Genomic DNA, 136,331 nt, shown 5'->3' with positions numbered 1-136,331 from the left:
AAGCCTCCCCACTCCCAGATGGGACCTTCCCATAAACGAAAAAACACTCAGGAGCCTAAACTAAGCGTGTCTGCCTGTGTCCATCCCAGTTCTGACTAGCCTGACTAACTTTCTCCCAGCTCTGCTCCACCCTTCCTGTTCCACCTGTTCAGCAAGCTCCTCCCATCACATGTGACTTAAGCTTCCATGTGATCCAGAAGGTCAGATGGACTTATTAACAAACGGAAAATATTTGCTCATTTACATTACCATTACAAATATGTTGCTTACAAGAAACACATTTGAAACAGGAGGATACACACAGGGCACAGGTAAAGGACTAGAGAAGAATATATCATGCTTCAGCTGAGGCAGAGGTAGCAATCCTAATCTCAGACAAAGCAAAAGCATAATTAGATCTAATCAAAAGAGATAAGGAAGGAAACTATGTCCTATAACAGGCACCATAGACAATGAAGTAACATCATTACTAAATATATATGCACCAAATGGTACAGCATCCAGATTCTTAGAGAAGTTAAGGGAGTTACAGGAAGAAATAGAAAGCAAAAACTATAGTAGTAGGGGTCCTCAACCTGCTCCTCTCTGAACTTGATAAATCTAACCTTAAAAAAAAAAACAAGAAAGAAGTTAAGGAGATAAATAGAATTCTAGAAAAGGTAGATATGATAGACCTCTGTGGAAAACTGAATGGGGATAGAAAGGAATATATTTTTTCTCAGTGATACATGGTACACGCACAAAAATTGATGATGTGTTAGGGCATAAAATCCTCACAATCCAGTGCAGAAATAGTTACTATATCCTTTTCAAATCATGATGCAACAGAAATTATACCTAATAAAGGGCCAAGGAAAGATAGACCAAAAACTAATTGGAAACTAAATAATCTAATCCTAAAGAATGAGTGGGTCAAACAATAAATCATAGAAGCAATCAGTAACTTCATTCAAGAGAATGCCAATAATGAGACAATCTACCAAAACTCATGGGATGCAGCAAAAGCAGTTCTGAGGGGAAATTTTATATTTCTGAAAGGTTACAAAGAGTGAAATAGAGATCAGTGAATTGGGCATGCAAATGAAAAAGCTTGAAAAATAACAAATTGAAAATCCCCAATTAAATACCAAATTAGAAAAACTGAAAACCAAAGGAGAAATTAAGAAAAGTGAAATTAAGAAAACTATTGAACTAATAAAACTAAGAGCCACTTTTATGAAAAAACCAACAAAATTGATAAACCTTTCGTTAATTTCATTACAAAAAAGAATAAAACCAAATTACCAGTATGAAAAATGGAAAAAGTGAATTCACCTACAACAAAGAGGAAATTAAAACAATAATTAGACATTATTTTTTCCAACTATATGCCTATAAATTTGACAATCTTAGTGAAATAGATGAATATTTACAAAAATATAAACTGCCCAGATTAACAGAAGAGGAAGTAAAATATTTAAATAACTCCATCTTAGAAAAAGAAATTGAACAAGCCCTCCATGAACTCCCTAGGAAAAAAATCCGCAGGGCCAGATGGTTTTACAAGCAAATTCTATCAAATATTTAAAGAACAGTGAATTCCAATACTACATAGACTATTCAGAAATATTGTTGAAGAAGGAGTCCCATTAAATTCTCTTTATGATACAAATATCCTTCTCATGCCTAAATCAGGAGGAGCCCAAACACAGAAAGAAAGTTATAGACTAATTTCCTGAATGAATATAGAAGCAAAAATTTTAAATATGATATTAGCAAAAAGATTACTGCAACTTATGATGAAAATAATACACTTTGATCAAGGAGGATTTATATTAGGGAAAGAGGCCTGGTTCAGTATTAGGAAAACTATCAACATAATTGATCATATCAACAACAAAACTAAGAGACAGCATATGATTATCTAAATAGATGCAGAAAAAGCTTTTGACAAAATATAACACCCATTCCTATGGAAAACACTGGAGAGCATAGGAATAAACTGAGCCCTCCTTAAAATAATAAATAGCATCTAGCTAAAACCATCAGTAAGCATTATATATAATGGAGATAAGCTAGATGCACTTCCAATAAAATAGGGGGTGAAACAAGGATGTCCATTATCACCACTGCTGTTCAATATGATACTAGAAACATTAGTTTAGCAATAAGAGAAGAAAAGGAAATACAAGGAATTAGAACAGGTGATGAAGAATCTAAGCTATCACTCTTTACAGACAATATGATGATATACTTAGAGAATCCTAGAGAATCAAGGAAAATACTACTTGAAATAATAAACAACTTTAGCAAAGCTGCAGAATAAATGATCTGCAATACATCATCTGCATTTCTATATATTACTAACAAAGCCCAGCAACAAGAGATAGAAAGAGAAATTCCATTTAAAGTCACTGTAAACACTATAAAATATTTGGGAATCTATCTGCCAAAACAAACCCAGGGATTATATGAACATAATTGCAAAACCCTTTTCACACAAATTCAGATCTAAGTAAGTGGAAAAATATCAGTTGCTCATGGGTAGGCCAAGTTCCTATAATAAAAATGAGAATTCTACCTAAAGTAATTTACTTATTCAGTGACATATTAATCAAACTACCAAAAAATCATTTTTAGAGCTAGAAAAAATAATATCAAAATTTATCTGGAAGAACAAAATTTTCAGAATATCAAGGGAGTTAATGAAAAGAAATGCTAGGGAAGTTGACCTACTCATACCAAATCTTAAATTAATCATAAAGCAACAATCATCAAAACCACTTGATACTGCCTAAGAAGTAGAGGAGTAGGGGGCAGAGCCAAGATGTTGGAGCAGAAAGACACACATACGCTAGCTCTTCCCCCACAGCCCATAAAATACCTGTAAAAAATGACTCTCAACAAATTCCGGGGCATTAGAAGTCACAGAACAACAGAGCGAAAGAGATTTCCAGCCAGGGGTAACCTGGAAGGCCAACAGGAAAGGTCTGTCCCACGGGACACTGAGCAGAGCCAAGTGGAGCCCAGCCCTGGCCATGTGACATCAGGAGGAACAGGACTGGAACAGACCTCGGGGGAAGAATTCCTAGCAGGGAAGGTCTCTGATCCCTCAACCCACAAGTGCCAAAGAAAGCCTCAAAGATCAGTAAGAGGGATTTCCCAACTGGGCAAGAGGAAAGCAAGGTGCCCCCCAGCACTGGCCCCAGGCATCAGCAGCAGTAGTAATGGAGGCAGCAGGGGTGGCAGCAGCAGGGGGTGTCCATTTGTGAAGCACTCGTCCAAAAGCCCCTGGGGGAACTGAGTAGTTGATCTGAACCTCAGCTCTGAGTGGCAGCTCCGCCCCCATCTAAAGCCTCTGGGGGAATTGAGCAACTGATCTAAATCTCAGCCCAGAGCACGGTCCTGGGGGAGGAAGAGCACTAGGACCCTCCTCTTGACAAAGGATTCAGAAGTCAAGTAACTGACTGGGAAATATGCCCAAAAAAGAGGAAAAAAATAAGACCATAGAAGGTTATTTCTTGGTAAACAGATATATCTTTCCCTCCTTCTGGATGAGGAAGAGCAACGCATACTGTCAGAGTCAAGGCTTCTGCATCCAGTACCTCCAAAATGAATATATAATGGGCTCAGGTCATGGAAGAGCTTGAAAAGTGAGTCAGCAGCTTGCTAAAGAAGACCCAAAAAATATTGAGGAAAATAACACCTTTAAAAATAGGCTAACTCAATTGGAAAAAGAATTCCAAAAAGTCAATGAGGAGAAGAAGACTTTAAAAAGCAGAATGAGCCAAATGGAAAAGGAGGTTCAAAAGCTCACTGAAGAAAATAGTTCTTGAAATATAAGAGTGGAGTTCAGGGACAGCAAATGACTTTATGATAAACCAAAAAGTTACAAAACAAAACCAAAGGAATGAAGAATTAGAAGATAATGTGAAATATCCCATTGGAAAAACAACTGACCTGGAAAATAGAACCAGGACAGACAATTTAAAAATTATGGGACTACCTGAAAGCCATGTTTAAAAAAGAGCCTAGACATTACCTTTCGTGAAATTACCAAGGAAAACTGCCCTTACATTCCAGAGCCAGAGGGCAAAATAAATATTGAAAGAATCCACGAATCACTTCCTGAAAGAGACCCAAGGAGAGAAACTCCTAAGAATATTGTGGCCAAATTTCAGAGTTCCCAGATCAAGGAGAAAATACTGCAAGCACCTAGAAAGAAACAATTTGAGTACTGTGGAAGTACAATCAGGATAACACAGGATCTGGCAGCTTCAACATTAAGGGATCGAAGGGCTTGGAATAGGATATTCCAGAAGTCAAAGGAACTGGGATTAAAACCAAGAATCACCTACCCAGCAAAACTGAGTATAATATTTCCAGGGAATAAATGGCCATTCAATAATGTAGAGGACTTTGAAGCATTCATATTGATGAAAAGACCAGAACTGTATAGAAAATTTGACTTTCAAACACAAGACTCAAGAGAAACTTAAAAAGGTATACAGGAAAGAGAAATCATAAAAGACTTTCTAAAGCTGAACTGTTTACATTCCTACATGGAAAGAAAATATTTATAGTCCTTGAATTTTTCCCAGTATTTGGGTAGGTGGAAGGATTGTATACACACACACACACACACACACACACACACAGACATACACATGTATAGACAGAGAGTACATCTTGTGTTGAATCAGAAGAGATGATATACACAAAAAAAAATAAAATAAAAAGTAAGGTATGAGGGAGGAAAGTACTGGGAGGAGAAAGGGAGAAATTGAATGGGGCAGGCTATAACTCACAAAAGAGGTAAGAAAAATCTTATTCAATGGAGGAGAAAAGGGAAATGGAGAGAGGGGGAAAGTGAAGTTTACCCTCTTCACCTATGGCTTAAGGAGGGAATAACATGCTCACTCAATGTGGTATGAAAATCTATTTTACACTACACAAAAGTAGGGGAGAGGGGGACAAATGGGGTGAGGGGGATGATAGAAGGGAGGACAAATGGGAAAAGGGAATAACTAGAAGTAAACACTTTTGGGAAAGGACAAGGTCAAATGAGAGAAAGAATAAATGGAGAAGCAGGATAGGATGGAGGGAAATATAGTTAGTCTTACACAACATGACGATTATGGAAGTCTTTTGCAAAATGACACATATATAGCCTGTAATGAATTGCTTGCCTTCTCTATGGGGATCGGTCGGGAGGGAGGAAGAGAGAGAAGTTGGAATTCAAAGTATTAGAAATAAATGTTGAGAATTGTTATTGCATATAACTGGGAAATAAAAAATACAGGGAATGGGGTATAGAAATCTATCTTGCCCTACAAGAAAAGTTAGAAGATAGGGATAATGGAAGGGTGGGGTGTGATAGAAGGGAGGGCACATTGAGGGAAGGGGTAATCAGAATGAAAGGTGTAAGGGTTGGGGGAGGGGAAAGATGGGGAAAAAAATTGGAACTCAAAATGTTGTGGAAATGCATGTCGAAATCTGAAAATAAATAAATAAATCTATAAAAAAAAAATAGAGGAGTAAATCACTGGAATAAGCTAGGTACACAAGACATAGTAGTCCATGACTCTAGCAGTCTACTGTTTGATAAACCCAAGGACACCAGTTTCTCATTTCAGAACTCACTGTTTGACAAAAACTGCTGGGAAAAATGGAAAATGGCATGACAGAAACTGGGCATAGACTAGCATCTGACCCTCTATACCAGAATAAAGTTTAGATGGGTATGCAATATAGGTATAAAAACTGATAGTATAAACAAATTAGGGGAACAAGGAATAGTTTATTTGTCAGGTTTATGAAGAAGGGAAGATTTATGACCAAACAAGAGATAAAGAACATTATGAAGTGTAAAATGGATAATTTTGATTACATTAAACTGAGCAGGTTTTGCACAAACAAAGCCAATGCCACCAAGATTAGGAGGGAAGCAGAAAACTGGGAAGGAATTTTTACAACTAGTGTCTGTGATAAAGACCTCATTTCTAAAATATGTAGAGAATTGAGTCACATTTATGAAAACAAGTCATTCCTCAACAGATACATGGTCAAAGGACATGAACAGGCAGTTTTCAGAGGAAGAAATTAAAGCTATCTATAATCATATGAAAAAATGCTCTAAATTACTATTGATTAGAGAGACGCAAATCAAAACAACTCTGAGGTACCACATTACACCTATCACATTGGCTAACATGACAAAACAGAAAAATATCAAATATTGGAGAAGATATGGGAGAGTTGGAACACTAATTCATTGTTGCTGGATCTATAAGTTGACCCTACCATTCTGGAGAGCAATCTGGAATTACGCCCAAAGGGCTATAAAAATATTCATACCCTTTGACCCAGCAATATCACTTCTAGGGCTACATCCTAAGAAGATCATAAATATGGGGAAAAGACTCACATGTACAAAAATATTTATAGCAGCTCTCTTTGTGGGGGCCAAGAACTGGAAATCAAGGGAATGCCCATCAACTGGGGAATGGCTGAACAAATTGTGGTATATGAATGTAATGGTATACGATTGTGCTATAAAAAAATGATGAACAGTCAGACTTCAGAAAAACCTGGAAAGACTTACACGAACTGATTCTAAGTGAAGTGAGCAGAACCAGCAAAACATTATACACAGTAACAGCCACAGTGTCCAAGGACTATATCTAACAGACTTAGCCTTTCATAGCGATGCAAGGACCTAAAACATTTCCAATGGAGTCATGATGCAAAATGCCATCCACATTCAGGGAAAGAACTATGCAGTCAGAATTCAGAATGAAGCAGGCTATTTTCTCTTTTATTATGTTGTATTTTGTTTTGTTTTTCTCATGGTTTCTCTCATTCATCTTAATTCTTTTATGCAACATGACTAATGTGAAAATGTGTTTAATGAAAATGTATGTCTAGAACCCATATAAGATTGCATGCCATCTTGGGGAGGGAGGAAAATGGGAGGGGGAGAAAATTTAAAAGCTATGAAAGTGATTGTTGACAACAAATAATTTATTATTTAAAAGATAAAATAAAAATTTCTACCTTTAAAAAATATACGAATGCATGTGTACAGCCCATTTAAGATTATACACCATCTTGGGGAGGGAGGGAGGGGAGAAAGGGGAGAAAATTTAAAATTTATGAAAGTGATTGTTGAAAACTGAAAACAAATAAATAATTAAAAAGATAAATAAAATTTCTACCTTTAAAAAAATGTAAAAATGCATGTGTAGAGCCCACATAAGACTGCATGCCATCTTGGGGAGGGAGGGGAAGGGAAAGGGAGAAAATTTAAAATGTATGGAAGTGGTTGTTGAAAATTGAAAACAAATAAATTAATAAATCTGGGGAAAAATAACTACTGTAAAAAAAATAAAGTCAGGCTTTGCTTCCAGAGTGGAAGGTGGACTGTCCCAAGCTTCAGGGATTTTGTGCAGCTATTTTCAGAGATATTTCTAGGGACCTGTAAGTTTTCCAAGGTGGTATAATCTAAGAAGAGCTGTTTACTACTCTCCTGGCCTATGCTCTGATCTGTGAACAACTACAAGACTTCTTCTGCCCTATTCTGAGAATAGGTCCCCCTTCACTGATGCCAGAACTTCTGCTATGCTAGTGCTCCTCCTCACCCTGGGACTGCCACCTAGAACTATCACCTGGCTCTGAATATGGGCAAAGCAGCAGAGTCTTGCTTCAGTGCTAGCAAAGAGTCCTCTGTAATCTCCTTCTGACCAATTGTTCAGCCTCCTTACTGTCTGTGGACTGAGAAGTTGGGAAGCAGTAGCTGTTACCAGTGATTCAGTCACTTCTAAGACGTGCTCCAGGTTTTCTGTGCCTAGGGCAGTGCTGGCACAACCTGTCTTAGAGTATGGCCCTCTCTTATCCTAGTTAGACAAACCTTTCCTGTTGACCTTGCAAGTTGCCTTGGGCTGGAAATTTGTTTCCATCTTTTGTAGGTTCTGCTGCTCTAGAATTTGTTTAGAATAATTTTTAAAGGTATTTAGAGGGCTTTGGGGGAGAGCTGAAGAAAGTCTTTGCCTTTACTCTGCCACGTTGGCTCTGCCAATCTGGAGACTTCTCTTAAGACAGCCTAAAATTACATTTTTAAATAATTTTTCACCTCCAGACCACATATCTAATTATAATGAACTTTTTGTTCATAGGAAATCACATTTTTAAAAAACAACTGCTATCTAATTGTGACCTCCCTTAATTTATATTGGGCTTATCCTTTGTGCTCAAAGAGGATCAAAATGACATTACTATATTGGAGTCAAGTATAGTGTGTTCTGCTGTGGCTGATTAGATCAATATGGGCTCAGGAGGCTCTATCACAGATCAGGCATAAATAGTCCATATGAACATTTGCAGTGGAGATGTCTGTAAATTTGTGCATCTCACATTTTTTGAGCTATTGAATTTTGCTTTGCTAATAAAGCACAGCACCTTCTTTGATGTGGGCACAGCATTTCCCATGGTCCTGTGCCAGTGTCTCCTGTGTCTCACAATCGATTGCAAAATTCTTGACAGTGATCTTAAGAGTGTCTTTGTATTACTTCTTCTGGCCTCTGTGGAAGCTCTTTCTTTGTGTGAGTTCTCTATAACATAGTCTTACAGGCAAATATATTTTTGGCATTCCAACAATGTGGCAAACTTATTGGAGTTGCACTCTCTACAGCAGAGTTTGAATGCTTTGCAGTTCAGCAATAAAAAGAATCTCATCATCTAATACCTTGTCTTGCCAGGTAGTCTTCAGAATTCTCCTAAAACAATTCAAATGGAAGTGATTCATTTTCCTGGTAGGGTGCTGGTATATTGTCCAGTTTCCACAGTTATACAACTATGCGGTCACTCAATGGTTCTGTGGACCTTCGATTTGGCAGGCAGCCTAATACCTCTTCTCTCCTTCAGAGCCTCCCAAACACTGAGCTAGCTCTGGCAATGCATACATCTATCTTATCATCTATGTGTGCATCCCTGGAAAGTATGCTGCCAAAATAACATTCAGAATCTCTATATTTGCTGTAACAAAAGTTTTCATAGATGGATGTTGCGGTTCTGACTGGTGGAGAATCTCTGTTTTCTTGGTGTTGTCAGTCCAAAATTAACACAAGCAGCAGAGAATGTAGCCATCCTCTTGCTTCTCAGCCTCAGAGGCTGCATTGAGTGCACAATCATCTGGGAACAAAAAGCCATGCACCAACTCTCCCTCAACTTGAGTCTTGATTTGTAGCTTTATCAAGTTAAATAATTTGCCTTCAGTGCAGTAGCTGACTTTGATGCCATTTTTATCATTGTCGAGGGAGTCTGAAAACACAGCTGAAAATATACTTAAAAACATGGGAGCAAGCACACAGTCTAGCTTCCATTCATTGGTGACTAGAGAAGTGCAAGACCATCATCTATTATCCAGAACCTACCTGGGCATGCCATCATGGTGTACTTTACTAGTGAAGTTCTATGGGCAGTCAAATTTGTCCATGCTTTTCCACAGGCCTTCACAACTGACAGTATCAAAGCCTTGGTCATATTGACAAACAACATATACAGACCTCTTATATGATCCTGGCATGTCTCCGGGAGTGGTTGGGTAGTAAACACCATAGTAACCATTCCTTAACCCTTTCTGAAGCCCCACTGGCTCTCTGGTAGATGATCAGCTTCAAGATGAAGGAGAACTTTGGTGAAAATCTTGCTGGCAATACCCAAGAGAGAAATCCCCCTGTGATAATCACAGGACAACCTATTTCTTTTTCCTTTATAGACATGGACAAAGGAAGCATAGTTGAACTCCTTGGGCATAACCTCCTCATGCCATATAACCTGGAGGATTAGTAATTAGCTTTTGTATGAGCAGTAGAAAATCTGGCTTGTAAACCTCACCTGGAATAGAATCAGCACCAGGTATTTTGCAGCATGAGAGGGGCCTAATGGCATTCAAAACCTCTTCTTCAGTTGGAAATTTGTCTAGAGAGGGATTGAGTTCCACCTCGAGTAAATAGTAAATGCTTTCAGCATTGTTTGATGACGCTGTTTTGAGAACACTGGACGTGTTCAGTCTACCTCTCCAGATTTATGTCCTTATCACTAATGATGTTGACTCCATCAGCACAGAATAGTTGAGATGCCCTTTTGATCCCATTATAAAAGCTCTTTGAATCATTACTAGCAGTGTATAACTGAATTTCATCTGCCTTCTAACTGAATCAAGCATCCTGCATCTTTCTAAGCTTTGCTTACACTTTACTTTTGATGAACATAAATGTTTCCTCCTAAGAGACAGATGAACTTCTGGTCAGTTCTGTGGAGTTTTTGTTTTTTGTTTAGCAGCTTCTGAATCTCCCCATTATTATTGTCGAACCAATTTTGATATTTATGAGTATTCTGGCCCAGATGAGTAAATGTGATCTTGTACACCAAATCTCTGAAAGCTACCCATTCCTTTTCTTTTACACTATTGCTAACAGTGTGTTGGCTCAGCTTTCCCTCCAAGTTAGCCACAAAAAACTCTTGCATAGAGAAGTACTTTAATCTGCTGACGTTGTCTTCTGGTAGTCTTGCTGCCACCACTTTTGGTGAATGTGAATGGTTGGCTCAGAGAGGATAAGTCTATGATCAGTTCAGCACTCTGCATCCCACATAAGACCTTTGTTACACTCACATCCTCTCTCTTCTCTGTACAATGACATATTCCATTAAATGCCTTTGCTTGAAGCAAGGGCACATCCATAAAGTTTTACCACAACCTTATAATATGTATAAAGCTGTAAGGGTTCTGATTAACACAATTATTAACCATGATTCCAAGGGATGAATGATGAAGTTTAAGTATATTCTGTATCTGGCCAGGAATCTGTTATCCATATATTCTAAGTATTGGTCAAGAAGTTCAAATATTATTCTTAGGCACCATTTTTTTTAGTCCGCTGTTTACTTCCCTAATCATTTTTTCTCTTCTGCTTCTTTTGTTTTCAGTGGACAACAGTGAGGAAATGATCTCATGACCTCCAGTTTCTTCTCCAAGACTCCATACTTGTGAAATGTTTTTGGTTACTTCTGGCAATATCATTGGTGCCTCTATGAATCACTGTAAGTCAGTAGTTATGTTGTTTGATAACACTTGATATGGTTTCTGTTATGTCTTGAATATGTGGCTCAGAAAGACAATAAGTAATGCTAATGTTATGTATTTGATAATTAGCCCATCTCAGTACCCTGGAGTAACAAATGTTTAAAAACTACTTCTTTTTTCTCCCTGAGATGGTTTAATTTATTGATGTCTGTGGTTTTACTTTATATCATAGTTTTAGAGGCCAAAGTTTTTTCTTCTTTAGAGGACATCTTTCCATCTCTGTCACTCCTTATGATCCTAATTTATGTATTGAAGACATTGTTGTTGATTCAGTATTAAAGGGTGTACTTAGGAATAAATGTTACCATTCCTGGCTCTTGCATGCCTGCACTCTTTCAATTGATCCTTTTTTTCTTTATTTCATCTTTTATTTCTCTCTTTCCACTTTTCCTCTCCTTTTATTTTCCAACATCCTAACAAGGGTGAGTGCTCCCATCTTCTCTCAAAGATTCTACAGACACACACACACACACACACACACACACACACACACACACACACACACACACACACACCGTTTTTCCAATACAGCTCTGAGTCCGTTACCTTTGGGAACATTTTCATTCTCCCTACTAACTTTGGGGCCAGCAAAGTATTCTTTAAATCTCTTCATCTTCTCCTCCAAGGAGAGAGATCAGTCTATCTGGAAGAGAAAAAACAGCCACTAAGCTGTAGTAGAAACACAAATTTCACCCATTCCATGGTCACTGCACAACTTTCCTTACTGTCTCCCAATATGTGTATTGATAGGTTCAACACTAACTTTAAACATTTATAACCAATTATCTTGACTATTCAACTCCAGCCCCTTAGTTTCAATAACTACATATCCACACACTTCCTCCCCTATTTCTTTATTATGGAAGCTCCCACTAATTTTAAAATTACTCAATCCTGCTTGTTTGTATTCGCTTCTGACCAGTGGGAGAAGGGCAGAAGGGCAGGGAGTGAGAAAGAAAAATCAACTTAGCCCGTCATGATAATGTTTTGTTTTATGGCTTGCTTGAATTTCCTGTGTTCTCCATTAATAAACCACATGACCATTAAGAATGAATTTTCAATTATCTGATCTTGAAGGATTATTGACCAAAAGAATGAAGTGAGCCCATCAAATGGGGACTTGGGAAGCTGAGGAAAAATTTCACATTTGTGTAATTTGGGGGTGTGTTCATGTAATACTGATAGACTTAACTGAAGTTACCTGAATTACTGATCCTGAAGAAGACCTGGTGTTGACAAAGGAATGAAATGAGTATTAATGTGTATTCAGAGCAACATCTGGTGGCCACATTTTATACTACACCTCCTCATCTGGTTAACTGTCGATAGAACATGATAACGTACTATTCTCTAGTAGATAATAGAGATAGGAGTGGTTATTTTTGGACCTGAACAATATGAGAAGCTGTTTGTTTGTTATAAGGATTTTATTTTCCTTTTTTCCCTAGTGATGAGAATGTGGGAAGGAGAGAAAAATAATTTTTGTTCATTGAAAATAGACAATTTAATTTTAAATATGTTTAATAGATTTTAATATATTCATATATTAAATATGCTGTATTTAATATATAAATATATTTTATTCTAATATATTCATATACTAAACGTGAATATATTTAAAATATGTTTGGGTTCAAATATACTGCATCCTTCAGTACTGCTTCTAGTACTCAACAACATCTTCATTATATAAATTAGCATCATAATTCTAGAACTGTAAGGAAGCTCAGAGTCATCTTGATCCAAGCCCTCATCTGATACTGCTCACCATCTTCTTCCTCCTGGAATCTCATTCCTCCCTTGATGTTCCTTACTCTACTTTCTCTCTGGCTTCTCCTTTTCAAACTCTTTTCTTGAATCATCATCCATGGCCCACCCTCTGGCCCAGGCAAACCCCTAGGTCCTCCTGGGAACTCTTTTTTTTCTTAATATTCTCTGTCAATGATCTCATCAACTCTTATAGGTTCTATTTTTATTTCTATGAAAATTGATTCCGTAATCTACATTTCTAACCTTTATCTCTCCCTTTTTTGAACCTCAGTCCAATATTAACACCTGTCTTTAGCATCTTCTCATGGATATCCTGTAAGTAAATAAATCACATCAGATTTAAAATGGAGATCATTATCCTTTATACCAAATTCACCCTTCATAATTTCCCTATTTCTTTGACTTGCATCACCAAACTTCCTATCACATAGGTCCATAACATCAGAGGAATACTCAACCTTTCCCTCATCTTCTCCTTCCATATTCAATACATAACTGGGTGTTATTATTTCTACCTAAATTATGTATCTCACCACCATTCCTTTCCCCCCACTCACACAGTGGTCATGCTAGTTCAAGCCTACATCATTATTCTCCTTGTCTATTACAAGAGACTCCTAATTGGTCTACCTTCTACAGGCCTCTCTCCTATCCAATCCATCCTCTGACAGAGCTACCAGAGTAATAGACCTACAAAATAGGTCTGACCAGATCACTTCCCTGCTCAAAAACTTTCAATAGCTCTTGTTGCTTCTAGGCTAAAAGACAAACTTCTCTGGCATTTAACTATGCAGACTGAACTCAGTTCCCAATTCCCTTTCCCTTCCTCATTGCATACAAATAAGCAGCAAAGCAAGATTTAAGATATAAATATATTTGACTGTTCAGGAACCTTAAATCATCTGACTCCAAATTCTCTTCTGAGATTTGAAAACTCTTCCCTTCATGAACACTGTGTTGCAGCTGACCAAGAAATACAACCTCCTGTGTCCATGTCTTTACATGCAGTCTGTCCTACAAGCCTGGAAAGGTCTCCCTTCTTACATCTACCTCTAAGCATCCCCAGTGAACAGCCCATAGCCTGAAGATTCAAATAAATAGCCTTAACCCTTTCATAAAAACGTATCCAAATGCCCAAGTAAAACAAACTTCAAGATGGTTAAAAAGTAGTTGGAGAAAGTAAAAGCCAGCAGTCCTCAAGACACTTGGTTCCCTGTGGCCTCAGAAGCTCCCCTCCAAAATCTTAATAATTAGTTATATATTCTTCTTGACCAAAGAGTCCACAGCTGGCTCCTGGATCAATTCACCTTAGAGGAATATTGCCACAAACTTTCCCAGGTCTACACCACAGCTTGTTTGCTCCGAAGTCCAGATGTTTCTGGGGTTAACTCATGCCTCCTGTTCCTCCAATGTCCTATCCAACAATGTTCTACCCTAGTTTTCATAGATATGGTCATGAATGTTAGTTGCAATGTAGAACAGTCTACCATCTCATGCTTACGTTAAGCCAAGGGGAACCACATAAAAATGGAAAAAGGGGCAGAGAATGGCCCTACTTTTGTTGCAGGACCACTCAACTGACTAGGACTCATGTTACTTCTGGTGTCCTCCAATGGACAGACCCTGCCAACATTTGACTGGGCTCTATACTAGGCTGCTTTTGGTACACTCTGATCCCATATCCTATATCCTACAGTTGTTTCCAGGGCCAGAGCTGTCAGGGGTTCCCACTACTGCTCCTAAACTGATTAGGGCCTGAAAACAACTAGGGTGCCACTATCCTTGTCACTGTCTGATGCAAATGCTTTCAGAGTAGTCGCTTATAGGATGGTCATCATTGACAAGACCACACTCTCAGTGCCACCAGGGCTGTGGGTAGGGAATAAGTGTTTATTAAGCACCCACTGTGTGCCAGGTATTGGACTAAATGCTTTACAAATACCTTCTCATTTGATCATCACAACAGCCCTGAGAGAAAGGATGAATGCTGGGATGCCACTGTTTTCCTATGATAGCACTGCTGTCACTTTTAATTCAGATGGTCCAGATCTGTGAAGGGGGCAGATGACAATGTCAGACATCATCACATCGGACGTGACATTCCTGACATTGCTCTTCATTGTGCTTATTTTATCCTGTACATGATTATGAACTGCCCAGACACTATTTTCTCACTGATTTGAATTCATTACTAATATTGTTTTATATTTGTGTGTCTTTTCATTTGTTTTAAATTCCTTTCCAATTTTGGGGATTATTGTGAAATTGTTTTAATGGTGAAAGATTCCCCAGAAATTTTTAGGAAGTTGTCACCAAGTTGTGGAATGTAGTGGGAGCTTGGCTGTACTGCTGGGATGATTACTATTGTAGCTATGTAACCACAATTCACTGCCTTGGATTTTCCTGGATATGAACTCCTTTTAAGATGCTTCCATTAGCTCCTGAATAATGAAGAGGTATTATGTTTCATAGTATTTTTATTCTTGCACAATGTGTTTTAAAACTTCAATTATTAAAGTAACTTTGACTTAAAATATTCCTTAAAATAGTCTTTATCACTTTAAACATAACTTTCAACTCAAGATGCAAAAGGAAAAATGTAATTTAGCATAAAATGTAAAAATTAAAATCCAGAAATACAATTCCAAATCAATATTAAAATTCTTATCATGTAAATATATTAAATAATTAAGCAATGGTGCAATAATTCCACTTACTAGAACCTGGCAACCTATACCACAGGTTTGATCTTCACCAGAGGTTTGATCAAAAGAATAAACAGAATTAGGTTTCATGTACATGTTTATTTCTCTCAAAGTCAGTGATGTGCAAGTCCATAAATACCATTGGAAAATGAGCTCAAGGAAAGGACAGTTTGAACAGGGCTTTATATTCTCAGAGCAAGGAAATATTTCCTTCCCCTTCCCTTCCTGGCTCAGGATGCCTGTGTCAGCCAAAATTGTACTCTCAAAGGATACTTGTGTCGCTTTTGATGTGAGAGTTGGGAGAGCTAGGTTCAGGTGTGAAAGTATTCACTTAGACCTTCCCTTTTAGTCAATGGGAGCTTTTTATTTTACCTGAAAAAGCATCACAGGCCTTCTTAACAAAAAAAAAGTTAAATGACACCCTGATATCTCTGGGAATTATGCTTATATAGAAATGTTCAGGGTGATGAAGTAATTTTTAGGAGGAGAAAGATGGTTACTTACAAGATAAGGAGAAAAATTCTCATGACACAGCATGAAGAGGCTGAATTACAGGATAGGGAAACAAAGGATAAGAGGGGGAACTAATTATTTTGGTACAAGTTATATGGTATTTCAAGATAAGAGGAAAAGAGTTTTAAGACACCCTCAAATGACAGGATCTCAGATTACAAATAGGCTACAGAATGAGCTTCAAACACTGTCTGGGGGCCTAGGAAAGTAATCCTTAATATTCGTTTTTAACCCTTAGGGCACCATTTGTATCCACATTGGTACTGACTACCACTATGTTGAGGTTTAGGTGTTCTGGGACCTTGAAATCGTGACACATGGGTCCTGCTCACATGAATTTGATTTAAGCCTTTGGTGAGAAATGTGCTCACTCTGGAAAAAACAATACTCCTTGTAAAGCCAGAAAAGTTGTCATTTTATTTTACATTCATCCAAATCAATGGGTAGCTCCCTAATGGAATATGCTTGCTCAGACAAATGCAAGCCTTTTTATGCTATTCCCAATTTGAATTCCCGCCCTTGCTTTTTCATTGGCTAGATGCAACCTCCTGAACCACCCACTTCATGCTCTCTTTCTTGATACATTCCCCCTCAAACAAGGGAGATATGTTTCCTCCTTAAACATGAGCACATGTTTCTTACCTTTTACCTGATCAGAAGCCTGGTTCTGCTAGGTCACAGCTCTGATTAAAACCAGTCACCTCTGACTTACAATGCTGTTATCAATCAAAACCGGAAATAGCTTTAATCCTGTGGAAAGAGAATTCCTTCTTTTGTTTCTCACACTCCTTTCAGCCAAAGAAAAACAAAGTTTTTTAAAGATCCGCCCTACTGAGTAGACTCTTAAGGAATCTCAACATTTATAATGCTATTATAAGTGTACCAGATTGAATCTGAGTCCTTTTATGGAAACAAGATGGATCTTATATACAGAAAGATTGTGAGAGGGAACTAGGAGAGACTGTAGGAGGGGTCAATGGAGGATCTTGATGGAAGTGGCCAGTAGGCTGGGGTGACTAGAGGTCAGAGGCCAGGAACCAAGAGAATGAGATTAAGGATGGGAAGTAGCTGAAGGCTATCTGGAGATAACAGACAATGGAGGGCTAGGCTAAGGGTAAAAGAGAATTGGACTGGTTGGTTGGTTGTTGTCCTTCATTTTGAAAGAGGACCAAAATGACATCACCATGATAAAGTGAAATTTCAATGTGTCTGACTGTGGCTGATCAGACCAATATGAGTTCGGAATGCTCTACCACAGGTTGGGCACAGATAGTCCGCATGAATTTTTGGGGTGGATACTCCAAATTTTCTCATCCCATGTTTACTTTGTGGTGTCTCAATTCTACTTTGCTCATGGAGCACAGCACCCTTTCTGATGTGGGCACACCATGCTGAGTAGTTCTATGCCAGTGTCTCCCATGTTGCACAGTCAAATCCAAAAGAGAATTGGGCATAGTAACAATGAAAAGCTTATAGCCTCAGGCAAATGCCAGATCAGGTGACAAGATTCCAGGATTCAAGGGGGATTCCAGAACCTATACCTAGTCAACAAGAGTACTCTTTTATCCTTTTGGGAAGAATTACAAATCCCAGGATTTTAAGCAACTTAAACCTCCTAATCCAGTCAGTTAAAATCTTTCCAGAAGGACTAATAAACTAGAATTCCAGAATTTAGTCCATGTTGGTTGGTTGTTGTCCTCCTTTCTCAAAGAGATCAAAATGACATCACTATGTTAAAATAAAGTATCAATGCGTCCAATTGTGGCTGATCACACCAATACAATCTCAGAACACTCTACACTCTACTATTTGTGTTGGGCACAAATACTTTGTGTGAACATTTGGGGTGGATACTTCCTTTGAGCTGTATCAATTCTGCTTTGCTCGTAGAGCACAGAGTACCTTCTCTGATGTGGGCATACTGTGCTAAGCAGTCCTCTGACAGTGTCTCCCATATCACACAATCAATTCCAAAGTTTTTTTTTTAAGATTTAAATTCATTTATTTATTTTTAGTTTTCAACATTCATTCCCACAAGATTTTAAGTTCCAATTTTTCTCCCCATCTTTCCCCTCCCCCACCCCTAGATGGATGCATTCTGATTACCCTTTCACCCAGTCTGTCCTCCCTTTTATCATCCCTTATTTTATCATCTCTTATCCCCTTCCCCTTTTCTTTCATTAAGGGCAAGATAGATTTCTATACCCCATTGCCTGTATGTCTTATTTTCCAGTTGGATGTAAAAACAATTTTTAACATTTGTTTTTAAAACTTTGAGTTCCAAATTCTCTCTCTTCTTCCCTCCCCACCAGCCCCATTAAGAAGGCAAGCAATTCAATATAGATTATGCATGTGCAGTTATGCAAAACGCCTCCATAATACTCACATTGTGAAAGACTAACTATATTTTCCTTCATCCCACCCTCCTCATTGTTGTATTTTCTCATTTGACTCTGTTCCTTTTCTTAAATGTTTGCTTCTGACTACCCCTCCCCCAATCTGCCTTCACTTCTCTCATCTCCCCTGATTATCCTCTTTCCTCCTACTTTCCTGTAAGGTAAGATACCCAACTGAAAATGTATATTATTTCCTCCTCAAGCCAATTCCAATGAGAGTAAGGTTCACCTCCCCCTCTCTTCCCTTCCATTGTGAAATATTTTTCTTGCCTCTTTTATGTGAGATAATTTACCCTACTCTATCTCTCCCTTTCTCCTTTTCTCAATATATTCCTCTCTCACCCCTTAATTTTATTTTTTAAATATCCCTTCATATTCAACTCACCCTGTGCCATCTATCTATCTATCTATCTATCTATCTATCTATCTATCTATCTATCTATCACAACTACCCTAATACTGAGAAAGGTCTCATGAGTTACAAATACCATCTTTCTAGGTAGGAATGTAAACTTTAATAAGTCTCTTATGATTTCTCTTTCTTGTTTACCTTTACATGCTTCTCTTGATTCTTATATTTGAAAGTCATATTTTCTACTCAGCTCTGATTTTTTCATCAAGAATACTTGAAAGTCCTGTATTTCACTGAATATTCATTTTCCTCCCTGAAGGATTATTCTCAGTATTGCTGGTTAGGTGATTCTTGGAGGCTTTTGATGCAAGAACTTTGACACTGCTGTTCTCCTCTAGTTGTATGTCCTGGTCTTCCTTGTCACCAAAGTAAAATTCTATAGTCTGAACTCTTTTACAGTGTTTATTCATCTTCCCAGCCAAACACTTGACTTTCTAACTCTTTGTCAAGGAAGGATTCTGCTTCCAGTGGGGGTGAAGTTGGGTGTGAGTATACTGTCCGAGGCTTTAGGGATTTTGTATCAGCAACTTGATCCTCTGCCATTTGTGGGCCCAGAATTCTGGAAGCAACCTCTGTCACTTCTGCTGCTCCTGCTGCCAGCCACTGCCTCCAACTCCCCTTATCCCCCACCACCCTGGGGCTAGAACCTGACCTGGCCTGACAATGAGCTCCTTTTTCATCCAAGTCCCACAGAGTTTTCTATCTGACCTTTTTGGCATTTGTGAGTTGTGAAGTCTGGAAACTGCCACAACTTCCAATTATTCAGTCCTTTGGGGCCTGCTCCAGACCAGCTGTGTTGGTGAGGTCCATGCCTGGCAGTGCTCTACTCTCTGTCTGCTGCGCAAGACCCTTCCTGTTGACTTTCCAGGTTGTCTTGGGCTGGGGATTTGTTTTGCCCTGTCATTTTGTGGGTTCTGTAGCTCTAGAATTTATTTAGAGTCATTTTTACAGGAATTTGGAGGGCATTGAGGGACAGCTCAGGGAAGTCACTCCTTTTACTCACCATCTTGGCTCTGTCCTCCCCGCTCATTCCAAATTTCCTAAGAGAGACCTTGAAAGTGTCTATATATCACTTATTCTGACCACCATGTGAATTCTTACCCTGTGTGAGTTCTCCATAATATAATCTTTTTGGCAAATGTATGTTTTGCATACCAGCCCATTGGAGTTGTGCTCTCTGAATCATAGTTTGAATGCTAGGCAGTTGAGTTTGAGTGTAGACCTCAGTGTCTGGTACCTTATCCTGCCAGGTGATCTTCAGAATCTTCCTAAGACATTTCAAATGGAAGAGATTCAGTTTCCTGGCATGGCACTGGTTTACTGCCCAGGTTTCACAGGTGTACAACAATGAGGTCAACACAGTGGCTCTGTAGATTCTTTGTTTGGTAATTAGTCTAATACCTCTTCTCTCCCATACTTTCCTTTGGAGCCTCCCAAATACTGAGCTAGCTCTGGCAATGCATGCATCAACCTCATTATCAATATGTACATTCCTGGAAAGTAAGTGAAACTAAAGTAAGTGAACTTATCTACAGTATTCAAAATTTCTCCATTTGCTGCAACCAATGGTTCCACATATGGACGGTGTGGTCTTGGCTGACAGAGCACCAACCCTCCCTCCACTTTGATCTTGCCTTGTAGCCTTTTCAAGTTGAAGTAGTCCGTGTTAACAGACTGGTTGACAGTTTCCTAAATTAATGTAGCCTCTAGAATTTCCTATATAACAACTCTGTGTCCTCATCTCTGCTCTTCTCAAGTAGAAGAAGATGAGGTAAAAATGTTCACCAAGCTTTTCAAAACTTTCAAGTCCTCCCCCCCACCCCTGCCTCTATCTCTGGGTCTGTTTGCTTCTCTCTGTCTCTCACTGTCTCTCTCTCGTCCAATTCTGAGGGGCCCACAGAAAGAAAGCTCCAGAGTTTATATCAAATATGTCCTTGGGAATTTAGCTAAGAAATATATAGGATAAGTGTCTTATTAAAAAAGGTCCTCAGGTGGTCTCCATGGAGTAGGGTCTTAGTCCCATTCTGTGAAATTTAAAATATTTTCAAAGTGCATCCCCCAATCATTCCCCACTTAGCTCACTTGGATATCATTTTCTGTCATTTTCAATACAACAATGGGGATTAAACTCTTCAAGTGAAAAAAGTTTACTTAAAGAAAACAACGTGCAGTGAAAGATCTGCATAAAGTCATCTTTAAAAGTACCTATAATGCTAAACACTCGGACTACAAAGGAAAAAAAAGCCTTATGAGGAAGATAACCAGAAACCTGTGTATATAGAAGACATATATCATGTGTTGACCTAGCATTTTGGTTAAAAGAAGCCAACAGACTAGGTGACATATAAATTCATATTATTTATTCCCTTAAGCTGGCAGATGTGCACATACAGTCAGAGCTTTAATTCTGATTGCCTGATAAAAAGAATAAAAATTCTTTTATACATTTTAGAATAATCTCAACTCAGGATGGCTATGTCCCTCAGATTTATGGTCTCAACATATGTTTAACCATAGCATGAGAAAGGAATTTTCTTCATTGAATAGGTTGTAAATACAATAAGATAAGAGAATTGACAAATTGTCAATTGAAATTACTACCCAGGATATCTATGCTTCCTTTACCATTAGCATGATATAACATAGTGTATGTCTATAAAACACTAAGACAAGAAAAGTCCCATTATTCAAGACAGTGTCTGGTCCCAGGCATCTTGTCCTTAATGGTCACAGACAAAAAGAATACTTCTGGTCAGCCTCATCTGATCCTATAGTTGCTGACACAGGAAGGGGTATTTTTAGTTCACTCAGAGAGCAAAGCAAAGCATATCTGGTTGAATAGTTCACACTTTGGTTTTTGTTGGGGTTCAAATAATCTTAAATGATTATCATGTGTAAAGGGGAGATAATTTCTGTGGGAAGGTACTAGCATCTGTGGGAATCAGGAAAACTTTCTTGTAGAAGGTGGAATTTGAGTTAGGCTTTTAATGAAGCCAGGGAAGTCAGGAATGGAGATGATGAGGGAGAACATTCTGGGCATAAGGGATGCCCAGTGAAAAGGCAGCACAAGAAAGTAAAGTTCTAAAAAAACTGGAAAAGTAGGAAATAAGTCAGGTTACTAAGGGCCAAACAGAAGATTACATGATCCTGTGAAGACATGGTCATATCTTTGTTTTAGGAAGATCACTTTGGCATCTATGTCTGTGACTTGAGTGGGGAGAAATTTGAGGTTGGGATACCAACCTTTACTACATGTGTGAAATGATGAGCATCTGCATCTTAGTGGTGGCTGTCTCTAAAGAGAGGAGGGGAGGAGGGGACACATTCAAGAATTGTGATAATTGAAGGAACAACACCTAACAATAGATAGGTTATGTTAGATGAGTGTGAGTAAAGAGTTCAAGATGGCAGCCTGTGTGACTATGGGCATGGTTGGACCCTTAAAGCAAGGGGAAAGAAATGTTTGTCTCAGCAGATTGAAGAGAAAAGATCATCAACTGCTTACCTTTTCAGCCATTGGAGGATAAGTCCAGCACCAGTGTGCCACTATATGGTTTCTGGCACTCCATTTATCTGCAATAGATATCTCATTCCAGTGAGAGAGTATTCCAGTGAGAATAGTCTTTATTCTTTCTCTACCCATCTCTCATTACCCACAATTTTTACATGAGTATAGGAGCTTAACCTCTTTCATCCCAAAATTCTGCAGTACCACAATGGACAACTCTGTCTTAGAAGAAAATTTTCGCTGTAGTCCCTGGAATCTTATGGGAAGGGCTACACATATATGGCCTCCATGGAGTTACTGTTTAAATGTATTTTCAATTTCATTCTTTTTGCTAATGTTTTATTCCTTTGTATTCCTGTTTTATTTATTGGGTCATTTTAACTTATTTGATAATAATGTTTATATTATCAAATACAAAATCTGCAATTGCCTGGTGACTTGAGTGGAAATTTTTATTTTATTATGTTTACATTTTTAAGGTTCTGTATATGGCAGATTCAAGGAAGCAGATGAGATTGCCTTTGATTGGATAAATCTATATTAACTAAAGTGCTTAGGGCACTTTAAAGGTGTAATTTAGGAATTAAAGATTGCCTGTTCTCTAACTGCTCAAGAACCCCTCTTGTGTCAGGTAGAATGACTGGGGATTTTGTTTTTGGGTTTTTTTCGTGATTAGAATCAGGCTGAGACTAACCTTACCCACTGATGATTAATAACCACTTAGTAACAGATTAACTGTAATTCCTTTTTATTCTCTGGCTTTCTCTTTCTTTTAATCTCCTTCCTGTCACTGTCTGGATTTTTCTTTACTTTCCTTTTTCTTCTTTTTTCTTTTATTTTCTTTTCCCTCCTTTCCTTCTTCCTTTTTTTTTTTTTTTTGCAGTTATATTAATATACAGTTCTGCCTCTGCTACTTTTCCTCTTTACCAGTTTGTGGAGCTTTCCATATTCCCTTTGATAATCATTTAAGATCATTCGAGCCCTAAAAGGGGCCAAAGCCTGAACTAATCAACCAAACATACTTTGCTTTGCTCTCTGAGTGAACTAAAAATGTCCCTTCCTGTGTCAGTAACTATAGGATAGAATGAGGCTGATCAGGAAGATTCTTCTTGTTTGTAACACTAAATGACAGGATGGCTTGGACCAGACATTGTCTTGAATAGTGGGACAATTCTTATCTTGGTATCTTATGGACATATGCTATACAGGGGAAACACAGATATCCTGGGATTGTAATTTCAATTGACACTTTGTCCATTGTCTTGTCTTATTGTATGTGCAATTTATTCAACTAAGAAACTTGCTTTCTCATGCTCTTATTAAAAACATATGGAAACCATAATTTTTGGGTGACACAGACATTCTGCTTCAGAATTGCTCTAAGAACATATAGGTCTTTCTCAGTTTTCCTAAGTCAGTCAGAATTAAAACTCTGACTCCATGTACATATCTGTTAGCTTAAGGGAATAAACAAAATTAATTTATATATAACCTAGTCTAAGTGCCTCTCTTAACCAAACTTTCAGGTGGATAGTAACTGATTAAATATTACATCACTTAATGCCTGTACCAGTGATATAAATTCAAATAGAAAAGAATCACTAAATCAGATGACTGCTTGGCCACATTTTGGCTCAGAAAAGTACAAATTAACATTATCTATGCTTAACTGTACTTTTATTTATTTTTGAAGCATTTCTCAATTACATTTAAATCTCATTCTAGCACACTAGGAATCCTGTGAGCAGCAGGATGATCCCCCTCCCACTCCACCCCCAATCCTGCAATGTCTTTGATCCATTCAGTCAAATTGGCCTGCCTCCTATTCCACATACATGACATTTAGTTCCCCATCTCCATATCTTTTCCCATTCTGTCCCCTGAACTTGTAATTATCAATCTCCTGGAACCCTTACCTCATTTCAAGACACTATTCAACTACTGGACCTCCTTCAAAAGGCCTTTCCTGATTCCCCTAGTTGTTACTTCCCACCATCAATTTGTATTTTTTTAATATCCTGTATTTATCAGTGAACATACAGTCTCCCTTTCCTCTTCTCTCCTCCCCCCTCTCCTCCCCTTCTTTTCCCTCTCCTTCTTTTCCCTTCCCTCCACTCCCTTCTCATCTGCTCTCCTCTCTCCTCTCTTCTCCTTCGCTCTCCTTTCCTTTCCTTTTCTTTCCTAAAACCTTAAACCTACTGCACTGTGAAGCTCGGACACCACTGGGCCCTCCCTAAGGGCTCTTCTGGACCCTCCTGGCTTAAGAGTGATTATCAATAGTAACTGATACCATTTCCCTCCCAACCTGATGTTTTTCTTTTCTTTGCCTCTTTAAAAAGGCCATGCCCTGGCTACTTCTTAAACAGGTCTATTCAATGAAAAGGTGTTACCTCAGCCTAGGTGAGTACCTGCATAGACCTTGGCCTTAAGGGGGCCAAGGTCTCCCAGTGCATCCTGGGCCATCTCCAATCATCCTGATAAACACCTGGTCACTGGATTCAGATGGCTCTGGAGGAGAAGTGAGGCTGGTCACCTTGTACAGCCCTCCCTCCCTCAAAACAAAGTCATCAATCATGCAAATCATGTCATCATTTCTCTGATGGCATGGACTTCTTTGGCAACAAAGAATGAACACAGCAGCTATCTCCCTTTAATAGACTATAACTGCTTCAAGGGAAGAGATTGCGTTAAAAAGAGAAAGAAAAGAATAAGTGAGAAAAAACAGGATAGAGAAAAACACACCATTAGTAATCGTGAATGTGAATGCTATGAACTCACGCATAAAATGAAAGCAGATAGCAGATGGATTAGAAGCCAGAATCCAATAATATATTATGTACACACTTGAAACAAACACACAGAGTAAAAATAAAGGGCTAGAGAAGAATGTATTATACTTCAGCTGAAATTTTAAAAAAGGGGGGGGGGTAATAATCATTAACTCATCAAAGCAAAATAAGAAATAGAGCTAATTAAAAGAGATAAGGAAAACAAGGACACTACATTTTGCTAAAAAGTGCCAGAGACAATGAAATAATATTAGTAGTAAACATATATGCACCAAATGGTATAGCAACCAAATTCTTAAAGTGTTTATATTTATAGCGGTTCTTTTTGTGGTGGCAAATAATTGGAAATTGAGGAGATGCCATCAATTGGGGAATAGCTGAACACATTGTGGCACGTGATTAGGATGAAGTACTATTGTGCTCTATAAAATGAGAAAATGAATGGTTTCAGAAAAACCCAGGAAAACTTCTATGAACTGATTGAAAGCGAAGTGAGAAGAATCAGAAAAACATTGTACACAGTAATATCAATATTGTATGACAATCAACTGAATAACTTAGCTATTCTCAACAATACAAATCCAGGACAATTCCAAAGGACTTATTATGAAAAGTACTATCTACCTCCAGACAAAGAACTGATGAAATCTGAGTGGAGATTGAAGAAGAATTTTTTTCACTTCCCCTAATTTTCTTGATTTTTTTTTGCAACATGGCTATTATAGAAATGTATTTTGCATGATATTATATGTTACATCAATTGTCTTCTCAAGAAAGATGGGGAGAGGTTGGAAAGATAGCGATTATTTGGAACTCAAAAAAAATTTTATATGAATGTTAAAAATAATGAATAAATAAATGCATATTTTATTTAATATTTACTAATAAAAGAATTTTTGTAACAAAATTTAATCTGATAGTCATATTTTTCCCCTAGAATTTCTTAACCTTTTCATTCCCAGCAATAAATCATTCACTGTAGCTGTTTTAATTGCAGTCTCCTTGAAATTACTTATCTTGAACAATACAAGATGTTTCTTGTTGCCTTTGGATACATGATAAAAACCCAATTCCACCAGGTCCTTTTTCCCTTTCAAAGATGAATCTGTGAACTATGCATCTTCCAACTTCCTTCCGTGGTCTGGTTTAATTTATGACAAGGACCAGGCATGGTGACACACACCTACGATACCTGCTATTGGAGAAGCTGAGACTGATGGATTTCATAGATTTCAAGAATTCTGGGTGTCAGAACACTAAGCTAATTGAATTTCTGCACTAAGTCCAGTAACAATAGAGTGAGCCGCCAGCAACAGGGAACCACCAGACTTCCTGAGGAGGGTCAATCCATCCCATGGCAGAAATGGAATAGATCAAAATTCCCATTTGGATTGGTGTTAGAGTCAGGCCCATGAGCAGCCACTGCACTTCCAACCTGGGAATGAGAGGGAGACGCTGTCTGAATAACAATAATTAATAATAATAATTTTGTGATGAATATAATAATAGATAACATTTATTTAGCACTTACTACGTGCCAAGCACTATGCTAAGTACTTGACAATTATCTCATTTGATCCTCACAATAACCCTACAAGGTAGGAGTTACTATTATCCATTTTACAGATGCAGAAGTTAAATGACTTGATTTGGTTCCTCCAGTATAATTTCTAATAGTTGGTCATTGAATAAGGGTTTTACATTTAGAGTACTAACAACTAAATTAATGTTTAAAGATTCTGTTTAAAAAAGTCTCCCAAACTGATTTTCAATATTCCGTTTTTTCTGTCACCCTCACTATAGAATCAGAAAGTGGCAGCACTAGACTGATTTTCATTTGATATTTGTCTTTTCCCCCAGTGGTGGCCTGGATCAAAAAATTCATCAAACTAAGTAGCCAGATAAGCTTTCCAAACAACTACATTAGTCCATAAAAAATAACATCAACATTTGTTTGTATTCAAAGCCATCTGAGCATAATAGAATCTTTCAGAATTTTTCCTTTCTTGGTATATCCTAGAAAGTTTAGAACCACTTTCTTGTTTTGTTTTAGCACTGGACTGATACTACGTAGAGGATTTGCAGAATATGATGAATAAATACTAAGAGATAAAGGAAAGTGAGGAAAAGGATACCAGATGAAATAACGATATTACAATAACAACTGGATGATTAAGATCTAAAAATTAGAAGGTAGTCTAGGTTAATTCAGTCAACATGTATTTATTAAGCACCTATATTGTGTGTGTGGGATACAAAGACATAAGTAAAATGGTCCCTGCTTTCAAGGAGCCTACATTCTAACTTTTATAAATTCTATAAAAGAATTAGAGGAAGAAACGACCTCCAGTAAGATGATTGGGTAGTAAGAATGACAGAGCAAAGGTCTAACCCCTTTAACAGTCATGAAATACTGTTAATATTCATCCTCATCACATCAAGAAGAGAGAATGAATAATAAGAAAAATTGGAAAGGGGTGATTGAATTGTCCAAAAATGGAGACAAATTATAACTAAAGCTGATACCTAAGGAATTGCATGGTTTGGTAGAACATAAGTATTAGAGTTCATATCTTGTCCTTCTTAGCATTTTTTTGTTCTGTCCCCACCCTTCTTCCTGACTTATTGGGTTGAATCTACAAGAGTCTTGGGAGCCCTTTAATACCCCTTGGTAACCTGAGCCCATCACATTCGTAGGCACAATCCAGGTACACACACACTCTCTGTCTCTCTTTCTCTCTCTGTCACACACACACACACACACACACACACACACACACACATCTGCTATGGAATGGGTGAAACTGAATAAAACTAAAACCACTGAACTAAATAGAAACATCTGAGCCACACTGATGACATTGTACCCCAGGGAGGTGTGCATTTAGACCAGCAGCACATGGACCAGCTGCTATAGGCTAAATATACTGATTATGAAGACAAAATTTTGGGGATACTAAACTGAGTTGAGTCCTCTGAAACAGCATAGATGAGGAGTTTGGGAAATTAGCCAGTTTACTAAATGAATACCAAAAAATACATTCTCATTCATGCTAGAGGAAATAAAGTGCTACCATGAGAGAGTGCAGGAGATTTGTAAATACAATATGAAATAAGCCTAGAAAGGGAAGTGGGAGACATATTGTAAAGGAGCATAAATATAAACCTAGAAAATCTTTAAATCATAAAAGGATCAAGGTGAAGGAAATGGAAATGTTTAGCCTTGAGAAGTTTCTTGTGGGAAAGGAAGGGAAGTTCTATTTGTAACCCAAGTAATTAACATAAAGCCTGACATGTAACAAGTACTTAGTAAATATTTGTGGGTTAATTGGTTAATTGAGAAGACTTAGGGGAAAACAAAAACAATCTTTAAATATTTCACATCATGTGGAAGATGGAAAACTTGCTTCTGTTTGACTCCAGATGGAAGAACCAAGCTATAGAGAGGCCACTCAAAGTCTAACAGCTAGAGTTGCCTTCCTTGTATGAAATATGTGCTTTAGAAACATGGTGGGTTACCCATCATTAGAGATCTCGAGCAAGGGCTGGATGACCACGTAACAGGCATATTGTGGCAATGCCCTTTTGTGTATAGGGGGGATGAGATGGTCACTTGAGGTCTCTTCCAGCTCTCCAATTCTGTGATTTTGTGACTAGGATATCAAACATCCTACTCAGGTCTAAAAATATGTGATTTTAGAATTAATTCATGCTGGGTAGTAAAAAACAAACAAAAATAGAAAGAAGCATCACAGGGTTGGACTAAGCCAAAGGGACAATCATAGAGCAGAACGAAGGCAGGTCTCTCTTCTAGTCTCAAAAGCTCTTGGCCTGCAATGTTGTGAGGAAGCAGCTGCTCTGAGCAAGCACAGAGCCCAAGAGGTTTTTGTTCAGGGCTGTATCAGTGTGGGAGGACATTCTTCACTTTTCAGACAGTAATACATAATGGCATCTTCAAGTTCAATACCTTTGATAATAAGAATAAAATCCAGGTGACCTCCCCCATCAACAAACCTTTCTGGAACACTTCTCTTAAGGTAGGAATCTCTATAGATAATTGCTTTAGGACTTTGCTCAGGTTTCTCTTGGTACCTATGTAAACTGATGGATGTTCAGAGACCAACCAGGAAACTCACAGGCTTACTGGATTGACAAAACATGGTGACTTTTTCTCTCAGAAACACAGACACAGTGGATGGAGATTGAGTCATTAAAACTGATCCATTTAAGTCAAATCAGAAGTGAGATATGAAATAACATGTTTTTATAACAAAATTTTTTTTGCTTTTTTTCAGACATCTGAAAGTAATCATAGGCATCATCTATTATAGCCCTGTTGATTAGCAAATGAGTAAACTAAGACCCAGAAGAGATGAAAACACTTGCACCAGGTCACATAACAAAGTATTGCAGGGAGCCAAAACTAGAACCCGTGTCCTCTTTCTCTCCTTCCTAGTGTTGTATCCATTATTCTCCTTTGGTTTCCATTTTCAAGCACTGTACTTTCTGAATTTAGTTATGATAAGACAATAGATTTACAGGTGATCAAATCCCTCGCCTATCTTTTTCAAGGGAGGAAACTAAGAGCAGAGAAGTTAGTTGACTTGCCCGTTGTCACAAAAATAGTAATCATATGATAATGGGATCATAGACCTAGAGTTGGAAAGAATCTTAAAGCCCACTTAACAAATGAAGAAATTAAGGTCTAAGAGTGACTTGCCTAAGATCATACTAGTAATAAATGGCACAGCCAGAACTTGAAACCTAGTCATTGAATGACATTCTTCCCAGTAGAGCTCTCCATTTTTCAATTAATCAAAACTATTTCATTTTGTCTGTTTCTTAAACAATCATAGCTACGTTTCCAGTGGTTGTGCAAGATTCTAGAATTCATATCATTGACAGATCCCTTTCCCAGTCAATCACAAGACCACTTCCCATCCCAGTTCCTCCATATCCAGATCCCCCATTGTCTCTCTCTGGGATTGAGTAAAATGATCTCAGACATCTATGTTCTGACCCATTTTGCTGGTTTTAGGGCAGCTCAAGGAACTTTTCAGGAGCTGTCGCTGGAAAGAACATGCGGAACCCCGGCGTGCATACAAGGAAGTCTCCCTATAAAAGAAACAAATAGGGGAAAACCTACCATGTTATTGTCCTGTGACTCTTCCCACAGACTCCTGTCCTGGGAGATATAGCACGAAGAGGACAGTGACTGACTCTGCTGACCACAAAGCTGGTATGAAGGCCATCTTGTTTCTACAGTCCCTCTCCTTGAAAGGAACCAGAACTGACAGTCTCAGCAAAATTTGCCTGTGCTTCAGAATAAGAGTGCGAGTTTCTTAAGAGCAGGGATTGTCTCACTTCACTACTTGTCTCCCTGGAGCTGAGCACAATGCTTGGTACAGAAGTGCTTGAAAGATGCTATTCTATTCCATTCACTACCCTTTGATGTCCTCATACATTCCAGAACCAAGGGATTAGATTTTGTCACTGGGTGTGTCCCCTAAGTAGGGCCTAAAAGACCTCCCACCAAAGGAAATAGAGCAAAAAAACAGTCATAGGCAGGAAAGGCAATTTTGGGGGCTATTAAAAAAATAAGGGAAGTCTTAATGAAATATGATTATTCCCTCCCCCCACCAAAAAAGAGATCTTGACCCACTGTAGCGCCCTGCTCAGTTCTGATATATTTTCCCTTGTGCAGACCACTTTGGACAACATTTCTCTAAGATATAGATTCTTAACTTGGGATCCACCTGAGGGATCCATGGCTAGATTTAGAAGGCCCATGAAATTAGAAGGGAAAAAGAGATGCATCTTTATTTCAACACAATTAGTTTCCTTTGTAACCCTTTGTATTTTATCTTACACATTTAAGAGCATTATTCTGAGAAAGAGCCCATAGGTTTCACCAGACTGCCCAAGTGTCTATGACACAACAAAAATTAAGAATTGCTATTCTAAGATGGTAAGTTGCAGCAGATGTCCCAATATAGATTGGCAGAAGGAGTTTCCTCACTGAAAATTCTCTGTATCAATAGAATCATGGGTTCAGACCAAAAACCCCCCAATAATAATATTTACAAAGTAGAATTGTTGGAAGGTCCAAATGAGCCTTTGCAAACCTTTAAGTATTAGGAAAATTTCAGCTAGTCACCTACATAATGTGAGTTTTGTTGGTTGAACTTTGGTGGTTGGTGACCCAGGGCAAGTTGTTTAATATCTACTTGAATCAGTTTCCTCATCTGCAAAGTGGGGATGATAACAGCACCTACCTTCCACGGTTGTTGTGAGGGCCAAATGAGACAACATTTGTAATGTGTTTAGCACAGCATCTATCATATAGTAAGTACTTAATAAATGCTTGTTTTCTTCCTTTTTTCTTCCTTTCCTTCTTCTTTCCTACCTATGTGACCTTGGGCAAGTCACTGAATCTCCAAGGCTTGAATGTCCTCATCTCTAAAATGAGGGCATTAGACTAAATGATCTCTGATGGCCCTATCTGCTAGAGCTCTATGGTCTAAATGGTCATTTCTAATTTTAGCCCAGTTTCCTGTGATTCAGTGACCTTTAAAATCTCACTGCCCTCCTGATCAAAAAGTAACCATCTACTGGAAATCATATGATTTCCCAAGACCTCATTAACCCTATATACCACTCTCTGTGCTGTGCACTGCTTTGTTCTAGGGGGAATTTTCTTATTGTTATCTCTGGAAATGAATGTCTATGGTCGAATGCTGGTTTGCTAGTAGTTAGCTCCCTAACCTCTCCTCCCACTGCCTCAAGTTAGCTTTCTTGAAGGTCAAAGAGACTAGGTAGACACTATCTAGCTGCAACTGTGTGTAATTCGGGTAAATAACAACAACTTCTAAGTTTAGCAAAGTGCTTGAAATATATTATTTCATTTTAACTATACAACAACTCACTAAATGAGGTCCTGTTATTACCCTTGTTTTACAGATGGAGAAACTGAGGATCAGAGAATTTCAGTGACTTGCCTAGGAACACACAACTAGTAACTGCCTAAAGCACAATTAAAACCCGTGTCTTCCTGACTTCAAGTGTAGCATTTTATCCACTATGTATATCTTCAGAATCCAACTTAAGAGAAAAGTCTTACTGAGATAGGGACAGGAACTGTGATTTTATTTATCTAAGGAACTCCCATGTGAGGAAATATGAAAATCAGCACCTTCTTTATAAGATATAGCCTGAGAAAATTGCCTAGAACATTGAGAGGTTAAGAGTTAGAGTCACTGAACCAGTATGTGTCAGAAAGGGTTTGAATCCAGGTCTTCCTGGCTCCATGGCCAGTTTTCCATTCCCTCTGCTACAGCTGCCTCTCTCACTGGGAGTTGTCTACACCAATGAAATCATAGGTCCAGTCCCTTGTCTATATTGGTGGCATATCTAGCACTTTGTGTGTCTCTGTGTTAGAAGGCAAATCAGAGGGGTCAACAAAATTTAGGAGAGATTTGTCAATGGATTTACCAAGAGATGTGAAACCCTATACCAGCAATATCCCATCATGTGAGTTTCTATTTTTGGGTTCTTTGACCATTTCCAGTAAGTTTCGCTGACCTCATATGATGACAAGGAGGAAGTGTTCCTTCATCCCTGTTTTCGAACTTCTCCACTTATCCCAAGTATATTCTATTTCTTTTCTCAGAAAAGAAAAGTTATATTTCTACCAAAAGTTTCCTTTACTGAAATGTATGGCTTCCAGATTTGGGTTCTCCTCATGGAGCAGAAAATCTTTAAGTCTCTAAATCTCAGATCTAGAACTGGAAAGCATCTTGAAGGTCATCTAGTCCAATTCCCTGATGTTGCCTTAGCAAAAGTCTCATCAATTTCTCTTCAGTTGTCCACTTTCCTGGAACTGCTTTAAATATCAGTCTTATGTGGGAATTGGGTGAACCACACTGACTCCATCTTGTGACTCAATTTTAAATCTAGCTCAGTTCCCTTTCTATTCAATTATGGATTTAGACCAGTTTCTGTCTTGGGAGAAAACTTCATTCAGTTATGAGAATTGTGAGAAAACTTTATGATGCTGTTTGAACCTAGTCCTATATGTATGGAAAGTTGAACCACCTCTGCCTGTTACTTAGAGACCTTAACTAAGGACCTTTGTTATGCTGACCAGAAATTCAGTCAGACAAAGAGTGATGCAAGGAGTTTTCTCCTGATTATACTTCTCAAGAAACCCATATGTCTTATCTGAAAACTGGCCCCATACCAGTCATTCAGTTACTGTTTCTAGGTTCCTTTGATTAAATGCAGACACTTCAGGGAAGTGGGACACCTCTTTTTCTGATTTCAGGGAATTGTACCTGTTTGTTCTTCTACTCCCAACTTGGAATGTCCTCCAATTAAAAATCAGATCACTTAATTTTATATCCTGGTTAATTTTTTCTTTTATTGTTTTTAATGTAAAAAATCTGCCTCCCCATATCTGGGATTCATTGCCAAGCTGAGGAGTCCTAATTTGTTATGCAATTGATATGCATTGCTTAATAAATCAATATGCTTGAAAGTCTGAATCTTTGTTTCCTCAGTCATTTCAATCAATCCACACACAATACTTAGAATTATAGGATTTTGAGTAGAAAAGGACCTTAGAAGTCGTCAGATCCAACCCATTTACATTACACATAAGGAAACATAGGCCCAGAGAAATGATAGTCACAGTCACATAGCAAATGAGTTGCAGATCTGAGATCGGAACATGTCTCCCCATTTCCTCCCAATTCCAAATCCATTGCTTCTTCCACTATACCACACTGTCCTTTGTATTAGACTTTTCATAGTTAGCATTCTGAACATGCTTCTCACTACAATCCAATTGATACCCCAGGCTTGTAGGTTTAAACCTTTGTACAAAATGCTTCCTACATTATTAAGAATTTTAAAATGTAGCCCTAACTTACACAATACTACTAGTTTCTCATTAAACACCTTGTTGCCCATCACATTTATATATTCAAGGCACAAATTTAGATAATGCCCTGTAGGCTTAGCTTTGTGCTCCTTCAAATTTATTTTCATGGTAGATCCTAAGCATTTCAAGGCCATTAAAAAGCACATAGACATGCACAGTGAGTTGAGCTACTTAACTCTGTGAGGGTTCTTAGAGACCATCTGAAATGAGTACAGAGGTCATAGGATCCAGATAAGGGAATTAAACAGGAAGTTAACAAGGACTTTCTGACCCTGTCAGATAGATACAGACCTTAGTAAGTAGGAAGTCAAAACTAAGAAATAGACTTAAGCTTATGAGCACTATTTAGCTGGGACTGTTTGGACTACCTTTCTTAAGCCTTTCCCTACTCCAGGTAATCCCCTTATTTACTTAGCTGTCAGATCTACCTTACAAAAAAAAAAAAAACCTGACCATGTCACCTCCCTATTCAATAAACTCCAGGGGTTCCCTATTGCCTCCAGGATCAAATACAGAATCCCCTGTTTGGTATTCAAAGACCTTTATAATCAGCTCCCTTCTACCTTTCAATATTCTTACTTCCCCTCACCATGTAGAACATGATTCAGTAACATTGGCCTCCTTCTTGCTCATCATATAAGCCAATCCATCTTCTGACTCCAGGCATTTTCATTGTTTCTCCTTCATGGTGCCTTCACCCTCACTTCCATCTCCAGCTCCTTCCCTTCCTGCCTCAAGTTCCAGCTAAAATACCACTCTTTGTGGGATGCCATGGCCTAGACTTGGCAAAACCAATGACAGAGACTCTCTTGATCAAAGTTTCAGGATTGAAACCATAAGGACAGGAGAGTGGAACAGAGAAGCTGGAACAACTCTCTCCAACCTGCATGACTGACTTATCTCTACAGAACTTTCTCTGCCATGCCTTGGTGCAATTTCCCCACCCACCCCCACCTGCCCCTGATGATTTTCAGCTCTTTCCCATGAAAATAGAAGTTCCTTGAAAATAGGGATTGTCTTTTTTGCTTCTACAATATTTTCATTCCCAGTGAAAAGTGCAGTTTCTAGAACATTTGTTATTCAGTTGTTTCAGTCATGGAAGATTCTTCACGATCCCATTTGGGGTTTTCTTGGCAAATATGCCAGAGTGGTTTGCCATTTCCTTCTCCAGCTCATTTTCAGATTTCAAATTTGAGATCAGATTTAAATTCATGAAGATGAGTCTTCCTAGCCCCAGGTCTGGCGTTCTTTCCACTGCACCAACCTAACAACTGTCCTGACACATAGTACTTAGCAAAGGCTGGTAGACTGACATTTGAAATGAAAGAGAAGGTAAGTACTTTAAATATGGTAGGAGTCTAATCAAGGAAAAATGGTTTGAGTGAAGCTTATAAAGGAAAAATAACTATTTGAAAGGAGAAAAAACCTGAGCAGGCAAATAGTTAGAATGGTAGGCTCTGTTTATCCAAATAATTCTACATTGACTGATAGACTATTAGAGTGATCAAAGAAATTCTGCATCAGCTGTCTTCAATATTAGACAAGATATTTGAACTGAAACAGTCAAAGGGGGTTAGTCAGTTCTGTAAACCTAAAATCATATTCAAGAAACTGAAAATTTTCATGATGAAAGATCATCTTTAATTCATGATAGTTATAGAGCTAGTAAAGATGTCAGAGCTCTTCATTGTATATTGTATGATTTTATTTAATTTTTAACACAGTTTATAACAGATAAAGCAATTCAAACTTTTGGTCAGGTGATACTTCTTTTTACAGCATTTGCAATATGGACCGCAAAAGAATTTTTTTTTAAGCATTAACCAGCTGAGATACAAATAATATTTACATTGCTAACTTCACAAACTCTTGACCTAATTGTCTCCGTAGTATTACTAAGAATTAAAGGACCCTAACAATGTTGTTGGTCTAAAGTCCTATGCCTAATAGCTTAATTTCAGACAACCTTGGATGTTCCCCTACCCATAATCTATAATTGAATAGATCTGGTAGTATTAAGCTTACAAACCTTATGACTATAGGAAATTGCCACCAATAGTAAGGACATTGCAAGGATACAATATGTCCCCAACTTCATGTCAGTTCCAGGCAGGATTAGATTATCCACTTGCATTCAGTCAGGCTTAAAGTCTGCCAGGTGTTGGTGGGGAACTTGAGTCAGGAGAATCCCACCTCAGCCCATGCTGAACAGCTGCTCTCCCACCCTTCCCTTGAGATCACCTATTCAGTTCATACCAGCATCTCATCAGCTTACTGGCATCATGGATAGGAGGCTCAGATCACCTTTCTTGGTACCCATACCTGGAGAACAGTCACTTAATAGTCCCATAGCATCTAAAAATGGCAAGTTGCAATAACGAGGTTTCAAATATGATTATAAATTTCACTTTGGCTAAGGAAAATCTTTTGAGGCAAGTCTTAAGTGGCTTACATGCCTTTCTATACATGTTGTAGTTCCTGATTAAATGGCAATCATAAAATCACATTTACCTTTAAAACTTTGACTTTTCCATCAATGCCAAATTTTACCCGAGGTTACCTTCCTTTAGGAAATTTAGACTGAAATTCTTTTCCCCAAACTAAAGATGTCATTGATTTATTATTCAGTCTATGTATATATGACTTTGAACAGGTCATTTTCATTCTCTTTCCCACTTTCCCACCTCACTATGATTCTTATTGATAAGATACAGAAATATGAATTGGGTGAATATACATACTTTCAATAAGTCCAATCATTTCATGGCATGTGGCCAATCCATGCCATGGCTAATCTAAGTCATTTGAAATAATATTCCAAGTCAATAATGAGAGCAGTTCAAATTAAGACAACTCTGAGATTCTATGCTCATCATATTGACACAGATGACAACTATCCCTTTTATGAATATATTTCATATCTTCATACCATATAACTCATAACAAACATAATTAAGTCAACCACAATATACAAAATATCATAAAATTGCTTATGACTGATAGTATGTGGAAATCTTACAATTTTATATTTTACTGGGTTTTTTCCTCCACTTAAAAATATTTATTTTTCTCTCCTTCACATTTGTCTCCTTTTCCAAATAAACAACCAAAAGAAAAAGAAAAATTTCATAACAAATCTGCAAAGTCATACAAAGCAATCTCTCATATTGCGCAGGGCTAAAAACGTATGTCTCATTTTGCCATATGAATTTGGACACGGGGGACCTTTTTCTCTTTCTCTGATCTCTCTGGGGTACAATAGTTCTAGCAGTGAATATTGCTGGGTCAAAACATTTACATATTATAGTGACTTTGGGGGAATAGTTTTAAATTGTTTTTCAGAAGAGTTGAATCAATTTACAATTCCATCACCAGTGCTTTGAGCGCCTGTCCTACCACAAACCCTCTAACATGTCATACTTTGTCCTTATGAACTACTATTGTCTCCTAAAATTTAGTGCCTTTCTTTGTAAACACTCGCAAACCTGATATGAAGCCAGAAGACTGAGGTTGACTTGAATCTCTTACTACCTTCCTGCGTCATGTTGTATTTGCTACTCATTACCTACCTGAGTGACCATGACCAAGTTTCTTCCTTTATCTGAGCCTCACGTTCCTTGTCCAAAAAATGAAGAATTCAACTCAAGGACCTCTAAAGTCCTTTTTATTTCTGGATTCTGGGAGCTCTAAAACCATCTGGTTAGAAATATTTTCTATACCCAGAGTTTCTTTTTCTTACTAATACAGGTTTCGAGGTGGCATCGTTACTTATGTCTAAGGTTTTCATAATCAATGTTGTCACCAAATCTTCCATGTTGGTCAAAATCATGCCCAGAGAAAGCAGTAAAATGGTTAATACTCCATCTTGCATTATAGGGCTGCCCTTTGGACTGAGCCCATCCACCTAACAGGAAAAGAAGGGCTAGAGAGAAACTTCTTTTCTCACTTGATCTTCCCTTTGAAATGAAAAGGACAATACCTGGACAAAGGTCATCACAGTCTTTTCTGAGGTAGTGGGGAAGCCACTGCAAAAAGAATCTATCAATGGCATAGAATCATGGACTTTTAAAGTTGGAAAGGGCAGTAGTTTCCTTCCTGCTCATTTTCCCTATATCCATGGCTTTTCCCGTGATGATCATATTTTGGAAGCCTGCTTGTTTTTCTCCTGAGTTTTGTCACCTTTATACCCCGATTCCCATAAAGGTGAAGGCTCCCTGCCAGGATAAATACATTGTGAAACCTGTAAGAAATGTTCAAGTGAGAGCCAATAAGTCATGTTTGCGCTCATCTGCTTTCATCATTCTCAGCCTCGCATAGAGGGGAAGGGGAAAGGAATAATGATTTAAATAGCACCTACTATAAGCCAGGCACTATACCAAGATCTCTTTTTTTCTTTTACAAATATTATCTCACTTGAACCTCATAAAGGAGGTAAGGTAGGTGCTTGTATTTCCCCCATTTTACAGTTGAAAAAACTCAAGCAAACAGGTTAAGTTAACTTACCCAAGGTCACACAGCTAGTAAATATCTGTGGTTGAATTTGAGTTCATCTTCCTGATTTCAGACCCAGAACTCTATCCACTGTACAGATGATTGACTGCATGACAGCCAGCTGCTTCCTGAGCTTGGAAGAGTGACAAATTCTACTTGCATTTACCCTTTCATATCCAACACTGGCCATTTTTTTTCTGGAAACAGGACCATATATATGTACATAAATTTCTTAATCTATACTTATGATAAAACAAAAAATTCACATAAAAATATAAATTTTAAATAATTAATAACACCAGTGTGTCAGATAATAGTTTCTTCCCTGATACACAAAGTACAAAGTTACATACTGTTAAAGGCTATAAATGAATCTCAAAGGCGGGAGTCAGGGTGCAAGAAAAGAACCACTGTTCAGTGATCTGTGAAGATAAGTCCCAGGGCTGAAGATAAAAAGTTGAAAAGCTTGCTAAGAAGCTCCCCATAAGGGCTTTCCCTCAACATAAAGGAGAGAGAGTTTTTACAACAGGTGGAGACTTCAGGATGATGGTGGCAGTTGTGGGACATACTGAGAGTGCAACTGATAATCCACCAAGATTTAGACACAAACAGGGTACTCTGGTGTGATTTCTGGTGGTGGAAACACTGAGAAGACAGGAAAGGGTTTAGTATTGCATCTCTCCACAGGAGAATGCAAGGGAAATGAGCAAAAAAATGTTATTCTTTTGTAAGTGATAAGAATAAAAATGTTTTTGTTTTTTTTACCAGGATATTAGTGACCAATTATTCTGCCTGGTAATTTAACACTATCTCCAAAACTATTATATACCCCCAAACTGCTAAGTATTGACTTATTTTTCTTTTCAAAAAATACTTTAGTATTTATTTCATTCTTACTTAAAATCTCTCTACATTAACTCCACATACAGAGATGCAAGTCTTTTAGTGAATGCAAAACAGATCCCTACCTTACAAGCTGCCAGCCCAGAGAATTAGCTGACTACCCAAAGATTTGGAAAATGGTTTGCTTTTCAGGCCATGAGAGGCTTTTGAGGAAAACTTTAACCTCACTTTTTCTGTCTTGGGGCCTGCTAAACAACATTATAAATAATGGCATCTTTTTTTAAATCAGCAGGTGACTCAGTGTATTGCACTCAACGCAGATGGTAAAACATATGGCAGATGGCTACCAAAATTCTTACTGGACACTCCTTTTGGCACAGAGATGTTGACTTCCTTTAAAATTCTGCTGAACAAGGGGCAGGGTTCCAGAGGACCATTCGTTTCCCTGGAAGAGAGTCTCTTCCACCCTTCCCATAAGAGATCTGACTAGGGTTGAGGAGGATCTTTTAGGTAGCAATGAGAGAAGCAAGAGTATGTGCTTCCTGTGCCTTATCATACAATGGTTCACATACAGATGCATTTGTATCACTGTACTATAATCCGGGACACTTTGAGTCCTTGGGCAAATCAAAAGGGAGAGTGTATGTAAGGTAGGGTTTTGGGGGCAGAAAAGAAAGACTATAAAAGAAAACCCTTTGATAGATAGTTTAATTTACCTGTCTGTGAACTTTGCAACTTTTCCTGGTTCCTAAAGAAGAGTGACCAAGAGCAGTGGAGAGTTGGGGTCTGAAGAAGGTCATCTGTGTGTGAAGGCGCTCCACAGCCTCACCATGGCTCCACCAGCCCCCCCCCCCTGGCTTGCTGATAAGCCTTTAGGGTTTCTCAGTGGAGGGGATGTTGTAGCAGTCAGATGGCAAGCTCTTCTTGATGCTGATGTTGCTTTAGGTTGTGAATGTCTTCCATGACTTCCTCATTGTCTCTGTTGTAGTCCACAATGGCAACCTCTTGTTTTTTGGTTTCATCTCATCTTTGGCTTTATTCAGGGTACCCTTGATCTCATTCAGTTTGCTTAGGCCTGCAGTGTCCAGCCACCCAAGTTGCACCAACAAGTCACTGATGATGGTGAGGTTACTAACAGAGTTCTTGGCTTTTCTTGAATTAATCTCTGCTTCCTGAGCAGCCTGTGGAGCCATTCCTGACATCATCATATCTTGGTTAGCATCATCTTTCTTTTTCTTCAATTCCTTTTCTGCTTCTTGTAACTGTTTCAACATTTCATCCCCTTCTTTGTCCAAACCTATAACATCTGCAAAAGTCCTTTCTGCCTCTGCTTTGGCACTGGTAGCATAGCCTTCGTGATCTCTTCTGACTCATGAAGGCCAGACATTTTGAAGATGTCCTTTAGTTCTTCAAAGAGCTCCTCATGAGCACAGCATTGATCAATTATGCAGAATAGTGTATGGTGTAGGAGTTATTAACCAAGGGCCCATGAACTCAGTTATTAAAACAGATAGTTAGACAACTGTGTTTCAACAAAGTTGATTTAATTTATAATTCTATATTTCATTTTTTTCATTTGAACACATTTTTAGAAGAAGTACATAGACTTCACTGAATTGTGAAGGGGTCATGATATAAAAAAAAACTTTAAAGTCTTAGAGAGTATAACAAGCAGTGGATAAAGAAATAGGAAACTTAGGTCCTGGACTCAGATCTGACATTAACTAGTTTTGAAGCTTTAGAGGAAGGAAAAAAATCATTTTTCTATTCTAAACCCTAGTTTTTTCATCACCAAAATGAAGTGTTTGGGTTAGAGATTTTAAAAGTACCTTATATCTCTGATTTTTTCCTTGAGAACTATGAAATAGGCCATTGTGGATATAGAGATATCAACAATTGTAGCATGTTTACCCATTAAATTTTCATGGACTTCAGCTCTGATATAACTAGTCCATGGCCCCATTCTTAAACACTACTGATTCATTTTCCAAATCAATAATGAAATACTGAGTCAGCAATACCTCAACAGCATTCTTGCTGGGATGGCTATAAAGTAATAGCATTGGCTTAATTTTATATTTATTAAACAACCGTGTCCAAATGATTGCTGGGAGATCAATTGGTCTCCAAAGATTAACTTATAATAGTAATTTGAATAATGCTTCTGCTGTTCAAGACCCTTTTGGAATTCTACTTTGCAAAGCATCTTCAGGGCTTAAACAAGGAACTTCATGTCATTATTTCATAGCCAAGCCCTGCTTATTGTTTGCAGCAACATTTAGTCAGCTCAAACCAACCTGATCCAGTGACCTAGCTCCAAGCAACCTTATCTTCCAGAGTTATGATTATGAATGTTGAGGCATAGGGCAACCAACCCAATACTCCCTCATAAATTTTCAAAGAAAATTTGGAGGGAGGGGAGAGATACCAAAGAAAGAAGAAAAATAGTAATATGTAAAAAAACTACAATAGCTCTTTTTGTGGTGATAAAGAACTAGAAACTAAGGGGACACTAATCAATTGGGCAGTGGTTGAATGAGTTTTGACATGTGAATATAATGTAACAGAACAAGAAATTACCAAGAGGATGGTTTCAAAGAAACCTGAGAAGACTTCCCTGAACTGATGCAGAATCAAGTGAGAGAAACCAAGGGAAAAAATTACATAGTAACATTGTTATTACGAACAACTTTGAAAGAGATAAGAATTGTAATCAATGTTTGTAGAGGACTGATGATGAAGCACCAAAGTGTAAAAAAGAGAGATAGATTTTTGTACATGGCAAATGCAGCAAAATGTTTTATTTTTCTTTTCTTTTTTATTCAATGGATAAGGAAAGGTGAGAGCTGAAAGAATAGATTTTTTTGCTAATTGAAAAAAAAGTTAAATTTTATAAAAAGATAAATTGAAATTGGAAGAGAGAGACATGGGGACTCAAGACATTGTATGTGAGTGGGGGAAGGAGATTTCAGGAACCACACCCAATATCCTCCTTCTTATACTCAATACTCTTACCAAAATATAGCACTACTCATCATATGGTAAATTTATCTTCTATACAAATAGGTATGTTTGTCCTATTTCTTATGCCTAACCACCCCTCCTTAATTTTTCCTTTGCTAAGATCTTACTCATCCTTCAAGGGCCGGTTTACACACCATCTGTATCATATCTATTTCTATTGCTTCACCCACCAAAGGTAAATGGAGCTAGTATAGTGTAGGGGTTTTGGGTGCTGAACTTAGAGTCTAGAAAACTGGACTTTGAATCCCTTCTCAGACAAATAATAATTACATGGTCTAGGTAAGTCACTTAACTTCTCTCAGTCTCAGTTTCCTCAGCTGTAAAATGAGGATAATAAGAGCGTCTATCTCACAGGTTTGTTGTGATGAGCCATGTAGCAATCCAAGATGAGTTTCAGAAAAGACACTGACTTGCATTTGCAAAGGAAATTTCCTCCTGGGAATTTCTCTTCATTAATGAAGTCATAAGTCCACCTCTCCAACCACCCAAAAAAAACCCTAAGTCAGACTGTTGGGCAGGGGGAAGAAATCACAGCAGGGGCTTTCTGGATAGAAGTATCAAATATCCCAAATCATAAAATCATGGTAGTTTCGAGTTAATAGGGACCTTAGTGACTTGTGTTCCCTGAACTGGACAGAAGCAGCTTTTCCTATCCTTTTCCCATCTGCTGGAGTACTGACCCAGGTGCTCCTGGCTTGCTAGCTTCTCTTGTTTCAGTCATAAGCCTAACTTGCTGCTGTGAAATGGGGGAGGGAGGGAGGAACTTGAATCTGATTGCTCCTTTCCTCTGTTCTCTGCCCACCTGTCTCCTCTAGCCCTGTTGACCCGGGACTCCAGCCACACAGAGACTGTATCTATTGCCAAGGACCTAGATAAAAGTTGAGGGCGAGAGGCAGACACAGCATTCCCCCCAGCCTCCTGGGCTAGCATCATGGACTGTTCCACGTTCACCCTACTGCCGCTGCTGCTACTAGGACTTCTCTTCGCAGCCCCATCTCATAGCCAGAGCTTGTAAGTAGCCCCAATCCCACCAGTCTATACCTTTGTTCTCCCTGATGAGTGTGACTTCAGCCTTTGTGCCTGACTGGTATCCTAGGGACATCGTGTTGTCTTCATAAAATCAGAGGAAGAACCCCCACTATCATCAAAGCCAACCCCCTCATTTGAGAGAGGAGGAAATGGAAGCCCAGAAGATTAAACCAATTAACTAAAGATCCTCCAGCTGATGAGAGGCAGGGACAAAACTAAAGCTCAGAGAGAGATCTTCCTCCTCCAGGACCTGAGCTGAAAAGGATCCAAGGAAATGGAAATGCTGATTTGGTTACAATGAAATAATGAATGGGGGAAAGGGGAAGACAACAAACATTTATTAGGCACCTACTATGTGCCAGGCACTGTGGCTAGTAATTTACAAATATGATTTCATTTGATCCTCACAAAGATCCTAGGAGGTAGGTGCTCTTATTATCTCCATTTTACATTTGAGGAAATTGAGGCAGATAGAAGTTAAGTGACTTGCCCAGGATCATGCAGCTAGTAAGTGTCTGGGGTAGGATTTGAGCTCAGGTCTTTGTAACTCCAGGTCCAGCACCCTGTATAGCATCACCTAAGTGCTTACAAGCACTGGACTTGCAGTCAAGAAGACCTTAATTCACATTTTATTTTTGTTGTGTACTAGCAGTGTGACTCTGGGCAAATTGTCTAATATCTTTGGACTCCAGTTTTCTCAAATGTAAAATGAGGGATTTGGATTCAGTGCCCTCTAAGGTCTCTCCTAGCTCTAAATCTACCACCCTATGAAGAGGTAGTAGATGTTATCTGGTGCAACTGTCTATCCCATTTTACAGATAAGGAACCTAAGGTCTGAAGAAGTTTGTTTTCCAGTTCATGCAAGTGGCAAAGTCAGGATTCAAATTTGAGTTCTCTGACCACCAACTTTTTTTCCATTGTGCCACACTGAGACAGAACCCATGTATAGTTTGGAAAACAGTAGCTAGGAAGGTTAATAGTAATTCAAATAGAGTGAGTTTGTATAGAATTTGTGGTTTGCTAAGTGTTTTCCTGGCCACGATCCTGTGAGACAGGCATGCTAAGATCTGGGATTTCATCAATATGGGAACTCTCTCTACCACAAATATACTTAGGAAATTAATCCTGGAGAGTGGCTTGTGGCTCATAGTATCTGAATGACTCACATGGGATCATACAACACATGGCAGAGTTAGGATCTGAACCTGAATTCTAGCTTGGCATTCTCTCTAGTCCACCTTGCCTCATCTACCAAATATTTTACTGATAAAGAAACTGAGACTTGAACAGATTAAGTGACTTGTCCAAGGTCATGAAGCTCATAAGAGGTAGAGTTAAGACCGAAGTCCATGTTATTAGCTACAAATTCAGTGTTTTTTCTATAACACTGGGCATTATTTGACTATCAGGGTGCGGAGGGGAAAAGATTGTAATGACTCAGTAAGAAACCCCAAAAGAGTTATCTCTGAAGGTTGGTGTCTGGTTTTGTTTCTTTCCCATCATTATTAGGTTGGGAGATGAAGCCTAAACTTCAATGTGAAATTTAAATTAAATGTTAAGGGGAACTTCCTGGTAATTAGAACTTTCTTTCAAAGCTTGGTCACTCATCATCCTGGACATGTGATAGCATGTCCAAACCCAACAGAACTGAAAGGCAAAATTAGAGAGTTCTGATAGACAACCTCTAATGTCATTTGTCACCCTGACATGCAATGATTCTCTACAGTTCACCTCCATTATAAGGGTCGGAAAGGAATGACGCAAAAAGGATAGGAAGAAAAGGAGGAAGGAAGCACACAAGCATTTCTTAAGTACCTACTATGTGTGAGGTCCTGTGGTAGGTACTTTTTACAAATATAATCTCATGACAACCCTAGAAGGTAGGTGATGCTGTTATTCCCATTTTGCAGTTGAGGAAACTGAGGTATATAAAGTATAAATGACTTGCCCAAAGTCACACATCTAGTAAGTGTCTGAGGCTGGATTTGAACTCAGGTCATCCTGATTCCAAGTCCAGCGCTCTATCTGCTGTACCACTATCTTACAGTGGGATAAATGAAACTGTAGAATACAAAGGATCCACGAACCTCCCATTGACTTCCATTGACTCACCCCTCCACAGTGTCTCAGTGATCACTCCAAACGTCATGCATCCTGAACGTGAAGAAACGGTGTTGGTGGAAGCTCATGGTCTGTCCTCCGATATGACATATACGGTCACCCTCTATGACTTTCTGAAGAAGAAAGTTCTCTCTGATGAGATCACCTTCACACTCAGTTCCAGGAATAGCACAGCGCTTGTCAAGGTCAAGGTGAGTGATCCCTAAGATTCTGGAACAAAATGGATCTTAGGTGTAAACAATTTATTTCTTGGTATTAAGGTTGTCCTCAAGCCTCAGGAGTCAGAGTCATACACCATCAGAGGAGGAACATGTAGTATAAGTCCTCCCTTTGCAGATGAGGAAACCCAGATCCGGAGAGATTAAATCACTTTCTCAAGGTCAAACAGGAAGTAAGCACCAAAGTTAGGATTTCAGCTCATCTCTTGACTCCTTATTTTTCCCACATTACATTGCCTCTTTCAAAAAGAACAGACCCTTAACATTTCCAAGAGACTCCTTTGTCTGAAACAATGATCCTAATTAAACTTGGGGTCAAGAAGACATCAGAGTAGAAAGAAATGGACAGGGAATCCAGAAATCTGATTAAACATTGAAAAGTGAAAAAAAGACATGACTAAAACCCTAGTAGTTCATTGAAGGTTCCCAAGCATTGGATTCTAGATAATTAGGGTTTTACAAGATCATAGATTTAGAACTTGGAGGAACTGCCAAGGTAACCCCACTTATTTTACAGCAGAGGAAACTGAAATCCAAAGAAGTCAATTAATTTGACCATAGGCATATAGTAGTGGCAGAAACAGAATTCAAACCAAGATCTTCTGACTCTTCACTTTTCCCTTATCCCCTACTACCCATGCAGAAAAATTCTCTTCTGGGCTTATTCAAGTGGAAAAAAGTCTTCACAGGTAAGAATAAAAAGCCATCACCAGATATCTTGCTGTTAGCAATGTCAACACATTAGAGTTTAACCCTTGGAGTAGTCCAGGATAAATAAAGAAGCTGAGGGACCTTTAAGCAGATTCTAATCCTTCAGTCAAACTATCTTCAAACTATAGCATCCACATCTAAGCTACTTCCTTCCATTGAGAGAAATAATCTCAACTCTGGATGAAATGAGCAGAGCCATAACAAGCACTTTTTTTTTTTTTTTTGACATTTTTTTTTTTATTTAGCTTTTAACATTCATTTTCACAAAATTTTGGGTTACAAATTTTCTCCCCTTTTCTCCCCTCCCCCCCAAACACCAAGCATTCTAATTGCCCCTATGACCAATCTGCTCTCTCTTCTATCATCCCTCTCTGCCCTTGTCTCTGTCTTCTCTTTTGTCCTGTAGGGCCAGATAGCTTTCTATACCCCTTTACCTGTATTTCTTATTTCCTAGTGGTAAGAACATTACAGTTGATCCTAACACTTTGAGTTCCCACTTCTTTAGCTCCCTCCCTCTCCACCCCTTCCCTTTGGAAGGCAAGCAATTCAATATAGGCCAAATCTGTGTAGTTTTGCAAATGACTTCCATAATAGTTGTGTTGTATAGGACTAACTATATTTCCCTCCATCCTATCCTGTCCCCCATTACTTCTATTCTCTTTTGATCCTATCCCTCCCCATGAGTGTTAACCTCAAATTGCACTCTCCTCCCCATGCCCTCCCTTCTATCATCCCCCCCCACTCTGCTTATCCCCTTATCCTCCACTTTCCTGTGTTGTAAGATAGGTTTTCATACCAAAATGAGTGTGCATTTTATTCTTTCCTTTAGTGGAATGTGATGAGAGTAGACGTCATGTTTTTCTCTCACCTCCCCTCTTTATCCCTCCACTAATGAGTCTTTTGCTTGCCTCTTTTATGAGAGATAATTTGCCCCATTCAATTCTCCCTTTCTCCTCCCAATATCTTTCTCTCTCACTGCTTGATTTCATTTTTGTTAAGATATGATCCCATCCTCTTCAATTCACTCTGTGCACTCTGTCTCTATGTGTGTGTGCTTGTGTGCATGTGTGTGTGTGTAATCCCACCCAGTACCCAGATACTGAAATGTTTCAAGAGTTACAAATATTGTCTTTCCATGTAGGAATGTAAACAGTTCAACTTTAGTAAGTCCCTTATGACTTCTCTTTGCTGTTCACCTTTTCATGGTTCTCTTCATTCTTGTGTTTGGAAGTCAAATTTTCTTTTCAGCTCTGGTCTTTTCATCAAGAATGCTTGAAAATCCTCTATTTCATTGAAAGACCAATTTTTCCCCTGAAGTATTATACTCAGTTTTGCTGGGTAGGTGATTCTTGGTTTTAGTCCTAGTTCCTTTGACTTCTGGAATATCCTATTCCATGCCCTTCGATCCCTTAATGTAGAAGCTGCTAGATCTTGTGTTATCCTGATTGTATTTCCACAATACTTGAATTGTTTCTTTCTAGCTGCTTGCAATATTTTCTCTTTCACCTGAGAGTTCTGGAATTTGGCCACAATGTTCCTAGGAGTTTCTCTTTTTGGATCTCTTTCATGTGGTGTTCTGTGGATTCCTTGAATATTTATTTTGCCCTCTGGTTCTAGAATCTCAGGGCAGTTTTCATTGATAATTTCATGAAAGATGATGTCTAGGCTCTTCTTTTGATCATGGCTTTCAGGTAGTCCCAGAATTTTTAAATTGTCTCTCCTGGATCTATTTTCAAGGTCAGTTGTTTTTCCAATGAGATATTTCACATTATCTTCCATTTTTCCATTCCTCTGGCTTTGTTCTGTGATTTCTTGCTTTCTCATACAGTCCTTAGCCTCCATCTGTGCCATTCTAATTTTGAAAGAACTATTTTCTTCAGTGAGCTTTTGAATCTCCTTTTCCATTTGGCTAATTCTGCTTTTGAAAGCATTCTTCTCCTCATTGGCTTTTTGAACCTCTTTTGCCAATTGAGTTAGGCTAGTTTTCAAGGTGTTATTTTCTTCAACATTTTTTTGGGTCTCCTTTAGCAGGGAGCTGATCTGCTGTTCATGCTTTGACTTCATGTCTCTCATTTCTCTTCCCAGCTTTTCCTCCACCTCTCTAACTTGATTTTCAAAATTCTTTTTGAGCTCTTCCATGGCCTGAGCCCATTGAGTGGGCTGAGACACAGAAGCCTTGATTTCTGTGTCTTTGCCTGATGGTAAGCATTGTTCTTCCTCATCAGAAAGGAAGGGAGGAAATGCCTGTTCACCAAGAAAGTAACCTTCTATAGTCTTATTTCTTTTCCCTTTTCTGGGCATTTTCCCAGCCAGTGACTTGACCTCTGAATATTTTCCTCACACCCACCTCACCTCCTGATCCTCCCAGCCAGTGTTTGGGGTCTGAGATTCAAATGCTGCTTCCAGCCTCAGGGCTTTGGGCGGGGGCAGGGCTGCTATTCAGTGTGAGATTAAATTCAGATGCTCAGGTGAGGGCAGGGCTGCCTCTCAGGCTCAGTTCCCTCAGGGAGTTTATGCACAGACCTTCAACAATGGATCCAAGCTCCTCCCTGCTTGGGGAGCTCTGGTCTGCCGCTGCCCCTCAGCTTCTGTCTCCCGAGGGGGCCCGAGCCATGGGGGCACCCCACTCCCCCCTCGACCCGCCAAAGGGACTCTCTCACCGACTCCCGTCACCTGTGGGTGGAGGTACTTGTGCGGCCGCTGGAGATCCCGTCCCTGAAGCCCGCTCGGATCTGTTCCTCTCGGTGCCGCGGCCACGGCAGGGCTGTACTCAGCTCCCAGTCCCGGCGCCCAGTCCACAGCACGAAGGACCTTTTACGAGAGGTTTGCAGGTCTCTCCGGAACAGAAATCTCCCTCGCTCCAATGTTCTGTGGCCTCTGGGTGCAGAATTCGCCGTGAGTTACTTCTTTGTAGTTGTTCTATGGGTTGTGGGTTCGGAGCCATGTGTATGTGCGTCTTTCTACTACGCCATCTTGGCTCCGCCCCAACAAGCACTTTTTGAGCCCAGGGCAAGCAGTACATAAAGCTCCCTCAATTCAATTTGGTGGGGAGAGGAACAGAGGAATGGAGGAGGAGGCAGGTGGTAGTGGAGACCTTTAGATACCATAAGATTGATGATGCTGGGGAGGCCACCAGGCTGGGGAGCCCACTGTGGGGCATGAGATAGGATCTAGCAGGTAGAAGTACATGTGGCATTAGGCCATTATCTTGTTGTTCAGTCATGTCCAATTCTTTGTGACCTCATGGACCATCATGGCACCCCAGACCCTTTGGTCCTCCACACTCTCCTAAAATCTGTCCAAGCTCATGTTCATTGTTTCCATGATGCTACACACCCTTCTCATCCTCTGCTATTCCCCTCTCCTTTTGCCTTCAATCTTTCTCAATATTAGGGTCTTTTACAATGAGTCCCATCTTCTCACCATGTGGCCAAAGTATTTAAGCTTCAGTTTCAGTATTTGTCCTTCCAATAACTAGTCTGACTTAATTCCTTTAATATTAGTATCTGGTAGCTTCCTGTTTGAATAAATTATTCTTTCTAAGTACTAAACTCACTTATTTCTATGAAGCTAAACGACTGTCAACACTCTCCAAAGTTTGGTGCCCTAAAAAGAAGCCCTGTCATTCTACTTGAGTCACAGCTTTTGGAATGAGTAGAGTCTGGATGCTTTCCTTCACTTTTGTTCACTCCATCACTACCCTCTGCCCCCTTCTTCTCCTTTGTCCATGAGCTGCTCTTTTTTCTATCTTCCTTTAGATTCCTTTAGAAATGTTTAAGCCAAATTCACCTGTGAAGCAGTATGTGGCTGTCAATGTGAAGAGCTCCTGATCAGAGGTGGAAAAAGTGGTACTAGTTGGCCACCATAGTGGATATATCTTCATACAGACAGACAAGCCCATCTACACTCCAGGATCCACAGGTGTGCTTGTCCTTTGGGATAGGGATTGGAAGTTAGGGGAAGAACTGAAAAAGGTCCATATGGTGGCAGAATGTGGATGAGCCTCTTTTTCTTCTTAGGGAGTTTGACTCTGTCTTCTCAGTTCTTTACAGGATCTACACACTGGACTTTCACCTGAGACCTCTCTCTAAAATTGTCACTGTGAATATTCAGGTGAGCTTTCTACAGGAAACTTGGTGGTCCAAACTTGGACGGAAGCCCCTTAAACTCATACCTTTAGTATCTCATATCTTTTTGGATGGGGACATCCAAGGAGATGACCTTTTCAAGAGCAGTGCCCTTGCAGTCAAGAGTTCAAACTATATCTCTGTTGTTTATTATCCCATATCCCTTATCTCTAGGCCTATGTCCTCACCTATACACACTACTGGCACCACAAGGCTATTATAAGGGTTAATTAGAAGACAAAATCTATGCAAAGTGCTTTGAATTTTGCTCAAAAATATCATATAAATGTTAGACACAATACTATTAACTACCTTTAAGAATTATGATGATCAAAATAAACCAACACAATTTTAAGAATAATTACTATAAAATGTGACATTTTTCAGGAAATAATTTAAACCAATAATGGTTCTGCCTGTCTTTAAATCCATTCACATGTCTCCTAAATATGACTTCCAAATTAAAAAGGGAGTCAAGCCAAAACGTCTCATTGATTGCGATGTGTGGTTGTATGATATCAGACTATACGGTTCCAAAGAAAACAAACTAATTCACTGTTTGATCTTGTGGAATCTTTCTCCAATAATTTAAAAATATCATTTTGACTTTATATTTATAAAATTCTTAGTATGTTTAAAGGAAAGATGAAGACACAGTTTCACACTCATATCTAGAGGTCAGATTAAAACAATAGCTTGGTCTCCTTCAGGTTAGACACAACAAACATAATATCAAGAAAAAAAGATTCTGACTGAATAAATTAAGGGAGATTGGTATCCTGAAATTAAAACTGAATGGAAAGAACTTATTAAAAGCAACTAGTACACAATTCTTGTGTACAATTCCAGCGCTATAGAATAGACCAGAATAAGTTTAGAAACTATATTCATACTAGTGTAAGTTTAGAAACTATATTCATATTCACACCCATCCCAATTACTATTAACACAGAAGGCTCAAACTTTCTCCACTGAACCAACCAATTAATCAAAGAGTAAATTAGGTATGAACAAGTCCTTGAGTATAGTTCTTTGATCATGGAATGAAAGCAAATGATGTCACATGGGAAAATATTGCTATTGGTTAAAGAGCATTGTCCATGCTACATGGAGAGAGGAGCAAGCCAATTCAGGAACTTGGCAAGTTCTAGCAGTGAGCCAGTTCAGTGGTGGTGGCCAAATCCAACAGGGAGGAACTCCTAAGGTAGAGTTTCTTGTGGGAAGGGAGAGAACTGTTTCCTTCCTCCTCTACTGACCTTGTGAATTTTGAAAGATCAGAAGATCTGAAGATTCCATCAATATTGGTAGTTGTATCCACTAGAGGAGGTAGTGATCTTTCCAGGGCAATGGTGACCTAAAACATCTGCCTCAGGAGACATAGCAAAGACAAACCAAAAACTCTGAACAAATTAGCTATAATCTGCTTCATGAGTCTTTAAGGTCACCAATTCTTGGAACCCATCAGATAGCTACACATAAATTCTGTTCCTGAGAATTCCACAAAGAGAAAAAAGAACTTCCAGTAACCAAAAGCTGTGAGTTTTCCTTTTGGCTATATCTTTTCTCTGAATTTGAACCCACTCTTCCCAGGGACCTGTGTGCCTCCAGAAGAGGCAAATAATTTTTGTAATAAATAACCTTGCTACATTTGCTTAATACCCTTTAAAACACTAGTCAACTGACTTGTGAACAACAGTCCTAGAAACCTCAGCCCCTCAAAATTATCCCCAGAACCCAAGAGAAGTAATCAGCTGCCCTCTGAGGACTCATTTTGTCTACGCAAGTAGGAGTTGAAGAATTAGCCCCAGATGACACTATCCTCACAAAATCCTCACAATATTAACAAAATACAGAGCGTATCACCCTCAAACACCTAAAGAAAGACAGTTTCCTCACCAAAGAGGAGGAAGTTAACTGATAGACATTCTTAGAGCACATAATCAACAGGTCATAAACCAACAGAAATATTTTTGTATCACTTCACTGAGCAATAATAAAAGCTGTTCATAGGTACTTTCAATTGGATTTGCTAAGCATAAACAAAAGTGGTCTTCCATCAGGTTGTACTTATGAACTATCTAAGATCCAAGAATGGAATTAAAAAACCCTCATGGGTGACATCCACATGAACTCACTCAACAACACACACAAAGAAGCTTTGAACAAGTGGACTAGTCATATGAATTTGTTGGAGAAATGGACAAGTTTATGATGGTAATTCAGGACCAAGGCATTGTCACTAGGAATCCCAGAAGGGCTATTCTTAAATAGCTTAGATGTAGTGATCAATGTAAATTATTCAAAGAAAAAATAGAAATGACAAAACACCCCTGCAAGCTATGAGAATTTGGCATCTTTCACATTCCTAATAAGCCATGACCTGGTAGCTGGAATTACACATCAGAAGGCCACTATTTTGCATGAACTAACAGATTACAAATCCCTATACTATTTCAAAATCATCCAGAGAATTCAGTGAATAGATTGTACTAGCATCAGACCATTGCCAAAGGCTACAAATGTTGCCCACAATTGCCTGGACATAATACTTAAGAAAAAACATTTTAATAGATGTCATGTTATGAAATATTCTTGTTCAGTCTACATGAATCAAAAAGATCTCAAAGGATAAATACCTAGTGGAAGAGATCAAAATCATGTGAGAATAAGATGATGTCTTGTCCTATTTGCTGCTGGAGTTATACTGAGGATGCCTTCAAGGAACCCATAAAGTCAGAGCTTGCATATTTGTAATTTTATTCATCTACATAACTTACTTAACCATCTGCATAGTAGCCCATAGAATGGTTTTATATAACTTTTATAAAAAAGAATATTTGGATAGTGATTTATCCCAGGGTCATTTCAATTTGAATCACATCAAGATAGTAATTAGTGATACTAGATATACTTACCAGGTTAGAGGCTATAATTTCTAAAGAACCAATGCCCTGAGCTAAGACAAAATGGTTAGGTTTGAGGGTGGGGTGAAGTGGTAGAGGATGAAATATATAATAAAAATTATGAGTAATAAAAATAGAAACAATAACTTACATTTATATATCACTAGAAGGGACCAGATCTGGAACTGATCATAAGATTTCAGATTCTTAGACTGGGAGAGGACCTTCAAGGACAATGAATCCAATCTCCTAGTCAGTGCAGGGGTTTTTCTACAATATCCCCTATTTGACTCAATCTCTGCTTGAAAACTAGTAACAGTCCTGTCAAGATAGGCTTCTCTAATATTGGGCAGTTTTAGTTTCTATAAAACCTTGGGATATCATGGGGCAATTGGACCAGGGGAAAATAGCAGCATCTTTGTTATTTCTTGTCTGTGTCTGTCTTCCCAGAACTCAGAAGGCATTGTGATAATGAGTCAAACATTAGCAAATCCTGAGAATACTGGAATCTTCACTTCAACATACTTCATACCTGAACTGATCACGTAAGATAGAGTGTGAGGAAAGGGGTTTCTGAGGTAGGAATCTGGTTAAAACAATAAAGGGAGCTTACTCCCAGCTCCCCTTTCACAAAGAACTGACTCATCACCACTCATCCTGGATTCTAAACCCAGCTCCTGACTGTTTGACCTTAGGCAAATTACTGAACCTCTGTTAAGTTTTAATTTGCTTGTCAGCAAAATGAGGGTAATAATAAATATCCAGTAGCTCTGGGGAAACAAATGATTACAGTAAAAGAGTCCCAGTACCAAGATGGTTGCTGTGTATTTGGAAGTGTTGACAGTGAAAGAGAGGGGAAGGGGAGATTTCCATATTATCAATGTATACTCATTAAATAGGCTTTGCTCCCTTCTGTTAAGCCTTGGTACCTAGAAGATTGTTGCCTGGTATCAAGATGCTATTACGAAAAACTTTTCCACAGAGTTTGAAATTAAGGAGTATGGTAAGAATCAAACTCTTATCCTATACAACATGAGTCTTCCTCTTCTTCTAACGTAGCCTGAGCTCTATATCTTCTTTCTACTTTTCCCCCAAAACTCTAGTGCTACCAAGCTTTGAAGTCACACTGGAGCCATCCACAAAGTTCTTTTACGTTGATGGAAATGACACGTTGGAAATTACTATCAGTGCCAGGTAGGTATGCCCTCCCCCTTCTTTTCTTAGCTTTTCCAAAAAAAGTTCTCCCAGGGGGACAGCTTCATGGAGATTTGTCCATTCTGCTGGTTAAAATGAATCAACCCCTTACATATGGGAAGAACTTCCAAGTCTGTAATAACAGTGTGGACAAAGGAGCAAAGTCCAAAGGTGGTGACCAAAATGTCCAAGAGAATGCTTATTTGACTCCAGTAATGAAGAAAGGAGAAGAGCAAAGGGCTTTAAGGATTAGAGAGAAATGGGGTTTAAAGCACCCTAATAACAAATCAATCAATAAGAATTAATTAAGCATCTGCTATCAAAGACTGAGATTAAGTGCTGGAGATACAATACAAAGAATTAACTGATCCCTGCTCCCAAAGAGTTAATATTCTAACGGTGGAGATAGCATGTACTTATGTAAGTATATATAAAATAAATAGGAGGAGAATAAATGCAAATAAATAGAAAGAGAATAAATAGAAAATACTCAAATACAAGATAGTTTGAGAGGGTAGGGCACTAGCAATTGGGGAGATGAAGACATTTAAGCTTCATTTTAAAGGATGAGGGGAATTGTATGGCACTGAAGTGAAGAGAGATTGCATTCAAGGTATGTAGAATAACTAATGAAAAGACCTGGAGATGGGAGTTGAATTGTCATCTGTGAGGAATAAAGAGAAAATCAGTTTGGGTGAATCATAAAGTGATAGAGAGAAAAAGTCCATTGTGGCTGGAAACATGGTTTGGGGTAGGTTTTGAAAGGTTCTAAAAGCTAAATGGAGTTAAGGCTGTATTTTATCCAAGAAGCAAGGAGTCACCGGAGTTAACTGAAAAGAAAAATGACACGGTCAGATCTGTGGTTGAGGAAAATTACTTTGGCAGTATTATGTTGGATGAACTAGAGAGGGAAAAGATTTGAGGCAGGGAAAAAACTTAGGAAGTCATTACTATCATCTAGAGAGGTGAAAGTCCTAATTAGAGTAGTTATTGTGTGAGCGCAGAGAAGGAATTTGTTGAAAAATATTATTTGTGGTACAAAGGCAATAGTTGGTCACTGATTGGATATGATGGATGAAAGAGTGTGGAGTTGAGGATAATTTTCAGTTTATGAAGCAAGAGGATAGTAAGGATGATGATGCCTTAAGTAGAAATGGGGAATTTTGAAAGAGAAGAGAGTTTGTGATGGAAAGATATTTAGTTTAATTTGGGGCATGTTGATCTTGAGATGTACGTGGAACAACCAATTTGAACTGTTCAATAGGCAATAGATGATGTGGAACTGAAGCTCAGGGGAAAGATTGGGACTAGAGAGGTGGATCTATGACTTACCTGCCTAGAGATCAGAAATAAGACCTTGGTAGTTGTTGCAGGTATCAAAAGGGAGCATGTAGAGAGAAATGAGAATTTACCACAGAATCTTTGTAACATGCACAGTTAGGGTGCATGATATGAATGATGCTGAGCGAAAAAAGGAAACAGAGGAGTGATAAAAGAGATAAAAAGAGAACCAGGAAAGAGAAATGTCACAAAAACCCAGAAAGGGGAGAGTGTCCATGAGGAGGGGGGTGGGAATCAACAGAGTCAGATGAAGAAGGAGAAAAGATCATCAAATCTAGCAATTTGAGAGAGATCACTGGTAAATCTAAAGAGATTAATTTCACTTGCATATAGAGATTAGAAGTGAGATTACAGGGAGTTGAGGAGTAAAAGGAGAGGAAGTGGAGGTAGTGAGTGTAGCCAGTCTTCTACAATATTAGTTAACAAAGGAAAAAAAATAAGATGATAAATTGAGTGTAGGTGATTTAAAAAAAAAAAGACTATGGTAGGGGAAGCTAGGTATTTGAAAATGTATGAAGATAAGAGAGAAGAAGCCTATAGATGTCGAAAATTCTAGAGAGAGGGATGATCAGGAGTATAATCTGAGGGATATATCATCTGAGGGCATATCAACAAGTGTGCGTGGTTGTGGCAAGAAGGACTCCTTTTTAGAGGCTTGAAGGAAGGAAAAAAGAATAGAGAGTGGGAATAATATCAAGGGGGTTGAGATGAAGAGAAGAGGAAAAGAGTTTGATTTTTTTAGTAAAGTAAGATGGATGGTCCTCAACCAAGTGAAGAGAGATGGAGGTATGAGTGGTTTAAGAGGTAAGAGAAGGTTTGGAATACATTCTGTGGAGACTGAGTTGAATAATCAATTAAAGTGACTGCAGTGGATTAATGAGTGGACTTGGAATCAGTAAGATGAGTCTTCCTGAGTTCAAATCTGGCCTCCAACACTTCCTAACAGTGTGACCCTGGGCAAGTCACTTAACCCTGTTTGCCTCAGTTTCCTCATCAGTAAAATGAGCTGGAGAGAAAATAGTAAACCACTCCAGTATTGTTATCAAGAAAACCTCAGATAGAGTCACAAAGAATCAATCACAACTGAAACAACTGAAGAACAATAACAAAAGGTATGCCTTGTTCCAGTGAGAGTTCAATTGAAATTGGGTAACATGAATTTATAATGTATCCAATCAGAACAATTGTATGATTTCCTCCAGTTCTGCTTAGCAGACCTATGTGTGAATGTGAAGGAGACTGATGGAAGGGATGGTCCAGGACTGATATTTGGCAAGAGATGAGTGACAATGAGATAAGGGGGCAAGTAACTTAAGAACCTTGGAAAAAATAAAGTTGAAAATAGTTAACCATTGTGTGGAAATTGGAAAGAAGAGAAAGGGAAGTCTGAGTACAGATAACAACCTTAATTTGGGCTTCTTGGTAGCTCAGTGGATAATTCAGTTCAGACATTTACTAGCTGTGTGACCCTGGGCAAGTCATTTCTCCCAATTTGCCTCAGATTCCTCATTTGTAAAATGAGCTGAAGAAAGAAATGGCAACCCACTCCAGTATCTTTGCCAAGAAAACCCCAAATGGGGTCACAAAGATTCAGACACAATTGAAACAACTGAACAGCAACAATGGCCTTAGAAAGTACAGAGAAATGGAGAAAATGGAAGTCTTGATTGATGGTGAAGAACAGGTTTTGGAGGGTCATGGTAGAGAAAGAGAGGTTATAGCAGAGTAGTGTAGGTGAATTCAATATGATGTCATTGGGAGACTGCTTTGTTATCTATGGGATCACAAAATAAGAGCATTTTCTAAATTACCTAATAAGAAGGGAGGATTTAAGAGCAGGGAATTAGAAATGAGCCACAGGGAAATTAAAATAAAAACTAAATCATGATAATACCATTTTAGAAAAAAGCTGAAATGGGAGGTTGGAACTATACCAGCCAAATTGGTTTTCACTTGTCTATGAATGGAGAAATTTCAGAGTTTCTAATTAAAGAATTGGAATTTTGTGGTTAACAATCAAATTTAGTCTGTGACTGAGGTTTACTGAAGGAATAGACATGAGTTAGAGAGAAAATCAATATAAATGATAAAAGTTCCCTAGTATAAGAAGGACAGGTATTAGGGAGAAAAGAGGGCCAAACACTGAATCCCTTGATAAAGGAGGAAGAGTAACCTGGGAACTAGTGTACAATAGTCACCATGATGCGGAGTAAGTGGAAAAAAATTTAGGTGAACCTTAAAGGAGAAGTTACTAAAGACACTGGTAAAGGAAAAATCTGTCAATCAATTAGTCACCAAGCCAATCTGTCAACAAGCATTTAGTAGGCTCTTACTATGTGTCAGGCTATGTTAAGCATTAGAGATAAAAGAAAAGTAAAACTTCTTTTCATGAAATCAAGGAATTTACATTTTGATGGGGAGACAACAACATACAAGCAACTATTCATGTGCAAGATAGATACAATGCAAATGGGACGTTATCTCAGAGGGAAGACACTAACAGTGGGGTTAACCAGAAAAGATTTCTTTCAAGAAGGTATGATTTTTACCTGAATCTTAAAGGAAATCAGGAAAGCCAAGAGGCAAGGAGAATTCTGATCCCCTCTAGTACCAATGTGTTAAAGGAGAGAGAGAAAGAGAGAGAGAGAGAGAGAGAGAGAGAGAGAGAGAGCCACTCCTGGAGATGGCCAGGAATGCATCGATGTTAATCTCAGAGAGAGATAGTAGACATAAAGAAGAGAGATCCAGGTTGAAGGCAAATTTTTTCATTGTAGAATACAAATTCCACCTTGAGAGGGTGATTGGTGGATATCTACCTCTTTCAGTAAATTTCTCCCTTCAGGCAACTAGAAGCATAGAAGGTAGGGTGCTGGATTGGGAATCAGGAAGATCTGAGTTGAAATTTGGCCTTAGAAAATCAGCTGTGTGACCTTGGAAATGTCTGTTTGTCTCAGTTTTCTCATCAGCAAAATGAGGAGAACAATAGCACCTCCCTCCCAGAGCAGTTGTAAGGATAAAATCAGATATTTATAAAGCATTTTACATTAAAGCACCATGTAAATTGTATTATTATTATTATTTTCTCCCCTCATTAGGTATCTCTATGGAAAGCCAGTGGATGGTGTAGCCTTTGTCCTCTTTGGGGTAATGAAGGATGGAGATAAGGAAAGCCTCCCCTACTCCCTTCAGCGGGTTCAAGTAAGTGTGTAGTTTGGGCTGAGATCATTACAGAGTTGCCAGGATTTATACCTAAATATCTCCCCAGACATCCTCCCTTGGTCCCATCTGACTGACTCTGCCCTGAGATGGGAGACAAATCACGTAATCTGGGTGATTATAGGGAGATAGCTCTAGAGTCACAATCCCTGAACACATTCTTCAAGCTACATGAGCATTTGGGCAATTGATCAACAAATTTTCATGTGTTACTGATCACCTGTGATAGTGCTAAGCCTTGAGGGTGCTACATAGAAATATGACAATCCCTGCCCTGAAAGAGCTTATCTTCTGGCCAACAAGAGGGAATGAAAGTACAGGAAACATTTCATGAATAGTGTGTTGTTTGATGGAGGGAGAAGATGGCCAGGCTCATCTTTGCTTGACAAAGAGTAAAACAGGAGACAGAGAAAAAGAAGGACCTTGTAACTCTTGAAGGTGTTTCTCACTGAACCATAGGAATGTTGAGGTGGAATAGACCTCCAAAGTCATCAGCTGAACCTTAAAATGAGTGATCTAAATTTAAAGATCTCGAAGGTCCCTCCTGACTCTAAATCTATAATATCTCTAACAAGAAGCCATCCTGCCTTTGCTTTAAAAACCCTCAGAGAAAGATAATTAACTACTTCCTATGGAAGCGTTTCCACTTTGGGACAGGTCTAATTGTTAGTGGGCCATTCTCTCTATGTCACTGTCACAGTGCTAACAGATTCTGGTGAGTAGAGTAGCTACATCCTCCCTCTGTACTCAGTTCAAGCCTAAACTAAGCTACTTGCAACTTCTATTTCTCCTAGTTTTGCTTACTGGGGTCAAACAGAGCATATTAATCCCTGTCCACATCAGAGTCCTACAAGTATTCAAAGACGACTATGAACCAATCAAACAACAACCATTTATTAAACACTTACTATGTGCCAGGAGCTGTGCTAAGTGCTAGAGATAAAAAGAAAGGCATCATCCCTACCCCACCCTCTGTCTTCTCTTTTCCAAATTGAACAGTCCCATTTCCTTCAGTTGATCTTAAGACATTGACACCAGGTCATCCTAACTACCCACTTCTGGTTGCTCTATAGATTATCCATGTCCTTCTAAACAGTGGCACCAACAACTGAGCACAGAACCCCAAATGCTGTATGACAAGAGCAGTACACAGGACAAATATAACTGCTTTAATCTAGGACATTGTGCTCCCCACCCCTTAATATAGTTTAAGATTTCGTTAAAGCTGTTAAGCCCACAAATTGCCTCTACTTTGCATAGGAGTGTGAGGGGTTATATCCAGGAATTAGAAACCTTCCCTTAGTGAAATGTACTCATACTGGACCTAAGTTTCAAGGAAAATGGGAGGAAGGGCAATAATGGTAGGGGGCCTGATGTCCTGTCCCTGTGGGCAAGGAGCTCTCAGTTAGTAGGTGGCATAGTGGACAGAGTGGTGGACTTGAAATTAGAAAGATCTGAGTAACATATCCTGTCACAGTACATTTACTGTCTGGGCAAATCATTTAATCTTTGCAAGACTAATTTTTTTCCATCTGTAAAATGAGGAAAATAATAACACCTATGTCATAGGGTTCTGGTGAGGACCAAAAAAAGATGATTTATGTACTTCAAGTGCTATATAAATGTTAGTTATTAACAATAATAATAACCATCATTATTATGTAGTCCCAGTCCCCAAGCCCACTGGAATGGGACTTTTCTAATTTGTGAAGATCACAGTTTCCCACCTGTGTCAGGGACAGGGCAGAGTTGGGGAGAGTAGGGGAGAGAGAGTCCTAGATCTTACCTTGAAGTTCCTTGCAGTCTCTCATGTAGCAAGTCGAGGAAAGTGACATATTGGGAAATTGAGGACTCTCTTACTCTCATCCACTCTGTTCTATACCTTGACTCACCCACACATACAGAGTCATGGGGCATTGATCTCCACCAATCAGGAGAGATTCCCATACGAATGGCTGGATTACAATTGTCATTGCTGTTATTGTTACTGTCTACCATCCCAGATAGAAGACGGAGTGGGAACTGCCACCTTGGACAGAGCTATAGTGCAGCACCAGTTTGAAAATCTGAGCCAGATAGTGGGTCAATCTCTCTATGTCACCGTCACGGTGCTAACGGATTCTGGTGAGTAGAGTAGCTTCATCCTCCCTCTGTACTCAGTTCAAGCTAGAGACCAAGAGAGAACTTTCAACTACAACATAACATGACTTCAAGATTCCCTTGGTTTTTACTCATGATCCTCCTTTCTTCCCCTCTTCTGGACAGAAGTCATACTGAGAGTTTCAAGAAAACATATTGTTTTATAATTATATTTCAATATAATTGGTTTGCTTTGTATTCTTTTGTATTTTATTTTATGCATTTAAAACCGTGGTTGTGAGAAGGGATTCATAGGTTTTAATCATAATGTCACTAAAAGGGTCCATGACATAGAAGAGATAAAAAAATTCCTGATCTTTTTAAACCCCCATTTCTTTCTCATAAAAACAAAAACTTTTGTTTTTACTTCATTTTCATTTCCAAGAAAATATCACTCTTGAAGAGGAATCAATCCACTATAATAAAGGTAGCTAGGTATACAGTAAATAAAAAAAAATTGTTCTTGAGGTCAGGAAGACTTGAGTTCAAATCTCAACTCAGACACTAACTGTAGGGTCCTGGATAAGGCACTTAATCTCAGTCAGCCTCAGTTTTATTCACTGTAAAATGGGAAGAATAATAATAATATAACTAATGTTTATACAACACCCAGATACTATGCTAAATGCTTTACAATTATTATCTCACTGGATCTTTATAACAACCCTGGGAGGCAGATGCTATTATTATCCCCATTTTATGAGAAAACTGTGTGTGTGTATATGAGGTCAAATATGAGTCTTCCTAACTCTAGACCTGGCACTCCATGCACTGTACCACCTAGTTACCCCATATGTACAGTGCTTTGTAAACCTGTATAAATGTTAGTAATTCTTATTTATTATTAACTGTTATTATCATTATACTTACATTATGTTCAGTTTTGTTTTGTTCTTGTCATCACTATTCTTTTTATTTACTTTCAAACCTCCAATTTTTTATCAATGAGCTGAGGCTCAGTGGCAGTAGTAGCAGTATCTAGAATAGCACCTGGATTTCCTCTTGCCATTACATCATGATGATAAAAATAGAAGTTCCTTATGTGGAAATTTAACAAAGAAACCATATTTGGCCATTAAGCTCCCATGTTCACCTCAATTATTAAGTGTAAATACTTCATCAATGTTTGTTGACCTTTGTGTGTTCCCTTCCCTCTAGGAAGTGATATGGTTGAAGCAGAGAGAAGGGGCATTGCTATTGTGACATCCCCATATCAGATACACTTCACGAAAACATCCAAATACTTCAAGCCAGGGATGCCCTTTGAGTTCACGGTAATGCTAAAAACCATAGATGTGGGGATAAAACTTGGGAAAACTGGAAGAACAGGAAGGGAGAGAAGACCAAGAGTAAGAAGGAGTTGAGATTGTGGGGTAGAGAAAGAATAAGGAAGCCACCACCTTATAAAGTCAGGTCAATGGACTCAGGAACAACTTCCGTCCTTTTTACCTGCTCCTTTGAAACTCCTCTGCTCTGAGGACTCACATAATCGCAGAATTCCAGAGTGAGAAGAAGGGGGACCTTTGGGTTTCAGTAATCATCTAGTCTAACTCACAAATGAAGAAGAATTTCTTTTCCTACATAACCAACAATAAGTTATCCAATTCTATCCGTTGTTTGAAAACATGGGATTTGAAAGCTGGGATTGTTTCATACTATGTGTTTGTGTCTATATCACCTAGCACAGTGCTTGGTACACAGTGGGCTTAAAAAATGCTTGTTGATTAATTGATTGAAGAGATGCTCATCACAATTTGGATAGCTCTAATTATTAGAAAGTCTATTCTTAACATCAAGCCTATGTTGGCTTCTTTGAAGCTTCCACTGATTGCTCCTAGGTCTTTCCCTTGAGGCCAAAAAGGTCCAATCACTGTTGTGATTATTTGGATCACTTACTTAACATATGTCAGGAGAATTTTCCCAGCCAGGGAAGAGCCCTGATTGATTGGGCCAATGTGAAAACTGGAAGAATCTAAGTGGCAATAGGAATATAGGTCACTGAAACTTGGAAGATTTAACTGAGCCAGAAATCCAAGAACAGAAACGAGGTCAAGGTCCAAAAAATGGTTTTTATTCCAAAGTTTCCATTTATTTCTCTTCCAGCCACTCAACCTTTCTCAAACCAATGTATTCTATTTGATCCTAGAGCATAAGACAAGGAGCAATAGCACATTTTAAGCCAACTGAAGTAAACACTAACACCTCTGACAAGTAGTATTACTCCAAAGTGGAATGGGTTGCCTTGTGAGAATATATAGGTCCTCCTGTACTTGAGATCTTTAAACCACAGCAGGGTGATCCCCTATCTTGAAGGCTGCTGAGGTTTCCTGTTCAAGTACCCACTGAACAAGGTGGTCCCAGAGGCCTTTTCCAACCCTAAGATTCCGTGATTCAATGTGGGGAGGTAAGGGAAGGAGAATCCAGCAAATTCTCTCCTTTGACAAATTTACAAATAGCCTGAAGGTTTAGAAAGTGTAACTTTACTGAGAAATAACAACTAAAGAGCGGCAGTGTTGTGTGATTCAAAGACTTTGGGGTTGGAAGTCATGAATTCACATAATGGCTATGCTCCTTAGTAGAAGAAAGTAGGGACTACAGTGGATGAAGTACTGGAGTGAGAAAGACCTGCTTTCAAACCCAGCCTCAAATACTAATTGTGTGACTCTGGGTGAATCACTTGATGTCCCTTAGCTTTGGTTTCCTCATCTGCAAAATGGAGATAAATAATAGCCCTTACCTCCCAAAGTTATGAGGATAAAATGAGATATTTATAAAGTGATTTGCAAACCTTAAAGTGATATATGAATGCAAGCTATTGTGATCAGCCTGTACAACTCTAAACAAATAAGGATCCCTCTCTAAATCTATTACCTCATCTGGAAATGAAGTGTTAGAATGCTTACAGTACCTACATATAAAGCTCTTTGATAATTATAGAGAACCATGTAAATATGGGCCATTATTACTCTTAACAGCTATAGGAGCAGTGACAATGAGTTTGATGCTGATGATGATAAGCAAAGTAAAAAGATACAGGAAGAAAGAACTATGGAGTGCAGGCTTCTGTCTTGGTCTGGTTGTTAAACAGCCTAAATTCTAGTGTGTGAGATACTTGGAGGTAGTGCAGGTCTGTGGGGTCCTCAGCTTCTCCCAGATCCTACTTCTAATTCTACCTTCTACTGTCCAAGTAATTTTTCTCCCCAAATTGACCAAAACCCCTAGTTTAATTACAAGGGTATATTCCTCTCCAATCTTGTAGACTTATCAACAGAATAATAACTCATATTTTTTTCTTTTTAAAAAATTTTATTTTTAATTTATGGAATAAAACAAGCATTTCATAACATAATACAGTATCAAAGATTTTGCACATGAAACTGCAAATCTGCTACGCACAGCTTTCTATTACTTTCAATTATACAACAAAATGGTCATGTAAATTTCTTTTTTTATCATTCACATTTTTAATAACTTATGTGATGAATCAGAGGCAGGATTCAGATCTAAGTCTTCCTGACTCCTCCTCAAACTTTCATGCCAGTACAATACCCTCAGCGTCATCCCCTCAGCTCCAGCTGCTTAAGTTATCCATGCTCTGCCTCACCCTCCAATATTTCTTTTCCCCTTAGGTCTATGTGACTAACCCTGATGGCTCTCCTGCTGTAGAGGTCCCAGTTACAGTTGACTCTGTCCATGGCAGTGTAAAAACACTAGAAGATGGAAGGGCAAAACTGATCATCAACACTCCTGGGTACCAAACCACATTACCAGTACAAGTAAGAACCCCTCAAAGACTGGAGACCACTTTTCCTTCAGGAAGAGCCGAGTTTACTAACAGTTTTTTTGCCTTAGCCCTGGGTCACACAATCTGAGATTTGGAAGAGATATCTCCTGATTGTTGATGTGCTCAGTTTTCACCTCTACAGTCTAAGTTTAGGTTGATATGCCAGTCCCCTTGCTAAGGTGACTGTGGCAAAGTTCTTTGAGGTCATTTCTTGGAATCTACTGTCAACTACCAGTATTTAATTTGAAGAGGTATAGCACCCCAGGGAGAAGAATGGCCTCTGTATTCACAAATGGTGTCATAACTAGTTGTTCTTATGACTGAGACAAGTGCCATGAAATAAAAAAGATAAGATCAGTTGGCAGTACTAGAAGGGAGCAGCAACCAAGGGAACACTAGAAAGAGAAAAATGGGACCTCAGGACACAAATTCCAATTTGGGAGGAGGGGAGATCCAAGATGTTTTCCTTTGGGGTTAGAAGCAGAGACTCCAGGCTATTAGAGTGGGGAAGAGAGGGAAGAATCTCTTGGGGAGGAGATAGTAGAAAAGTTGGCCTGAGAAGCTGCTCCCTTTGGGTAGAATAAGTTGGAACTGATCATTCTTGCTAACTATGTGCTTAGCTTAGTATTTAAGAGGTCACAAGTGTTTTTAATCACCAATCAGTTTTGTCACCCTGGATCAAATTGACATTGAATATTGCTTAAAGTCATTCCTCTGTAGGGGCCACCTTGGTACGTAGTTTCAGTAACCATGTGAGTTTCCTTCCCAGGTGAGGACAGCAGATCCAAAACTCCCTCTTCATCGTCAGACAACTGCTACCATGGTGGCAAATGCTTACCAAACTTATAGAGGTTCTCAGAACTACCTTCACATCGGGGTTCCCTCCTCAGTAATCAATCCTGGAGATCACCTACACTTGCAGTTCGTGTTTAAGAATGACAACAACTATGTGCAGAACCAGATCCAGTATATCTCCTACTTGGTATGGACCCAGTATGTGATTGGGAAAGGGGGGCACCAGCAGCCAGGCCATACCACATAACTGGGGAATGGCAGCAATTCTGAGCCAAAGGATACTGAGGCAGCCACCAGATGTATGTCAGAAGGGACAGTCCTGCTCACCTATCCTTTTCCTTGTCTCCTGTATGCAGATCCTGAATCAGGGAAGAATAGTGAGACATGGCCGGCAGATTCGGAATCCAGGGCAAGCAATTGTATCCACGACCTTGGAAATTGGTTCAGACCTGATTCCATCCTTCCGAGTTGTGGCGTATTACCATGTTAGTCCATCAGGACAGAGAGAGATCGTGGCTGATTCTGTCTGGGTGGATGTGAAGGACACCTGCATTGGCTCAGTAAGTTGGTAATTCTACCCAGCATGTTTTGAGGAAACAAAAAGATATTTTATGCTGATATTCTTCTAAAGTCTCTATAATTTTGGAGAAGATGAATCATCTGTCTCTTCTTTGTAGAATCTCTTTCTACGTTCATGAGGAACCAAATTTTTTGGGGGGTCAAGGTTGGGGTGTTTTGAGGTCCCATAGGACCCCTTGTTATACTGGGGCAAATGAGATGCTCAAGTAATAGCTATCCCTTCGTGTGGATAGATTTCCCTCCAAACCCACTTTTCAGATTTTGAAGGAACCTCTATTTCATCATCTGCAAAATATCTTAAAGAATTGGACTAAATGTTTTTTAAGGTTCTTTTCAGATCCAAGTCTGTGATGCTATGATGCTATCCCAGGTAGCTAGGTGATGCAGTAGATAAAATGCTGGACCAGGAGTCAAGAAGACTTGTTAAAAAAATCCCACCTCAGACATGTTGCTAGTTAGTTGATAAAGTCAACCTGTTAGCTTCAACCATTTGTTTGGTTTTTACAGACTTTAAAGGTCTCTGTAAGAGCTATTACTGTTGATCCCCTTAGATTCATTCAGTTATTTAATGTATAGATCATCCCAGTCTAGGTGACCTATACATTGCATATTGAAAGAGCTGGAAAATAATGATTACAGAGCTAAGATCAGTGACTTTTGAACTACTGTGAAGAATGGGAAAGATACCATAGGTGTGGAGAACTACTGAAAGATGAAGAAATGCAGATTGGATGAGAGTAAAGTTAAGTAGATTTCTTGCTATGTTTGTCCTTCATTCTCAAAGGGGACCATGACATCAAGATGATGACATGACTTGCAGTTGACTTTGATTTGAGGAAGTTGTGCAAGATCACCAATCTCACTTTTTCTCCTGAACCATCTGGGCCCAATGGTCTGATATTCATCAGGATGACTCAGGAGAGAGAAATGGAAAAGCACAAAAACTTATAGTTTATACAGAAGACTCGGGCTTCTATATCTTGATTACTTTTCTCAAAAATAAAAAAAACTACTACAACTTGTTCAACTATTTTGCAATTGATGGGCATCCCCTCAATTTCTAATATTTTGCCACCATGAAAAGAATTGCTATAAATATTTTTGCACATGCAAGTCATTTCCCCTTTTTTATGATCTCTTTGGAATACAGTCCTAATAGTTGGGGTTTTTGTTTTAAATAGATTTTATTTTTTCCCATAATTACACTTCAAGAAAATTTTTAGCATTTATTTTTACAAGATTTTGAGTTCCAAATTTTTCTTCCTGCTATCACATAAAACATATTTATATATTCATTTTGGTTGTGGAAGTAGAAACAGATCTAAAGTAAAAAGAAACATGAGAAAGAATAAAGTGAAAAAATATTCTTCAATCTGCATTCAGAGTACATCAGTTCTTTATCTGAATATGGATGCTGAGTCATTCATAGTTGATCATCACATGATGTTGCTGATCCTGTGTACAGTGTTTTCCTGGTTCTGCTCATTTCACTTTGCATCTTTGTACAAGTCTTTCCAGGTTTTCCTTTACTCTCTTCTCTATTTTGTGTGTTTATGGGAAGCAACATATTGTAGGATACTAGTTTTTGATCCACTCTGCTATTCATTTCTGTTTTATGGGATGTTTCGTCATATTCACATGCATTATTATGATTACTACCTGTGTATTTCCCTCCATCCTATTCTTCCTCCTGTTTCTCCTCTTTCTCCTTTCACCATTTCCCACATCACCAATGCTTTGTTTCTGTCTACCCCCTCCCCTGATCTGCCCTCCCTTCTGTCAGTCCCCACCCCAACCCCCTTTGTTAAATCTCCTCCCCTCCTAATTCCCTATGGGAAGACAGATTTCTATATTCATCTGATTGTGTATATTACTCCTTCTTTGGCCCAAGACTACTGTGTCTTGTGTACCTAATCTATTTCACTGATCCACCACTTTATTTCTTAGCCAGTACCAAATAGTTTTGATGCTTACTGCTTTATAATATAGTTTGAGATCTGGTATTCCTAGGCCACCTTCCTTTGCATTTTTTAAATTAATTACCTTAATATTATTGACCTTTTCTCCTCCAGATGAATTTTGGTGTTATTTTTTCTAGCTCTATAAAATATTTTTTTTGCATTTTACTCAATACAGCACTGAATAAGTAAATTAGTTTAGGCAAAATTGTCATTTTTATTATATTAGCTCAACCTACACATGAGCAATTGATTGTTTTCCAATTGTATAGATCTGACTGGATTTGTGTGAAAAATGTTTTGTAATTGTATCCATAGAGTTCCTGGGTTTTTCTTGGCAGATAGACTTCAGAGTATTTTATATTGTTTACAGTTCTTTTAAATAGAATTTCTCTTTCTATCTCTTGTTGCTGGACTTTATTATACATATGAAGAAATGCTGATGATTTGTGTGGGTTTATTTTATATCCTACAACTTTACTAAAGTTAATTATTTCAAGTAGTTTTTAAGTTGACTCTCTAGGGTTCTCTAAACATACTATCCTCTCATCTGCAAGAAGCAATTGTTTTGTTTCCTTACTGCCTATTCTAATTCCTTCCTTTTCTTTTTCTTCTCTTATTACTATAGCTAACATTTCTAATACTATATTCAATAATAGTAGTGATAATGGGCATCCTTGCTTCACTCCTGATCTTATTGGAAAGTCTATCCCCATTACGGATAATGCTTGCTGATGCTTTTAGATAATGCTTAACAGTTTAAGGAAAGCCCTTTATTCCCTTGCTCCACATCAGGATCTTCTGACCATGGTGGCTACTCAAACAGAGGGACACATTTTAACTCCCATATATCTATTCCAACAATGGGCTGGGATTAAATACAGAATGATTACTAATCAAGAAATCCAATGAGAAACCCAAAGTGATTGACCAACATGTACTTTTTGTTAAAAATGTTATTACTTGGCACTGGCAAAAACACAAACAGTATTCTCTAATTGTCACTGAAAAAACTCTCCTTGGCTCCTATGCTTTCCAGATGAAGATCCTTGAGCTTTTTCCTTGCTGTTGATTTTTATCACTAAGTCTCATGACAAACTCATGTAGCAAATTGCCCATTTCAAACTCTAGGCAAAGTTGAAAATTGCACCCATGATTTCCAGTGGAGTGTGTGATTCTTCCAAAACATATGTAACTTGAACTTACCATAAAATAAATATCTACTTGATTTTCCTAAACCATAGATCCGACCATGTCACTCTGCTACTCAATAAGCTCCGCTAATTCCATATCACCTCTAGGGTCAAATACAAACTCTTCCATTTGGCATTTAAAGCCCCTTACCTCCTTGCTCCCATCTACCTTCATAGCCTTGTGTAGCAGTAAGCACCCTGGCATACACAGAAGGGCCTGATGCTGCTGATCTGCTTTTCTAAAGGGAAAGCAATTTTTGAGGGGTCAACAATCACTTTAATCAAACACATCTACCAACAGAGAAAATACAAGCAGGACCAACAGACAGGGCTTCCAACTGTCTGACCATAGGCAATACATACATCATTACCAGAGACAGAAGCACCAACATCTGGGTTTTTAAAGCCCAGGGACCTTCTTAAAATGGCTGCCCAGAGTCTCATCTAAACCCCAAAGCAAAACCTTATCTCAGAGTATATATATTCTTTTCAGAGCCAGAGGGTGAGACCCCTTGTGACTCAGGGCCTCATTAGCCATAAACAAAAGGGATGTGTCTTCATAGGAAACAATCCTCCTCTAATCAAACCTCCCTCAATAGCCCCACCTGAGGCCTATCAATGGGCAGGGAAGATTTTTAACTCCCATTACACCTTGTTTTCTATTGCTGCTCATCACACATTCTTCAATCAGGAAAAACTGACCTATACCTGTTGTTCACACATTTCCCATCTCTGTGCCTTTGCCCAAGCCACTCTTAAAACCTGGAATGCACTGCTTCCTAAAATCTGCCTCTTAGATCCCTAGAGAACTTCAAAGTTTAGCTCAAATGCATTTTTCTATACATGGCCTTTCCTGATCTATCCCACTACTTGTGACCCCCCCCTACTCATTTACCTAGTATTTATTTTGTATAAGCTTATATGTTTAGATATTTTTTTCTCTCAATAAAAGTTGAATTACGTGATAGAAAGGACTGGTTCTTTTATGTCTTTGCATACCCAACACCAAGGAAAATCTGTTGATTGAATGAATTATACTATATCCATAATTATATATGCCATAGGAATGCAATTTTTAAAAAGAAAGAACATATTTGTTTACCAAAAAAACAGAACTCTGTATTATAAAATTCCTATCATTTTATTCCTTCCCTATCTGTCTTTTATGACCTATGTGATATCTTGTCTACTGAGTCACAGCCCTTGCTTAGACACTCCATTCGTGCCCCTGTCTCTTCAACAGCTGGTAGTAAAAGGAGCAACTCCAGATGATGACAATGTCCATGAACCAGGGGCTTCCATGGAACTGAAATTAGAAGGTGACCCAGGGGCTTCTGTGGCCTTAGTGATTGTCGACAAAGGTGTCTATGTCCTGAACAAGAAGAGATTCACCCAAAGCAAGGTAGGTGTAAAGTTCACTGGCTGGATAATTAGAGGTACTGGATTCAAATCTCACTTCTTATTCTCCTGCATGTGTGTCTTTAGGTTTCCTTGGTCCTCAATTTTCTCTGAAACTATGGATTTAAACCAAATGACTTACAAATTCCCTTTCAGCTTTAGAGCTATCTTCCCAAGGTAATGGTAAGAATAATTCTTTGCCATTGCCCATCATCCCTTAGAGTGATAAACCTAACTAGTTCCAACCTCATTCTGAAAGTGATGCTTATGTCTTACCAGGGAAGGATGATTCTTTCCCCCAGTTTCATGAATTCATCCCAGGGAAACTTTAAATCTAAAAAGGGCTGGAATGATTTTATGGGATAGAGACCTTCATGAGCCTAAATTTTGGCCTCTGACCTCTGAAGACTTGTGATCACCGCAGCTCATGGCCAGAGCTCCATAAGAGGTCACAGCAACTAAGCCACAAAAAGTAGACTTTTTTAAAGGAGGAGATGACATGGGTCTGTCCATGACATGCCCTCTTGTCCAGTTTTGTTTCCAGTCATCTCCTCTCATCTAATGTAATTCCTATATCCAGTGGAATGTAGTAACCATAAATTATAGAATGACCACCAATCAATCAACAAATGTTAAGATCCTACTGTATGTCAGGCTGAGGGCTATCTTTCCTATTTTGGCTTTAGTGTGTGCTTCACTGTGTCCTGTCAAGCACTAAGCCCACAAGCCAGAATTCTCTTGGATAACTGGATTGAATATCTGTCTTTTTCTGTTGTCATCAAAGCAAGGCCCTTTTCACAAGCAGATCCATGGAATGCAGCTCTCTTAGGTCTTTGAGATACTTGAGGATTTATATATCTATGAGAAAGATTTGCTATCCTCAACTACCCCATAATGGTGTGTGTGTGTGTGTGTGTGTGTGTGTGTGTGTGTGTGTGTGTTTTCCTCAGGTCTGGAACACTATAGAGGAAGGAGACCTGGGCTGTAGCCCAGGTGGTGGTGAAAATGCCGTTAAAGTGTTTACAGATGCAGGGTTGAGCCTGAAGACAACTATGGGAACAGAAACTCCTCTGAAGACAGGTGGGTGTCAGGGATATGGTTCAGGATTAGACCAAGAGTCTTTTTCTGGCTGAGCAAGTAATGGGATGATCCTTATAAACAGCCTATCTGAAGACATCTGTAATGATGTTGTTTTCAGGAGGATATATAAAAGATAAGGGCAGCTAGGTGGCATAGTGCATAGAGTGCCTGTCCTAAAGTCAGGAAAACCTGAGTTCAAATTTGGCCTCAGACACTTACTAGCCGTATGAACCTGGGCAAGTCATTTCATGCTGTTTCTTCATCTGTAAAATGAACTGTAGAAGGAAATGGCAAACCACTCCAGTGGTTTTGCCAAGATAACCCCAAATGGGGTCTTGGAGACTCAGACATGACTGAATAACTGAAAAACAACAGCAATGTGAAAGAGAAGCTAACTCTTTAGCACCCTGGAGAGTGCAATTTCTGAGAAAGAAGAAATTGAAAGACTTACATCTAAGTAAAAATTCCAAGGAGAGAAATCCTGAAAGATGGTTTTCTTGGGAAATAGGAAGGAGAAAGGGTCAGAGGGGTATCTAAGGAGTAAGTGCAGAGTAGAATAGAACAAAGAAAAATAGAGTGATAGACACATACAATATAAAAATGAAGAATATATATATTATATATATATACAGAATATAAAGAAAAAAGGAAAATATACTAAGACAAATATAAAATACCACCTAAGATGCTTACTTGAGCAAGTTGCTTAATCAGCCTAGACCTTGATGTCCTAATTTGTAGAAATGAAAGAGTTGGATTTGGTGGTCACTAAGATCCCTTCCCATTCTAAATGTATGAACCTATGAATATTTAAAGAAAAGCAATTTAGTTCATTTTATACACAAGGAAACCAAGGTCTATAGGGGTTGTGACCAAGTTGATCAGTGGCAAGGTTAAGATGATGATTGTTCTCTCAAGGCCCTGGTTAAGTCCTTAAACTTTTCTGACTGCTCTCAACAGTGCAAAATTTCCCTTCTCTGAAGAGCTTAAGCAATTAATATTTGTTTCGTTTCTCTGGAACAAGATTTCCAGGAACATGAGAGAAACATAGTTCTTGGATGTGTTTTTCTATTTAGAACTGGCATGCGAACCATCAGAAAAACATCGCCGTCAAAGATCCTTACAACTCATGGAAGGAAAAGCCTCTCAAGGTGGAAGGACTGGGTGGGAAATAGAGGGGAAGGGAGAGAAGAGATTGTATAGATTGAGGGATTAGATTTGGACTGGGTTTAGAGCTGTCTGTCTCCCAAAGGTCCTAGTACCTGGAGGCAGTGGGTCAGGGAAGACAATTCAGGTTTATCTCTGCCCAGTCAGGCAGGCAGGCAACAAGCATCGATTTGTCATGTACTATGTACCACTTGCTTTCCCTTCATTCTGAGGATTGACAACTCCTAGAGTTTTGAAGCCATTTTGGGGTTACTCAATAGTTGATTGGCCTCAGTTATTTCACAAAGGGCTGTTTGTAATAGTGTAGGAAAATTATGCTTATGCCAGCCCCATATTGTCAAGGATTGTGTCTGTGTGTCTCTTCCTATCCCTAGCATTTAGCACTATGCCTCGCACATAAACAAATGTTTAAAATATATCTGTTGACTGACCAACTATGCTGCCATGGGGAAAAGAAATCCATGAGGGGACGGATCTCAGACAAAAGAAAGCAGAGCATTGTGGTGCTAGAGATTTGGGGCATGGAGTCTGATGTCCAGTAGGGGTTAACATAAGAGTCTGGCCCTGGGCAGTATCTAAATACAAGGATCAGGAGCAGAGGCGCTGCTGTGAGCATGGAATGCACAGGAACCCCATGGACTACAGCTGTGAGAAGAGGATCTCCTATATTGTGGAGGGGAGTAAGGCATGCAAAGAAGCCTTCTTGAACTGCTGCCACCATATCCAGGACCTGAGAGACAAGCTCCAGCGTCCAGATGACCTCATTTTAGCCAGAAGTATGTACCAGTGAAGCAGAAAGGGTAAGGTGCATGTACAGGTGGTGGTGTAGAGGTCCAGCACTGAACAAATAGACCGTTAGGGATCCTAGCCCCAGACTCAAAGGTTGACAACTGATGAAGAGAAAGACTTCCTGGACAGGGCATATAGCTGGGCGGGGAGAAGTACCTTGGTCTGATGTCTCAGTAAAGAGAAGTTTAGTGAAATGAACCCAGGACTAGGAGGGAAATGCCAGGAGACCTGTCCAATTCTGCCTATAACTTAGAGTGAAACTTTAGGAGAATCGCTGTCCCTTTCTGAAATTCATCTCCAAAATGAATGGATTGCACTAAATGTTCCTTAAGGTCCCTTCAGAGCCCTGGGGGCTGGAGAGAAAGAAGGACCAGTAGGGTTAGAGGGGTAGGCAGTGGTGCTAGGAAGGAAGAGGAGTTAATGGACTTGTAGAGGTAGTGTTAGACAGAGAGGGGACATGTTCATCAGTAGAAGGTTTGGAATTTCACTTGCTCATCTTGATCTGTCCTGGGTCCTAGATGATTGGGAGGATGACATATTTCCTGAGGAAGACATTGTCTCCAGGAGTCATTTTCCAGAGAGCTGGCTTTGGCGTGTGGAAGAGTTGACCATAAACCCCAAGAAGAATGACAAGTAAGAGGCTGCACATCTTCCCTTCCTTCCCCTTCTGAGAGGGCCCTCCCAACTCCAAGCACATAATACTGCCTTTACGTCCCTATTCCATACCCCATAGCACTCAGAACAATGTTGGATTCAAGAACCGTTCAGTGGGTGGTTAGAGATGATATAGGAACCAATATGTAGTGTACTGGGACTCCTTCAGCCTCCTTTCTCTGAAGGCCCTGATCTTTTTCCATTTCCCAGACTTGCATCAAAAACTATCCCTATATATCTGAAGGACTCCATCACCACCTGGGAAGTGTTGGCTATCAGTGTCTCCAAGACTAAAGGTAAGGGACAGTGCATGAAGGAAGTGGAATTGTTGGGATTCCATGAGGTGGGAGTATAAGACCACATACTATATTGTAAGGAGAGTAGAATTAGATTCTGTCTCCCTGACATGATGTCTTGTGAACTTCCCAGGGCCTAGAAAATTCGTTACTGACATATGAGGTTACTCAGACTTCCCAATGAGAGACAGACACAGACACAGACCACAGGGAAAGAGACAGACGGAGATGGAAACAGAGACAGAGACAGAGAGAGACAAAGAGAGACAGAATTGGTGAGAAAAATAAGAGAGGGGAGGAAGAGAAAGAAAATGAGAGATGAAGGGAAGGAGTGAAGGCGAGAGACAGAAGAAGAAAAGGAAAGGAAGAGGGGTGGAATATTGGATGCTGGCATTTGTTCTTCTGGCCCCTAGAAAGGGTCTATAAGGAAAGTGAAGAGTAATATTTCTGCCTGCTTCTCTGGCCTTATAGGAAAAGAGAATACAAAAAGAGGGAATAAAGAGACAACTCAGAAAACACGTGTCCTTTGCACACTGCTTCCACTCTAGTCAGGTCCCATGTAATTACCTCCCTTTCTTGCTAAAACCAGATCTTTAATACTCCCGAAGATCAGACTCAACCAAAAACCTTCTGTATTCTAAGCTCTATGTAGGTTCTGAGGACCATTGTCCTTCCCTACTTTTCAAGGCACAAGTTCATTTTATATCAAGGAGGATTTCAAAGAAGTGTGTCTCCTTTACCTAGTGGCTGTCTTCTCTGAAATTTATTGTTCTGGTAAAGGCTGAGCTGGGGAAGGATAAGTTATTAGAGCCTCTATCCTGAATGGCTGGAAGGTGAAGATGTGTCAGTTTAATGCTGTATGGCCAAGGATGATGGAGCAAACAAGCTCCTGGTACTCATTCTCTTGCTTGGCAGGGATCTGTGTAGCTTCCCCTTATGAGATCACTGTGATGAAGGATTTTTTCATTGACTTGAAGCTGCCTTATTCTGCGGTTCGTAATGAACAGGTGGAGATCCGAGCTGTGCTATATAACTACAATAAAAGACATCCTATTAGGGTGAGATTCCTTCCTCCAGCTATTCTTTCCTCTGTCTCCCACCTCTATCTGACCCTATTCTTCTCTATTCTATGTGCTTTGTGGATGCTTTCCTCACTGGGGTACCCAGGGATTAGCATCTGCCCCTCATCATGCTCTATTCTGATATATATATACATACACACACACACACACATATATATATATATGTATATATGTATATATATACATATATATATATATCAGGAAGCTAATTATACAGAGAATTATACAGAGCATGGGCAAGTCATTGACTCACTATATGAGGAGTCAGGATTCCTAGGTTCTAGTGCTGAATCCACCATTAAATAATTGTGTATGACTTTGAACAAATCACTTCATTTCTCTGGGACTCAGTTTCCCCATAAGGAAAATGAAGAAGTTTGATTAGAAGGCATAAATTCCATTCCAGCTCTACATAACTTTGTACAAATGCCTTAATTTCCCTGGGTCTCAATTTCCTGACCTGTAAAATAAAGAGATTTGCTTAGGCAATATCTATGGTCCCTTCCAGAGCTAAGATTTTGTGATACTATAACTAATCTTGTTTTCTCTCCACTCTACCTCTTACACCTTACTACCTCATTAAGGATCATGTAGGAAGGATAAGTACTGCCTAGGATCAATTGGTGAGATTATTTTCCTGGGGGAAACCTACTCCTGAGAAATAGCTCAGCAATTCGTTTAAACAAAGATTCCTTTCTTTCAACCTGGGGTCATACCACAATGTCTCAACCACCCTCTTTGCCTTTTGGGCATCTTCTCCTCATACCTCTTATGTATTTGTCATATTCCAGGTCCGTGTGGAACTTTTGTACAACCCTGCATTCTGTAGCTCCTCTACTGCCAACAGACGATATCGACAAACCCTGAGTATTGAGCCTAGTTCCTCCCGTGTGGTACCATTAGTCATTGTCCCTTTGGTGCTGGGATTGCATGACATTGAAGTGAAGGCAGCTGTCTGGGGTGCTTATGTGGCAGATGGAATAAAGAAAAAACTGAAGGTTGTGGTGAGTTCCAGCCTCCTTCCACGAGAGAACAGATGCTGTCAGTAAAACACATTCCTTGATCAACATTTTCCTCCTTCTTCCTTCCTTTTCCCTTTCCTTGGTGGTATACATATTGCCCCCAGAAGGAAGCCAACTAAGGGTAGGATTCATTTGAGAATGTGATAATGGAGCACAGAAGACCTGAAATTAAAAATTTAGTCATTCATTTCGTTCCAAGGTCTGGCAAGTTTTATTCTCTTCTCATTCTAAAATGGTCACTTTCCCCTAAGATTCCCATTAGTTCTACTTCAGCAACCAGTTTCTTCTTCTTGGTAAGAATCAGTCTCCTGAAGGGGGTAAAGAATCTGGAGTAAATGACTTAAAATCTAGGAATTAAGGGCTCTTGGCCTAGGATTGAGTATATTTAATGAATGATGGTAAAGTTGAATTTTCCTCATCTTGCACATGTAATTCAAAGTATTTTAGACTAAAAAGGAAGGAAAACAAAAAAAAGTACCTGTGTATAGCCTCTAAGCTATAGGTAAGGAGTAACTATAATATAGACAAAAGAATCGCAGAAGTTCACAGAATCAAAGAAAAGAGACCCACTAAAATATGGAATCTCCAATGTCTATACACAAGTCTGAAGTATGAAATAATGTGAACTAGAACTCCTAAGTCAAGGAGGCAAATTTGACCAAACAGGTATCACTAAAATTTGATGAGATGAAACTTTTAACTTGAATTGAAATCTGAAAGGGTATACCGTATTTGAAAGGATAGGTAAACGGGGATTAAGTGGTTTAGTGTATCAAGAACCATTGTGCATTAAACAAATATATTCTCTTAACAAATGCAGAAAGTTAGAGAGAAGAGCCTTTGGGTGAAAATTAACTAAGGTGGAAATATAAGTATATTATCATCAAAGTCTACTACAAACCATCTGGATGGAAATGGGAAATAGATTAGGATTTCAGGAAGTAGAGCACAAGTTTGGCTCAATAGTGAGATAGTAGTGACAGGAAATGGCAATTTTCCACACTTCTTGTGGAACTCTTTCTATTCCAAAATCAGATTAGCTAACCGTTTCTTGATTTGCCTTAATTTCAGCCTTCAAAGAAGAGGAAACCATGAAATAGAAGCCCAGACTTGTATTCTGGGCTCAATTCTTACCAACAAGGAATAGAGAGTTGCTAAAGTAGAAATATTAGGAAGGTTGGGAGGAAGTGACCAGTTTAGAATTTATACTAGATAAGGAAAGGAAAGTTTATCATAATCCAACATGCACCCTACATTTCAAGGAAGCAAATTAAAAGGATACAGAAAATGACAGGAGAAGCCAGTGTAAATGGGATGAGAAGTTCTTGGGAATTAAACTTTGAAAAAATGAAAATTATTGGGATAATGAAAAGGAAGTGTGCCTCCTGAGATAAATGTGGATTCACAAGGAACTTAGATGAACTTCAAATATGAAGACAGGGAAGCAAGGACAAATAATGGATGATGGATAAAAAAGTGTGCCAAGGTCATATATGCAGTAAAAAAAAAAAAAAAAAGTTGCCAAAGCTTTCAGATAGGCTGAGGTTGGGGAAAAATGCTAAGAAGAACAAAATGGAGGAGGGGAGGTTAAACTATTAGTGTGGAATGGTGAAAAGAGCTGTAGACTTGGATTTCAAAAGTCTTGAGTTTATCAAATCGTGTCTCTGGCATTTCTAGCTGTTTGACCAAGGACAATCTCAGACCATTTTATAAGACCTACCTACTAACTTATAGAAGGGTGTTGCTTAGGATAGATGGTATGAACATAACAAGTAAAAGGGAAAAGTGAAGCTATTCAGCTCATTAGTTTTTCTACCAAAGAGAATAATCTTTGAGCTGGAAAAAGCAGAACAGTAATAGCTAATAGGAGATTGAAATCCTAAATAAATAAGGGAACACCTATCTGTCCCTGATACATTTAAGTCACCAGGCTCAAATTAAGTATAACTGAAAAAATTGGCAGATCTAACTCCTGAGCCATGGTCAGATCGAAAGAATAGGAAAGGTACTTGCATGACTCAAGAAAGGAAATGACTGGCCCAGTTTTCAAAAGAGGAAAGTGTGGCATATGCAAACTGTAAACTGACTTCATTTTCTGGAAAATTTCAGTGGTGTATTATTAAACATGTCCTGGGCCAGACAGTGAATTTAGAATCTGAGACACACGGAGTCCATCTAACATTTAACTAAAGGCTCACTTAGCAGTAGTGTAGAAGGTAGATTTAGCAAGGATACAGCATTGATTCTGTTGGGTGCATTTCCCCTCTGCCTCTATATTTACCCCGAAGGTGTGCCCCAGTTATCAAAATGTAGCAAACCTGAGGATCAATCATCTCCTCCTGTGGTGAGTTTATCCTTCGAGGACAAGGAAGCCTAATTGATGGTTCAGCCTTAGTCCCTTGAACCAAGAAAGTCTCAATTATGACTTGACTGACTTTTTAGGGGGAAAACTAACCTAGCCTATAGTTAATAGTGATTACTTCTATCACATCCCACCCCTGGGTGGTAAGTTGCTAAATACCCTATAGAGAACCTTCCACCATCTAAATAGCCTTAGAGCTCTAACTGGACTCTCCTCAGGGATAAATAAACCATGGTGTAGGAAGAACTGGAGAAATATTTCAGATTTTTTTAAAACAATAGAAAGGCACCCAAAAAGACAATAATGTAAGAGCTCCCAGTAGAAATAAAATGCTTAGGTGACCAAATATGGAGAAAAATTAAGAAAACCTATCTCAGCCTTCATCTCCACCCTTTGGAAGGATCACATCTCAGATTTTAGAGATCTGGTCCAGGCAGTCTAAATAGGCAGTGTTTGAGGAAGTTCATAATGGAATAAGCAAGAACATCATCATGTTTGTCAGAACCACATCAACGATGATATTTCTGGTGTAATCACTATTTTTCAATCTCAGGTCAGGGTTATCTCCATTAAGGTAACTGGAGTCATTGATCTCTTGAATGCAAATTATCCTGGGGCAAGAATTGATACTGAGACTCATCTCATTCCACCATCTACTCAATGTTCCCTAGACCACCAACTAAAATCCTTCCTCTCATAGTAATCCCATTGAGGGAGAAGAATACCAGACCTTTTCTCCTGTGACACCCTCTGACTAAGAAGGATTTATCTGTTGACATCAGGTACTGTAGCAATCTGGAAAGAAGTATCAGTTTGCAGTAAATGGAAGGCTATAGTGGGCCTGTCCATGCTGCTGCTCATGGTCTCTACACCATTATGAGAACCCTGTAAACACACTTGGTTTTCTTTTCTTCTCCCTTGAAAATGCAGTAAAATCCTTGAGGGCAGAGAGTATTCCATTTTTAAATCTAATTATTTTCAGTGCCTAGCATAGTACATTTGTTTAAATTGAATTTGAATTTTCTGGTTTTGTCTTTTTTCAGCCTGAGGGAATTAGAGTCAAGCAGACTGTGATGAATGTTTTCTTGGATCCAGCTGAGAAGGGAGAAGGTGTGGTGAGAATATGGAGTTCACAGATCGTTATCCTTACAACTCTTCACAAATCCCCTCATCCCGATATTGCATTAGCACTTAGCACAATGTCTGGCACATAGTGGGTGGTTAATAAGTATTTAGTTATTGATAGTGCATACATACATACGCCACTGTGTGGTGTAGTGGATAGAGAACTGGACTTGGAATTAGGAAGACCTGATTTTGAATCCTGCCTCAGACGCTTAGTAACTTTGTGATCCTAGGAAAGTCACTTAGCCTTTCCTAGCCTCCATTTCCTTATCTTTAAAATAGCAGCTACCTCTCAGGGTTGTAGAGAGGATCAAATTAAATGACATATGTTAAACACTTTGCAAATCTCTATAAATATTAGCCATTATTACAAATATCCTTCAATAGTTCTTTGATACATCCATAATTTCAAAATACATATTCCATACATGGTGCAAATATCAACCCATCTACCCTTTCTTGTCCTGTGCTTTTCCCATCTATGATCTCCCATAGATCTTCTTTAGAGAATTTATCCAGCTTCCTGGAGTGTTCTCTTTGGGTCTTTCAATATCTCATAGGTTTGAAAACTCTAAAGGACTATAAAAAAGTAATATGAAATTATTGAAATAACAAAGCATATTTGGGAGCCATTCCTGCAAGGGAGGAAAAGAGAGCAAATGAGGTAAAACTAGAGAAGACAGTCAAGAGTGTGTGGGAGCAAAGAGCAGGGGACATCCAAGGGTTTAAGGTTTTTAATCATTGTGTTCATTTCCATGCATATGCTAGCAAAAACACCACATATTAGGAATATCCATTGCAGCAAGTTCTAGTGAACTTGATCTTCCTACCACTCACCAGGTTCTACTACTCATCTATGCCTCCTTCCTGATCAGAGAATAATTTTATCATTACTTACTCAGTTCATACCTGAGGTAGCACACTCAATCACTGCTGCCTCAGACTCAAATCAATGAAACTATAAATATTTACTGAGTGTTGGTTATTTAAAAGACAATAATAACTCATTTTTGCATTTGCATATTTTGTATTTTTTTTACGTTTTTTTGCATTTGTATGGGTCTCATCAGAACTTCACACAATCCTGAGGTAGGCACTTAGTCTCTAGATGAGGAAACAGAGGTACAAAGAAGTTAAGTGTCAGAAGCAGGATTTGAAGTTAGACCTTCCTAAATCCAAATCTAGCACCCATCCATTCATTACTCCAGGTTGCCTCTCTAAAACATTTATACAACTATCCTTGTCTTCTAAGACAGGCTTTAGGAAGTTTTTTGACCAGTAGTCTGAGACCTCATGAATTCCTACACGATTTACTTCATCAGTGGAAGTGACCTCAGTTCTCAAAGGCTAGGCTGATAGGACACAAGCTCTGGCAGCTCTGATGGACCACTTAGTGAAGAATTTTTTTTCAGCTGTGGCAACTCAACTCAATACATGTCATGATCCAAAACCATGGTGAATGCTTTCATCAAGAAAATTTCAGTTTCATCAAGGAAGTCACAGATCTCCTTTTGGAACTCCCATTTGAAATTCTATTTTACCTTGTACCCTCTTTATTCTTTAACATGTGATCCTTTTTCTTAGCCTCTTCCATTCCTGTCTCTAGTCTACACTCTCTGTCATCAATACCATGAATGTTAATGAATGTCTGACAATTATCCTGAGATGTATAATTCTTTTGCACCTTTGTCAAGGAAGAAGGTGCCTATTTCTAGAGCCTTTCCACAAAAAAAAATTATTTTTTGCTTTGATGCCTCAGATAATGAGCAGAACATAGTAGTGAGAGCAGCAGATCTGGCAAACATGGTGCCAGGCACTGAATCAGAGACCCAAGTCATTATACAAGGTAAGAACTGTATTTTGCTTCAAAAAATTTCAGTGCTTAATAATACATCATCATTAGACTTACTTTCGTTACAAACTACTGATTTCTAAAAGAGATCCCAAACTCATTTTATTAATATTTCAATAACTATTTCAATAATGTTGTTTCCTTTATACCTGTATGTATTTTCTTTCATTTATTTAAAAACATTATTCTGAGAAAGAGATCCTTAGGCTTCACCCAAATGGGTCTGTGACCTAAAAAAAAGTTAAGAACCCCTGAAGATGAATTTTAGCATCCTTTCTAACTCTGGAAAGCCAGAAACATAAAGTATCCTGATACTTTTGAGTGCAGGGTGGGATTTGGTTCACAATTTTCACAAGCTTAGTTGTGCTTAGCTCTGATGTTGTATTTAGAATAATACAGCAAACACTTCATCCATATGGGCCTAGTACATAGTAGATGCTGAGCAAGAGATTATTAACTAAATGACTGACAACATAATGGCTCTGTCTCACAGGGAATCCCATAGCCGATATTATTGAGGAAACCATTGAAGGCAAGTATGTCTCACAACACATTGTCCTCCCAAATGGCTGTGCAGAGCAGACCATGTCTACAACTTCCCGTGCAATCATCAGTGCCCACTTTCTGGACAGCACAGAGCAATGGGACAAGGTTGGAGTTCACCGCCGAGAAGAGTCCATCAACAACATTAGGCAGGGTGAGTGACTGGTCAGTGACCCAAAACTAAGAGATCTCAGAGTTTTTGTAGTAAAAATGATGTCCATCAAATTCTTACTGGACAATTTGCCATGTCTCCAAAAACTTTGTCGTGATCCATGCCTTTTTGCCATTTTACTTCATTCTAGCAAACCAAGAAAATATGGGTTGAACTCTGGAAGATTGAGAAACTGAACATTTTACCATCTCCCCATGGTAGATAGGCTGAAGGCCCTCTTCTTGTCCCCTCCCAATCACAGGAGCTCAAAGTTTTAACATGATCAATCCTCTGGATTCCTAGGGATCCACAAAGGCAGAAGAGCAGCAGAGTCCTCCACATTTTAAATGTGGAAAATTCAAGACCTAAGTCAATTTCAATGATTCCTGCAAGTCTCAAGATAATAACAATTTGTACTCATGTGAGAGCATTTCTAGGTTTACACTTTCCTCACAAAAATATCATGAGATAGTTCAAATATTATTGTCATAATTTTTAATGAAGAAACAAGTCATCTGTGAGGTATAGATGACAGTAACATAAGCTTGTGATAGTGATTGGTTTTGGATCCAAGTTTTCTAACTCTTAGTCCAATACTTATTTTGAAAGGGGTTGTTTAATTCTCTATTTTGGTACCTCCAGTGCCCTGCACATAGTAGGTGCTGTTAACGAATGTTTGTTGATTAATTAAGAACATGAGAAGTAATGTGTAATCATCCTAGAAAAATAAGCTAGAGCCAGGTGACAAAAGCTTAAATATCAAACAGAGCTTTCATTTTATCCTAAGAACAAGGGAGAAACTTCTTTTTTAATTTAATTTTAAATGTATTTATTTTTAGTTTTCAACATTCATTTCCAGAAGATTTTGAGTTCCAAATTTTCTCCCCACCTCTCCCCTCCCCCACCCCAAAACACAGTGCATTCTTATTACCCCCTCCCCCAATCTGTCCTCCCTTCTATCATACCCCTCCCTTCCTTTATCCCCATCTTCTCTCTTCTCTTGTAGGGCAAGATAGATTTCTATACCCCATTACCTGTATTTCTTATTTCCCAGTTGCATGCAAAAACAATTCTCAACATTAGTTCCTAAAATGTTGAGTTCCAACTTCTCTCCCTTCCTCTCTCCCCACCCATCCCCACTGAGAAGGCAAGCAATTCAACATAGGCTATGTATGTGTAGTTTTGCAAAAGACTTCCATAATAGTCTTGTTGCGAAAGACTAACTATATTTCCCTCCATTGTATCCTGCCTCCCATTTATTGTATTCTCTCTTTTGACCTTATCCCTCTCCTAAAGTGTTTGCTTCTAATTACTCCCTCCTAAGAGAGAAACTTCTTGAACAGAAAAGTAGCCCTGCCACTGCCCTGATACAATCCCTCATCACCTTGTGGCTATATTATTACAACAGCCTACTGATTGGTCTTCCTCCCTCAAGTCTCTCCCCATTCCAGTCCATCCTTCATTCAGCTGTCAAATTGATCAGTTCCAACCATATCACATAATATCATAATCCATAAATTTCAGTGGTCTCCTTCACTGGAGGGAGTGGCCTCCAGAACCAAATAAGAAATCCATTGTTTGGTCAAAAGCCATTCCTAAACTGGCCCCTTCCCAGATTTCCAATCTTTTTCTATCTGATTCCCCTCCACATACAGTGTGACACTGATATCCCTACTCATCCCCACAAATGACACTCTATTCACTTAACTCTCAGAACTTTCACTGAATTCTCCTCATGCCTAGAATTTTCTCCCTCTTCATCCTACCTTCCTCCAAATCGCCATTAAAGGCACACTTTCTACAGTCCACCTTAGTCTTAGTGACTTACCTCTAAAACAAACCTTCAATTTATCCCATCTGTATCTTGTTTGTATATAATTGTTTACACGTTCTCTCCCCCATTACAGCGTGAGTTCCTTAAGAGAGAAGACTATTTTTAGCCTTTTTACATATCCCCCGTACTTAACACAGTTCTTGGAACACAACAGATGCTTAAAAAAATGCTAGCTGACTGATACTTTATCTATTTAGTTTCTCTGTCTCTGAGATCTAAGACAAAACCCTCAAGCAATGGATGTAACTTTCCCTCTTGTTTCTTTCTATAAACCAGAGTCCAGGAGATAATGTTATTCTAACTATAAATGTTCCATAACTGTGGCTTGCTCTGAGCCTGAGCTAACTGACACTTACTGTACCATGTATATCCACATCTTCTGTTTGTAGGTTTTGCAAAAGAGATGGTATTCAAAAAACCTGATCACTCCTATGCAACATTTTCTGGGAATCCCTCCAGCACCTGGTGAGCCTGTCCCATTGGCATGAAGTCATCCCTCCACCAAAGTAGACAAGAGGAACCCTAGTATAAAGTTCTGAATACTAATTCTACTCTATGAGAGCCTTAGGACAGGTGTTTACATAGGGTACCCGATAAAGCAAACAGGACCAGCATTCTCGGGTTCTAATTTCAGTTCTGGCTCTAATTGACCAGTCTTGCGGAAATCACTTTAAAACAGTTCCTGCTAGTGGCGAAATTATGTGACCTTTCTGGTTACTCAACTACAAAATGAGGCGAAAGGTGATTTCTAAGGTCCCTTCTAGATCTAAAAATTCTAATAATACTTTGATCTAGGGCCTCCTCAGAGTACTAATAAAGGAACAAAACTCTTGGGCCAGATCAGCATTCTCTGATCAAGAAATTACCCAGAAGTGAGTCAGATTTCCAGAGCTAGAGCCATTGCCTCAGTTTCTCTTACCAGCCAGCCTTGCAAGTCAGTCAGTGAAGAGTCAATGAGCATTTATTAAACTCCTGCTGTGTGCCAGGCCCTATTATAAAAGAGATGGTATTCAAAAAATTGATGTTTTCTTCATAGATTATATAAAATTTCCTCCTTGGGAATCACATGGAACTCTATTATAAGAACGAAAGATACCTGACACCTAACCCATTTGAAACTTAGAATCTCAAAATGTTAAAGTTCAAAGGCACTCTTGATATGACTTAATAGACTTTCCTCATAAAGCAGGTAAGGAAACAGGATGTGGTGAGAAAGTCATTTACCCAAGGCAACATAATGTTTTAATGACCTGATATTTGGTTATGGCCATCTCATCTCAAGTTTAGGTTTTGGCCTGTGCACATGATAATTCTTGGAAGGACTTTGCTGAAAACCAGACTAATGGTTTCCCCATGGTTGCTTCTCTTTAAAAGCTTATGGTTTCTCCTGCTGTAGCTCCTATGACAAGGAGTGAAATAAATGCATAGTGTATTAGACATAGACACATAGACACAGACATAGAGAAAGTGCTTATGGTGTCTGGGAATAAAAGAAATCTATGTGTAATAGAGGCATCACACAGACTTAGATCACCTCAAAGGGCCTCACCCATGTGGAAGACACTAGGGACCTGCTTCTGTGAGTCAGAAGTGGCCCATGTGTGGCCATTCTGTGTTGACCTACCACATGGTTATAAACAGCCTTTTTCCATTAGTACTGGAGCAAGAACTTTTTTCTTTCCTTTAAAAATACTTAATTGGGCATGAGATTTTCTTGTATTCTTTAAGGATGAAAGATTCCTTCACTCTTTGCAGGTGAAACTGTGGAAGTGTGGAAAGGCCTCAGAACCTTCTCCATATCTCCATTCCCAGCTTAAGCCATGTGGTCTAGAGGAATGGGTCTGGGAAGGGAGGAGTTGAGCTTTTTATTCATCCTTTACAGTTGTAGATACAGAGAGTGAAGTCTCTGACACAGGATTCCTGCCAGGAATGTGGTAGCTGCAGCCAGCCCAGCAGTAAAGTCCTGAGGAGTGAGGGTCCCCAGACACTAGCTAGGTGGGGCTTTGGATTTGAAGTTGGTGGAATGAAGGCAGTGGAAAAGCTGAGCTAAGCTGTGGGGCTTATAGGGTTAGTATCTCTGTATTGGCTCCTCAGGAATCCTAGCACTTTTCAGTCCCCAGGGTTCATACTCCCAGACTCATGACTCTATTGCCCAAACATGTAACTGTATAACTGAAAAAAAGGATTAATGAAAAAGACTAATACTCCAGGCCTCACTTCTCCAAGGCATGTGGCTTCAGAAGAAGACTGAATTCAATTAGTTTCAAATGCAAAAACAAACAAACAAAAAAGAGTTCCAGCTACGCAGCCAGTGGGAAAAGACTATTCACAACCATGTGGTAGGCCAATGATATCCACACATGTACAAGTTCTTCTGTTTTCCAGAAGTGCATTTCCCCCAGCATCTTCCAAGGGGGTGACACCACTTTAGGTGATCTAGACATACACCAAGCTCCCCACTACATGTGCATTAGTCTCTTTTAAGATCAAAGCAGAAAACTATGTAAAATTCTATATTGGTTTTGAATCCTTAGGATGACAGCCTACTTAGTGAAAATGTTCTCCATGGCCAGTGGACTAGTGTACATTGACCAGGAATCCCTTTGTGGGTCAGTCAGGTGGTTGATACTACAGAGACAAGGACCTGATGGAGCCTTCTTTGACACAACGATTCCATACTCAACAAGTATAGTGGTAAGTTTCCTCCGTTCCAAAGGCCCAGGGATCAAGCACTCATTCTGACCATTGAGATCTATCGGAATGTCACCAAAAAAGCATGATAGGAATGAGCAAAGCTCCCTACAGGTAGAGAGGAAACAGGATGATGTATGAAGTAAGCCCTCAGGGAGATAGCTGAGAATAAATGTGAGTGACAAATGAGTAGTAATCTTTATTTTAATTTTCATATTTAGAGCGGCATATAGGATCACAGAATTGAGAGCTGTAGGAGATCTCAGCAACCATCTAGTCCTAACCAAACATTTTAATGATGAGGAAACTGAGGTTTAGAGAAATGAAATGATTTGTCCAAATTCAAGTTCTGAGCAAGTGGCAGAACCAGATCTAGAATCCAAGCCTCCTGACCGTCAGGAGTGTGCTCTTTGTATCACATTGGTCGACCAGACCTGGATTTGCAAACCTTGGCCTGCAGTGGAACTTAAATGACTTTGTTTCGAACAATAAGGGACCAACTGGTTTTTCATAGCCTTTTCTTCCTTTGAATTAAATACCATAAACATCGATTAAATACCAATTGCATACAGAATCTTTTGCTAGGCACTGAAGAAGATAGGAAGTTCAAATGAGATCCTTGCTGTGATAGAGCTTCCAGGAAGATAGGCAAAGTGAGACAATGCAGAGGACATTCCCACCTCCTCACCCCCCGAAAATCAAGGGGCAGAACAGAGGCTCATGAAGTGATAGATAAGATATTAGACAGTTAATGCATATTAATGAATATCAAACATTAGACAGACATTCTATCTAATCCTATCTATTCTACATATAGCTATGTAGGCAGACAACATATAAGATATAATTAAAGTAGGTAATCTATGGGTCTGTACTATAATATCACTGGTATTGGCAGCTGCTGGCAAGGAAATTGCCAATCAAATTGGCACCTAGTTTGCAACTTATAATTTTACAGAGCTGTTTAGGAGCACTGAGAGAATGTGACTTGTCCAGGCTTATGCAGCCAGTATGTGGCAGAGATGGGACTGGATCCTTGATATTCTTGACCCTGAGGTGAGCTCTTTCCATTACAGGGTGATAGTATATAGAACATAATTTATATCTCTGACAGGTAAAAGGGAACAATCCAATGGTAGCTTTAGGACTAAAATCCACTAAAGCATCTTGGATAGATTTCAGGGGCTCTGTAAACTTGAATGGGAAAAAAAGTATATCTTTATTTCCTTTGTAATGCTATGTATTTTATTTTATGTGTTTTAAAATGTTATTCTAAGAAGGGGTCCAAAATCTTCACCAGATTGCCAAAGGTGTCCATGATACAACAAAGGTTGAGAACAACCCATTATAACTAACCATAATTTGTCCTGGCATCCATACATGAGACCATTTCTTTATCTTCTTTCATCTATATTCATGCCAATGGGTCCCCAAACTGCAAATACTAACTTGCTTTCTATATTTTCTTTTTTGTATTTGGTAAACTGCAGCTTTTTCCACAGGGAAAACAAATTTGTAAAAATGAGATATCAACTTTCTCAGCCAACAAAAGTTATTTCTTCTCGTTTTTTTCCCTTTCTTTTGGATTTCTCTAATATGAGTGTGGATTTTTCTTGTTCTCTAGGGAGGCTATGATTACCAAAATTCTGAAGTCACGCTCACAGCATTTGTGGTTGTTGCCCTAGAGGAGTCCAGACCATACTGTGGGGACCATGTGCAGGTCAGTGGGCATGGATGGGTGGTGTCCACAATCTTCCTTCAAGCCCCTTTTCCACTAGCTTTGGAACTTATGATCTATAACCCTGAGCCCATCAGATACTCAAATTCCTGCTCCCCAGCAATTTCTTCTCTTCTAGTGTCCAACTGAATTCTATCCTCTGCCTATTCATGGATTCCATTGAGGTCTGAGATCAGACCAAGAGAATAAGTGCCCAAGGGTAAAAATCTATTATAATTCTATGCCCTTCCTACATTTCCAGTCTTTTTTGTGGCATCTTCCCTCCACTCTGGTGATGATCCAGCTACCCTGACCTTCTTGTTGTTCTTTGAACAGAATGCTCCATCTCCCAACCCTCAGCCTATACAATGTATATCTGGAATTCTTCTCTGCCTCTGAGTTCTGTCAGTATTCCCCAACTGCTATTGCTTTCCTTTCTAAGGTTACCTCCATCTACTCTTTATATATCTTGTATATAGTGAGTTATTGACATGTTGTTTCCTCCTTTAGAATGAATGACCCCCGAGGGTAGGGACTATTTCTGCCCTTCTCTGTATCTCTAGAGGCATTTGGTGGCACAGTGGCTAGAGTGCTGGGTCTAAAGTCAGGAAAAATTGAGTTCAAATCTAGCCTCAGAAATTTACTAGCTATGTGATCCTGGGCCAGCCACTTAACTTGTTTGCCTCATTTTACTCAACTGAAGAATTGGCATAATAATGGCATCTACCTCTCAGGGTTGTTATGGATATCTAATGAGGTAAAAATTTGTAAAAAAAACAAACAAACAAACAAAAAACAAACAAACACCTAGCACAGTGCCTGGAACATAGTAGGCACAAGATGAATGCTTATTGCCTTTCCTAGTGCTTAGATAGTATCTGGTACATAGTAAATGATTAACAAATAGTTGTAACTGACTGAATCTGTCCCTTGGTATCAGCTATTCCTCCAGTTATGAATTATTTGAAAATTTGGTGTGCACTCCATCTATGTCCTTATTAAAGTCACTGATAAAAAAATTTAACACCTCCAACCCAAACACAGATTTGTGGAGATCTCCGAAGTCAACTAGAAATAACTAATTACTCAGTAGATCCAGCCATTCAACTAGTTCTAAATCCTAGTTCCACTAGCCCACACCCTTTCATATTTCTCCCAAAAAGCATGAGACGCTTTTACAGATGCTTCACTAGCGCCTCGTGATGCTACATCAACAACATTCTCCTGGTCGGCCAATTGAGTAACCCTTTACAAATAGAAAATAAAGTTAGTCTGCTTTATGTCTTCTTGATGAAGCCATGCTGTTCTTCGTGATTACTGCTTCCTTTTTTAGATGTCTACTAGCCAACTCTTTAATAATACATCCTCAGATTTTGCCAGGAATTGAATTTAAGTTCACTGGTCTATGATTTTCATTGTTCTATGATTTTGCATTCTCTTCCCTTTTTGAAAGTCAAGGCAATACTTGCCCTTCTCCATACCTGTGGTACATATCCTATTCTCCAAGATGAATAAATGAATGAATGAAAGACATTCATTGAAAACTTACTATTTATCAAGTACTATGCTAAATATTTTTGGGGTAATAATAATAATAATAAACCTCAAAACTTGCAAAACACTTTACAAATCTTATTGGATTCTTGTAAAAGTCCTAGAAGTTAGGTGCTATTATTATCATCATTTTACAAATGAGAAAACCAGTGTAGACAGAAGTTAAGTGACATTCCCAGAGTCACACAGTTACTAAGTGTCTCAGCTCAAATTCGAGCTCAGGTCTTCTCCACACCAGTTCCAGTGCCACCTAGCTGCATCCTATGTCAAATATAAATAAAAAAATGAAAAAAACAATCCTTGAACTCTGGGACTTTATACTCTAACAGGGGGAGACACACATACAGGAAAATGGTAAATGGAAAGAGGAATTTTTTGAATGTCACTGATGTGATTCAGTAGCTACGTCAGTTTTTTTAAGTATCAGATCTAGTTCTTCAGGACCATCATGTGATGATGGGCCATTGCTAATAAGAAGGAAGGAAAGGAAAAATAGTAAGATGGTCTTTTATGGTGACAGTAGACATGGTTAAAACTGGAAATTTGTCTCTTTTCCAAAGGGTAGGTAGTCTCACCACCATATGTCTTGGCATCAACAGACTGGATAGTGCTATAAAATGGGAGAAAGGAGAGATTCTGTCCTTCTTGAATCTTCTCCATAGCAGACTCTGTAGCTCTCAGGACATAGGGAAAGAGAATGGAGTCCCTTCATCTGTCCCTGACTCCCACCCAGATTTAGAACGTCAGGGGCTGTGAGAATCTTGTCATCTGAGCTTCTCACAGAAATAGTCTTAGAGTTAGGTGGGATGTCAGAGACCATTGACCTTAACCAATCCATTCCTGAAATGAAACAAAGAAAAATCCCTAATAATGGTAATCTAGCCTTCACTGGAAGACCTTAGTAAGTGGCTACTGATGGAATGATTGACTCAAGTGAGGGAAAACTCATTTAGTCCACTTCACTTTTATATAGTTCTCACTGTTAGACTGTTTTGGGTTTTGTTATAATTCCGTGCCCCTGCCCCCCACACATACATCTCCTGTTCTTACTCCTCAGATTTTCAATGGAAGCATTGCCAAAGCTGTGAATTTCCTTGCACAGAAGTACCCTCAACTAACTCAAACCTATGAGGTGACCCTGGCCTCTTATGCCCTGGCACTGATGGGCAGGCTGGATAATGAGTCTGTGCTTCTCGATGCAGCCACTGGTGAGTCAGAGGCTCCTTTCAGTTCAAGAAAAAGTTAGAAGGATTTGAGGATAAATTTGAATTTATCAATCAACAATATAAAAAACACTTAATCTTCTCCAGATACAAAAATGAAACAATTCTGGACCTCAAGAAGCTTATATTCTAAAGGGGGAAACGATATGTAAAAGTATAAGCATATATACAACATAGACTGTCCCAAAACTCAGTGAAGTTTCAAGATACTAGGGCTTAAATGCAAACTATTAGATTAATTTAGGCTATTAGAGCTTCAAAGTCCATTAAGACTTTTAGGACATCCTACATACAAAATAAAGATGAGATACTTTGGGGAGGGAGTACACTAGCAACATGGAGACTATGAAGATCCTCTTGCCAAAAGTGGTATTTGAACTGAGTTTTAAAGGAAACCAGGGATTTGGAGAGGCAGAGGTGAGAAAGTAGTACCTTCTAGATATCAGGGGACAGCTATTACAAAGAAACACTGGTAGGAAACGAAGCATCATGAGCATAAAGGATGTCAGGAACAAGGGCAGAACTGACCCCACCAAACTGGCCCCCAGGGTATATCTTTTGTTAACTTTCTGCCTGGTGCCATCATCTTGGCTCTAATGAGCATGGGTCTTTGACAAACTACTTCAAGAAAAACCAGCTTGGCTCAGTCTTTGTCTCTATTTTCTGCTTGTCCCTAGATGGGAATCACTGGGAAGACAAGAGATCCCTCTATTATGGTATCGAGGCCACTTCCTATGGACTACTGAGTCTTATACACTTGAGGAAATTTCAAATGGCAACAGAAGTAGCCCAGTGGTTGATGTTACAGAAAATCTATGAAGGGAGCTATGGAAACACTCAGGTAAGGACCTATCATAAGGCTTTTTCATACCTAATTTTACAGTGAATTCACTATTTCTCAAAGATCATGGTTGACAGAAAAGGCTCTGTGTGTGTGTCTGTTAGGGGAATAGGATGGGATTTGGGGGTGGTATTTGTGCAAAAGGATTAGGAAATGGGAGCTAGATTCTGTCTGGTCTAACTGCCGTGGGCTGCCGGGTCCTTCTTACCTAACTCAGGTCTTCGGTGATCAGCCGGATAAACGTAATGAGAAAAGAGACCTCCAGAGTCAAATAGAAGTGTAGGCTTTATTCTGGATACCAGCTACATGTCAGCATGCTGGACGAGTTCTCCCTGTGGAGCACCCTTCTCCTTCCAGAGGAGAGAGGAACCCTTCCCTTCTCAGTATACAGGGCTAGTGCTCCCCATGGGAGCCCCCAACAGGAGCACCCTTCTCCCTCCCGAGGAGCAAGGAAAAGGGACCCTCAGGCTTTCCTGTCCCCATTTAAGCTCTCCCAGCCACATAGTTCACTCGTGGACACTGTGCATGCTCTCAGCCCCTTAGCCAATTAACAACAGGTGTGCTCAGACCATGGACCAATCTCAAGGGTGGGATGCTCTTCCCAACAAGTTTCCACTGAGAAGAGGTGGAAAAACGAGATAGCTCGTGTCTCACTCCTCAATTCCCAGCTGCTCTCTGGGGGGCCTCGTGAGAGTTCGGTGGTTTCAAGAACCCTCACCTTTACCTGTCTGAGACCATTCACGTGAGAACTGAGCTTACACTCCAACAAGATTCTATGAATAGCCTTCTGATATGTCCCATAAGTCACAGATGAGAAATGTTGGGGGGATGGGGGAATAAAATACCTTCAGCAGATGAACCCAGTATCCTTATTGTATTCATCCTTTGCCATCACAGAAATCTTGCATGACTTGCACTTGACTTTGTTTTGAGTAAGGGAGGGTTGTGCAAGTCACCAGCCTCACTTCTCCTCCAGAGCCATCTGAATCCAGTGACCAGATATTCATCAGGATGACTGGAGATGACCCAGGATGCATTGGGAAAACTTGGGCCCTTTAGGCCAAGGTCTTTGCAGGTATTCACTTAGGATGAGGTAACACCTATTCATTGAATAGGCCTGTTTAAGAAGTAGCCAAGGCATGGCCCCTTTAATGAGGCCAAGAAAAAGAAAGATATCAGGCTGGGTGGGAAACAGCAACAGTTACTACTGATAATCACTCTAAAGCCAGGAGGGTCCAGAGGAGCCCTTAGGCAGGGGTCCATTGGTGGCCCAGTTTCAGAATGCAGTGGGTTTAACGTTTTGGGAGAGGACAGGAAAGGACCTTAACTTCTTAGTTGAAGGAGCTAACCAGGCCTAAAATCATCACAGACCATCAAAGTTACATGAATCTTAGAAGTCATCTAGTCTAATGCCCTTCATTCTGAAGACAAGAAAATTAGGCTCTGAAAGAAGTCATTTGTTTCGATGAGACAGAGTCAATAACTAAGCAAGAAGGAAAAGGAGCCACCTACTCTCCTTCTGCTTAGTCAAAAAGGAGTATATAGGAGATAATGCTAAGCTGATCCACAAAAGAAGGAAAGGATAGAGGCAGGAAATTAGAAAGGGAAGTGGTATTCCAGACGCAGCTGTAGGGTCATGAGAAAAGATAAAAGGAAAGACACAAGATGAACAACCAAAAATCTGGCTAAGACTAGGAAGACATGGAGCCACTGGGAAGCATTGCCCTGTCTGGCACTCATGATCTCAGCTGGCAGTTCCTTCTTCCAGTTATGAGGACCAATACTTTTATGTGTTCCATAGTAATTTCTGGGTCCCATTAGTATAGAATTCCTACCTATTATCCTAGAACTAATCCAAGGAGATGGAAGCTAGAGGACATACCACAAGTAAAAATCATGATAACCAAGCTATGCTAAGAAAAAACAAACCTCAATGACATCACAAATGGACAGAATGATATAGTGGAGTGAAGATATCATAGCTATAGTCTCAGCTCTGCCACTAACTTGCTGTGCTGTTGAGTTATTTAACCTCTGGGGACCTCAGTTTCATCACCTGTAAAATGAAGAAGATCTCTGAATTTTCTTTGGAAAAAATTCATAGTGAAGCCAAGAAGATGAAATAAGGAGTGACAAATTAAATAATACATTTCTCTTTAAAAAAGAGAGACAGAGAAGACTCAGGGAACAGTACGGGATGATAGCCATCTTCAAATATTTGGAGGTTTGTCTCTTTGAAAAGAAATTAGACTTGTTCTCCTTGTCTCCCAAAAGACAGAACTGAAAACTGAAGCAAATGTAGATTAAATTATTTGCCCAAGGCCACACAGCTAGTAAATATCTGAGGCCAGATTTGAACTCAAGTCTTCCTGATTCCGGGTCCAGCACTCTATTCACTATGTCCTCTTGCTGTCAAACCACCCATTTCCTCATTTTTTATGTTGAAACAATATTCCATTACATTCACATACCAAAATTTGTTTAGCCATTCCTCAGGAGATGGGAATCTCCCTTGGTTTCCAGTTCTTTGCTACTACAAAAAGAGCTGTTCTAAATATTTTTGCACACATGGAAATTTGTCTTTTTTTTATTTTTTTTTAAATCTCATTGACCTAGTGGTAGTATTGATGCATCAAAGGATATGCACAGTTTAGAGATTTGGGGAGCCATACTTCCAAATCATTTTCCAGAATGACTGGACCAAATTCAAACAGTACATCAGTGCACCAGTTTTCTCTCAGTCCTTCCAACAATTATCATTTGCTATTTTTGTCATCTTTGCCAATCTGGGGAATGTGAGATGGAACATAAAGTTGCATTAATTTGTATTTCTCTAATTATTGGTGATTTGGAGCATTTAATTTTTTAAAATATATTTATTGATAGCTTAGATTTCTTCCTTTGAAACCTGCTGATTCATATTCATTGACCATTTATCTATTGGGAAATAGCTGTCTTTGAACCATTGGTTCTTATAAACAAAGATGACATAACTATTTACAGGTTATCAACTGTTTGCTATTGGATGTCACTCATGGTACCTTATATGCCCCTGAGTAAGGGCATATATACCCAACTGTCCAGGCCTATTCTTTCCAGGCTTGAAGTAGCGCAAGTTGTTATTTCTCAGTTTATCTGGATGGAACTTCTGATGTACAGTCATGGGTATTATATGTGTGACTTCACCATCTGTTTTCTGACTTTTAGACCCTCATCATGGCTCTACAAGCTTTGGCTGAATATCAGAAAAAGTCGTCACAACATAAAGATGCCTATTTGAAAATTTCTCTGCACTTACCAGGCCGTCAATCCACCATCAATTACCAGATAGACTATTCAAATAATATGTTGAGCAGAAGAACTGAGGTATGTTTTCTCTGTATCTTTGAGAGAGAAAGAAGACTTAATTTGTATGATCATAACAATTCAATCCTACAAACATCAAACTGCTTACTGAGGCACGATGTTAGTCATTGGGGAGAGAGACAAAAATGAAACCTGTGCCCTCATAGAACTTCCATCCAACTGCATGGAGACAATATTTGTTTGTGTTTCAGTCAGTCATTTTTTCAGTCATGGCCAACTCTTCATGACCCCATTTGGAGTTATCTTGGTAGAGATACTAGAGTATCTAGAGATACTAGATGAAGAAACTAAGGCAAACAGGTTTAAGTGACTTGCTCAGGGTCACAAAGCTAGTGAGTGTGTGAGGCCAAATTTGAGCTCAGAAAGATGAAACTGTAGCTGAAAATTTAATCCTAATGCAGCCAACCTGGTGGTGAACTTCTCCCAGTATGACTAAGTTGCTGGTCCACAGACCAGAGATGTATATAGTCTGCCACTGGGCCCATACTCAAAGTCTTTCCAGATTGGTAGAGCTTGGCAAAGTGTCTGCTGCAATAGCAGAACCTTTGGGAACTCATGATCACTTCCATGCCATGACAAGGCATCAGAGTAGAATTCTGTGTCACTTTAGTTTATTAAAAATACTTTTAAAAGTAATTCTTTAAGTATAAAGAAGGGCATCAAGAGCATTTTGCCTACACAGTGCTGTAAATTGCTAGTGCAACTATCATCTATCAACTTGAATCATCCATTCTAACTTTTCCTAATAAATATCTTTTCCCTTAGATATATTACCCATTTTGTAAAAATATTCTTCCTGATTATGTAGATATCTTCATAGATACTTTCAGGCTTCTTTCTAAGTTATATACTTGGGTTCCTGTATATCTATATCTATACATACACATACACACATACACATACACACACACACACACACACACACACATATATACACACTAATATATAGAATGTGTATATGTATATGTGTATGAGTTCATGTGTGTATATATATACATACACATAGATATAGATACACACACACATATATATTTTCTATAGTAAACTTGTTCTGTTATGAAATTACTGAGCTATCAGGGCTTAGTACAGTGTCTGGCATAAAGTAAAGGTTTAATAAATGCTTGACTGATTGGCTCTTTGACTAGCTTGGAATGAAGGAAGGAAAAAGCATTTATTAAGTGTTTACTAGGTACCAGACACTGTGCTGCAGTCTAGGTCTACAAATGCAAGCAAATAAGGCAGTTCCCACCCTCAAAATCCTATACTCTAAAGGAGGAAAATGTAACATCCTAGGAGATCTAGAGTTGGAAATCAAGGCCCATATTTTAAAATATTTTGTAAGCCTTAAATAAGCCTATTAAGGTTAGCTATTATCAATATTGTTATCCATTAACAGATAGAAGTTAAAATAATGTTTGGTTTGTTCCCAATTCTAAACAATGAATAAAATTGAATGTGGTTGAGTAGTGGGGGCAGGGGCTGGCATGGCAGTTATGACTTGCAAGAGCTCTTATGCACACCTTGTCATTGACCTTTTAGTTATTTGGCTTATTTTAGTTAACTCTGTCATGCACACCCTTCACTTGATAGCACTATGATCATAGAAAACCCAGCTGGCACAGATCTATTATTCAAATTTATGAACATTTTTATATTTGTCAAAAATCTTAATTGCCTGGAGTTAGTGTAGGATGAATTCATAACATGAATCAGAAAATATTATAAATATGTGTAATTGTCACTAAAACCAACTTGTTTGTCTGCAACTGACCCATCTGGCACAAATGTTTAATTCTAGCTCTGCTTTCTCCTGTCAATCAGGAGACTCCTGATTGGCAATAGTCATTCTCCTTATCCCCACCAGTCCCTGTCAGTATTTGGTTCATATATTCAGATAACATAAAATAATTTCAATATGAGCTTCAGCCCAATGGAAAGTCAATGGAAAGAGAATAAGGTCAGGATTCAATGACCTTGGTCTTCAACCCTATATTTGCTTCTGTGCAACCTTGAGCATATGACTGTACCTCTGCTTCCTCCTCTTTCTAAAATGAGAGTCTGACTAGATGATCACTCAGATTCATTCCAAATGATGAGATTTAGTGATTTTATAGGACTATATATGCTCAGGAGTGAGGACCAGCAAAGATGAAAATGAATGTGTCTTCCTCTTACAAACCTTCTGTGAAAATCGAGATAGCTCTGAGTTGGGAGGCAGTCTTCTCCAAGCTCTGATGCTTAAACATGCACAGATTAGGAGAATTAACCATTGAAACCTGACTAGATATTTTCTTTTAGATTCCCCCCAATTCCCACATCAACAGTAACCTGTAATCTTGTTTCAGACCAAACTAAATCAAGACTTCACTGTGAGAGTGAAAGGTACTGGTCAAGGAACAATGACGGTATGTAAGACTAGTTATATCCCTCCTTCTTCTCAGTGCTATCCAGCAAACAAGCATCAGAACACTGGGAAAGCCAACCATCATCAATTAATTTGTCAAGAATATTATTTCTGCTTCACATTTCACTGATCACTCCTTAAGGGGAAGAGCTTAGTATTTATTATTGGAGGCAACATAACAAAATTGGGAATAACCAAAATCCAAGACTTCAGGGTAATGTGGATAGGAAATTGGAAAGATGTTACTGACTGGTACATCGAGGGTTGAACTGATGGGAATACAGAGAACAGGTGTCCAACGCCTCCTTGGTCAAGCGTTCCTGGGTTCAAAAACTTCCTCTAACCCCTCTTTAAAGAAAGGGGACAGTAGGAGACAGAGGAGAGGAAGGTCATCTATAGTCCAGGGGATGGAATTCATGGTAAATCAAAAAGTAAGTCTGAAGCATATAGTTGGTCCCTCTTTTGAACATCAGTACACCATTTCTGAATTTTTTATGGAGCTCCAAACACTGTCTGATGTTAAATGGGAGGTAACTTAATTTAGTAAACATAGCACTGGACATAAGTGAAATGACTGACTTTCAGAAGCTACAATTTGCCTCTCAATGGAGATTTTCAGTCAGAGACTAGATGATCACTAAGCAGGTATGTAGTAATGGAAATCCCTCATTTGGATAGCGATTGAACTATACAGCTACTATAATCCCTGCCAAATCTAAAATTGTGCAGTTCTATGAATCAGAAAACCTGATTCCTAGTCCTGGCTACTAAAACTATGTGATCTGGGCAAGTGATTAACGTTCCTGGGTCTTAGTTTTCTCATACATTAGCAAGGTGATTGTAATATTTGTGTTGCCTACTCCATAGAAATGTAAACAGCAAATGAGAAACTATAAAGTGTGATTCAAGGGTAAGATATTATTGGTGATAGTAGGATTTTGAATAAGACTCTTTGAGAGGTTGTCTATAGATAATTTAATAAATGACAAGAACATCTGGAAGGGGCAGATCACCAAAAACTTCAGCAATTCTAAGATACTAGCATAAATCACACAGCTCCTCAGTTAGCAGAAAACCAGAAGTCAGTCAACCGGTATTTAATAAGTGCCTACTATGTTCCAGGCATTGTGCTAAATGCTGGGAACACAAAAAAAAGTTAAAAAAATTAGTCTCTGCTCTTAGGGAGTTCACAGTCCAATGGTAGAGACAGCATACAAACAAATATATACAAAGGCATGTATAGGATAAATTAGAGGTGGGCACAGAGAGAAGGCATTAAGATTAAGAAAGACTGGGAAAGATTTCTTGCAGAAGAGTGGGACTAGCTGGGAATTAAACAAAACTAGGGAAACTAGGAGGTAGAGATGACAGGGGAGAGCTCTCCAGGTATGGGGATAGCCAGTGAAAATATGCAGGAGAGTGTGTGAGAAAAGAAAGGACACCAGTGTCACTGGATCACATAACATGTGAAGGTGAGTAAAGTGCAAAGAGACCAGAAAAGTGGGAAGGGGCAAGATAATTAAGGGATTGAAAAACCTAGTAGAGAACTTTATATTTGATTCTGGAAACGGTAGGGAGCCAGTGGAATTTATTGAGTGAGGAAGAAATTGACATGGTCAGACATGCTTTAGAAAGATCAACTGAGGCAGAGCCAAGATGACAGAGAAAAGAAGCACTCAGCTGAGTTCTACTGAATTCCCCTCCAAACAATTCTAAAATAATGCCTCAAATCAAATTCTGGAGTGGCAGAACCAACAAAAAATTTGGGTGAAACAATTTTTCAGCCCAAGACAACTTAGCAGGTCAACAGGAGAGTAGTGATGGGCCCCCAGAGCTTAGTGCAGGTGGTTCAGGCCACACTATGGAAACAGCTGCATTGAGTGCAATAGCAGTTTCAGGAGCTCTCAGCGGAAGGACCGGCGGGAGCGGTGTCAAACAACAAAGAGACTGCAGGAAAGTCTTTGTGGTGCTGGGTTCAGGATCCTGTTGTATCGTCCATACTTAGTTCTGGGTCACAATCCCAAAAGGAGCAATAAAACTTGCTACAGCAGGGAAGGAGGGATCCTGGTCCCAACTCCAGGGTGGAGAGGAGTGCTTATGGTCACTAACAGGAGTAGAGGTTGACAAGTGTCATTGACAGAGGAAAGGTCTAGATGTGATAATGGAGAGTAAGGAATCTGCTGACTTCTACTCCTGACCTGAATTGTTGGGGTTCGGAAAGGGTACAAGTCCCTCACCAGTGGAGCTCTACTGGTAAGGAAGAAGAAAGAGGGGAACACTAGCAATTGCAGCTACAGGAGAGAGAGGGACCTAATCACAGTCTCAGGCCGGGAGGAGTGCTAGCTCTGGGTGGCCACAAGGAAATAAGGTCTCTTTCTGGGTAAAGACTGGAGCATAGGTCAGGAGAGCAGTGACCACACCTCTATTTAGATCATACCCCTTTGGAAGCACCAAAAACCTACAAACCCCCAGTGCTAGATCTAAAAACAGCAGCAAGCAAGGCCTGAAGCTTGAGATATTCCCCTCTACACCCCAAGAGCAGAGCCCAGCTTTGACAGCAAGTCAAGAAATGGCTGGGAAAAAGAGCAAACAACAAGAAAAAAAGAAACTAACTATAACAAGTTACTATAGTGACAGGAAAGATCAAGACACAAATGTGGAGGAAGGGGATAAAGGAGGAAGGGAGAGAATATGAAACTCAATTTTTTTAAAGTTAACATTTTTTGTTTACATGTAATTGAGAAAAAATTATACATATAATATATATATGTATTTTATATATAAATAATATATATAATTATATACATATGTATGTAAAGATCAATTTGAGACTGAGTGGAGGATGGATTGGCGTGAGAAAGACTTGAGGCAGAGAAACCAACTAGGAAGTTATTACAATAGTCCAGGTACAAGGTGATGAAAAGCAGCACTAGGATGGTAGTAGCATTAGAAAAGAAAAGGGATCATATTCAAGAGAATGTCAGAACTTTGATCTAGCTAAACAGCCGTGATGGCTGATGAGAGACTCCAAAACTTTTAGATGCCACCACTATCCTTATAACTTCTCCCTTAAAGCTTTCTTTTTCCTAATAGGTTGTCAGTACTTACTATGCAATGCCTGAAGAAGAGGATTCCCAATGTCATAACTTCAGCTTGCATGTCTCAGTGAAGAATGAGACTGGTGGTGAGTGACCTCCAAGAGGAACTTCAGAAGTTCTTGTCAAGGCTTTTGTAAAATATTCTCACATACTACATGATCATTATCATCATTGTCATTCTCCTCCTCGTGCTCTTCCTTCTCCTTCTCATCTATTACTACTACTACTACTACTACTACTACTACTACTACTACTACTACTACTACTACCACCACATTTCTCTGCTACCATTTCACATACTCCCATCCTTATCTAGTTCAATGTTAACCCCTTCTTTGTTACAATCCTCCTTTGGCCCTTATTATACCTTCTGGAATCCCATACCACACTAGAAAAATTCTTCCCTTCATAAAAGGTCTTCCTTTCATAGTTTTTCCATCTTCTCACAGAAATTTTATTTTCTCCAGAAGATACCTCACCCCTGGCAACCCTCTCCACTGGTGGAAGACTTGTGCCATATCCCAACCCCAACAATTCAGGTCAGGAGTAGAAGTCAGCAGACTCTTTACTCTCCATTATCACATCTATCCTCGGTCAAAGACACTTGTCAACCTCTACTCCTCTGAGGTGCACTCCATTCATCCATATCCGCAAATGCAATGCTTTTTGCTTTCAAATTCCAGCCTCCAGGTCACTCTCCTTTCTTTAGGAGTTCAGTACTTTTCTCAAAATCTTCTTTTCCACCCCAATTCCTTCCCTTCATACTTGAGGATCTCAGTATCCATGTAGAGGTGCTCTCAATTACCCTATTAGCTTCTTAGCTCCTATAATCAACATGATCAACTATGGTCTATAGTCAACATTACTGTATCCATGACACAAAGGAATAAGCACTGGGTTTGGTGAATTGGTAATTATGTGAACATGGACAAGTTACTTAAACTCTTTAATTTCCTAAACTGTAAAAATAAATAGGGTGGCTGAACTCTATAGCCTCTAAGCTCAGTTCAAGTTCTAAATCTCTGATACCATGCTCTTCACTCAATCTCAGCCATGCAGGAAGGTAGACATATTCTCAATGTCACCAACTTCCAATGATCTCTGAAATTCCCCTTTCTCATCATTTATCCATTTATCCCATTCATCCATTTATCCCTATGTCTCAGTTCTCTTAGTCCTATTCTTTGTCCCAATTGTAACCTCATAATCTCTCCCTCTCTATCATCGCAGTCCTTCGTCTCTTTTCTGACTTCACTTTTCTACCTTCATAGTTTTGACCATTTTGTCAGCCAGTTCAACTCTACAGTGTCCTCCACTTTTGGATTCTTGAGCTAACCCTATTAACTGTTTTCTCTTTCCCTCATGCTGAGCTGCTGGATGCCATTGAAGGAAGTCATCCAACTATAACACCTAGATTCACTAGAAATTAGTGTTATCTAACATAGATGGAGCTTTAAACTGGTTTAAACCTTCTGCTTTCTCCATGAAGTCCCTGGCTCACAAATACAATTTATTAAGAATCAGACTTATTATGTGTCAGGCACATAAGTACTGGTGATACCAAAAAAAAGTCGAGAAATTCACTGTCATATGTGGGAGATAATGTAAAGACAATTATATAAAAACAGGAGATATAAAGAATAAATTAGAGATGACTCTCAAAGGGAAGGCACTAGTAGCTGCTAATAACTAGCATTTATGTAGCACTTTATTTTACAAATTACTTTAAAAATATTATCACATTTTATTTTCATAACAGCCCCAGGAGATGGATGATGTTGGTATTCCCATTTTACAGATAAGGAAATTGAGGCAAACAAAAGTTATTTTCTCAAGGTCACATAGCTAGTAAATATCTGTGGTAGCATTTGAAGACAGATTTTCCTGACTCCAAATCCAGTGCTACACTTTACCCTCTAACTGAGAAAGATTTCTTTTGATGAAACTTGAAGTAAGCCAGGAAAGCTAGGAAGCAGAAGTGAAGAGAAGGAGAGTTCGAGGCAAGGGGCATGGTGTCTGAATGCAGAAAGTCTAGCATAAAGAGTAGCAAGGAGGCCAGAGTAATTTGTCTGCACAAATAAATACGTTCTATACTTGCCCAAATCTTTAAAAAAAAATTCATTTGAAACAATTATCCCTTCAGACAATCATTCTATGTTTTTCCTCCCTTTCACAGCCAACCTCTCAAAAAGAGGAACTTTCTCACCATTTATTGATTCCCTAACTCCTTGCAATCTAGCTTCTGACCCAACTATTTTGTTAAAATTTCTCCCTAAAATGTTACCAAGATTTACAGCTACTTACCTGATAAAATTGATTATCTTTTCTCAGTCATTAACTTCCCTGAGCATTCTGAATTTTCAGACATCATTGACCTACTGGCCTTTTCTCCTTAATAGTCTTTCCTTCCTTAGCTTCCATTACAGTGTTCTATCCCAGTTCTCCTCTTACTTATTTACTCCTCACCCTCTTTTCCTTATCCATTTCCTTACCTGTAAATCAAGATTGTTCTCCAAGGTTTTTGTCCTGAACCCTATCCTCTTCTCCATAACTTCTCTCCCTTGGTGATCTATTCAATTATTATCTTTAAGATGATGACTCCCAAATCTAAGAAAATAGGCATCAGTCACAAAATCAGGAAGTCTCCAAGTTTGAAGGCATATCACTTAACCTCTCTCATCTCTGTTGTCTTATTTGTGAAATGATGGCTGATAAACATAGCTTCACAGGGTTGTTGTGAGGATAGATGAAATAACAATAAATTCCTTTGTAAGAGTATAGCACTAATAACACATCTTAATGTAGCATCTTAAGGTTTACACAATTCTTTCCTCACAACAACCCAGTAAAGTATTTTGTGTTAACCAAATTTTTCAGATGAGGAAACTGAGGTTCAGAGAGGATCAGTGGTCTGTCTATGGCTGCCCAGCTCTTAGGTATCAGAGTCAGCATGGTCCCAATCAAATGGACTTGAAAAGTCAGGGAGACATCCGTTCTGTAGGGCTGATGGATATCTTAATTCTCTGTTCCTTCCCAGAAACTAAACTAGAAGGAAATCTTGGATCTGTGTCCATTGAAATCTGCATGAGGTAAGAAAAAGCAAGTGGGTGAATGGAATGCCTCTAAGGGATCATCAAACCTTCTATCTCACCCATTCCCTTCCCTACAACTCTAGGCTTGGGTAAACCTAGAATACCCTGGACATACCTGTCTATTTTTAAAGGTGGTTGCAGGGAGAGTCACATTGTTCAGCCTCATTCAGCTACAAGTACAAGAGCTTAGCAATCCCATTATTGGATAAGTTCCCTGCAGCTGATCTGGATTTTTCCTATTGAATTTCCTTTCTTGATCAATTGGTAGACAAACATTGACTAAGCCTATTATTGGACAAGCGCTGTGTTGGGTACTGATTTTGCAAATACAAAAACAAAACATTTCCTATCCTCAAGTAGCTTACATTCTAACAGGGGACTCCTAAGAAAAGAGGAAGATGAACAAGCTTATTATGAAGTTGAATACTAAATAATGAATATTATTACAAAATGGGATAATATTTGGGGAAAAAAGTTCCTAGCACAGTGCTGTATAAATAATTATTCTTCTGATGCAGGGGCTGGCAGCACTTCTTGACTTTTCCCTTTCCTTCTCAAAGTAAATGGTCCTAATTTATAAGATTCACAGAATCATCCATTGGAGGGAATTTTAGATGTTATTTGGGCTAATTCTCTTCATTTTATACGTGAGGAAACTGAAGCAAAAAATGGTGGAGTGATTTACCCAAGGTCACAAAAGGACAAAGTGGAAAACTAGTTTTAGATACTATGTTTACTGATCCACCAGGATTTCTTTTCTAAGCCCATAAGTCATCTATGTGGCTCTTCTCTGAAGAGAGAGTTTGTTTTCACCTCCTCTATGACCTAGAGTTGTCCAAAGTTCTGACCAGACCACAGGCACAAAAATTTAGGCCTGGAAAGGACCTTTTGAATAGAAATAGGAGTAATAGATGTAATGACTCTCCTTTTATCATACCCATATGGCTTCTGGCTGGGGATATCTTGGTAAGAAGGTTTTCTCTTCCTCAGGTTCTTAGGCACTACTGATGCTGCTATGACTATCTTGGATGTCTCTATGCTTACAGGTTTCTCTCCTGACATTGAAGATCTCAATTTAGTAAGTCAATTTCTCTAGACTATTTATGGGAATGCTAACAGCCACTGATACTCTAGGGAGTCACATTCACAAGGTCAAGTTGGGGACTTCCAAACAAACATTAGTGTTAGTGGTGATCATGTTCTGCATCACCTCCAACTTACATCCCAACTTAAAATGTTTTATAGTTTAACTCAGGAACTTATTGAATTTTTCCTATGTGTTTACCATGATGCTGGGTCTATGGAAGATACAACAGTCCTTTAAGAAAGACCCTGAAGAACTTTTAATTAAATAAAATAATTTGTTTAATTATCAGACATATGTAAACAAGACCTGGGTTGTTTGATCTTTGCTGTTCATATCAGAATTGTTGGAAGTCCATTTCTCCATTAGATGAATCAAACCAAAAAGAGATATTTCCAATAATGAAGCCAAAACAGTCCTGTCATTGGGCTCCTCATCAGTCTTGTATAATGCCTGTACATCCTTCTTCTATACCTGGGATAAACAGATAAGGATGCCTGCTTATTCCTGCCTTCTTTACTCCCCCATAAATACACACACACACACACACACACACACACACACACACACACACACACACAAAAGATGTCTGAAATAGGAAAGGCATTGTCTCAGTACTGTTAAATTTGTTTTATTAATGACAGAATATTATCAAATCTGCAGATTAAGTCGGGAGAGAAAATTGTCTTGGCAGTCTAAATTATAGGGGAAAATCTAATAGAGATAGATATAAAATTTCATATTTGAGGTTCAAAAAGTTACCTTCACAAGTACAAGATGGGGGAAGAATGATTAGATGGCCAAATTGATCTGAAAAAAAAATCTGTTGTTTTATTAGAAGTAACTATATGCATACATGCACACACACTCACACACACACATACATATATATGTGGAGAGAGTAAGTTATAGAAAGTGTGTGTGTATTCAGACTCATAGAGATGATATTATATGAAATGCAGAAGACCCAGAATGAGGGAGCTCATATTCCTGTGGCCCTAGGCTGGTCAAGAGACATCTGGGTGCCACTACCTATTATAAAGGACATAGGTAAGCTAAGAAACATAAAGAAGATGGTGACCAGAATAGCTGGTCATGTCATATAAGGATAAATTTAAAGAACTAGGAGAGTTAGGTCCCCAAAAAAACTAAGAGGTGGAAAAACAACTGACTTCAATCTTTTGGAAGACATTATGGAGAGAAGAGATTAGACTTCTTCTGGTTGGCTTCTAAAAACAGAACTAGGAGGCATTCACAGAAGCTGAAGATGGACAGATTTAGGTTCATTTCAAGGAGATATTTCCTATTAAAATGTTCCAAAGTGAAATGGGCTGTCTTGGAAGTACTTCTTCCCAGAAGTCTTTAAGCATCCATACTTTAAGGTGTGGATGTTCATGAAGATGTGTTCAAAGGGATTCTTCAAACTGGTCCTAACTCCTCCTTCTGCCATGTATCCAACAAAGGCCCCATTTTGTGAAGATGGCAATAAGAGAAGAATTAGTCATGAAATATGGTCCTCCCTGACCTACTCCAAATGGAATCCATCGCTCCTGATGTAGGGGAAACCCAAGTATTCCCTGGAGGGTTCTTCTCTACTTCAACAGGTCCTATCATCCTAGGCAAACATGGGAAAGGTCAGCTTCTTGCTTCAACCAGAGTCACTAATTGACCTCTGCTCCCAGAAAGTGTGGGCCTCTGTGTAATAATCCATAAGATCATAGATTTAGAGCTAGAAGGGACCTTAGAAGCCATTTAATCTAACTCTTAAATTTTACAGGTTAGAAAACTGAGTCTGAGTGGCTAAATGACTTTTCTGAGGTAATCACCAAAAGCAGGATTTGAATGCAGGTCACCTTATTCAAAAGCCGGTGTTCTTTCCACTGAACCAGGTTATTTTGTTCATCTGTGAGACTCAAACCTTACAACCGAAAGTATCTGGCATTCTACTGATCTACCACTAATCAAACAAAATTCAACCAATGAATAGCAATGAAGTATGCTTTCTCTTCATTAAAAAGTAAAATCTTTGATGTCTTCTCTGTTCCTCTAGAAGAGATGCCAAGTGGCAGTGGCCACCACCACCACACCTACTTCCATCCCTGGACCTCATGGCTTTCTATCTCTAAACTTATTGTATTTCCTTTAATGTCCTCAGCTTTCTCAAGGAGTTGAAAAGTATATTTCCAAATTTGAAATCAATAAATCCCCATCAGACAGAGGGACCCTCATTATCTACTTGAATAAGGTAATAATTCCTTTGACCAAGTTCATCTCTCAGGTACTTATCCTCTTGTATAATCTCCTTTAGGTGGGTTAGGAGTAAATCAAGAAGATATTTTCCACTTCTACGACCTCAACCCATTATGACCACCAGCACTGGGTACTACCTCTCCCCAATCTCCCCATTCATAGAGTAATAAAAGTTTCTGATATACATCATACTGCTCCCATTTGCACAATTTGCAGTGATCAATGGCCCACTTTCTCACTGGCATACACCACCTCTGACTCATCTCAGCTAATTAGGTCTTTGTCACTTTCTCCCACTTTGCCCTTAAAAATTTAGAATGTGCGTTATGTGGGCATACATACACACACACAGCTCTTGGGGTTTTTTCCCTTCTGTTTATGCTCTTATTTCTCCCTTTATCTTCATCCTGCATGTCTGAAGTTCATTTCCATTCATATTCAATGTTCTCTCTGCACCTTTCTGTATCAGAATCCCTGGTTTGCTTTAAGAATCAGCTCAATCAGATTCTTCTATAGGCGTACTTTCCTTCTACCAGCTGTTACCTTTGTGTAAGTCTGATTACCCCTAAGGTTACCTTCCATCTACACTATACCTCAAATTATTAAGCATTTAAGTACCTACTATGTGTCAGGCACTGTGATAAGTACTAGAGATACAAATAAAGAACAAAAAAAAAAGGTCCCTTCTCTCCAGGAGCTCAGTTTAATTTGGGGAGACAACATGCAAATAAGATATGGATGGAATAAATTGGAGATGATATCAGGGGAAGGCACTAAGATAAAGACGGATTGGAAAAGGCTTTAGATGTCAGACTTCAGCTGAAACTTTAAAGGTCAGGGAATCCAAGAGGCAGAAAAGAGAAGGATAGCTTAATTATGCTGTCTCTCCTGCTAGTATGTAACCTCCTTGAGGTCAGGGACTCTCTCTTGTCATCACATCCCTAGAACTTATCACAGTTTGTGGTAAATAGTAAGTACTTAATAAATGCTTGATCGTTTGTTTGATTCATTGGGGTTTTCCCTTCAGGTTTCTCACAAAGAAGAGGAGTGCATCAGGTTCAAAGCACACCAGTTTTTTGAAGTGGGTCTAATCCAGCCAGCAGCTGTCAAAATCTATGAATACTACGCTTTAGGTAACACATTAGCTGACCAACTGGGAAATGAAACTAAGAAATGGAACCAATGAACTATTAAGGACTAAAGCCCAAAAGACTATGGCACAAATATTTGACCTGAAAGTATGCTTAGTGATTATCTAGTTGAACCCTCTCATTTTGAAGTTGATGAAAAAGACCTAAGTCCCCTCATTTAAAAAAAAAAAGGAAAGTGGAGTCTGAAGAGAAGACCACATTGTTGATCTCAGTGGTAGAGCTGAAATTAGAACTGAGGTCTGACTCCTTTTCCTACAGGAATGCTTAAGTTTAGCATTAAAAAAAACAACTCAAGTACATCCCAACTCACCACATCCTCTACCCTAACCCACTGAAGTGTTTGTTATCTTTATTTCATGTACGCAAGTATGTCATGTTAATCTCCTTTTCTAGATAATCGCAATCTTAGAATCATGAAGTGTGTCTATTTGTCATCAAGTGTCCCTAATGTCTCAATATTAATGCACCTTGTCAATGTTTAGAAGATATAATGTAATGTGCCACTAAATGGGTTTGCTCAAACGGGGTTGATTGCCTTTAAGAAATAATTCTTACCAGATCCTGGAAACTCAATTCTATAACCCTTGTGGAACTACCTCCCAATCTTGGCTACTCTACTCTGGCCATCTGAAACCCAAGCAGAGGACTCAGAAGGCACATATTAATCTTGCCCCCCTCTAGAGAATCGCTGCACCCGTTTCTACCACCCATCTCGCGCAGATGGACAGCTCCATAAGATCTGCACTGGGGACGTGTGTCGATGTGCTGAAGGTAACCACTGTCAAAGAGTGAGGTAGGGTGGGATTTGTCTCCTCTCTAAAGGGCATGGTATACCATCTTCTCAGAATACTTGTAGCATCCTGGGATTAGCCTACATATTAAATCTAGTAAATGAGAAGAAGCAAGAAGAAAAGATGAGGAGAGTGGGAAACAGAAACCTCTTAATTGGCTGAAGCTTTCCCATGTCATCATCTTTCCATAAGAAGAGGAAGCTTTCATTCCATTATTTTTTGAAAGCACTTGCTGGTTCTTGGGTATATACCGTAACAGTTATTGTTCATGCATGGAATTTCATATAACCACAATTTTTCACAATTCACACAGGCCAAACCTATTGTTTTATAAAATTATGCTTACCACCCAGTCTTTCTTGATTGTTTCATGAAAATGGTTTGTTGCAAATAATCTTTTGATATATTTTTCTAATCACCAGATATACCCACTTTCTGTATACATTACTCCTTCCTCAAAAAAAAAAAAATCACCATTCAGGAATAGTTTCAAAATTAAATTAACCATAGAGGAGAACAAGTGCTTAAGACTTGGTATAATCAAGGCTTTCTACACATTGTCTTATCAGGTTATAGGTAGCAGGCAATCTCTTTACATCAGTCTCTGCACAGGAGCAAAGCATTCGAGCCAAAGAAGCAAATTGATCCCACAACCCATAAGGGTTCCAGAGATGAATCCCAGAAAGGCAGTCAGTCTTTATAAGGTCATATGTGAACAAGATCAGTGAGTCAATGTTAGATGAGTAGATGACAAGATGATGAGTTAAACAACTCAGAATCAGACACCTAGAGTAATAACCAAAGGTCCAGATAGGTGCTGAGAAAATCAGGAGGTTGACAAATATGGGAAAGATACAGAAAAAGCAGAGGAAAGACGTAAGTGACCTTTATAGGACCATAGATCACAAGATACATAGTTTTAGAATAGGGAGGGACCACAGAGGTCTTCCAATCCAATCCCCTCATTTTACAAATTAAGGAAAGAAGTCTCAGGAAGGATTAGGTGACTTGCTTCTAAGATCACATAGGTAAATACAGTTTTGGGATATCTGAGAAAGTTTGCTTTCTTGGTTTTAGTTGTTTTTCTTCTTTTCCTACCATAGTGGAAGCCAGTTTCTGATTTGAGACTGGCATAGAGACTTCCAGGGAAAGGGAGTTGAGAGGCAGGATATTATAGTGGTCAACATGATTGACATGGAGTCAGAAACACCTGTGTCCAAACTCCTCCCCAAATATTGTATCTTAGCCCCTGTCAACCTCATTTAATTGATCTGAAAAAATGAGGATAATAGCATGTATTTCACAAGATTATTATGAGAACCAAATGAGGTAATACATATAAAATACTTTGCAAATCTTAAAATGCTAAAGAAATGCTAGATATTATATAAAAATCCTGAGAAAAAATTATCCTCCCCAACCCTCATCATCCTCCCTGCTGTGACTAGAGTAGAAGAATTTTAGGGCAAAAGAATTATAGAAGGATTTTGTATATCTTGTTCTTCTCTTTTAAAAAAAATGAATATATTTCTCTCATCTATATTGCATCAACTGTCAACTCAGTGACAGTTGTACCAGAGTCATGTGTTCATATTTTGGTGTCAAGAGCAGATCCAAGACCAGGTTCAGTTTCCAGAAAAAGAATAAAACAACTCCTAGAAGAAGTATTTAGTGACTCAAATAGATCAGTTTGACTGGTTCAGGTGTGCTTTGTTTGTTTGTTTTTAATAAAAGTTCAGTTTAGTCCCTGTGTATATCTTCCTATTCTCTCCTGAATATCTGGAGTCAGGAAAGTTTGAGTTCAAATCCTGACATAGATACCCACTAGCCATGTAATTCTGGTCAAGTCACATAACTTCTATCTACCTCGTTTCCTCATCTGTCAAATGAAGATAATAGTAGCGCCTCTCTTTCAGGATTGTTGTGAGGATAAAATGAGGTATTTTAAAACATTTTGCAAACCTTAAGGTGCTATATAAATGCTGACTATCATTATCGTGTCTATGCCTCCTATGAACTCCTATTCCAGGTGCCTCCATCCTTTTCCCATCTTAACTGCCTGTTCCTTTTCTCCGACTTCCAAGTTTGTTCAAATTCTAAATATTTCTAACTCCTTGATTCCCTGTTCTTACTCAGTCTCTGCCCTTCATATTCCCCTTCTCTACTACCCATTATACATCTTTTAATTTTTTTTAGTGTTGAAGTTTATATTTTATTTTCCCCAATTTCATGTAAAAACTTTTAAAATTTGTTTTTAAAATTTTGGGGGTTTCAAATCCCCCCCATTTAGAAGGCCAGAAATTTGACATAGTTGATAGTCTTTTTATTTTTAATTTAATTTGTTTTTAATAACAAAAATCTATTTTCTTTCTCTCCCAATCCCTTCCAACATTAGGGAGGAAAAGAATGACATTTAAAAAATAATCCTATTGCAATCTATTGTCTTCCCTGCCTGTAAATTATCTAATGTTCTCTGCATTTTCCACTCTGTGACTTGGCATGGACTATATGCCCACAACAACCAGTGGATTGATAATAGCCCTCTAGACTAGAGATGTGTCAGAGATTTATGGTAAATTGATTTCAACAACTGACAACGTGAGAGCACCAGGTCCAAAAACAACTTTCATTGCAAAATCAAAATATAACATTCTAATATGTAATTGTGGATTGCAGATTAATTTACTTAAACTATCAAGTTAATTAGTGTCCCAACAGGCAAGAGAATTGTACATCTAATTTCTGGCAGGTACAAACATATACCCAACTTCTTCCTGCCATATTCATTTATCTTCCATCCTTCAATTCTCTTAGTGATTTCTACTCCTACTACTTCTGTTCCCATCTTATCTTGAGGTTTGTTTCCTTAACCGTAGAGCTAAGACTACAAATAATAGATTTAGATCTATAAAGAACCTCATGAGCCATCTTTTCCAGCCCATTCATTTTATAGATAAGGAAAATTAGTCCAAGAAATGTTAAGAGACTAACCCAAAGTCAAACTGCTAGCAAGGGCCAGAGGTAGCATATGAACCCAAGTCATCTTGATTCTAAATCAGTGCCCATCCCACTGCATCACACTCCCTCCCTTGTTAGACACATCTATTTTCCATGTTTGTTTGCTTACACATGTGTTTCCCTGACAGATCACTGCTTCATGCAAGAAAATCAAGATGGCATTCGAGAGGAAATGGCCTGTCAGCCTGGAGTAGATTTTGGTAACGTCCCTATATCTGTAATTCTCAACCGTCCAACTGACTTGCAATGCCATAAAAAGCAGAGCAAAGAAAATGAAACAAGGGGCTGAGAATGTTTTATTCCTTGTGTGAGGTGACAAGTCTGTGAGAGTTATAAGTATGAGGCAGAATTCACTCTAATATTTGACTGAGGGATGGTTTTTGAAAAGTTGTAGCTGTCAGTAAACTCCTTAAGTCTCCAAAAGCATGTTTTGGGTGGCCCTCTCCTTATGTCTGTCTCGTCTTTGTGTTTCAGTGTACAAGACAACGCTCCTAAGCATAAACCAGAGCAGCAGCCATGACAACTATGTCATGAGAATCCTGAGGGTCATCAAACCAGGTCAGAGTGAGCCCAATCTTCCCCCTTGATCCCCTAAGCTTTAAAGTTATTTCAACATTTATACATGGTGTAAGTGAGATCCTTGAGCCTTCCATACCTCAGACCTTAGGATGTGGATTAAGCTCAGATCCTGTGGAACTCTGGGGACTCCATCTCATGTTGCATTGCATCAGAGCATCACTGGCACCCCTCCTTTGCAGACAGAGTTGAAGGGGGACATTTCAGCCTAATTCTGACCCTGAAGAGACCAGACTTCACTCCAAATATTGTTTTCATATTTTCTTTCCCCTTAGGGTCTGACGACGTTCCTGAAGGGAAAAAAAGAAATTTTATCAGCCATGTAAAATGCAGAGGTACTCTGAGACTAGAGATTGGTAAACATTACCTGATCTGGGGTACTACCCAGGACCTGTGGATGAAGAAGTCTGAGTGAGTTTTCCATTTGCTGGTGTGACATTTAACATCTCTTTATAAGTTTAGTCTAAGATAGGAATCACAAGGGGAAGGAGATATGATTCTAGCTAACATTGGACATTATTTTGAGAGTCAGTTAAGCAGTGGATAGAGTGCTGGACTTAGAGTCAAGAAGACAAGTTCAAATCCTAATTCAGATACATGATAGTTGTATGACCATGGGAAAGTCACTTCTTTGAGCCTTAGTTTCTTCATATGTAAAATGGGAATAATAGTAGCATCCTAGTTCCCTAGGTGATTTTTAGGACCATATGAGACAACTTATGTTAAGTGCTTTGCAAATCTTAAAGTGCTATGTAAATGTTGGACCAAAGTGAGCCATATTTCTCTACACAAAGAAAGTAACACAAACATTGACCAGGCTAAGACCATCTCCAGAGATTTTCCTTTATATTGTGACCCCCAAATGTTCCCATTTCCTGATGTGTTTAAACCTAAGCATAAGAACTAGGAAGGCTGGTTCAAATTATGCCAAATTCTTGGTTTTGGTCTTTGTTAAATTCTCTTCCTTTATCATCTCTGCCTCTATCATCAATTACCTCCTTCAAAAGCAAACTCTAATCTCACCAATTTAATTATTCAGTGAAATTTAAAGCAGTCACTCCCCTACTCTGCATTCCCTACACAGAAATGCTCTTAGGTTACCTCATGTGTGTTTGTGGTCCTCCCAATGGGATTATTACCTCCTGGAGGACGGAAATACCTTCTCTTTATCTTATAGCCCACCTTCTTTTCCATCCATAGCTCCTAATACAAGGTTTAATGCAGAATAGATATGTAAGAAAAGTATACTGAATAGAAGACTTCAACATACTCCAAAAGTTAAACTTTATGTTCATTAGAAATTTAGTCAGGAATTTGGTTTACAGTTTAAGTGAAGCACATTTTACTTAGCCCCCTCCCCCAATGTTTACAATTCACAATTAATAAATTTCAGTAGATCCCTACTACTGATAGGTTCTAATACAAATTTCTCAGTTTGGCATTTAAAGTCCTTCATAAACTAACTCCAACCTACCTTTCAACCTTTAGTATGTTCATCATTTCCCTTCACACAATCTTTGGTCCAGGAAAAGTAAGCCTTCTTGCTGTTCTGCACAGATGACATTATATCTCCCATCTCCATGTCTTTACAAAGGCTATTCCCCACTCCCATGCCTGGAATGTACTCCTTCCTTACCTCTACCTCTTAGAATCCCACAGCTCGACTCAAATGCCATCTCCTGAATGAGAACTTTTCTGACCAGGAGGTCTAATGCTGCTAACGCTTCCCCTGCAAAATTAGCTTAGATTTATTTTGCATATATATTTGTATCTATCTCTATGGTACAAGAAATTTCTCCTCCCACTGAAATGTAAGCTCCTTGAGAGCAAAGACTGTTTCATTTATATCTCTAGTGTTTAGCACAGTGCCTAGCTCATAGCCTGCTTTTTGGTAGATTGATCACTTAATTGAATAGTAAGGTCATTAAAGTCTTCAGGCAGCCTGGACAAAGCAGTCTGAAAAACAAACAGAATAAATTTCACTGTGAAATAGTCAGATTCATTAGTCAACTTATTCAACAAGTATTTATTAAATACTTATTATATGGAAGGCACAGTATTAGACTCAATAAAATACAGAGAGACAGTGAGGATAAAGTAATCTTTCAAGAAGTTTAGCAATGAAAGAAAGGAAAGGTAATTTTAAGTACTAACAGGGCAAAGTTAGCACTTTGCTAGGGAGTAGCATGATCATACATGAATGGGAAGGTGGAGGGAGGGAGAGGGGGAAAAATCAAGATGCAAAGAGGAGAGTTGATTCATGAAACAATATCATAGAGGAACTAGAGAGGAATTGAGATCAAGGGCACATATGGATGGTTTAGCATTGGTTGTAAGGAGATCAATCTCTTCTTCTGAGCCAGGAACAGAAGAGAAGATGAATGAAAAAGACCCAAAATATTTTGAGGTGAGGAAGAGGATGGTTAAAGGAGAATAGACAAAGATTGTTAAAATAGAAGGTAATGGAAGAGCAGAGTTATGTTTAGCAAGAATTAGCACCTTATTACAATTAGCAGGGTTTTTTTGCCTACAGTCCACACACCCCCAACAGGTTCATGGATAGATTTTGCAAGGTCTATGAACTTGGATGGGGAAAAAATTATATATCTTATATAATTGGTTTCCTTTATAATCCAATGTGCTTTATTTTATGTATTTAAAAATAGGATTCTAAGAAAGGGTCCATAGGTTTCACCAGATCATCAAATTGATTCATGATACAAAAGAGGTTAAGAACTCCTCTTCTAAAGTCACCTTCTTAATTAAGGAAGACTTCCATGTAACAACAAAGTTAGGAAGGACTTTGAAATTCTGACCCATCTCTTGCTACAGAGAGTCTGGAAGTAGGAAAAGGATCAAGTGCTGGTAACTGGTTAGATAAGTGCCTTCCTTCCAAAGAATTACAGAGAAAGAAAGCCACAATAAGGCCACTTAGGAGCATGTTCTGTAGGGCCAAAATCAAAGACAGGTGAGGTGGTGGAAGGGAGAAAGGCAACATAGATGCCCTCTCTTTTCTACTTACCCTGGTTAGGCTCATTGCTATTAGGGATATGCTAGAAAAGATGACCAGGGAAAGTGACCTTGTTAACTTTGTTATGCCAGAAAAGGAATTTGGTATTCTTCATCTGAATTTTGCTTACTAAGAAGCCTCTGTCTTACTTAAATTTCTCTTTGTGATTTCATATTTATCTGCAATGACTATCTGTTCAGTATGTTGAAGTGAGCATTCCTTGGAAGATATGTATGGGCTAGGCCCTAGGTGCTAAGCCTTGGGTGTAGCCTTCTCATTGAGTCCAAGTTTTACAGAACAAAGCCTTTTATTAAGGGGATTTGTTCTGTGAACTTTGGATTCAGTCAAAGGGTGGCACTGGAAGACCTAAAGGGCTACATGGGGCCTTGAAGCAATGTGGCCTCTGAGGTCCATTCCAACTCTCAAATTCTGTGATTCTGCGACTTTCAAACAATTTTTTTTCTAATAGTGGATACAAATTAATGGTATAAAATCTCAGCTGGACGCTTGTTGCTACTTTGCAGTCCTTCATTTATTTTTTATATTTATTTTATAAATTTAGCATTTCCCCTGAGTTTCTGTGATTACTTCCTCCTGCCATAGCTAAATCTAAGTACCTTCTTGGATACTACCATTTTCAGTATAAGATTTTTCCTCCTTTAGTATCTACCTAATAGCATGGATCCCAGAGGCATCTAGGATTGGAATTTCCTCCCACATCATGGCACTTCATGCCTTTGAGATAGAGAGGAGAAGGTGCCTTCATTTCATACAGTTAAAGAGCTTCTTGGAATGTGTCCTATCACTGAGTAGCTTGAGCAGAAAGCTTTGACTCCTTGTAGCTAGCCTCACTTCATGCAGGTGCTGATATGACAACCTCTTGTTCTTTCAAGGGTATCTTACATCATTACCAAAGACACCAATATTGAGAAGTGGCCCAGTGATGAGGAATGCAAGGATCAGGAAAACCAGAAGCTCTGTGAGGACCTCGATGACTTCACCAAGAAGATGGTATTTGGCTGCCGCAACTAAATGATAGAAATGCTCTAGACAGACCCTGGGAATAAGTGTCTATTGATTGACTGATTGAAGACAAAAGCAAATACAATAGTCACTTGAAATTCCCTTCCTTCAATACGTCATCCATGCTTTATCCTGTCTAGATCTTATTTGTACATAGTTCTTTGTATCTATGTTAAACTGTAAGATCCTTGAGAAGAAGAACCGCCTTTTACTTTTCTTTGTATCTCCAGCACTTAGCACACTGAGTGGCACATAGTAGTCACTTAATAAACGTTTACTGACTGGCTAATTTTCTTTTCCCCTTTCTTTATAAAAATAGATTTTACTTAGTTTCTTGCATGACTATAATTTAAATAGTTTGTTCCTTTAAAAAATAAGTGATCATTTTCTCCTGGATACATCAAGGATAGTTATATTGCCAAGGTGATACCCACAGTGACTGGTATGAATATGTCTGCATATTTCCAGGTTTGAATTGCAAAATATAACACACCCTCTTATTGAAGACAGAACCAAGATATTTATTCATATACCAGAAAACCAGATCCATCCTACTAACTAAGAGGTCTATACGCATTATCCCTGCAGGGAGCACCACCATCCCTAAGCTTTCCCTCTGTCAGGCCTTCCCACAAACAGGCTCTCCTAAGCAAAATGCCCTTGTCTCACCCATTCTAGCTGCTTTTTCTGTCTCTCTGCATCCCTTCTCTCTCCAAGTTCCAAGTCACATAAACTTCCTGCTCCACCCATTCTGCAAGCTTCTCCCACCACAGGCTCCATGTGACTTAGACTCATGTGACTCAGGCTTCCATGGGACTGAAGCAGGTCACATAGACCTATTAATGGATGGGAAAGATCTTCCCATTTCATTAAGAATACATTAACAATATAGAAGGTATCACGGATGAAGTGGTACCTGAACTGGATCTTGAAGGATGAAAAAAATTTTCATAGATAGAGACATAGACAATGAGTATTTTAGGGATTCTGAGGGTAGGAATGAGGAAGGAGTTCATTCTAGGCATGTGGGATGGACTTTGAAAATATACAGAAGCAGGAGGAATGTTGTGTTTGGAAGAGAGTGAATAGTACAGGTTGGCTAGAATATAGAATATGTGAATAATAGTAGTATGAAATAAAGCAAGAAAGGGAGATAGATAGAAGTAGTATTGTGGAGAGTATATTCAAGAGTACTATATTAATCAATCAAAAAGCACATTTGGTGAGTGCCTACTATGTAGGTCTACGCTCCAAGGGGGTGGAGTTTTTAGTTCTCGGTACCATATTTTAGAAAAGACATTGATATGCTGAAGATTATTCGGAGTTGGGCACCCAAAATGCTGAAGGTCCTTAAGAGCTTGCCATGCAAATATCAATTGATATAACTGGGCTTGCTTAACCCAGAAAAGAAAAGAGCTTAGGAAATAAATAATAAGTTGTCTTCAGGTATTTGAATGGCTGTCATGTGCAAGAAGAATGAGGTTTATTTAGATTGTTGCCAGAAACAGAACTAAGAGAAATGGGTGAAAATTAGAGAGAGGCAGATTTAGGCTTGATGTAAGAAGAAGTTTCCTAATGATTACGTTTTCCCAAAGATGGAATAAGCTGATGCCAAGAGATAACGAATTTCCCCACATTGGAGGTCTTTAAGAAAAGCTAGTCATGCTTATAAAGTATGCACTAATGGGAATTCTTGGTCAGGTATAGACTGGGCTACTTGGCTTCTGAGGTCTCCTAATTCTGAGCTTTTAGGATTCTATAAAGGTCAAGATCTTGGCCATAAGGGAGCATCTTAGGATGACATCTAGAATTCTGAGTAATAGTCATGAAAATCATTTAATTGGAACCCTTTGACTTTGGAAGAAATCACAACAGTGAAAGGGGAAGAGGAGAAGGACTGATGATGAGAAATGTATTTTTAATATTGACTGGAGAAGAAATAAGGGAGGACAAAAATGAAATAATAATTCTCAAGGGATAGAGGAAGCAGACTACAATCTGGGTCTGAGGACTAGAAAGGGTCTAAATTTCTGTGTGAACTGATAGGAGAGCAAAGGGGCAATAGATGGAAAGTCCTGGATGAAGGTAACAGTGGGTTCAGACCAAGTGGAATAGACATGAACTAAAACATTTATCAATGTGCATGGCTAGGAGAGGGAAAAGATGACCCACATCCCAAACTATCATCTCTATCCTTCCTAGTCATCTTCATTTCACTAAGCTAAGGAAAGAAAAGTAGAAAATATAGCAGAGTAACAATGTCCCCAAAACATAAAGTCTCTGGAACATTTTACTTTAGAACGTACTCTAGGAAAAAAGGGATATGAAATTCCATTTAAGCCAATGGCCTGATTTGCATTAGGCCTCTGCCTTATCTCCTTCAGGATCCATGACCACTCTTTCTTTTGGAAGCTGAAGCAAGGAGAGAAAAGATAGCTAGAGAAGATTTTTATGGGTTTGAAGTCAAGAAAACCTGAGTTCAAATCCTGATAACCATTAGTAGCTGTGTGACTCTGGGCAAGTCACTTAATCTGTCTCCAGCCTCAGTTTCCTCATCTGTATAATGGGGATCATAATAGCACCTACCTCATAGGTAGCTGGGATGACCAAATGAAATAACATGTAATGAATGCTTTGCAAATTTAAGGCATATATTAATACTAGTTACCAAGATGTTGGAGGAGGTGGTGGTGGTGATGATGGTGATGATGATGATGGTAATGATGGCCATGGTGATGATGATAATGAAGGTGATGGTGGTGGTGGTAATGGTAATGATAATGATGGCAATAATAATGAAAGCAAAAACTAGAGGGTCTGCTGAAATGCTAAGTTTGGATTATGAGATGAGGGATGTTCTGAGCGTGTACATGTGACATATAGGAGAAGGACTCTGGTCCTGAATTGCCTTGCTTGGACTAAGGAGGCTGAAGAGTAATAGATGGTCTCAGGGTATGTAGACTTTTCAGTTCCCCTCTCTATTATCTGAGCTTGGAAAACCTTTCCCCTATAAATCCAGAGAGTCTATATGAGGCGGGCACCACTGTGTCAGAAGGATAAGTAGCTGGGACAGCCTACACTGGGGGAAATTTAAGTTCAGTACTAGAGCAAGGATGATAAGAATTCTGAGCATGACAATAATGTGCAGCAGCCTCAGCCTCCATATCGCTGATTGTAAACTTGAAATCTATGTCACAAACACCATCCATGAACCTGGCAGGGACCAAAGAGCTCCAGATGGAAACTGAGCAGATGAGCCATAGGTTTCTATTAGAGCCAATTTGGGTATATTTTCCCATCAGAATGTTCCTCACTGACTGTTCTTGCAGTTGACAATGACTCTCCTGGGATCCCAGAAAGGAAGTCAGACTGAGTGAACATTAGTCCCCACTGAAGTCTAAAGGCAGAAATAAGGGATAAACTGTGATGCCCCAAACAAAACAAAATTTTCCTGAATCTTGACACTAAGTCCACAAACATTCTGTTAGGACAAACTACCTTGTGTTACTATAGAAATACACATTCCTACTCTGTTGCAGACTCCTCACATTTTCACAAGTGACTTTTAAACCTCCCATCTCATTAGAAAAGAGTACATCTGCCTATTTCATTATCACATGTTCTCACCTGAAACCAAGAGAAAAAGAAGACTGAGGAACTGGGATGGTGACTCCATCTTGCTGTGCTTAAGCCCATCACTAGGAAAAATAACCTCTTTATAACTCTCTGGCACCAACATTTCTGCAGAATTCTGCAAAGCAAGTGGTGTAACTGAGGGATAAAGGAGTAGAAGGGAGTCACTCCAGTTCCTGGCAGACTATGAAATCTTGGTATCTTGAACAATGATGGCCTCTAAGAGTCCTGCTAAGGTATGTGGTACTAGGTGGGAGATCATTTTTACCCTGAAGAAAATTCTACCATCCCTAAGACACTAAGGTCAAGTGCTCCAAGAATCCAGAGAAAGGTAGAGGATCATAGGATCACAGATTTAGAGATGAAAAGTATTTTTGAAATCATCTAATAGAACATTCTCATTTTACAGAGAAGGAAATGGATGACCAAAGAGGTCAGGTAAATTAGTCAATAGTTAGTAAGCATTTATGAATCACCTGCTATGTGTCAGGCACCATACTGAGTGTTGAGGAAACAAATACAAAATACAGACAGTCCCTTCCCGCAAGGAGCTTATATTCTTTTTAAAGTTTTTTGAGTTTTTTTAAAATTTTTGAGTTCCAAATATCATTCACTCCCTCCCCTTCCTCTTCCCTGAAGCAGTAAACAATCAGAGATAGATTATACATGTGCAATAATGTAAAACATTTTCATATAAGTCATTTTATGCAAGAAGACTCAAATAGAAGATAAAAATGAATGAATGAATGAAAGTAGAAAAATAGCATGCTTCATTCTATATTCAAACAATAACAGTTCTTTCTATGGATACAGTATGTTTTATCATTAGTTTTTTGGGGTTTTTCTTGGATCATTGTATTGCTGAGAACAGCTAAATCATTTACAATTCTTCGTCAAACAGTATTGATGTTACTATGTATGAAGTTCTCCTGATTTTTCCGTTCACTTCACATTGCATCAGTTCATGTAAATCTTTCCAGGTTTTTCTGTTTGTCATTTCTTATAGCACAACAATATTTCACTACAATAACATATCACAACTTGTATAGCCATTCCCCAGTTGATGGGCATCCCTTCACTTTCTAATTCTTAGCCACCACAAAAAGGTCTGCTATAGATATTATTGTACAAATATGTCCTTTTTTGATGTCTTTGCGATATAGACCTAGCAGTGGTATTGCTGGATCAAAGAGTATACACAGTTTTATAGCTCTTTTGGCATAGTTCTAAATTGCTCTCCAGAATGATTTGATCAGTTCACAACTCCAGCAACAGTTTCTACAGATATTTTAAGTGGAACTTCTCTTTCTATCTCCTGCTGCCAAAAAAATGCCAATGACTTATGTGGGTTTATTTTGTATTCTGCAACTTTGCTAAAGTTGTTAATAATTTCAAGTCGTTTTTTAGTTGATTCTCCAGGATTCTGATCATATCATCTGGAAAGAGTTTCCTTATTGCCTATTCTAATTCTTATCATTTATTTTTCTTCTCTTACCTTTCTTTGTGTGTGTGTGTGTGTGTGTGTGTGTGTGTGTGTGTGCATTGTCTTCCCCCATTAGAATGTAAGCTCCTTATACTGTGCTAGAAATGTTAGCTACAGAAATAAGAGAAGCCTGGATTTAAACTCAGATTTTCCTGATTCCAAGCCCAGTGTTGTATCTGGTGCACCACTTAGGTGCCCAAGCTATCGATAGCCACATTAAAAAATGCTATGCCATTATTGATTAGACAAATGCAAATTAAAATAACTCTGAAATGCCAAAAAGAAAATGACAAATGCTGGAAGAGATGTGGAAAAATTGGGACACTAAAGCACTGTTGGTGGAGTTGTGAACTAGTTCCATCCCTTGAACCTTGTTTATATTTATATAGACCCAAAGAGTTCACATCTGAGCAGTCCACGTAGCTTCTGGGAAGAAGAAACAGCAGGGACAGTGCCACTCCACTCATCAACCAGACTAGGTACATTTATGATCTGGATTAGAGAACTGTGGATCATGAATATTATAGCCCTGCTGACAGTAATAATCAGCAGCATCTTTTGCCTCCACATTACTGATTATAAATGTGAAATCTATCCCAGATCCAGTGCCACTGAACCATGCAGGGACCCCAGGGGCCATCACAGAAGCATGCTAAATGAATAACCTTGGGACTTAGCCAGGCTTCTGCGGGTACCAGTGCATGGAGCTGGTGCCTTGGCTTTCAATTATGCTCTTACTGGTCTTGAAGGTGATAGTGATCCTCTCTCCTGGGGCCGCAAACAGAAAGGCTGGGGACTGAGTTACCGAAACTTGTCCATGGAAGCCTGAGTTGGGAAATACCATAAAAAATTCAGAGTAGAAAATTTTCAGATTAAACATCTTTTCAAATAGTATCTTAGACCTATAAAGAGCATGTTTCTGGAGTCAAAGGAACTGAAATTAAATCCCACATCGGACAATACTAGTGTGACCTTGGGGAAGTCTCTTAACCTTTGTAGGTCTCCATTTCCCCATGTAAAAATGAGATAATGAAACCAAATGATCTCTAAGGTCTCTTCTGGCTCTAAATTTATAACCTTACATTATCTAAAATCAGCACACACCAACATGTACCCTTATCACTTCAGTAACTCTTTTTCTCTCAATCACATCCTGTTATAGAGATATGACACCATAGGATAATATAATTATTCCACTTCCTCACATCCCAAGCCAAAAGAGAACCTGTAAATTGTTCCATAGACACTTGGGTCTGTCCTATTTCTCAAAAACCTGGAATGATATCCCCTCCCAGTCTCACTTCATGAGGGTAAACAGAAGGACTAAACTGATTCTGGCTGGGCATTTCTATCACTTATTCTTTCTTTCTACTTTCCATCACCCTTCATCTAGAGCACCAGCAAACTCAAGAATCTAGCCAGGGACAATATCCTGCAGTGTCTGAACTATAGGAAATTGATTAACAAACATCGATTACTGAGATGCCCGTTTATCCCATCTCTGAAAAGGAACAGTCTTAGAAGGCAGAGGAAGTTATGCAAAGTAGCTGCAATCATGTAAGGAAGTCAGGATGTAAAAGGACCTCCTAACCGCAGAACTTATTATTAGACCCTGACTTCCCTTGAAACCTGTGAGCCCCACTGCTTCAGCAAGAAAGGGACCAAATTTCTCTCTTGTGGCCAGAGAGCTGAGTTATGGTCCCTCTGAAAAGGCAAGTGTCAGAATTTTCATAACCTGTCACCCCTCCTTCTTACACAATCTTGTGATGTTCAGTAGAGCAGAGAAGTCCCCTGGGAAACCTGGACTCCCACACCAATTATGGTACTCATCTCTACTCCAAAAAAACATGGACATCCCAACAGACCCTCCCCACCCAGCTAGAAAATCTAGATCCATGAGTTCAAAAGGCACTCTAGCCAAGCAGTCAAGAAACCAGTCTTGATTGACAGAGAAGATTATTTGAAGCCTTCCTGCCAAGTTATCAACCTTAGATCCCTGACATGACCAGCACCTAGAACATAGTAAGGTCTTAATAAAGGTTTGTTTATAGACTGACTGGCCTAGAGCCCTACCTCACTTTTCTGGATATCAAAACCATATCAAGCCCAGATATTTATAGAGATTTTTAAGGTTTGCAAAGCACTTTAAATGTATTATCTTATTTAAGTCTCACAGCATTTCTGTGTGGCAGGTCCTACCAACATATATGAATGAGACCTCCTAGTCCAATCCATGCCTGAATAAGTATCCCCTCCACAAAAATGGAGAGGTTAGTCTAAGTCAAGGGGTTTTAACTTTTGGGGGGCTGTGGACCCCTTGGGAAATCTTGGTGTGGCCAATATACCCCTTTTCAGAATCTTGCTTTTGAATACATAAATGAAAATACATAGGACTACAAAGGAAACCAATTATATTATCATTTTTTGAAAAACAAGTTCATGAACTCCAGCTAAAGAACTCCTGTTCCTGGTAATTCTCTAAGACTTTAAGTTACAGCAAAATTGTGGATCTGAATCAATGGGGAAAAATACTTCCACACCAGAGAGGTTCCAATGTTGATAAAAGCACAGGTCTGAAAGAGAGAGGGAGAAAGGGAGAAAGAGACAGAGAGAAGAAGAGAGAGAAAGAGAGAGACAGAGAGAAATTTTTAATGATGCATTAAGTACTATACAATATACAGCAGGGGACATTAGTACAAGAAGGGGTGCCTAGATTTCAATTCCATTCAACTTTCCTCCTCATTTGGTACCATTTCACCCTGGAACATCCCTCCCTCAAACCAGCCTCCTTCTCCCACTGATGAGTTCCTTCCAGAGGCCTCCATTTTGGGGACGAGTTCAGTCCATCCATGCTTTGTTCTGGCTCTGCATCTGACTCTTCAGACTTCAAGACTATGTATTCATGGATACTCTTCCCACCTCTCACACCCATCTCCTTTCAGCTCCCTTTTATGGGTTGTCTTCCCCCATTAGAATATAAGATCCTGAGGGCAGGTATTACCTTTCATTTTGCTTGTTTTTGTATTCCCAGCATTTAGCACAAGGTCTGGCACATGGCTGCATGACACAGAGTACCAGAGGCAAGCAGAAATCTATAACTGGATCTGAAATGAAAGGAACTTGGTCCTTCCTGGGCAAAGCAGTCAGCCCAGGACACAGGCAACGTCAAGGCCATCCAGCTTCTACATGGTGCTCTTTGGCCCTCTCAGGGCTCCACTCCCTCTGAGTCACATAGAAGTCCCTTTAATAACAGTTCATCAAATTGAATAGAGTTGAACCGAGAACAACTTTGAGTTGCTTAGATTATTTCAACCCGACATTTCTCATCTGGAGCTCTCCAGTTTAACTGATGCTACCTTGGATGGAGCAGGTCATTTCACCCAGCTACTATTTTTCCACTACAGTTTCTTGAATATTTTGAAAAAGTAAGCAATGCTTGGGGAGAAAAGTCACAGGGCAGGTAGCATGAATGGAACTGCCCAATAATAACGGTAATAGTGATCGCTAGGATTTATCTAGTCCCTTAAGGTTTGCAAAGTGCTTTACAAATGTTATCTCATTGGATCCTCATAACCACCCTGGAAGATGGATCCTGTTATCATCCTCATTTTGCAGATGAGGAAATCAAGACAGAAAAATGTGAAATGACTTGCACAGGGTCACACAGCTAATAAGCCTCTAAGACAGGATTTGAACTCAAGTCTTTTTGACTCATTCCTGACTAGCCCAGGTTCAGATAATTAGTAAGTGTCTGAAGTAGGATTTGTATTCAGGTCTTCCCAACACCAAGTATAATGCTCTAATCACTACACCACCTACCAGCCTGTTTTTATGTTATAAATGAGATCATGAAAAAAGAGAGTTGTCATGTTTAAAAGATCTGTAAGAGAAAAAGCTGAGAACAGCAAGTATCCTTCAAAGTTTACATGCTTTGACTAGGCCCCAGGAATGATTATGAGACCTCATGAGGAGACCTGGAGAAAGATAATGGTGAGAGTTCTCTAGCTCATCTGGCCCAGGGGGAGAGAGGAGCTGTCCCGCAGGTGACTAGGACTTAAGCAAGGATAAGGCACGCTGAAAGTACCTCTTTGTTACCAGCCAGCAACGATGAGATGAATTTTATGAAACTGTGCAATCTGTACTTTCAAAAGGAGGCTAACTTTCCGGGGCCACACCTGCCAGTGGAATTATGACTACAGCTCCAGATGAAACAGTTTGATGATTATGGGCAGAGTCTCTTGGAGAGATTGTTGAGCTAAGTATGAATCTAGCAACCAAAATGAACCAAAGGTGACCAGTTCCTGGGATGGAGGAATGAGGAGAGGTATAAAAAGGAAGGGAGTTGGATTATGGAACAGATGAACTAAATGAAGTCCAATGTAGTAAGCACTTAATATAAATGTTTTTTGTATTGAACTGAAATCAAATCAATAGCAACTTTGAGTTGTTCATCTTTTTTTTAGTTAATTTATTTTTAGTTTTCAACATTCATTTCCATTAGTTTTCAGTTTTCTCCTCCTCCCTCCCCACTCTCTTCCCAAGATGCATGCAATTTAATATAGGCTTTACATATATGTTCCTATTAAACACATTTTCACATTAGTCATGTTGTATACAAGAATTAGAATGAATGAGAGGAACTATGAGAAAGAAAAACATAAAATGAAACAAAACAAAATTGAAAACTGTCTGCTTCCATCTGTATTCAGACTACATAGTTCTTTCTCTGAATATGAATATCATTTGCCATCATGAGTCCTTTGGAATTGTTTCAGGTCCTGGCATTGCTGACAAGAGCTAAGTCTATCAAAGTCAGTCATCACACACTGTGGCTGTTACCGTATACAATGTTCTCCTGGTTCTGCTCACTTCATTCAGCATCAGTTCATATAAGTCTGATCATATAAGTCCTGATTTTTCTGTAGTCCACCTGTTCATAACTTCTTATAGCACAATAGTATAGGGATCAATTCTCTGCTGCCTGTGCTAATTTTGGCCTAATAATTAACACCAAAAAAAACACAGGTGCTCCATCAGCCATCACCACACCATCCATATGTGGAACCATCAATTACAATAAATGGAGAGGTTCTGAATGCTGTGGATAAGTTCACCTACCTTGGTAGTGTACTTTCCAGGTATGTACACATTGACAATGAGGTTGAAGCATGCATTGCCAGAGCTAGTTCAGTGTTTGGGAGGCTCAGAAGAAAAGTTTGGGAGAGAAGAGGTATTAGACTGACTACCAAATTGAAGGTCTACAGAGCTGTTGTGGTGACCTCACTGTTGTATGCCTGTGAAACATGGACAGCCTACCAGCACCATGCCAGGAAACTGAATCATTTCCATTTGAATGGTCTTAGGAAGATTCCGAGGATCACCTAGCAGGATAAGGTACCAGACACTGAAGTTCTTGCTCCAGCTGAACTGCCAAGTATTCAAACTATGTTTCAGAGAGAGCAACTCTGATGGGCTGCCCATGTTGTTTGAATGCAAAATGTACACTTGCCAAAAAGACTATTTTATGGAGACTCACATGGAGCAGGCCATCGCATGTGGCCAGAAGAAATGATACAAGGACACTCTCAAGGTCTCTCTCAAGAACTTTGGATTTGACTGTGCAACATCGGAGACACTGGCACAGTACCACTCAGCATGGCATCCCCCCATGAGAAAGAGTGCTGTACTCTATGAGCAAAGCAGAATTGAAACAGCACAAAGGAAACATAGGATGCACAAATTTAGAGAATCCACCCCAAATATTCACATGGACTATCTGTGCCCAATCTGTAGTAGAGCATTCCAAGCTCATATTAGTCTGATCAGCCACAGTCAGGCACATTGAAACTTGACTTTATCATGGTGATATCATTTTGGTCCTCTTCGAGAATGAAGGACAATAAGAAACCAACTAACCAACAAGTTACATATAGAGTAGATCAAAGATAACAGAGGGGAAGGCATGAACAACTTGGGAAACCAGGAAAGGCTTCCTGCAGAAGGTTGTATTTGAACTGAGTCTTGAAGGAAGCTAGGAAGTCTAAGAGACAGGGTTTTGGTAGGGAGAACATTTCAGGGGAAAGGGACAGCAAGTGGGAGTCAGAGTACCACATGAGGGTCAAATAAGTATGGCCAATGTATGGAGTGTATTAATGGGATTAATATGTGAGGATACTGAAATTGTCAAAAAAAAGAATTTATATTTTATCCTATGGGTAATAGGAAGCCACTAGTGTTTATCAAATAGGGAGGTGAAATGGTCAGTTATACTTTAGGAAAATCAGTTGGACAGTTGTCTTAAGAACAGACTGTAATGGACTTGAGGCAGGGAGACCAATGAGAGAGTTTTCTCAGTCTTCCAGGCAACAGAAAAAGGTGTAGAGTCATGACTGAATGAGTATAGAGGAAACCCAGTGAAAAATGCTGTGGAGGTAGACATGAAAAGATTTCACAGATGATCCAGGATGAAAGTAAGGAGTAAAGAATGACACCAAGGCTGCAAACCTAAGGGATCTGGAGGATGATGGTGCCTTCAAGACACAGGGATGTGAGGAAGAGATGATTTGAGGTGGAAAGATGGTGAGTTCTATTTGGGACTCTCCTTCTGGGACCTCTAATGATAATAGTGTTCAGCGGAAGTGTACGGATCCCTTCCCTAAATTAAAATATAAGCACTTTATTCTTGCTTGGCCCCTTATCGTTGTTCATTCATGTTCACCTTTATATGTCATTCTTGATTCCTGTGTTTTCATGCCAAAGTTTCTGCACAGTTACGGTATTTTCATCAGGAATGCTTGGAAGTCCTCTTATTTCATTAAATTTCTCTCTTTCCCCTGTAAGATCATGCTCAGTTTTTCTGGGTAGTTATTCTTGGTTGTAAGTCTACATCCTTTGTTTACTGGAAAACTGTATTCCAAGATCTCTACTTCTTTATAGGAGTGGTTGCTAAATCATGTTTTATCCTCACTATGGCTTCTTGGTTCTTGTCTTCTTTCATTCCACCTGCTTGCAATACTTTTTCTTTCCCTTGGTAGCTCTGGATTTGGGCTATAATGTTTCTGAGAGTTTTCATTTAGGGACTTCTTTCAGGAGATGATAAGTAGATCCATTCTATTCCCACTTTGCCCTCTGATTCTAAGAGACTTGGACAGTTTTCTTTCTAAGATCGCTTAAGATGTGATATCTAGATTCCTTTTTTGGTAATGACTACCAGCTTAGTCCAATGATACTTAATTTTTTTTCTTCTTGGTATGTTTTAAAGGTCAATGGTTTTTTGGTTTTGTTTTGTTTTTTTACTATAAGAGACCTTATATTTTCCAATTTTTTTCTGTCTTTTGACTTTGTCTAATCTTCCTCATTGTGCCATGGAGTCTCTGGCTTCTATTTGAAGCCAATATATAGAAACTCTATTTTCTTGACTGCCATTTGACTGTCACTAGATTCACTTGACTCTCACACTATAGAAATGCTTATCATTTTCAAGAAGTTTGGTGCTTGAGCAAGTTTTGTACCTATTGTACCAAACTGTTCATTCACTTGTAAATCTTCTATGATCCTCATTAATTTTAGTAACATTTCTCAATGCTACCACCAGGGGGCGGGAAATAGCCACAGCAAAAAAAGTGACTGGGTGACTAATCCTGTTCTTTTACTGAAACTTTAATTTGCCCCAGTTTTGGAACTGAGTTTTCAACCCTTTTAAAAAATCTAAAGCATGAATCTTTACTAACATCAATTTCAAAGTAAACACCAGGCTTCATGATGAGACCTTCAGAGCAAAAACCAAATAGATGCCAGAGAGGTCACTTAATGGCACAGAACATAGAGTGCTTTCCCTGGTGTCCCGAAGACCTGAGTTCAAATCCAACCTCAGACACCTAATAGCTTTGTGACTCTGGCAGAGTCACTTAATTCTTGTCTGCCTCAGTTCCAGTATCTGTAAAATGGAGTTAAAAATAGTACTTCCCTCCCAGGGTTGTTGTGAGGATCAAACGATTTGTAAAACATTTATACAGTAGGCACTTAATAAACTCTTGTTTTCTCCCTTTCACATTCTGAAATACATACATATGTCTTTCTTAACTGGTAGGGAACATTCAATCCTTTCAAGCCTCATGATTATTCCCCTTTACTTAATCTCAAAACCCCATTTATTTTATACTTACATGACAGGATCATTTGGCATCAACATCCTGATATCTTGTCCTTCAGGGAGGTCTTTAATTTACAATCATTAGTTGTTATAGTGTTCCCATATAGTGTGGCACATGAAGGGGAAAAATGAGACTGACTCTATCTTGGAGCAAATTTAACAATTAGAACAGATATGATAAGTACACTCTTGTGAAGCTGTAGTTTGAGAATTTAAACATAGAAATCACTGGATGTTATCATCTCCTTGACATTCTTCCACTATTATGTGATTCATTCACCCTTTACACCTATACAAATGAAAAGTTGTATGTTCCATGTAGAGTGGAATCAGTGTTAAGAGTAATCTGACTCTTATCTAAACAAGCAAAATCTCTTAGTTCATGTAACTTTTAATCAGCTGGATGGAGGGGGGAGCAATACCTAATTATAAACTGACTTGGTTATTCACTGTTATCCTTCCATCTTGGGTAGCAACCTAGATGGGATCAGAAGCCATTTCCTATACTTCTTTGTCCCTTGAATGCCCTCTGCAATACTCAAGAAGTGTTTATCAAATTCTTTTGAGTTACTGAATGATCGACTAGGGAAATTTCCCTGATTCCTGAATGATTCAAGAAGACCTCTCTATGTGACCTTTAACTTCTATAAAAAAGAAAAGGGGCCATCCATCTAGTGTGTAAGTTGTGGGCGTTCTGTCTCCTCTCCCCATATGATGTGACCAATAACAGGAAACAGTTGTCATGTAATAAGAGCAAGAGGCTCTGAGTTTGACAAGGAGGTTTCTGTTGGGGTTTGTATCACTGTGGGAGGGTGGAAGTAATGCTGCTGGCAGTGATAAACTCCAGCATCTTCAGCTTCTACTCCATGGATGGTCAAAGTGAAGTCCAGTCTGGAGCCACCTCCTCGGAATCGTGCTGGGGTCCCAGAAGCCAATGCAGAAGAACCAAAGATAAGGAGCTTGGGGGCTTGTCCAAGTTTTTGCTGGTACCAAGCGATGGAGGTACCCACTCTAAAGATGGTTCTGCAGTGGAGAGTGACATGGTCTCCTAGAGACACTGCCACAGTCTCTGGGTATTGTTTCATCACAATCTGTCCCCTGGAAGCTGGATGAGATATGCCATTACAATAACACAAACCATTCCTTTCACCTAATGTTAGAAAATTAACTTAGATCTATAAGTAAATTATATTTTTTAGCCTTGGCATAAAGTAAATTATAGATGGACTGGCCATATAAGAAATGTTTCAGGATCAGGATGCCGAGTCAAGGTCTGAGATCCTCACTATGTCCTAGTTACCAGGACACTATCATATGTGAGACAGGACATCCCTACTCTGGGAAGCTGATTAATCAAAACATTAATAACATTATTGATGGAAGCATTATTAATGATGAGCATCTTATAAATATAGAAGAGAAAGCCGTAGATGAGACCCTATGTGACAGTGAAGAGATAAAGATCATCTCTGTCCAAATTCTAACTCCACTCCCAGTCATGAAGATTAGATATCTGTGCCTTAATTTCCCATCTGTTAAGTAGTGGTTACAATTCTTGCCCTGTTTTTGTTTCTCAAGTTTGTACAGGAAGGTTCATACCTTGAATGGAAAACACCAGGAGCCAGAGGAGCTGAGCCAAGGAGCTCCCCTCAAAGCTTCCAGAGAACATGCTGTCCTGTGCCTTGCAGCAGAGTGATGGCAATGAACTATCTGATTTCCCCTAACTTTGAGCCCACAGTTCCAAGGGATTAAGTAGGCACAAGAGTTAAGTGGGGTCACTTTGCATAGTCCATCCCATGGACTTCTAAGAGCACAAGATCATAGGGCCCTTAGAGTTCACCCAGTCCAACTCTCTCATTTTACAAATAAGGAAAATGAGACCAAGAATCCAAGGTCACGCAAATAGTAAATAGTAAAAACAGATTCTAACCATATCTGAATCCCTTATCTTCTCTCTATGCAGTGGAACCTGGGTGAAGACAGAATTGTGACAACTCAGCCCAGGAAGCAGCTGTCACACTGTCCCTACAGCATCTGAAAGTCAGTGATTGTCATCATTTTGGGGGAAGGGAAATTATTTTTCTACTCATAGTGACAACCCTAGCATTTCACATTGCTATCAGCCCCAACTCCAGGAATGAGAGGCCAGAAATTTCCAGAATGACTGCTTAACTCTGAAAAGAGGGGTATGGGGTTTCTTAAAAGACCAATAAGTCCCTGTGGGAGGTTTACAGATTGTGCCCTGCTCTGTTCTCTCCATCACTTGTAAGGATCAAAAGGTGCCTGAAATTGTTCCCCATGATCTGTACCAGATACTTTGACACACAGTCAGGGAAGGGATGGAAGGAGCAGGAGACATGGTGACAACACTGCCCTAGGTCCTCAGAGGCACAGAAACAATCCTAGAGAAAACCAGAGGCACTGATCTTTAGGAAGGGAGGAAAGCAACAGACAAGGCAGGAGATTCCCATTCATTCTAGATTCAGGATCCTGTTACAAGGGCTGGAGGATCTGAGCAAAGAGGCTTCCATGTAGGTAAATACCAAGAACCTTGTGGATATTCTGGGACAATTCATGCTACCTACATGAGTGGATGCTACTCAGCATTTCTCTGAGTAGATGGTGAGCATAGAACACTGAGAGCATGATTTGGGAGTGAGGAGAGTGCAACTGGGACAAGAAGAAGGAAGAGGAAGCAGAAATGAGTTTCCTTTGGCCATGAAGTTAGAACTAGAAACAGCCTGGGAACAGGGCCTGAAGAAGACTGTTGTTACTGAGTCATGTCTAACTCTTCATGACTCCATTTGGGGTTTTCTTGGCAAAGATACTGGAGTGATTTGATATTTCCTTCTCCAGCTCATTTTATAGATGAGGAACTGAGCCAAATGCCTAGATTCACACCAACGTTGTCTGAGACCAGATTTGAGCTCATGGAGATGAGTCTTCCTGATTTCAAGCTCAGTGTTCCATGCGCTATGGTGCCACCTAGCACTTTAGGAGACAATAGAATGATGTGGTCCTTACCCAGGGCAGGGTATGATCATTTGATACTGTGGTTATACCCTTCAGGAAGCAGCTGGTGTGGGGTGAGACCAAAAACAGCCAGAGGGGAAGTTTGTGTTCAGGTCTGTATCCCTACGGGAGAGAAGTTGCCATGGTTCTGACCAAACCCTTAACTGACAATTTAGGAGCATCACATCACACAACTGGTGAGGGAATACAGAAAATCATTTGCAATAGTCTAGCATGTCAGGAATTTGGTATGCTATTGAAGGACAAAGATTTTTGGACAAAGATGCAAGAGATGGTGGTGATCACAGGGAGCAAGGGAGGAAGATAACCTTGGTACACTGGTAATCTACAGAAGAGAGAGGCATTGCATTCCAGAAGGAGGCTTCTCCTGCCACTGTAGTCACTGAAGAGGAAGCAGAGGGAATGAGGATTTGTTAAGTGCCGACTTATGTTAAGAACAATGTGAAATACTTTACAAATATTACCTCTTCTGATCCTGAGGATGAGATAGGACAAGGAGAGAAGTACTATCAGAAGCTGATAAATTTCCTACCCTGAAGCAAAGTCCCAGCACCTTACTTATATAACCTGCCCCATCTTCAGTGCCTACATGGCTGCTTAGAACAAAGTCCACAGCCTTATGACTTCGGGAGGCTCAATGTTCTACTGTTTCTTTCTTTTTCCCATCTCCTACCCTAGTAAGCCTGGCATGAGACACCTCCCTGATACTCCACTCCAATGCAGGGTTTAAAAAGACCCTGCCCTGTCTCACTCTGTGTCTGGGGAGGAAACTGCTGTTTCTACACTGAGCTGAAGGGCTGAGTACCCTGGAGAGGTTTGTGTAAGGGGCCAGAGCACTGGAGGAGGGAAGGAGGGACATGATTATATTTCTGACCATAACAATCAGCAATAACCTCAGCCTTCACACTGGCAACAGTCAAAGTGAAGTCTGTGCCGGTCCTGATGCCATTGATCTTGGTGGAATGGCAGAGTGTGGTTTAGAAACCTCTTAGGTAAGAAGCTGAGGAGACTGTCCTGGTTCCTACTGATACCAGTTGACCACTTGCTGATGCCAACACTGACCCTGAAGTTGATGGTGACTCTCCCCGCTGAAGCAACAGATAGGAAGGCTTGGGAAGAGGTCATCACAAAAACTGCCCAGAATTCTTGCTGGGAAAAGGATGAGAAGAAAGAGCCCTAAGGGAAGAATTCCATCTCAATGCCGTGGACACAACAATCTTTCCCTTCAGTTGCCAAGGTGTCATTCCCACTAGATATAGGGACCTCTCACTTCTTTAGTGATGTGAACTGCTGCTCCACCTGGAGGGAGGAGTATTTATTCCCTGAGCCCAGAGTACTAGGAAACAGAGGAGCTGGCTTTCAGCAAGAATGGAGACCCTGGAAGATGCAGCCACAGAACTCTGAGCACAAAGACAGGGACAGAAAGACATTTTCTTCTCAGAGTGATCTGGGATTGTCCCTTGGGCATGTGTACGCAAATGAGCCCCAGTCAAGATAGAAAGATTTGCTCTTTGGAAGGAAAGCTGTGGCAAATCTGGACATCATAGTAAAAAGTAAAGACATCACCTTGCCAACAAAGGTCCATAGGGTCAAATCTATGGTTTTTCTGTTAGCAATGTATGACTGTGAGAGTTGGACTATGAGGAAAACTGAGTGCTACAGAATCAATGCTTTTGAATTGTGCTGGAAAAGACTTTTGAGAGTACCTTGAACAGCAAGAAGATCAGGTCAGTCAATATTTAAAGAAGTTAATTCAATTATTCACTGTAGTGTCAAATACTGAAGGTAAAGCTTAAATACTTTAGCTACAAAATGAGAACAAGGGACTAATTAGAAAAGACCCTGATGTTGGAAAAGATTGAAGGCAAAAGGAGAAGGGGATGGCAGAGGACGAGATGGACAGAGTGTCATGGAAGCCATGAACATGTACTTGGAGGGATTTCAGGAGACAGGAGAGGATAGGA

The 136,331-nt window shown here is 39.1% G+C and overlaps 1 protein-coding gene and 2 long non-coding RNA genes across 5 annotated transcripts; 1 reads left to right on the top strand and 2 right to left on the bottom strand.

Annotated features, from left to right (window-relative positions):
* Positions 1–26,052: 26,052 nt before the first annotated feature.
* LOC140521637 (uncharacterized) lies at positions 26,053–38,294 on the bottom strand. The gene is made up of 2 exons (XR_011973012.1): positions 37,726–38,294; positions 26,053–26,650 (listed from the first exon to the last, which is right to left on the bottom strand). It is a non-coding gene; the product is annotated as an uncharacterized lncRNA (long non-coding RNA).
* A 5,054-nt stretch (positions 38,295–43,348) lies between these two features.
* Positions 43,349–118,347, top strand: LOC140521617 (venom factor-like). Of its 3 annotated transcripts, XM_072636855.1 has the most exons (41): positions 43,349–43,525; positions 45,666–45,855; positions 50,352–50,514; positions 50,636–50,706; positions 54,074–54,168; positions 54,544–54,626; positions 54,727–54,817; positions 59,254–59,356; positions 61,378–61,498; positions 62,672–62,787; positions 65,143–65,289; positions 66,067–66,279; positions 66,449–66,652; positions 71,066–71,224; positions 72,171–72,300; positions 73,377–73,451; positions 74,040–74,243; positions 74,775–74,889; positions 75,121–75,206; positions 76,122–76,264; positions 77,080–77,292; positions 80,716–80,782; positions 82,557–82,643; positions 83,143–83,346; positions 85,567–85,642; positions 87,712–87,871; positions 89,493–89,588; positions 92,197–92,347; positions 93,040–93,203; positions 96,411–96,569; positions 98,915–98,974; positions 102,067–102,157; positions 105,109–105,160; positions 106,154–106,241; positions 108,403–108,492; positions 109,525–109,630; positions 110,330–110,419; positions 113,586–113,657; positions 113,932–114,015; positions 114,309–114,444; positions 117,937–118,347. In XM_072636855.1, exons 8-41 carry the CDS (start codon positions 59,306–59,308, stop codon positions 118,073–118,075), a joined length of 4,149 nt encoding a protein of 1,382 aa, XP_072492956.1. In that variant the 5' UTR covers positions 43,349–43,525; positions 45,666–45,855; positions 50,352–50,514; positions 50,636–50,706; positions 54,074–54,168; positions 54,544–54,626; positions 54,727–54,817; positions 59,254–59,305; the 3' UTR covers positions 118,076–118,347. The 3 variants fall into 3 exon arrangements, with proteins under 3 accessions (XP_072492956.1, XP_072492955.1, XP_072492957.1); XM_072636854.1 differs by having other exon boundaries at positions 54,074–54,626; XM_072636856.1 differs by having other exon boundaries at positions 54,074–54,817.
* LOC140521634 (uncharacterized) lies at positions 106,525–133,050 on the bottom strand. The gene is made up of 5 exons (XR_011973009.1): positions 132,934–133,050; positions 131,348–132,439; positions 123,921–124,007; positions 114,113–114,323; positions 106,525–106,721 (listed from the first exon to the last, which is right to left on the bottom strand). It is a non-coding gene; the product is annotated as an uncharacterized lncRNA (long non-coding RNA).
* Positions 133,051–136,331: the final 3,281 nt, after the last annotated feature.

This window comes from Notamacropus eugenii, chromosome 1 (assembly GCF_028372415.1).
Source record: "Notamacropus eugenii isolate mMacEug1 chromosome 1, mMacEug1.pri_v2, whole genome shotgun sequence".
NCBI classification, from domain to species: Eukaryota; Metazoa; Chordata; class Mammalia; order Diprotodontia; family Macropodidae; genus Notamacropus; species Notamacropus eugenii.
The sequence above is the reverse complement of the archived record's forward strand: the minus strand, read 5'-3'. Positions and strand labels throughout refer to the sequence as shown.

Coding starts and splice junctions, on each gene's coding strand:
- LOC140521617 (XM_072636855.1), top strand. CDS start 59,306: ATGAAGGATGGAGATAAGGAAAGCCTCCCCTACTCCCTTCAGCGGGTT. Junction 59,357..61,377: donor ACTCCCTTCAGCGGGTTCAA/GTAAGTGTGTAG, acceptor CTACCATCCCAG/ATAGAAGACGGAGTGGGAAC. Junction 83,347..85,566: donor CATCAACAACATTAGGCAGG/GTGAGTGACTGG, acceptor TTCTGTTTGTAG/GTTTTGCAAAAGAGATGGTA.